We start from the raw sequence: 127,313 nt of genomic DNA on the forward strand, positions 1-127,313 counted from the left end.
GCCCTATTTAGCCTTGCACTATGTATTCCTCAACAAACTCTCCACTCATGTAGTACATTTCAGTGCTAACAGAAACTGAATAACATCGTCTTATATCCTCTGATTGCAGTGTACGAGTGGCAGGGGGAAAAGGCACAGCATGGTGTCCGTTTCAGAGAAAGTAAACTCTATTGAATTAGCCTGCTACACGGCCACGCATCGCACAGAGATGTTTACACTGGTTGCTGAGCAATGATACTCAGTGAGGCTCCTGAAAGTGGCAGATCCCAGAAAGTGAGAACTGACTTATGTGAATAATGTTAACAAGCTTTTTTTTTGGGTGGGTCAGACCCCTCTATCGTTTCTCCACAGAGCGTTACCACTTGGTACTGAATTGAACTTTATTGTGAAACACTGTGGTGGCAGCATCATGTTGAGATTTACCTTTGGCCACTTGGTTGCTTTTCTGACAAACACCCTTTTGCCTAGTCACTGCCTTTTTGGCGTCTTGAGTGTCATGGTTGTGCCCTATTCTTTCAATTTCCTTATAAAGGATTTAATAGTGCTCCAGAGAATATTCAACATTTGTGATTTTTCTAAACAAACATTGATTCATACTTTTCCAGAACATTTGTCCTGGACATGTTTTGGCTTTGGTTTGCTCCTTGGTCATCATGGTGTTGTCTGGTTTTATTTGTATTTATACTGAGATCATGTACACCCAGGTTAACCACATTCAAGCTAATTACGTGACTTCTAAGAGCAACTGCTTGCACTAAAACTAATTTACAGGTTTTACAGCAACAGGGGTGGATATTTTATGCTATCACTTATGCAAAAAATTATTTATTTGTAAATATTTTTGCTAACTACATTGATTTTCCTCCCACTTCAATATTTTTTGGTAAATTTGTAACATAAAGTCACAATTAAGTCCATTTCATTTCATTCATAAATTTCAAGGGGGTGAATACTTATGCAAGAATATTGCTGAATATTGATTGATCAATGCAGACATTTGATAAACTTGAGCCAAAATCAAGAAGTGAGACATAAAATTAAAGTGTAGGCTTTAATCCATTGTCAATATGTGCTCTTTTGCAGTACTAGTCAAAGGTTTAGACACACTAGATTATATATTTTTCATTGTCTTAAAGCCATTTTGGTTCAAATTCTTTTCTAAGACAAATACATAGTGAATTTAATGCCCAAGAATAATTATTTAATATGTATTAAGCAATGACTGGAAGTGTTGCTATGTAGCTTTCTTGTTTAAAACAGCTTGTGGTCTTTTGGGGCTAATAAATCTATCCTTAGACAATAAGCTTGGGGATTATTTGGAGCATTCTAACTATAAAAAATGACTTCCCATGTCCTACACACTCACAATGCTGTGTCCAGATGCTGTAGTTCTGAAGTGAAACTTGTCAGCAGATGTGTTTCAGCTAATGTGGAATAGAACGACCACTGGCCTAATCAAATTAAACGTGAAAATGCCTGTGGTGGGCTTAAGTTTGTCCTCAACTCATTACAAACTCAGCATCCAGCAGAGAAATACAGCTGAATTACTGAAGAAGAGAAATGCTTTGGTCTTTTATTGCCCAGAGCTTGAGGCCAATAAGCTAAAGGTTTCCTACTGCCAAAAAAAAATTCATTTCTAAAGTCACTTAAAGGAATAGACAAAAATACAGACTGTATGTTAATTAGCAACATATAATACCTGAAAATATACATTTATTAAAGTCTGTGTGCACTGTAGCCTCAGATTCCTGTTCCTGGCTGGTGGATTCTAGCGTGATCTTCAGCCACTTCAATTTGTGATGTATTTTGCATTCTGAGATGCTTTTCTGCTCAGCACGTTTGTAAAGAGTGGCTATATGAGTTAGCAGAACTGATGCAAACTGGATGTTTTTTTTTATTATTATTTATTTATTTGTTTCAGTCTAAACCCTAGAGACTGTTGTTTATGAAATTCCCAGTTCACTCAAACTAGCTCATCTGGCACCAACAATCATGCCTCAGTCAAAGTCACTGAGATCACGTTACCTGAAGCCCTTGACCTGTATCTGCATGATTTCATGTATTTCACTGTCACCACATGATTTTCTGATTGGATAATTGCATGAATGTACAGGTGTACAGTTGTTCCTAATAAAGTAGAAGGTGAACATCTGCTTGACCTGACTAATGTTCGAAAACACAGGAACTGTGAGACGATAATACATAAAAGATCTTTATCCCAAATTCTATGGATCAGAACTGCAGTAAAAAAAAAAAAAAAAAAAATTAATTGATTTTTTAAAAGTCACCATGGCCTTGTATGTGCCGTTGCTTGATTTTGAATTTATCTAAAATATCCAACCGAGTGTGACCTTTTGCTGTGTTTGCATATCAATAATGTTTTGTCTTGACCTGAAAGGGATGAGAATGTCACTCATTTGAATTACACTCAGCTTATCTTATATTTGCTTTCCTATGTAGAGAGCTTGGCTGCATTGAAATACTCAACATACTGGCATAATATTGACCTGTTAAATCTGCGAGTTAAACTTTGCTTCAATAATAAGTGCATCTTTTTTGTCTTTGGACATTCATTGCACACCTTTTGCATAGGATTTGGACGGTCATGATTCACGGTAGGCTGACACAGGGGGTAGTGTTGCTGTCTCACAGTTCTTGGGTTCCTGGGTCAACCATCAGTTGTGTGGAGGTCAGCATGTACTTCTCTTCCCTCCCACCTACCAAAAGCATATCTTTTGTTGGATTGACAACCCTAAAATGCCCTTAACTGTGAATTTTGGTGTTGTGTCTTGATGATCAGCTGACCAGCAAGATGACGAGATGAAGAGTTGACCAAACCTTGTTGACTTTGCCTGAGGGCACACCAGTAAAATTCTACCTTTGGTGCCGACTAGGTCAGTGCTGCCACTACGTTGGGGAAAAAATCTTAATTTAACTAATAACTTCTCATGTTTCTGTGTTTCTAACCTTGGAGGAACGCGATCCCTTCGAGACACCACTAGAAATAAAAGATTGGACCCATGGCAGTTGTGTTTTAGGACTAAAGGGCAAGTCATCCGACCCAAATTCAATCCTCTTCAATCCCCCTCTGTCATGTTGTCCCTAATAAGCAATCATATGACACCCTGGATGCCGGAGAGTAAGACCAAACCAAATGGCCAGCTGTCACTTAGGAGGACGTGATGGATCACCTCGTGATAATGCGCCATTTTATCATCTGCCAAATTGGACACATGCTACGGATCACAGCAGTTGTGGACCGTGCACTACTGTACATGCCATTGATTGCTTTTAAAATGTATATTGACATCATTGGGAAAGGTTATGTGGTTCAGTGGCTGAGACCCAAAAGGTTGTGCATGATTGATGGGGCAAAAAAATGTATGTGTATGAAGCTGGAAAGTGCTCACACTCACATGTGGTAGCAGGGTCTCAAGGGTGTGTGGGCTAATTACCCCTTTCACTCATGCTGTCAGGCAGTGGTTTGGGTGTCTCTTAATGTGAGTGCAGGAGGCATTAAAGTAACACAGGAGCCCAGTTTCTATAGATCGTTTCTGACCTCCAGAGCCTCTGGCCAGGAACTCGACCTCTGACCTGTTGGCTTTCACTAAAACGGTGGCTCTCAGTGCTGACCAAGCTCCCAGAAGCTCTGATCTATGCAAAGCTTAAAGCGTAATGATTTGTTTAGTGGGAACAAACCAGACAAAAAGGAAAAGCTCTTCCTTTTCCACCATGCTCAACATTTGAACTGGTCATTTGAACATGTGAATTGGTCTCCACTTCTTTTTCATTTTCACTTTGTGGTTCTTTAGCTTGAACCTGAATACCCTCTCAGAACCCTCAAGGGTACATCTTCTGTACCTTTAATATGTACCTTTCACCTGGAAATATAGTGAAGCTTTAAAAGTGCTCTAAAGTGGCCCTGGAGTGGCACAACAGAAACCCTATCTTTGGTAGATTAATGATCAGAATTAGCCATGCTCTTTGGGTGGGAATTATGGCATACTTTCTTTCACCTGTCAATCAGTGCAACACTAACCAATCGTGGGCATCTGTGAGCTCATGTATGTAGAAGAGGGTAGATAGCGCTTTCCTCCAAATGTGTTACCTTGCCATGTGAGGCAGCATGAGCAGTATTTTGAAAAGATTTGTTAGCTGGCTTCATGTGTCTCAGAAGAAGCAGCAGCTGTTGGTAGCTGTCCTGTGATAAGGCTAGAAAGCTGGCTAGTCAGTGGGAATTGGAAGATGACCAAATTGGAGCAAAGAAAGAAAGATTTAAGGGATGTAAATGGATTGAAATTAGTTTTTTTTAAAGTACAAGAAATACTATATTCTCTTACAATAACAATAAAACAGCCTAAGAGGCTTTATTGTTTGGCATTATTGGTTATATTCTGTTATATTCTGTTATATTTCCCTCACACAATATTATCTAATTGAAGTTGATCCTTGCACTGCATCTCTATCCTCTCTTGTCTTGTGATTCTATTATCAGAGGCTACCAGCTAGAAGACAAATCCATCTAACCTGTCCAGCTAATGATGGGTGAAAAATGGCCCTGCACCACACACAGTGTGTGTGTGTGTGTATATGTGTGTGTGTCTGGGAGGTAAGACAGAGGAGAGAAATACAGGGTGGGGATTGGGGATAATGGATCTTACATTGAGTGACAGCGGAGGCAGCAGTGCTTTATGCGGCTGTGGAAGAGCATGGAGGTCGACGACCCCTCCCTCCTTCCCTGGAGAGAAGCCCAGCTATCACTGGGGAATATACCATTACACTCCTCGTGGGTCAAAGGGCATGTCTGGTTAAGATCAGGAAAAGGAGAGGCGGCTCTGTTTTCAGGAACAGGACTTTCAGAAGATTACTATAAGTGTTTGTCTATATTTTGTGGTTTTCCTACAATTAGACTTTTATTGTACTATTATCAGACCTTAGAGTGATCCAGTTTTGTCTGATCCTATGCAATGTTGATAATATATTTATTCTTCTCATTTTCCTTGCTTTTTTTTTTTTTTTTTTTGCAAAACCCACAGCACTACCACTGCATAACCTCTGCACCTTGTGGTTATCCAGGGTTCAGTTATCTACCAGGTATGTACATAACTGGGACGAAGTCTTACAAGTCACAATTTCACCATAAATCGTGACTTTCAGAAGAACACAGGCGGAAATCAGAGCCGAACACTTCCATTGAGAAATAAAAATTATTGGCATGTTTATTACAGCAACATGAAAAGTGTACACTCTTGCAGTGGGCTGAATAGAAACCTGCAGTGACTAAAAGACATCGGGCACGGCTTAAATAGATGACCTGTCAGAAATAACCAGTAATAAGGAGTCAAAGAAATCTACACATCCTGCATTAGAGTCACTTCATGGACAATTTTTGAAAAACATCTTTAGCCTAGCTACATCACAATTACCATTTTTTATTATCTTGCAACAAATATGCTTGAGACAAACATTCATTTCAGACCCTTTTTTGTGTGTTAGTCCTTGAAGATTTCGACTACTGTAAGCTGTAGATTCATGTCTTCTTGATTCACGTTCCTTGCTTTAAGACACACAAACATGCTTTTTTCGGATCATCTAGCTCCACCCACTTTTAGTTTATACTGTAGCTACTTTGCAATTTAAAGACATGCCCCTCCCTACCCCCCCCCGCACACACACACACACACACACACACACACACACACACTTCACATATTTGGACACAAACAACTTACTAAATATAATCAAAATAAAATTTACATTTTTTTGAAAAAGTCATGGCTGCCACCCCATGAAAATGTTTCGAGCTAAATCATGTACAAATATTTTAGCAACAAAAACCACTGCTGATATTTTCAGGGCTGCTGAAAACACATCCTACACATCTGCTCATGGGAACAGGATTGGAAAAAACTACCCCATGGTTTGTCTCTGGCATATGTGTAGCGACCGCTACGGTTGTCGATAGTGGGCGTGGCCTGTCCAGCTTTTTTATTTAACGGTAGTAGCCAAAATGTACAGTCTACAGCTAACTGGTTAATTGTTAACAGTTAACTACTAATTGGTGTGAAAATTGGTTGACTTGCATGTTACGTGCTTGGCTTCGCACTAGCCTTATTAACAGATTAGCAAAGCGAGAAAACTGTACTAGCTACATCCAATCATCAGAGGCGTCAACGATCTCCGCCACTTGCTTCTGAGTTTAATTTTTCTTTGTAATGTTTCGGTAAAGGTTTAATCGAGAGACTGTATATGACGGGATAAGAGAAAACCACAGGTATGAGTTTTTCGTAGATTTAAGAGCAGGTTGTAAGTGGGGAACTGAAGAAACCTCAGGCTAGAGGATTGGTCCAAAGTATCATTCAAGTGAATTTTTTGGATCCTAATTTGGATAGAATTGAGAAAATCTCAATTCAAATGTTTTCACGCTGTCACTTTTTCTCAGAAATCACGGCCCTGTGTCTCACACGTATGAATGGTGCTAGTGTGAACGTAGGTTCAGTCCATCTTTGGACACTCGCCCTATCGATTGTGACTATATTCTTAAATTTGGATCAATAAATCACATGGTCACTTCTTTTTTTTTTTTTTTTTTGGTCTCGTGATGCCTCCCAAAATATATCCCATGTTCACTTAATCTTAATCACCACACTGTCTGTCTCCTCTAGTAGACTTAAGAACATAAAAATGAAAAACAGAATCAGCTTTTCAAATGAATATTGCAGTTTGTGTCTTTCTCTTTCGTTTGCAGTCAGTAAATAAGTGTCATTAAGAGTGCTTGAGCTGGAACGAATGATTAATTTGCTTACACTTAGTGTTAATATGTGAAAAAAAGTCAAAAAGCAAAACAATAATAATTAAAAAATTGTCATTGTACCTCAAATAAATAATAACATAGGAGACATTAGCAATTTAAACTCGTTTTCCCTCAGGAGCTTTCATGAACTCTATTGTTTTATGTAAAATTCTCCTGTAAAATGTACAGACCTTTTAATAATCAGATTTAATAATGAGCATTTAGACTCAGATCAAACATGGAATTGTTTCAAAGAAATTGCACAGTGTGTTACAGATTATGCTTTGTCCTAAATTATGTATGGGCAATTATGGTTTTATATTTAATTACAGTACACCAAATAAGGAATAACTACACCATTAGCAAGAAATGGAAAATGTCACTGGGGTAATTTCTGTACTACAAGGAGCCTCACTGGTGACATTCCTACTTAATAAAAAAAATAATGCATGGCCATGGCTTGCTAACTCGAGGGAACGAGATCATTAAATTGTGGGAATGAGATAATTAAATGTGGCCACAAATTAATTAGGCAAGATTGTGCTGAAATCAGATTGAAACTCAAATTTGAAGCTAGATCTTTACTGAAGACGTCATTTCTCCTCGCGTAATCTTCAGCTTTTTTCCCCAAGCGCCTGGTGGTGACCATGACCATTCTCTAACCGTCGCAATTACTTCATTATCTCATTCCCTCCAATTACTAAATTGTGATTATGACTTATTTATCTCATTTATTTGTGTTACTAAATCGTGGCCTTGGCGTAATTATCTCGTTCCCTCGTGTTACTAAATCCTGTTCACTACCTAATTATCTCGTTCTCTTGTTACTAAATCATGTTCACAACTTAATTGTCTCATGTTCTTGTGTTAATTAAGTTGTGAATACGATTTAGTATCTCTTTCCCTCATGTTATTAAACCATGTTCACTTCTTAATTATCTCGTTCTCTTGTTACTAAATCGTGTTCACAACTTAATTATCTCATGTTCTTGTGTTACTAAATCGTGTTCACAACCATTATCTCGTTCCCTCGTGTTACTAAATCCTGTTCACTACCTAATTATCTCATGTTCTTGTGTTACTAAATTGTGTTCACAACTTAATTATCTCATTCTCTTGCTTTGTAAATCGTGTCCATGACTTAATTATCTCATTCCTTTGCATTATTAAATCATGTTCACTACTTAATTATCTCATTCCCTTCTGTTACCACATCATGAGTACAACTTAATTATCTTGTTCCCTCGCATTAATAAGTCATGACCGCAACTTAATTATCTCGTTCCCTCGCATTACTAAGTCATGGCCATAACTTAATTATCTTCTTCTCTTGAGTTACTACATCATGGCCACAACTTAATTACCTTGTTCCCTTGCATTAATAAGTTATGGCCACAACTTAATTATCCCATTCCCTCATATTACAAAGTCATGGCCATAACTCAATTATCTCATTCCCTCAAGTTACTAAGTTGTGGCCATGACTTATGTTGTTCACTTGCGTTACTAAGTCATACCAATGACTTTAATTATCTCGTTCCCTCGCATTACTAAGTCATGACCATGACTTAATGACCTTGTCCCCACAACTTAATAACCTCACTCATCTTCCAACCCCGCTCATCGTTCCCACATGTTAATAAGTTGTGGGCAAGAATTATTTTTAATAAGTAGGGATGTCTTCATTTAGGCTCCATAGTACTAAAGAGAAAACATATGGTTTAAAAGACAAGGAGTTTGCTAGTAAGCTATTCTTAAGAATCTACTAGGAACCTACATTTGACTTTTGTTGCGTAAATGAAATGGATACTTTACAGAACTAGTACAAAAATAGTAGTGTTGTAAATGCAGCAAAATCAGCATGAATAGGTTTGTGATCACTCTTTCCCCAAAGTTACATGCACCAACACAAGCTTGAATACTGTGAACGAAAGAAGGTTCAACCTCTGAAAGGTGAATTAACACAAAGCCGGACGTGTTGCGCCGACATTCACTATAGCTTTCAGTGGCGTTGTTCTGATAAATACTATGTACACTATATCTCATCATGATACTGCCTCTACCAGGAAGAAGAGAAAGAAACAGCACAGTTAGTAAGGCATCTAACGTCAAGCAGCTACAGCCACCACTGGAGTGAAAAAAGAACCGCAGTCACTGTCACTTGCTTATAAAAGATGAAGCTTTAGCATCCATGCTACATTCCAGAGTTCTGTTATATCCCATGTCGGCGAGCTCCACCAATCGATACGTCCCACATCTTCTTTTTCTTCTTCAGAAAATGAAATAAAGTACATTACAAACATTCTACAGCTTTTTGTTCACTCGTTTGAATTCGACGCTGTACACCTTTATACACTATTTTACAAGAGTGTAAGTTGCGTTTCTTGTTCTGCTGTAAACAAACATACGGTGAAGGACATGGTGGCCGATGTTAATGCTCAGAGATCACCAAGGTAGCAAATTGACTTTGCCAGCCATGCCAGCCATTGCCCAGAGTTGGGTTGCAAAATACACTGGGCTAGCATTGGGCGACCCGGGTCGACAGACTTTTAGCCACCTTTACACCCATTACATCCAGCTTGCCAACACTGGCTTAATATAATTTTGTCCATTGGGCTAAAATTGGGCCACCAGGACCAATTTTTGGCCGCCTTTAAGTCCAACTTCCCAACAGTTGCCCAATATAATTTTGTCCTTTGGGCTAGCATTGGGCCACATTCATCCACGTTTAAATCCACCTTGCCAATGTTGGCCTAACATTGACAAAACGTTGTACAAGGAGAGCCAATCTAGCCACCCAAGCATCAGTTTGCTACCTGGGAAGAGTCTGCATATATATTACGTGTTCCTCATAACGCTAAACACAAATCACGCTCCCATGCATTGTTGCGCTATGTGTTACATCTTGCCATACTCAGGATTTTGTTAATTACTATATTAATTGGGATTCAATGCTCTCATCTTAGCTACGAAGCTAATGGTGTAGGCTAATTTGCTTTAAAACTTTAAAGGAATACTTGGTTCAAAAAAAAGCCACTGCTGTCATCAATTATATGACAGCTGGCATTGTTATATAATACCTGCTGTCCTTTATTTTGATGTTTTTACATAGAGAATTCCTTTAAAGTTCTCAAAGACACCGTGTATAGCATGTGTACCGTGGTGCTCTACATACACAAACGGCATGTTCCGCTTTTCTGCAGTCATGAAATGAAAACCAACCCAAAATAAGTCAGTTTATAGGTCCACACACAGAGACATTCTCACTCATTTTTTAAAAGACAATACTGGTGCATTGAAGGAAACCCATCCTTAATTTTAATAACCATTACTAGCATTAACTATCAGACACCAGCCCACAGTATGACTAATACTGTACTGACTAAAAAAAAAAAGACAAACCCCTGACATTCTCTACTGGATATTACAGTATGGGACAAATCTTATCTTAGCCATAAATTAGCTACTCATTGCAATGTTTCCTCATACCATAATGCTGTAATCGCAAATACCGCAAAGACCGGGATTACATTACATTTCCAGAACGCTGCTAGCCCTACTTCCGCTGGTGAAACATAATCTCATATTGCCGAGAGTGAGGGAATCCGACCAGAAAGAGTACCTCATATAATTATTACTGAAGACCGTTAAAAATGGCCAGTCTAGATAAACATCATCTTGTGAGCCAGGGCTGCAAATCACACTTCCTGTCTGCTATCATGTTCAGAGCACAACACTACAAGGCCCATACTGTGGCTCCAAACACACCACCCTTAGGTCCAAATCTACCCAGGCACCTTTTTATTCATCTAAATCAAACCTCGAAAAATGAAGCAAATGACAGGAAACGACAATGCGAATGACTGTACACATCTCACAATAATGTTCATAAATCATCAGAGTTTGTGTTTGACCATCATCCGTCTGGTCTGAATTTTCCACTGCTAATCAGTCTCTGGTTCCGCTGCACAAATTGTGAGCTCTTGGGCTGCAGCCAAACGTCCGGGATTGGGGGTTGGCATGGTGAAGCACTGTTCTGGGTTCCACACTTCCACACTGTCTCTCTTTTTCCTCTTCTATCTGTCTTTCAGTTTGTCCAGAGCTGTTATACTTGCACATGGCTTCCTTGGGCGTGCAGACTCTGGACACTAGCGAGGATCTTCTTCTGGTGCCCAACGAGGGTCACACCCATCTTACTCAACTCACTGAAAGACAAGTTCGGAAGACGGACAGAGAGAAAGATAAAGAGAGTTAGAAATGGCATAACAGGTTGGGTCTTAGCCTGTTCTCAAGGGTTTGTGTTTTCTGTACCTTACACTGATGTAGATTATTGAATCTAATGTGACGTAGCCAGCAGAGGTGAAGTTGTCCTTGTACTGGCCCATCTTTATGGCATCCAGCCACTCATCCACACTATTGACGCTGAACTCTGGGGTGATCGGGTCTTCCCTGTAAAGGACGCGAACAAGCCATAGATCAACATACCAATTGAGTAACAGTTTAACAGGTATATAAAAACAATACGGAAACAAAAAAGCAGTTCTGGTACCTCATACAAGTGTGATCTGAACAAGTGTCATAGATACTGACACTGATAAGTCTAGCACGTCATTATTTTTTTACAGCTTAATTCCAATCTTTAAGAGCCCCCTCAGAGGTAAACCTTCTTGATCAAGGAAGTCTGCATGAACACATCAACCCCCTAGTAGAAGCAGAGTGGTTTCCCTGCATAATGAAGTCATTTCCCTATTAATCATCCCAGCGAGTTCTAATCGGAAGCCAGCTCACATGGTAGGCACCATTTCTGGGCAGCGTAATGACTTTCCCAACTGGAAGGCACCTGCCCACTGAGGTCCCTTATTTTGGGCAAATTTAAAGGAAGCATTGCATGCATCCCTCTCAGTCTAGGCAAGCCTATAATTCTGTTCACCAGACCGGAGCTCTATGACCGTTTCAACATACATGGCCGACCGAACCTTTTGATTCTAAGTGAACGTCTTGTTTCAAGCTGAAAAACTGATTTCTTTTTCTTTTTTTTTTTTTTTTTATAACAGTCATTTGTATTTCTAAATAATCAGATTGTTTGTTTGTTTGTTCTGTGGTGAAAATTAACTAGCTAAGATAGCATTACCCCACAGATTATTTAGATAGCTTATGCAGATACTTATTAGTTTGGTTATCCAGCTAGCTGTTATTCAGGGAATAGTAATCTTTTTAATGTGCCAAAAGTCATGGTGTATGATGATGATGATGATGATGAAGGTTGTCCCAAATGTGAGGCCTAACATTACTCTTTACTTTTCACACTCCCCAGAAAAGGTGGCTACCTTTGACAGATTTAGCTACTAAAGCACCTGCTTGCAGAATATCTTGCCATGGCTACAGCACAACCCAAAAGATATAGTGGGCTAGCAGGGAGTATTTCCGCCAGTCTATCAGGGGGTAGCACGCACACACAGCTATAATTTAGCATAGCCAATCTATCTACCAGTTTCTTTATTGGGAGGTGAGAGGAAACCGGAGAACCTGGAAGAAACCCATTTGGACGCGAGGAGATAATGGAAACTACACACAGACAGTAACCCGAACTCAATATTGAACCAGGGATCATGGAGCTGTGAGGTGGCAATACTACCCATTACACCACCATGCCACCCCATCTACTGAGGGGCAGTGGTGGCTCAATGGTTAAAGGCCCTGGGTTACTTCTGCACTTACTTACGCACTTACTTATACACACTCATGTACTAATATACTTACACCCACTCATCCACTTACTTACATATGGACTTACACACTTACTTGCACACACTTATGGATGTTTATTAATGCACTTACTTTGACCATGAAATGTAGTTTTAGGTATATACAGTACCTACCAAACACTATATATATCTCTGGGGTTTGTTTTGTATTGTTGTCTTGTCAGATACCAACACATTTCTTTTTCTTTCTTTCTTTCTTTTTTTTTTTTTTTTTTAACATTTTAGAATTCTATTTTTCTTTAGTAAGCTGTAATATATGTGGTGATCTGGAAAAACTCAAGTGTCACCGTGTCTGAATTCTGACAAACAGCCAAAAAACAAAAAAGACAGAAAAACAAGTTTTGGCCAAAATTGGTTTTCTCTGTTTTGACACCTGATATTTAAGAAACCACACATACCAAAATGAAATTGTTTTTATTTACTTTTTAATCTCAACTTTTGGTCAGGATCTTTTAATAGCTACTGGCCAAATCAAAATGGCAAAATTAAATCTTTCAATGTAATTTTCTCCACTTTTATTTAACCAGACTTTAAAATGCTGTAACTTGGGGGTGCAAATGCACCGACCTTGTATTTTCACATATATGCTTTTATTTGAAATCTTTTTTGAGTGACAGCAGTGTTTATAAGAATAAGAACGTAAGAATGTTGTACCACTTTCACCAAATCCTTATAGGCATGTCACTCATTTCTAATCCTCTGTAAATCTTCAGCTTAAACTACAAGAAAGGTGGAAATGACATGAGGTAAAAGACAACATGACACAAAAGGTCAGATTTCTCATTTTCTCTTATTTTCCCCTAACAATTTAACAATGATTTGACAGGGATTTACGGCGATGGCAATTTACCAGATGGAACTGTTGGCCAGCTCTTTCAGGGCGTTGGGATTTCGGATCAGCTTGTCTAGCATGTTGACAATCTGGCTGAACTTGGGTCTCTCAGCTCGCTCTTTCTGCCAGCAGTCCAGCATCAGCTGGTGAAGAGACACTGGACAGTCCATTGGCGGGGGGAGGCGGTATCCCTCTTCGATCGCTTTTATTACCTGAGAGAGAGAGTGTGCGAGAACATAGGCTTTGAGTCGCCGAACTTCAGTACTTAGCAATGGATGTTCCGCTAAGCTTTTCAATTTGCTAGTACATGTTACCTGTTTAATAATTTATTGTGAAATTTAATCAGCCTCAAGCACAGGATGTAGGGCTTAGAGTTAGATTGTTCTTGCGTGAGAAAATCCTGAAAATCTCTGAGTAGACATGAACTAGACACACATTAACTTAAAAGCGTGCGTAACCCGACTCTGAATATGAGAAACTTTCCCTGTGTAAATACTGACACAACTTTTGACCTTAAATGGCTAGCTCTGAATATGGTCCCTGGTGTTCAATCATTCCAAAAAGGACTTGGTAGATGGACACTCACATCTTGATTGGACATTTCCCAATATGGCCGCTCGCCATACGACATCACCTCCCACATGACGATACCGTAGCTCCACACGTCGCTCGCTGAGGTGAACTTCCTGTACGCGATGGCCTCCGGTGCTGTCCATCGAATGGGGATTTTTCCACCCTAAACCAACAAAAAAAAAGAAACATGAACTAGACACCAAAGCATCCTCGTCTATATTCATTTTAATGCTCTCCATATTCTGCTTTGCCACTGCTTGCTTTGTATTCAAGATTTAAAAAAAAAAAGCTGCAGGTGTACGCAGCATAGGGGACTGTTAAAACATTAAAACAGTCCTTGACAGTTAATTTCCACGTCAAAGTCAAACAAAAGGCAAACTGACTTCACTTTCTATAGACAAACGTGAGCGGAGAGCCAAGAATGGGCTTTTGAAAAGGAATCCTTTATTTATTTATATCCATTTATTTTATTATATCCTGTATCAAAGCCACAGGACACGAATGCATTGGCTTCTGTGTTTCCGGGAGTTTTCTGCTTGAAGCGATGGGAAACTGGGGAGTTGAACGTCGAAGTCACTTAACACACGCATGCAAAGACAAACACAAACCATCCTCCTTAGTCTAATTAGCTCTCGTGCTGGTTTGGTGCCGAGTGTAAGATCTTGTGCTCAGTGTTTCTGGCATTTGGTTCCGTCGCAGGCCTACAGGAGCTCTAGTTAATGATGGAGAGAGCAGAGGAGGACTGGAGGACAGCATGTCAGCCACATCAGGGAAAATGGTACAGCATGGGGCATGGAGGGGCCAACTTCCCCTCACACAAACATATAATTAACACGCGAAACCTGAGACAATCACACTCTCCAAGCCTCCCTCAGGTGATTTCTTTTCTTTCCTTTTGACACACAGTGTCACTGCATACCTTCTACAGTCTTCCACTCCTTTTCTCTAGTCTCCAACTCACTCGCATCATCATTTGTGGTATATGTGAATGAACGTGAACACCAAAAAAGGAACAGGAACCACGTTTTAACAGATACGTTTCGATTTAAATACTTTTTAATCTCAAATTTTTGGAAATAAGCCAACAACATTTTACCACAGCTGCCATTCTACAGTACACAACAAATAGAGAAGGTACCAAGTAGAACCCCTTTAGGAAGCCAAGAACCCTCAAGAACTTTTATGCAGAACACTGCGGACATCCAACAGACACTGCGGACATCCAACCCACTTTTTTGAAAGTGTAATCTGTTAAATACCACAGTGCTGTTCAATTCTCAATTCTCAATTCTGATTGGTCAGAAGATGCTATTTATCTGCTTATACTGTATATTCATATATTATCCTTTCTATAGTGCTAACTTACAGTGAGACTTTAAAAAAGACAGGTTTTAAAGATTGATGTTTATTTTGTGAACTCAGTGAGAAGTTTATTTAGCATTAAGGAAGGAGTCTCCAGTGTCAGTAAAACTGTAAATTGAATTTTTTTTTCAAAGACAATAATAAACAGACTTTGTGGTTTCTCTGTAACATGACAAGCTGCTCCTCACGCTTTTGTCTTTTAAACTTCAACAGGAAGAAACAAAGGAGAGGCTTGAGATGCGACTGAATTAACTTGTTTCGTGGACGTTCCACAACAGTAAATGTAACTATTAGCAGATAATAAGAATGACAGGACTTTATGTTAATTAATTAATCGAAAATGTCATTTTTTTGGCAAATCATGTGGTATAAAAGGAATAAAACACTTTGGGAAAATAATCGACTTTGGGCTGGTAACAATAACTCTCAGTGCTGTTGGTGATTTTTCATCTATAATTGCTTGCGATCTCTTTTTAAAAAATATTACTTAAACCTTCCTCACTGCGTTGATTTCTCAAGATTGTGTCCTGGATAAAAGGCTTTAAATTGTGAGCTTTTAAACCATGATGAAAGCACTTTGAGGGACAGATCAGGTGACCTACCCGTGTCGTATAAGCAGCTTCGGGGTCATCTTCTAACACTCGGGACAAGCCGAAATCCGACACTTTACACACCAGGTTGCTGTTGACCAGGATGTTCCGAGCAGCCAGGTCACGGTGGACGTAGTTCATGTCCGATAAATACTTCATCCCGGATGCGATTCCGCGCAGCATTCCTACCAGCTGGATAATGGTGAACTGACCATCATGTTTCTGAAAGAAAGGGAAAAATAAAAGAAGAAGAAATAATACAAATTATAATTATAATATCAAACTGCTCTCATTTATCTAACTGGATACTAAACGTTTATCATTCGCAGGAGCATTTACACAAAAAGTATCATGTTCAATATTCAGGTGGTTCAGATTCATATCAGTATTGTTCTTCTCACTTTTAACAACATTTAGCAGGTTAATAAAATTGGATTAGTAGAATTTTGTGCTATTTTTTTAAACCTTCAAAAAAAAACCCTGCTTTATGGTGGTACACTTTTTTTTTTTTTTTTTAAAGTCATTTATAATGTGCTTGTAATGTCCCTGTTTCACTGTAATGGCAATTGTTCCACAAGGTTATAGGTGTAGAACCATCTGTTTTTAGCATGTTTCTGAGAAAAATGAAGCTCTGTTTTTAGCCCCAAAACAATCTTGGCTCGGTACAATTAGCCTGATGTTTTAATTTGCATATTGGACCTGTGAAGTAATCTGGTTAAAACGCCTCTATTGTCTCTCTCAGCAATATCAATCCCAAACACGGAGTTGTATTTCACAAGAGGCGAGTTAATTATGCCTTGCCTTATAAACGCGGTTTGTTGATTGATTGCTTTGGCCTCAGCAGCCATCACACTTTTGTTTTCAATCTCACTGCAGTGGTTACTGTAAGAACAGCTGCATGAGGACGATTGTGTGTATGTGTGTGTGTCTGTGCATGTGTGAGAAAGAGAGATAGAAAGTGCGCCACTTGTTTTTTGCTAAATTGAGCTGCGCTCTAATTAAACACATGTAGCCTGGGCAGACAGGCTATGAGCTATTAGCCATAAAAACCCACCCATAATTACGTTAGCTTTTTTTTATGTCAGCCGAAGTGGTATTTATGGCGTTCATTAGCCCGCAGAAGGATCGAAAATTTCAGACGTGCCTCTTTTTTTTCTGTCCCAAATTTCATTTTCATTTGCTCAAAGTGTGGGCAATTAAAGCGGGAGCCTGCTTCAAAGAGGGGGGAGAAACATCCGTAATAAAATTACAAGGCAGATCCTTCCAAGGTGACAAAAGCGGCAATAAATCCGAGGCGATTTGAGGGAGGAGACGTTTGAGAGGATTTGTAGAGGGAGCATTTGGTCTTATTATAAATCCCCCGACTTCATTCACTTTCCGTTTTCTGTAGTGTTCATAATATTTCTTTCACTCACACACTCACACACAAACACACACACACACTTGATTTGGAGAAAAAGGGCCCTTAAGGTCATAAGTGGGATGAATTCACAACTTCTCCGTCAAGCTTAAATGACCTCACAGTAAAACAATTCACTTTTCTGCCTCTTGTCCGACATCCAGTTCAAAATATCCTTCAAGTTTGAACGGCCATTTTGAATCTTGTGTGCATGAAGGATGTAGCATTTGCCAGAGGAAAAACAAAGAGTACATAAGTACATATTTAAATGTGTGTCTGAGTTTTTTTTTAATCTGGTAAAACTTTAAATCATGTCACACAACATGATCATTAAACGGGTGAGACTTCTTTACAGTAAAAAAAAAAAAAAAAAGCTTCAAACCTTTAAGAAAGTATCCAAGGATCCGTTCTCCATGAACTCGGTTATTATCATCACCGGCTTGCCTGCGAACATAAAAAGAGACGGAAATAAAACATCGACCGCTACAACATACTCCAGTGGAAAAGAGAGAGAGAGAGAGAAAAAAAAAAGATACTCCTCCACCAAGCCACAAAGATATAAATCACTATAATGGCATCATTAATCCTACAGCAGAGGGATAGTAAAGAAAGGACGGATGGAGAGAGAGAGAGACGAGTGTAAAGCCTGAGCCACACTTCTTCCTCCCCTAGGAAACTCTATTATTCACTGTGAAGGATCCCTGTCAGAAACCTTGACCATGAGCAGCAGTGCTTAACAGCGCTCTTGGTCTGTTCACTGGTTAGCAATGAACATGCTGTTTTTCTAAGAGCGCAATCGTAAAAATGTTTTAAAACACTTAACACCTAATCTTCATGTCAGTTATTAGCAATAGAAACATCAGAAATTAGAAACAGACCCAGAAACGCATCATCTGACATTTTCAAAAGGTTGCTTTTATCTCACGCTTATTGGAGCCATGATCTAAAGTTTAAATACGATTTAAAATGGGTTGTTTTGTATAAATTGTAGAAGTAAAAAAAACATATAAAAATACCTATGAAGTAAATACTAAGTTAATCAAAATTCAAGTGAATAAAAAGAATGTTAAATTAACAAACTTCATCGTGTTCTGTGTCCTAAATAACCAAAAAGAAAGTTGAACAAAAAAAAAAAATGCAATTTAAAAAGTAATTTGTTCGTTACAAAGGTGATTCAAGATTCATTTTTTCCCCCGAGTTGGCCAGTCATTTTTTTTTGGTAATTATTAATCCTAATTAAGTAAAATTAAGAATATGGTGATTAAGTAAGGAATAAAACTCTTACAGGTGTGCTGTTATAGAAAAATAATCAGCGACATGGTGGTGTGACGTGGCCTGACACGAAGTTACTGTTATCACTCCAAAGTACGCCCTGAATTATTTTATTACTTTTATACCACAGCAGTTTTCCAATGATTACAATTTTTAATTTATTAAACAACAACGAATTGCAGGTTTTATCCATTTACAGTTACATTTAACCTTGTGGAACATCCATAAAATGAGTTGGTTCCTGCTGTCACTTCCATTATAGCAGCTATAAACTGCTGTTCCCTCACCAGGCTCGCTCTCTTAAAGTTAATGAGACAAAACAAACAAACAAACAAACAAAACAAAAGCTTGTTATGTTACAGAGAAACTAACTGACTGTTACAAAGCGCCGACACTGGAGACTCCTTCCATAAATGTTACATAAGCGTCTGTTGACCAGGTCAAAACATTTTGAAACGCGTCTATTATTAGCCTTTAGGTTATAATGGAGCGTTCCTGTGAATGAGCTGTTACTATGGAAACGATAGCGTGTATAGACAGACTTGAGAAATCAACAACGCTGTGGTGTAAAAACAAATGATTACATTTAACATAATGTTTCCTTATTAAAAAGCTCTTATCTTAAAGCCTGTGGTTCTGGAGGAAAAGTGAATCTGATTGACAGGTAGCCTAGTCACATGACTGTGTAGTAATCTTGTGTGTTACTATTACTCCAAGGACAGCTGACAAAAATCTCTCTCTCACACACACACACACACACACACACGACGGAAGAGCTAGATAGAGTGTTAATCAACAGATTAAATCCTATAAGCACTACCTTCGTAGACGGAGACATGACTACATTATTCTCACTGCTAATCCCAAGATGGACGCTGTGTGTGAGTTTATCATCCTCAAGGTATTTATTAACATCACACATCATCCTGAGATTACGAGATTCCACACACATTAGAAATAAATGACCGACTGCCATAGAAACACCTTTATGAAATGTTTAATTTGTACTGCACAAACACACTGCAGTGTGTAAGGACGCTTGTGTGTGTGTGTGTGTGTGTATATGTGTGTGTGTGTGTATACCTGTGAGACGTGAGCGATTGTCCCTGTCTCTCGCTTAATACAAATCCGTGCTACACCTGATAAACGGTATAAATCTCTCCACAGTGGAATGCGGTACAAATAGAGGTCAGGTTTGTCCATACGTGTATACTTGTGTATGTGTGTGTGTGTGTGTGTGCTGTGGGGGAGGTCGCAAGCTCTGCCGGAGCATCTCCTCGTTGTACATCACCCCAAATTAAATCACTATCTCACTGTGATAAATGTCTCTCCAGACGCCTTAAGAAAAAAAATCCCTTTTACCTTTCGCCGGTAGAGTAATGTAGCTGTCAGGTGGCTGAAAGAGGTTTGTGCCCTGCACGTGCAAACACACACACACACACACCTCTCACAGCGTTCTGGGGAATAGCATGGTGGTCGGCTGCCACTGAATGCCACCCTGTGTGTGTGTGTGTGTGCGGTGGCCTGGGAAAACCCTTCACATTGTGAAGAAAAAAAAAATATATAGTTCTGAAAACTACAACCTAATAATGTTTCTCTATCTATCTATCTATCTATCTATCTATCCTATCTGCTGCTGCTTAACAATCACAAATTCCTCACATATTTCTTTTAACGACAAGAAACACTGTAGCCCCGCCCACTTTGTTCCTACCTGCTATTTCCAATAATAGCATATTTCTTATATCCTAGAAAAGTATAAAGCATATTTTTTATTATTTCTTACTCAGTTACTTGTATAATAGATTATAGTATAATTATTGTGAAATGGACCTTTTTCCTCTATATAGCCCATTTTTAAGATATCCATATTATTTACATGTCTGTATATTGGAAAGACTTCGCAGTGGAAGTATAGAGAAGAGTATAAAGAATAAAGATGTGTAAAGTATAGAGAAGAAACGAGTGAAAAACAAGCTCCAGGGTTTGATTTGTTTGATATCGGACTACGTGTTACGTTGTAAGTGTGAACGCAAACACCTGAAGATCACTAGAAAAGCTATGCTCATACTATAATGTTAGCTAATGCTAGAAACAACAAATAAAAACCGGGTCAAACTGGATACCTACAAATTTATATGTAAATTGTTCGGAAGAGCATTTACACAAGAAATGTGTCATTCACTCATGACAATCCAGTTACTTTGGAAAAACGTTTGTGTAAAATTACGTATACGGAGACTCACTAACGTAAACCTCGATCGATTGGCTTCAAATTGTGTAATTGGCGACAAGCTGCTGAAATTTCATATACAGAACATTCGCACACGAGTGCAAAGAAATTCAGAATAAAATCTTTCTGGAGATTTTAGTTCGCTTAGCAACGAAAAAAACGTTAGCTATGAAAACTTTCCGTACAACTTTACTAACAGATTAAAAAATGCATCCTAATATCTATAGCGTGATTATGTGTTAATGAATAGTTGCACACAGAAGCTTAAAGATTTCGTGTTCGTGAGGATGTGATCTTTAGCAGTGGCTCGTGGTTAATGAGATAAAAGCGCACGGGGATGTTCTCTCATTCTGTAGAGTGATGAGCGCTTTGCCGTGATGGCCGCTCTCACAGATGGACTATTGATTTTACTCCAGGTGTTAAAGTCACGGTCCAGAAAACAACCACCTTGTCCATGCTATTTCCTCTTTCAGCACTCACCTCCCTGTTAACGGCCTTAAAAAAAAAAAAAATTCCATATTCAATGATTTATTTTATCTTCCCGGTTCATCAATGAACCTAGCAACAAAAGACCCAATTATTTAACTCCAATGCCTTATTGATTCTCTGAACTGATTTTTCATTATACTGTATTTAGTGATTATATGCTCAATATTTGCCTCACAAAGAGAAGCCTAAGACACTGACGCTATATAAAACTTCTATTTTACACTCTATACAGTCTACAAATCCTCTTGAATAAAGGACTATAAAGTACAAATATTGGCATTTCAATAAGATGGTATGCTTAAAGATGTGACTTTCTGGTGTTGGTTAGGTTTTACCTTTAAAATTTAATTAAATGCACCGTAATTTTCACCTTTTGATGGCATATATACATTATTTGTAGCTTGAAGAACCACCTGCATAATAGCTTTTAGAACCAAAATCGACTTCATTTATAATATGGAGATCGAAATATCTGTATTTTGAGGCTTAAATCAACAAATCTTTTATTCCTAGCTCAATTTTTTGATATGGGAACAAAAACACAAAGCAATCAGTCAATCAGCTTTACACAATTTACTGAATGATTCAGGAAACGTAGTTTATTTGCTTTTCTTTGGTTAACACATTAAGACTGATCATCTACACAGATCACTGAAAATCTGCGTAGGAAAATCTTTTTATTTCTTAAATAAATGTAAAAATGTAAGATTGAAAAAGCTGTACAGCTTTAAAGATGTTACAATTTAAGTACGAAATATTAAAATCAAAATATTAAAATCAAATCAGCTGCTTTCAGTCAGTTTGTAATTATTTAAAAAAATGTTGGCAGGTGACATGAATTTCAAAAAACGTTTAATGAAAAATTGTATTGTTGATGAATAATATCGAGCATATTATATTTATATTTATATAATGTCTTGAAAATATTTTTTTTTACCATTTTTTGTGAACCTCCTACTAAATCATTAAAAATATATTCAAGACATTATATAAATATAAATATTAATTAAATGCATAAACACTTATGCATAAACTATTTTAAATAATTAATAATGATTTATTGAAAATAAAATATATTCATATATTATAAAGAATCAAAGAAGTGTGCATGTGCGTTGGAAATAATTTCTTTGAGAAAATTTGCAGTTCAATCCACGGGCTGTTCTATTTTCTACGTTATTTATTTCACTCTTATTTTCTATCAGGAAAATAAATAGATTCTGCTTTTTTTTCTGTTTATTAGCCTGGTGTTATTATTTTCCTTGTTTGTTTGTTTGGTGCCAAAAAGCCTGGTTAAGCTTGATTCTAACAAATCAGCTACTTGAAAATTGAAATATTTTTCTCTCACACAGCCCTATATCAAGATGAAGCCTAAGTCCCGGAAGTCTTTAACGTCCCTGATGATAGCCGCCTCCAAATTGAATGTTTCCAGATTAGTCGATTGTGGGCGCATAAAAGAAAAGCGATGGAAGCGATAAGTGCGGCTCGACGTTTTTCTTTCTTTCTTTCTTTCTTTCTTTTTTTTTTCCTGACGTGCCAGTGAAAGGGCCATCTTCCAGCTTTTCTTTTAACGTCGCAGCAATCTGCATAAGAATGGGGGGCAATCAGAGCAGGAGCGCTGGTTTAAAGCGTTATTCTGCTGAAAGAGTGGTGATTGGGGATGCGCAATATGCAGAGCTCTGAGGAAAAACACACACACGGAATTGGGCTTCCGTGGTTATGCCTAAAATTCTCATACATTAGCATAATTTTTCTCCCTGAAATCATTATTGTGTCTTTTTTTCTTTTGAGTTTCTAAGCAAACACTGACCACAGAGAATTTTTATTATTATTATTATTATTATTATATTTTTTAAAAACTATTCACACTACTGTTTTAACTCACGGAGTATTTACATTGAGCTCATGCTGTCTTTCTTTCTCTCTCACCTCTATCTTCCAGCCTCTGGCCAAATGACTTGTGATGTATGAAATTGCTTTTCCTGTATATCACATGTGTGTGTTCACATTCTCCTGATACATACACATCCACCTACATCCTTACATTCCTATATATTTATGCTATATCTATATATCTACAGTATATCCATTTTTTTCAGCAGATTTTCACATTCTGAACATTATAGAGATAAAAAAATAGATATTTTTCACACTTTTTTTTACATGTAGTGCATGTGTTTGGTTTTATTTCATTTAATTTACATGATTTTGTTCATAATTCATTTATTTTCATGTGTGATTTTTACGCATCATTTATCAATTTTCCAACGATACACAAAATTCAAATACGATACTATTTGGTGGTGTCTCGATGATGCCTTTTTCGATATATCAAAAATAAGCATTGCCTGAATACGTGCTCTAGGTTTCTATTTTCAATTGATTAAAACATTCAACATTATAAATAAACGAAACAGTCTTTGCGTGATCCATTCAGACTCTTAGGATCATATAACCAAGCAAAAGCTGTGCATTCAAATGAAACAAAATTAACCATGGCTAATTAAACATTTGCTCTCTGGTCAGTCTTTCACTGAGCTGTTTTTTTTTATTATTATTATTTGTAAATTGTGCTGTTTTTTGTTGTGCTGCCAGAGTCACGCAGCTCTCTGTAGTCCTAGACGTGTTTTTGAATCCTGCGTTCCCCACTAGACTAAACACTAGGACGTCGTCATATCTGTAGCTATGTAATATCTAATCTAATATGTTGGAATGCTAGTGAGCTAATGTATTAACCTGAGGAAAAAACAGCGTGTATCATTTTTCAGATGAATTTTTTTCACATGAATACTTCTTTTACACACCTGATCACATATTATTCACCTGATGTCACGTGTGTTTCCTTGTCTTCATTTGCAACTTCTACGATATAACAAGGTGAAATTCAACTTCACATGTGATTTTTAATGCACTGGGATATCAGTGTTCTCCACATTTCGCTCATCTTGTTTCACTCATTCATGCTTTTAAGGATTCTTAAAAAAAAGCTCCTGTAAACTTGCAAATGTTTAATACAGCTTAAACTTCTTGCCACACGCTCTAAATTCCTTCCGTAAAATGTTAAAAGCAGCAATTTCTCCCTAGCATGTGCCTTTTGTTAATGAAAAGCAAACCTGATTTACGTAGCTAATAGTTCTGCAAGCGGCGCAAACCCGTGCTAACGAAAGGTCAGGATTTGCATTCGGCATTAGAGTGTGGAACGAGAGAAAGAGAGAGAGCGTGAAGGAAGAAAAATTAATACGGAATGGTGAGAGACTTCAGCGCTGAATATTTATGACACTGAAAACACATGCAATTAACTATTTAATTAATCGCATTAATGCGGTCATACATATGCATGCATCTTTTGTAGGTGGAAATGGATACAGGAAAAAAAACACCAGCATTCCCACGTAAGCCTGCTCATTCATTATGCATGCCTTCATATCCGGGGTTTGACAGCAGAACAGATCAAGCGCTTTCCCCAATTTAGTCACGCATACATTGGAAAGAAAGTTCACTAAGCTGAAAGTTAACAAAAGAATTAAATGAGGCACAAACCTGCACCATACACTCTTAGGAAATAAAAAAAAAACTTTCTCAAGCATTTTTCGGATAAAGATGTGCCACATTAGTGCCATGAAAACAAACACATCAACTTGAGCTTAACCACAATTAGCACCATTAGACTGGTTCACTAATGCAACATAGACAACAAACGTTAATGACTCTTGAAACAAATGATGTGTAAATCACTCACATTTGGTGACAACCCCCTCCAGCCGGATGATGTTTGGGTGATCGAACTGGCCCATGATGCTCGCCTCGCTCAGGAAATCACGCCTCTGCTTCTCTGTGTAACCAGCTTTCAGACTCTTGATGGCTACATAGATCTCTCGCTTGCTTGGCAGCTTCAGACGGCCGCTACACACCTCACCAAATTCCCCTTTGGAGTAGAGTGCAAAGCGTTAGTGCTGATTTGTGTAGAACAAAGTGTAGAAAAGTGTAGAACAGGGCAATAGTTGCTCCGCAGGTCACTATTTGCTGGGTAGATTTGGATTTATAAGTAATTCAGCTCAGCTGATTTAACTCTGCATTCTATGGCACTGGTTAAAAATTAGACCATAACAATAAGATTAATTCATAAAACATCAGCGTTTACTAGAGGATGGCTACATCTGTATGACATTAGCTGTTAGCTGTTGAATAAGGGAACTGTATGACATCTGGGATCAAGTCAAAAGAGGTGCAAACTTGTACCTGAATGATGGAATAAGAAAAGTGTGGATTACAAAGGTAATCTTCAAGATCCAAAGCATGCTGAAACATGGTGGTGGTAGTATCATAGCTTGGCTTTGTATGGCTACCAGTGGAACTTGTCTTTAATTAAAAAAAAAAGTAACTGATGATGGTGGCAGAGGCAGGAAGAACCGAAGATCCTTGTCCCAGATGTACAACCAACCTGATCACCACCTATGCTCACGGTGCCCTGACTCTTAACACAATGTGGGACTTTTTCACTTGTACGATTGCCTATTTAAGTACTACTATGTCCCTAGTCACATTTTGATGTACCGACTCTATGTATACTTGCCAAGATTTTATTCCTTTGTGGTCTTTTCCCAAGTTTATAGTTTCATATACTTTGGACTGGTTCCCGGCACTGTCTCTTTTTGGATCTCTTTGAACTTTGTACAGATCCAACCAAATGCTAAACTTGATGAAGTTTAGTGCTTCTGTTTTTTGGCAGAGCAATGGCCTCAAACATACCATTAAAGCAGCTCTGGAGTTTTTTAAAGGTCCAAGAGTGGACGGTTGTTAACTGGACAAATTAACTGACAAATCTGACCTCAACCTTACCAGGAAGTACAGAGAAGTACCAAACATGACAGTTTTTCCCCTGTTTACTCCCCAATTTGGTTGCCAATTTCCACTCACCAGCCAGCTCTCCCCTATCATATGACAGCTACTAACTGGGGAGAGTGAAGGCTAACATACTTCCTTCGAGACACATGAAGTCAGCTAAACACATCTTTTTTGAACTCATACAGATCTACTCTCTTCAGAATACATGAACTGACAGATTCCCACGATTGGCTAGTGCTGCTGTGATTGTAGCCAGAATGTGGCATTGTTGGGACATGAACTTGCGATCTCATGATCGCAAGGAGCCCTAAACATGACAGGTTTTTTCCCTAAAAATTTTATCCAGTTATTTCCCCTCAAAGCCTCCTGAAATGGGGGGCATCACTGCACAAGGACTATATATGAGTAAGATTATATGTCACTGTAAGTATGACCCAGACCTATTAAACTGAGCTATAAAGGAGTTTTCTAAACCTCGCACTGCGAGCCAGTACGCACTCTGGGGGGTTGATATTTCACAAAGCAGTGGCAGTCCTTTGTGTGTGAGGATAAGTGGATACAGACATGCTGTAATTAAACAACTCAGTCTTTGGCACAGTAGTTTAATGACTGCATTTGTGTCTTGAAATATTTTCTTTAGAGGCACTTTAGTTTGAAAGCAAGACCCAGAGAAGCAAATCTTACAATGACTCATGTAGGTTAATATGCTGACATGGACTATGTGCATGTTGTTGTATCTTCTTGGAACTGAACGGCTTTGCTGTAAAATTAGCTTTTTCACTGAAAGACAGCATGGCACATGTTTATGCGTGTAAACATTAGCACAAGAACACTTAAGGTTACTGTTTTTAGTGGTTATATGGGACTTAAATAACATATTTCAATGAAATGCTTGGAATTACTCCAGACTTCCAGGTCATTTTATTCTCTGCCACCTACATTATTATCTTTAGTCTAACTGGCATACAATATTGAAACTGTAGTGTCTCATGAGTCATATAATGTATGGTAATTTTACATTCCATGAGGCCTTGTGTGGCATATGTGGAGAAGCCTCTCATGGGGCGTAAACATATTGAAGGACAAAGATATGAAAAAGTGGCCAATTCCAGATATTGCGTTATTGATATTGCAACGTGATACTGCGTTCCTGTTGACTCTGAATATGAAAAATTAAGAAATGTCAATACTGGTTTGCTAAAAGCGGTATGACGCTTTGGACCAAGTCAAAGGAAGTGCAAACTAGCATGTACCAGAAGGATGGAATGGGAAAAGCTTGGATTAAAAGGGGATTGTTCAAGATGCAAAGCACATGACTTTATCTGTGAAACATGGTGGTGGGAGGATCATAGCTTAAGCTTGTGTGTCTAAATATTATTAAATGTTAAAATAGAAAATATATCGTTAATTATTATTACTGATACCCCGCAGAGGTTTTGCTACGAATCTCTGTAGTATAGTGACACTGCGTTGAGCGCGCTATAAAAATACTTTCAGCAGCAAATTTAGTTTTTTCCTGCTTTAATGGCTTCCCAGAAAGCCTTGGGGACATTCAATAGGAAACGAAATAGCAATTAAAAAAGGCCAGCTAACGCAACAGTACCATTGTTTCCCAACCAGAGTTTCTACACATACCGTGTCCTCCAAAACTATTGGCACCCTTCATGAAAATGAGCAAAAATCAGTATATAAAAGGGTATCAAGCAATAAGTGATAGGTGATTTGTCCCAAACAAACAGGGACATTGTTTAAACATGCTTTTTTATTAACATGCAATTTTATATTATTAAAAATGATCAGCACCCTTACAAGTAATATTTTGCGATCCCTCCCCTAGAGAGAACAACATTTCTGAGTATTTTCCTGTAATGCCAGGACAGGAAGGTTGGAGACAGTCATAGAGGATCTTGCAGAACATTTTAAGCTCCTTTATATTCTTAGGTTTGTTCGTGTGGACTTGTGGAGACTGAGAAGGTCATTGCAAAACACTATTTTGTGTGAGTGTGTTTTTTAAAACAATTGTAGCTGATTTGTATGTTTAGCTCGTTATCTTATCAATGATGGCCAGAGGCAATGTGTGTCAACACAAATAACAGCATTGCCAAATGAATGTAAATATAAACATTGTACACATCTAAGTGGTTTACGTGACTCACCGGCACCAATGACCCTCTCTATGCGGATGCTGGAGGCGTCAATTTCCTTAGCAAAATCGCGAATGGCTTGATTTGGGTCCTCGTAGGTATGTGGATGGACGTACGTCCTACTTCCTGGCAATTTGACTGTAATAATGGCAAGCAATTAGTCATCTTCCATTTACATGTCACTGTGTCGATTAAATGTCGAAACAGCAGTTCATGAGAAATTCCTGTCATTTCTGTGATTAATACATTAGGCCTTCATACACTTAGATGAAGGGTAAACTCGTCTTGACTTACTACTAGTAGACATTTACATGACATGTTTAGATTTCTTTTATAAGCCGAGACACAACTAAGTCGTAATTGGAAATGGTTTCCTAAAAAAAACCTGTAAATTCCACAAAAATCAGTGGAGCACCTATATATTTTTTTAACACTGAGGTTGTCTCTAAATACGACCGTTCTTTTGACAGTCCATCAAAGGAACAAGTTTTACCTCTGCCATGCTGAAATTGCATCTTCTCCTCGTCGGGATCTTGTTTCGCCTTGATATAGCCGCAGTGTCTGCAACACGATATAAAAAAGCGATTTTAGTGATAGAATAAACATTTTACAGCACCAGAGAGATGGGATTGTTTCAAAGCTTGTGAAATGAGGTACAATCCTGCATACACATACACACTCACCGGCCATGTTAGTACGAACACCTATAGTCCTGTCATTTATGTAATTATCAAATCAAAGCTGGTTTGAGTATTTTAGAAACTGTTGACCTCCTGAGATTTTTAAGCACGATGTTCTCTAGAGTTTACACAGAACGACGTGAAAAACTAAAAACATCCAGTGAGCCACAGTTCTGAGGATGAAAACTCCTTGTTGATAAGAGACAACTCTTTACGACTGCGGTAAACAGAAAAGCATCTCAAAATGTACATGTTGCATAACATGTTGAGGTGGTTGGGCTACAGCAGAAGAGACATTGTTATGTTCCTACTTATTATCATTTTTACTTCCTTTTGAAGCACTTTCATTTATTATAATTATAAACAATATAGGAGTTTAACCATGTCAATGAGCAAAAACAAGAGTTCACACTCTTTTTCATTATTATCTTAATTCTGGTGAACACAAATATAAAAATTAACAATTAACATCATAACATTTGGGAGGAATTAGACGTTCTCTGTAGAGAACTTGGCAAAAAAAAAGTACTTTCTCTGTCCTTATGCTGGCGGGGCTGCTGGAAAAAAAAAAATAGCTAAAAAGCATGCTCTCCATCAACAAAAATATTGAATTTAATTTTCATTAGTAATCTTCATAGCCTAAGCTCGCAGCAGGCAATAATTAAAAAAAAGATGGATGTCATGCCTAAACTCTGTGTTGATTATAGCCTATGGCAGATATCAGCTTATTGTTCTTCTCCATTTCTCATCTTTTTCGGTTCCCTAATTATTATTTTTTTCATGTTGTAGACTAACGTGAATGGTACAATTTAATCGTATTGATTTTTATTATGCAGAAGATAATTATTACAGGCTACAGTGCATGGAAGAGTGAAAAATAAAAGCAACAAGAATAGCAACATGATGTCCTCTCTGGTGTGACTATAGCACCGGTTGTATAAGGTTGCTTTCATGCTAGACGTTTTTTCTATAGAAAAAAAACGCTGACTTGAGCACAATAATACTCTCATGTAAAGTGCACACTGTAACCACTTTGTTACATTAATTTCTACTCAAAAAAAAAAAAAAAACTGGCAACTTCGAAGGCATTCAGTGGGAATTTTAATAATCTGAATGAGCTGCACAAAAAATTAACTGAAGTACCTGCGTAACCCGGTTCTGAATACAAGGAACTTTCCCAGCATAAACATTGAAGTAACGTTTAAAAATAAGTCACTGGCTCTGAATACAACCCCATAGTGAGCAGAACATTTAGATATTTTATAAGATGTGACGATTTCTGACATGATTTGTCTCAGTTTTAAATAATGTATCCTCAAACTGAGGTTTTAATAACTGATAAAATGGAACAGCTCTCGGTAGAAAACGCGGTAGTGTTACTGAAATGCAGTACAACTAAGTGACATTCAGGAATTTTTATTATTATTTTTTTTATAACATGAAAATAGGAATGAAATGAAAATATCCAAAGTGTTATTTGTTTTATAACCCAGCCCTTGTCTGCACTAAGAGTTTGGCTCTTGGGTTTGAAATTGCTCTTTCCCGTAATTCCGTTTGTTCGACTTGAACATGTTCCTCTCAGCATATGTTCATCCTAATTTAAAGCGTATAAATCACTCACGAGTGAAGGAGAACAAGAAAACGAAGGGGAAAACAGGAGACGATTGAACCAGAGATTACCGTCTCCTCGACAGGTACGGAATTAATCATGCCATTGTTTACTAACAGCGTGAAATCTAAACGTGAATAATTACTATGGAAATGTATTCAGTCCCTGTGCTAAACACACACAAATGCATGCAGCACAATGAATCTAGAAGTTTTTACGTTACCATTATAACTGTTTGTGTGTGTTTGTGTGTGTGTGTGTCCATCAAAAGCCAAAGAATTTTATTTTTTCAAAACACAAGAATGTGTATTTTCTAGTTTACACATCTTGAGACTGACTTTGTCCTACACACACACACACACACACACACACACACACACATACACACACATACACAGACAAACACTCAAGGGGATCCATCTGTCCAGCCAATTAGTCATGTTTACATGATTTCCAGCTGGTGTTTGAATCAGTCAAATAAAATCAGTATCAAACTGGAGTTGAGTTCTAGCGCATTGGGGTGTGTGTGTATCAAAGCGACACTCCAGCTAGCTAGCCGTATCCGGAACATTCCAACCATGGCACAGCTTTATTTCTCCTCCCTTTCCTCATTATTGACAAACTAACCATCTGAAATGCTGGAACTGTCCCTGAAAAGAAATCTGACCGAAATCTTCCTAAACAGACATAAAGCAATCTCAGATCACAATTTGCGGAGCTAAAATTTATACAAAAACAAGAATGATTTCTGAATGAATGTATATAAATTAAAGGAAAAGTTTGGATTGCTAAACGTCACCCTTTTTTTAAAATAAATTACTGGTTTACAAAAGTGCATTTTCAAAGATAATTAATAATTAAACACAATGAGGTGTGCTGTCATAGGTAAATAATCAATGACAAGGTGGTGGGATGTGACCTGATACTGTTACCATCCTAACGTTGATTATTTTCCCATAACAGCAGAAGTTAACAGGCCATGATGCATCATATTTCAAAGAACATGCTGCACAAAGAATGCGAGAAGTGTACCAAGTTTGGGTTTCCTAATCAAGGAATACCATCATTCCCATACGCCATCACACCAGTATTGCTCATATACCCCTTGCCTTCTCCTTGAGCCGTGTGTGTGTGTGTGTGTGTGTGTGTGTGCACTCTGGAACGTTCTGTCTCACAATTCCTGCCAACAGATCTAGGCTTCAGCAGAATTCAGATCTCCTCTCTCACTCTCTCCTTCTCTCAGAGCCATGCAAACCCCATTTGCATATCAATTTAGTTTTCTCCCTGCAACATGCTGTCAGTCGAGAGTTATTTTTCATGCAACCGCTGTGTCTTTTTCTCCTGGGGAATTCGCCCCTACTGTTACCTCAGCACGCTACCCTATGTTTCTGTAGGGGTTTTTTTTTTCTAACCCACATGCTTCCTATATCTCCTTTAACTTTTCTTTCCTCGTCTCTGCCTCTCCGTTCGTCCGCTGGTAATCTCTTCCCATTTCTCTACTTGTTCTGTTCCTCTATTTTCTTGTCCCAATGCAGAATATCATTTACATGAGAGAAAAGAGAAAAAAGACCTGAAAGAGAGAGCAGAATCAGGCTACTATGGTTTTACCATGACTACTACAGGTTTACTATGCTGTTACCCTTGCTACTTTGGTTTAACTATGGTTTTACCATGATTTCACCACGACTACTATGGGTTTATCATGGCTATTATGGATTAACTATGGTTTTATCATGTCTAATGTGGTTTAACTATGATTTTACAATGGCTACTTTAGTTTAACTATGGTTTTGCTGTAGTATCTATGGTTTAACCATGATTTTGAAATAGCTACTATGGTTTAACTATGGGTTTACCATAGCTAATTTGGTTTACCTATGATTTTACAATGGGTACTTTGGGTTAACTATGGTTTTGCTGTGGTATCTTTAGTTTAACCATGAGTTTGAAAGAGCTATTATGGTTTAACTATGGTTTTACCATGGCTAATTTGGTTTACCTATGGGTTTACCATGGCTTTACCATGGCTATTATGGTTTAACTATGGTTTTACCATGGCTAATTTGGTTTACCTATGGGTTTACCATGGCTTTACCATGGCTATTATGGTTTAACTATGGGTTTACCATGGCTAATTTGGTTTACCTATGGTTTTACCATGGCTATTATGGTTTAACTATGGTTTTACCATGGCTATTATGGTTTACCTATGGTTTTACCATGGCTATTATGGTTTAACTATGGTTTTACCATGGCTAATTTGGTTTACCTATGGTTTTACCATGGCTATTATGGTTTAACTATGGTTTTACCATGGCTAATTTGGTTTGCCTATGGGTTTACCATTGGCTATTACGGTTTAACTATGGTTCTACAATGGGTACTTTGGGAATATGGATCCAACGGATGTTCAAAAAAGACTGAGAGGACTCTTCAGATACAAAGACCAGAACTCTGAGAAACCAGTGCTGATAGATACAAAATGGCATGATGGAACAATTCGTCTTTCAATATACTTCACCGGACAAGCAGGGTTTTATTGGTCAATAAAAGAATGCTTACCATGGAAGCAGAAACTGATATAGTGGTGAGTGTGTTGCAGAGGAGGCATAAAAATGGACAGTAGAAACATGAGGGAGGGTGAGGGTATCTCCTGCTGGCACTGCATTCATCTCCATTAAAAGCTCCCCAGCCTGATGTCCTTGCCAGCTGTCTTGATCTGGCTCTCAATTAGGGCAAAAAATGGTTTCGGATATTCCCATGACTAGCGCTGCCCTTTCCACACTGCTCCTTACGGATCATGGACTCCACCAAGATCATCTTGTAATGGAACTCATTTCATATATAGTGTACAGTCAATCTTGTTTTACAGTGGACGACTGTCACGACTGGTAACCGAGCTGGAATCCATTGCACTCATGAATTAATGGATCATCAGAAACACTTTGATGTGATGTACAAGGCTCAGTTGAAAATGGAGGGATAATAAGCCTCCTGGGAAACTTAGCAGTCCTTAACCAGAATTTCCATCCTCAGTGAAAACTATCTGCTAAATAAATGACAGTAGAAGGTAGACAGATATTAGATTTTAATCACATTATTTTGGACTTGGAGGATTCAAAATAGTGACCTTGAAAACGTACATATAATACTTCTTCATATTTGACATTGACATCCAAAGACTTGCTAAAAATGTTTGAATGTTTTAAAATGGTGAGCTTGAACAATTTTATTGAATAATGAATCATGTAAAAACTCAAAAAATACCACTCAAGAATAATATTAAGTGCATAAATATGCCAAATACTATTCTCTTTAAAGTGCACGAAAAGGCTTTTTTTTGCATGGAAGACATCAAAATTAACCCTGCCTATCACAATGATTGAAATTCTCGTGGATAAAATTATGAATTAAAATTAAAGCAGATGTGTGCTTGGTCAGCTTATCCTTCAAGCCATGAGCATGTTTTCTTTACAGGAGAGCAAATTGAATTTATGGCTTTATTAACTCAAAATAATGAACTAATAGTGTGATCAAATACCCTACATCCCACACACACACACTGCAATTTTATTGCCTCAATTTAGTATCTCATGGCTTTATTAAATTGTGCACACTATATGTATATATATATATATATATATATATATATATATATATAAGATGAAAAATACTAGAATGTGCTGGATCAAGTGCTATTTTATATTCTGCCAAATAATGGGGATGGAAGCCATGTTATTAGTTTAAACCATATTTATAGTGATTAATGTGATAATTACAAATAGGACTATTCATGCAGCTGCGTAACCCGACTCTGAATACCAGGAACTTTCCCCATGTGAATACTGAGTTATCTTTTGAACTAAAATGAGCAACTCTGAATACAGCCCTCTGACATAAATTGCAACTTGAATGTTTCCAGTATCATGCAGTGTGAAAATCTGGCCATTAGTGAAGACAAAAAAAAATAATTAACATTTCTCCTAATATAAGAAATTTAGCCATCTAAATTTGTTTTGCTTTTTTTTTTTTTAAATCCCATTTCCCCCCAGTTTAGTAATTTCTACTATCTAGTTCCCCTTTCATATGATCTTGGGATTCAGAATTGTGATATCCCTAATATGGATAATGTAAAAAATGAAGACTTCCTTCAAAAATACTAAGGTCATGAATAGTCACTAATAAGCGTAATCAATACAGCTTCAGACAAATGAAGACACTGTTAACTTTGAGGGAAGAATTTCTCAGAACGAGAACCTTCCATCCGTTCTACACTGCTTTATTATCACCATCACTCAAATTACAGATTTCCGCTTATGATCTCTGCAACCCTCTCCCCCTGATGTCCACGTCCACCTCAATGAGTTAAAACCTGGCTTTATATCCTGTCTGCTGAAAGGCATGAAAGACGATCTCTTGAAAGGGCATGATGCAACACCACATCCACCGATAATGCCTAATTGTCCGATTTGATTACCTGGTGTTTGGTGCGGCTTTAAAAAGAGACGCTTCCCCTTCCACCAATAAAGTAGTGACCTTGAGATAAATGCCAACTCGGGCAAACAAAGCCACCAGGAGCTCGGCTGATATGCAGCGGTTTTATTATTCCATTTTTATGCAGACGCAGATGGTGTAGAATATGGTGCATATTTTCTTTAGACTTTCATATGATCTCTAAGCACATTACTAAAGGCTTTCAAAATGACGTAAAATTGTCCGGTCAGCTCTCACTAATCAAATTACTACAATACAGAACATAGCATAGCGAGAACATAGCGCCCGTGTGCCAATTAGTGTTACAGTGTGAGAGAGATGTCCAGAGAGAAAGACAGAGGACATGACATTGCAAGAGCGAGCCTATCTCCGGCTCCACATTTTCGGAAAGCTGTAATGCTTTAGTCATGGTGGCTGACGGAGGCAATGATTTGTACCGACGACAGGCCTTTAGGGCAGATTCGCTGATTTGGAACACTTGCCTGTGTCAGAGCCGGGTCGTAGCAAATGGCTTTATTCGTCCTGAGTGGCCCGTGATGTTAACAGCAATCAGAAGGAGCTGCTAGCATTAAAAGACTACAGGGGCTTAGCTATATGACGTGCTTATCATATAATAACAGCTCGAGCGAAAGTGAAATCTATAGTCCGTGCCTTGTCTTCTTCCTTTTTTCATTTACTTATAATCTTTCATCTCTTAGCTTCTCTCTCTCCCGCTAATAAAGTAGACCTGGACGCTATCCAGTGCACACTACTTAAAAAAAAAAGAGAAGAAGATTCATTCCAAAGTCATTATTAGAGAAGGAAGCGAGATTAAATGGAGATGTCGGACAAATGCACGGCCATGTCTCCAAAGGGTGCAAGGGGAAAACATTCAATTTGGAGCCTATTCATTAGGGTAATTGTGGACGCGGAAGGCGATAATGAGATAGGGAGGCCAGCGCATGAGGGCAGGTTTTTACTAGTTTGATTCACTACCGGCCAATTAATAAGGACACTCAACTGCAGCAGGCTGACCGGGATGCTCACGTATGCAAGACTAGCAATAAAAATCTCATTTGCTAAGCCCTGCAGAAGAGCTATACATGCAGAACAGCAACGAACAACTACAGGAGTTCTTTTTCAAATGACCATGTAAATCAAAGCAGTGCTCTCCGGTTAGCCAGCTCAGACCAGCTGCTGACAAGTAATGAGAATGGAAGATCAAAACAGTGATGGGAGTGTTTCAAAAAAAATCTCTTTCCCTAAGGTTAGGACAAAAACATGACTCAGACATCAGACTTTGTAAAAAGCACCATTAAAAAATCAAAAAACCTTTCTGTACCATGTACAATGCTCCACCCTGAAACACATGAAATATGTTTATATTGAAATATTTCTTGAGTTTAATTACAGCAGAGACTCAGCTCGAGAATGGCTCGGCAATGGCATCGAAGGCGGCATTAGCATGAAAGCTAAGGCTTTGGAAAGCAGACTAATGGATTAAAGCCCCGCTGCATCAGCAGCATTGTGAGTAATGTAAGAAACTGTTAGTCAAAGTGAAAACAAAGCAATATTTAGACAATCAATTTTTTAAACTAAAAAAAGTCAACTCAATATATTGTTCCAAAATAAATCTTGAAGGCCAACATGCTAATTTTGTAGATAAGTTGTTCAGGGTGGATTTTTCCATTAAAGTGTTTAATGCTCACTCTTTATTCACTTGTAAGAACAGGCCTGGTTGTGTGTAGTTGGCAACTTGCCATACTTTCCTCTTTGTACATCACGTCTCGTGGCTATGAAAGACTAGGCATGTAAAGATACACAGTTACGATACCCGAGGGCTGTTTTAACATTCACACGGGTCATAGGCCAATCCATCACATTAAGAGAATGAGAAGTCCATTATACCATTAGCATGATCACGCTAAGTGTGTGTCTCTGCGTCTTCTGTTGGTAGTAGACTAGGATTTGAAAGTCTTCAGACATAGCAGTAGAACAAAGCCTCTCACTCCAATTTGTGAAACCATTTGGCAGTCTCATTCTGCCCATTGTACTCTGAAGGCAATGCTTCTCACTTTCCAGCACTGGCACCTTTCCTTTCGACACAGATGAACAAAAGTGCTACACAAGCATAGTTCTGGCTGACGAGAAATGCCACCATGCTGTTCAAAGTTTCCCAGACAATGAACTTGCATGCCAATTTCTAAGTTCCTAAAGCCAGATTGGTTATTACCAAGGAACTCAGAGTAGAGGCAATCTAATTGTGGCAAATATGTATAATGTTAGAGGTATGAAAGCCATCCAACACTTTAATGTTTTGTTTTCCTCAGGTTCTTGGGATAATTAGCATACAAATGTGCATCTGTTTTACATACAGCTTCATCATCATTAAATATCAGGTCTAACCCAAGGCATGGACCAGATGCTCCACTTTAACAGCACTGCACTAACAAAGAATATTTTCTTCCTTTAGATAAGACAGACTTGAAGGTTTTCCGGAGGACTTCGCTCTTGATTATAAAGACATGTTAATCTATACCAGGCTTCCCAAGAGACACATCATTCTTATGCTTCTCACAAACTCTGAGATTTGAAACACCAAAGTATTTCAGCAGACTGAACTGAGTACTTACTGTAGGTGAGCTGATAAACATATGAAAAAAATTGGCCGTAGATCAGTGACTTTAGATTTCTAAACATGAACTAGCTCAGCTTCTTTAGCAATCCACTGTTCCGGTTTATCTAATTACATGCATTTAAGTGAGTTATTTAGCTGAAAGCAGCTCATCGGAACAGAGATCAGCTATGTGGCTTAAGACATTAGTTCTTAGGAAGTTATTCGGACCTTTATAAGCAAGGAAATTCATGTTCGATCTTTACAAATTCTAGTTGAATACCCCCGTCCTAGTTCAACCCTGCTTCTGTAGATGCAGTGCCCCATCAAGATTAGCTCCAACTCTAATAGACCACAGCTGAGTCAGCAAAAGTCTTCAGGAGAACCTCAATTTTAAAAGGTGAAGTTGAGAATAAACGCGACAAAGCTGTAGACCTCCAGCAGCACATAAGCCAGTATACAAATTTGTCAAAATCAAAGGGGGGTAGCCCGGATATGGGGAAGTAGGGGGTATGGAAATAGCACTAACATTTCGCCAGGCCCACTGGGTAGGCTCGCAGGAGTTAGACACACTCTCCCACATCGTTAGCATTCAACTGGCAGATTTTAATTGCTTCTCAGGGAAACAGAACTGAAAGAAAGGAAAGAAGCAGTCTGATGTGTGCTCACCATCTGGTAGCTCGGAGACTAGCAAAAAATTTTTAATGTTTGAATTCATTGCAGCATGCCAATATGAACTTCCTGTGTGCTAGACAAGTACATCAAAGCTGTGAATTCTCACAACATAGTATACTTCTCCACTGGGAGGTGTTTGAGCTGGGAGAGGGGCTTGTTAGTGAGGATTGGCAGAGTCACAGTCCACTAATCTGGGCATCCTGGAATTTCAACCTTGCTTCTGTAAATGTAGTGCCATATGGATATTAGCTCAATAGCTCCTTCCAACACCACCAAACTAGCAAAAATCAGTTCCCCCCATTTTTCTCCAGAATCTGGCCACCTGCCAATTCCCACCACCATAAAAATAAATACTACAGAGTCGTAGTTTTTCAGCAGCTACAGTATGTTGGGCAATGGTACCCAATTTCTGCAATCCCTCCACTTGCCTCCTGGCTTATTTAAGTCACTTATTTATATACTTGCCTACAAAGCCATAAACGGACCCCCCACCTACCTAAAGGCACTTATCAAACCCTGCACTGCACCACATTCCCTTAGACCCTATAGCAGAACTTGACTTGTACCCCCATCCCTCAAGGTTCCAAGGAAACATGTATCAAAACTGTTCTCTGTCCCCTTGACAGTTTGAATAGTGATAAACAGAGAATGAAGACCTACCTTTTCAACAAGCACTTGATAATGAGCACTAATTAAAAAAAACCCTTGACTTTTTTGTGGCTGTACTAACTCCTATCAACTCCTGTACTAACTCACTGTACTAACTCCTATCAAAGTGCATTTTAGCTGGATGGTATTCAAACACCCTGTGTACAGGAGGATATTCTTTTGACATAGACTACAAAGCACTTGATAAGGCCATCTACCAGAAACGAACCCGAGGTCATAGCAGTAGTAAGTCAGTAGTAAGTGGACTCGGAAGCGCTGTAAGTTTGAAGACATTTCTCCTATTAAGAGTTTGTCTAAAGAGAGTTCTAAGACTTCTCCTGGCAGGAAATCTCTGGCAAAGCTTCTCCGTTGCTCCTCAGTGGTGATTTGTCTTGAGTTGTCTTTACTTGATGACTTTACTTTAGAAACAATGCTTCTGAAGAGTTCCTTGGAATTTTAACAGATCTACTTGGTACCTGTTTTGAAATGGAAACCCCATGTTGTAGAGTTCTACAAGCCTCGAGGGTTCTCTCAAAGACCAAGCAAAGAAAGCTTGGCTTGATGGAAACTTTTTCCCAGAGTTTAATGGAGTTTTTAAAATACCCTGGGTGACTGAAAAGATTCATTATACAAATTGCCCAAGAGTATCTAACCAGAGCTGGTTTATGAAATATGACGTGTCTCTATAGCAACTGTATTCTCTTTGCATATATTTTCATGGATGGAAACTAAGGTTACATTCATTGATGTCACGATGATTCAAAATTGTGTTTGCAAATGATTCATTTGTGAATCATCATCATCTGAGACTTGGTCTGCAAAAAGAATGTCAAAAAAATTCCATCACTAACAAAATAAATGCCTTCATTGCAAATATTAGTTGCTCTGGAGGTTATCTGACAGCTTGGAAAAACCCTAACATGCATATTTCTGGCTATTTTTGCAGCTACTCCTGATAGTCCTTAATTATTTCCCCCAAGTTACAGGCTTTTGACATGTAGCAACACATCACGAGAACAGCTACTGTACTCTTAAAACAAAAGTTTAAATCTAGCCGCTTCTGCCTAGGATTCTTTGGTTTTCCCCTTGCAGGAACTCTCAGGAACAGAAGGTTTCCGTTTCGCCAAAGGTTCCAAGTAGAACCCCTTTAGAAAGCTAAATCCATTAACCATCTCTGTTGAGAAACTGCTTTTCTAAATCTAACTGGAAAGATACTTGCTCTGGAAAATTTAGGGGTCACATTTAGGCAAAAGATTTTGGCCAAGAAAGTATTTCATATTGTCCCTCTGGAGAAACTATATACACCTATATCAGACAGTTTCGCTTACAAAGACAAACACGTTCAGGAAGCTAGGAACTCTTAAATATTTGAAGAACCCTTGGGGAACCCTTTGATTTGTTGTTAAAGATTGTTAGTTAAAGATAAAATGTACAAACATTACTTCAGGATAAAACAAGATGAGGTGTGCTGTTATACAGTTTAGTTCCTGCACCAGTTGCTTTTCTTCTCTTGAATGTAATAACCTAAATCAATCAATCAATCAATCAATAAATCAATAAATAAATAAATAGACCTTATCATGTTATTGAGAAACCGTAAAGTGCAAAGATCTCCGTCCTGAAACCTTAAAACACCTTTGCATCTGATTGTTACAATTCGCTGACACTGGAGACTCCTTCCAAAAAAAAAACAAGCTAAATTATTTCTATCATTATTTATCCATGTTATTTAACATGTGACTTCATAAAAAATGAAAATGTGTGTCATAGCGTTCGGTCAATGGTAGAAGAAATTAAGGAATAAACAAACAAACAAACAAACAAACAAACAAAAAACAAGCGAGAAAGCATGCATATCCATTATATAAACCTTGGATGATTGGAGAAAAAGAATTTACTAACACACAGAGCTATAAAATGACCAAACAACTTAAAAAACAATATTTATTTATTTATATATTTATATATTATTATATATAATTATTTTAAAAAATTATACATGTTCAAAGATTTACACACTGTTTCGTTTCCAACAATAATGACACGAAACCTTACAACTGCATTCAAGTAAGTAAAAGCTTGGAAGAAAAGAGAGGAAGGGAACGAGGGATGGAGGAAGACAGAGAGGAAGGGAAAGAGAGGAAAAGAAGAAATAAATGTTGAAAGGAAAAGTGGAATGATGACGGATGTTGAATAGTGTGTTGGATGAAAGAGGTGATGGCAATGTGAATCAAACATATCTTCTCTCTCTCTCTCTCTCTCTCACACACACACACACACACACACACACATTCAGTGCCTCATCTGACTCTCGGTGTGTCTTGGCCTTTTAGCTCTCCGCTCTGTCTCATTCTCTTTCCGTCTCGCACTTCACCTCTTCTTCTCTCCTTTTCTGTCTCTCAAGTGTTCTCTTTCATCTTCTCAGAGAACACACACACACACACACACACACACACAGTCCTCACTGGCTGAGGGCTCATTGACACCCCCACCCCCATCCCCCTGCTCTACTTGTCCGGCTTTCAATTCGCCTGAAGCTGAAAAAAAAAGAGCAGAAAGGAGGAATTCACGGCGGCGTATCGACGCGTGTGTGTGAAAGCTGCGAAGCGACTCCTTTGGCTGGCACCTGGCCAATAAATGCCGTTTCTCCGTGCTTTCCTCTGTCTGTCTTCACTACTGAGAGTGGTCTCGATGCTCTCGTCAGGTGTGAAGCGTGCACATGCAAAGAAACACAGATTGATCCATGTGTGTGTGTGTGTGTGTGTGTGTGTGTGTGTGTGTGTGTGTGTGTGCGCCCCATTTGGGAGGTCTATCCTGATCAGTATGAGCCAAACCAGTGAAATTTGTCTTTTTGCGCGCGTGTGTGTGTATATGAATATGTGTGTGTTTGTGGCCATGTTTTCATGTCTTTATGGGGACCAAATATCCCCAGAATGGTAGGAGCAGGTGATGGTTTTGGGGACATTTGGCTAGTTTATTATAACAATAATATATTATAACAATTAATCAATTAATAAATAATTACACTGCAGCAAAATGGTATATTATTATTATTATTATTATTATTATTATTATTATTATTATTAAACACATACTGCTGTAAATATCCAACAAGGATAGCTTAATAAGTTGAAATATTAATTTAAAATTATGTGTGTGTGTGTGTGTGTGCTTTTTAGAAGTGTGTTATATCATGATCAAAAAAGCCCAGCTTGTAATTTTAAAGGTTTCTCTTTATTTATATGTTAATAAGCCCAAGGCAGGTAGTTAAACTATGCCTGTGTGTGTGTGTGTGTGTGTGTGTGTGTGTGTGTGTGTGTGTGTGCATTTTGGGTCTGATTAGGTCCGGCCCCAGTCAATCCCTAAATAGAGCACTCAGTGTGATAGGCAATCACCTCCAATCAATGCTAACATTTTTATAGACTTCAGTAAGAGCTCAGTATTCAGAGAATCACTATTTAATTCAGTCGGAGCGGATTCCCGAGCAAACAACTTATTCATCGGTCCGGTGAGTCCTTTCAGCTTAGTTGTGTGTAATGTACTTACACAAAACTCTTACACCAAATCACTGTACTGTACCTTATTAAGATCAAACTTATGATGAACATTAATTCCTGATTAATTGGTCAGAAGGTGTTGATTAGGTTTCTGTAAAAGCAGGTGTATATTAATGCACTCCTTCTAGTACGTGATCCTTTCTATATTAACAATTACCAGGACTTGTATGATGGATGCGGCACGTAAATGAATTATTAATAAAAATATGTGCAAGTTTTCTGGGTGTGTAAATCTCCAGTGTTGGAGCTAAAGCTGTAACTTTTGTATAAGTTTTCTGACACAGTCTTCAAGATGCTGAATTTTTTTATTTTTATTTTTTTGCAGTTTCTTCTGTCTTATTAACTTCAACAGGGAAACAAGAGGCTGGTGATGATGGGACGATGGTTTATAACTGCTAAAACGTAAGTGATAACAGGAACTAACTTGTTTCGTGGACGTTCCATAACGTTAGCAACAATAACGCAACTACAAAAAGATAAAAAGTATGCTGTGTCGTTCTTTAATACATTTTTTAAAAAATATTATTGATACAAATAGCTTCAGGGGTGTAACATAAGATAAGATAGACTTTATTAATCCCCGAAGGGAAATTCATATACAGTACTGTGCAAAAGTCTTGGCACCCTATATTTTTTTAATACAAACTTTGTTATAGATGTTTATTTTCTGACTTCTACATTATTGATTCAGTCCAAAAACATTTTAGATTCCAAACATTAGTTTTCCAGCACAAAATGAAATGTTACAGAAAAATGTTTGTATGTCAGTAAAGAAAGCAGCAGATTCCATAAGAGACACTTTTCAGATAAAAACATAATGAAGGCTGCTGGGTTTCGCTGCAGAAATAAGAACTGTTTAATGCTCTTTATAGGATTTTTTTTTTAATGTAGAAACATTTAATTTCATTATTTTTGAAGGCATCTTCGCTCTATAGCATTTCTTTGCATGTGCCTAAGACTTTTGCACAGAACTGTAGTATAATACAGTATAGTAGAGGATATTATCAGAATTATGCAGAATCTTCGATTGCTTTATTTATTGCCTTATTTCACTTATTTTAACCTTCACATTATCAGTGCATATGGAATTTTAGAGAATCACACAATCACAACGATTTGAGCTTTATCCAAAAATCCTACCTTCCGCTCACTACGAAGCAGGCGACGAGGAAGACGAGCAGCACCACGCCTCCTGCTATCGACACCGCCAAGATGGTGGACTGGTTCGGATCTCCAATCGCCAGCATATCTAGGAGAAAGAGAGATAAATTACTGCAGTGTTCCTCACTGTACTACGAGAGACCGGAGCTTTTACAGATTTAGAAAATTAGAAAATGGCCGTGTTACCGCTCCAAGCTGCAGGCCTGGTTTTGGATATTTCTCCCCTACCATATGGATTTTTTTTTTTTTGGAGCCATTACTCAAAACGTATCCATCATTTATCAAGGCCGGGCTGCGCATGAGTAAGTGCCCCTCTCGGGGAAAATGAAATGAATATCCTTAGTGACATGAATTGATTTCAAATTACATTCGCTATCATTCAGCACTCAGAAAGCTCTGTGTGCTAGATATTAAACAACGCAGGACAAGAGGACTAGGCAGGAAAGTGTCATTTATTGAAATACCAAGACATGTAGTTAATTGTTCATGATTTATACTTGGGTTGTTTGGGTTTTTTTTTATTTTTATTTTACAGTTTCTCCAGTTAGCGTCTGAATTAGCTCAGACAAATCCTGGAATGAGATCTTACTTTTGCTCTATCATTGCATGAGTGCCAGAAAATATGAACAAAACCCACTCTATGCGTGCTATATCATCCTCCGAGACCAAAGAACAAAGGGATTTATGGCTTTTATTAATACATTGCAATGAGGCATGAGCTTAAGCACCTCATGTCTAATTAAAAGAGTAATTAACGTGATGGATGCACAGTATTAAAAAAGTGACCTTGGACCAAGTCCTGCTGGGGCGTAACAGGGCTTCAATTAGTCAAACACGTGCCGCAGGTGCTAGGTACAACGGCCTAAAGATTTGTCGATGTGCGTGTCGATTGTTGTAAGCGGACAGGTTTGAGCATAACAGAGCTTTCCTTGTCTTTTCAGGCATTAAAACGTGCTCGCGTTTCCCCTCTCTTGGGCAACGAAGCCAAAGACCTAAGTAAGTCACACTCCACTTCACAGTATTAAAACAAAAACAAAGCGCTAAATCTCAGAGCAGCTGCTCAATCAGACACACACAAACACAAACACAAAACAAACAATACACACACACAAGAGGAGAAAGAGTTGAAAAACTAGATAAAAGAAATGATCAAATTATTAAGTTTCTCCTCAGAAAAAGCTAAGGTTGCTAAGAATTAATGAAAGCTAAGCAGGCGTCTGTTAGCATAATTCCAGCAAAATAATGCTAATGTTTCCTCACTAGCTTTTATTCATGGATTACTGTTTTAAAAAAAATGGCTACCACTGATGTATCATAACCCCAAATTATCACTGTTGCTTGTGGTAAATATGTTTCCAATCCACTGTTTCGCAAATTTCTGGTGAATTGTTAGAAAAAAGGGAATGAAAATGCTAATCCTTTGTTTGCTAATCTATTATCATTGTGATTTGAGTTTGTTTTTTTTTCATTTTAGAAGTGAATTTTTTCACCTCAGCTGAATGTTTGTGACGTTTAACTGTTCTTTGAATATGCCGTGTTTTTGATATATACAAAAATTAAAACAAGAAAAAAAAAATTACAATCTAATTAGTAAAATCTGATTAATTCCATCACATAACGGACCTTAATGGACCTCAATGGGACCTGGTATAATGGTTTCCATCAAACTCATGTTGGTTAAAAATTATACAACACCAAAACCCAATAAGCCTTGCTTCATGTGTAGATGATTAGCATTAGAAAAAAAAAGAAAAGATGACTTAGGAACAATGCGTTCCACCTTAAAAATTCATCACCATTAGAAATGTTAGGGGTTGGGGTTGGGGTTAGGGTTAGGGGTTGGGGTCAGGGTTAAGGGTTAGGGTTAGGGATTAGGGTTGGGGGTTAGGGTGGGGGATTAGGGTTAGGCGTTAGAGTTAGGGTTAGGGGTTGAGGTTAGGGTTGGGGGTTAGGGGTTAGGGGTGGGGTTAGGGTTAGGGTAGGTGTCAGGGTTGGGGTTGGGGTTAGGGTTAGGGTTAGGGGTCGGGGTTGGGGTCAGGGTTGGGGTTAGGGTTGGGGTCAGGGTTAGGGTTGGGGTTAGGGTTAGGGGTCGGGGTTGGGGTCAGGGTTGGGGTTAGGGATTAGGGTTGAGGTTAGGGTTGGGGGTTAGGGATTAGGGTTGAGGTTAGGGTTGGGGTTAGGGTTCAGGGTTGAGGTTAGAGTTAGGGGTTGGGGTTAGGGGTTAGTGTTAGGGTTCGGGGTTGGGGTTAGGGTTGGGGGTTAGTGTTGGGGTTAGGCTTGAGGTTAGGGTTAGGGGTTGGGGTTAGGGGTTGAGGTTAGGGTTAGGGTAAAAGTAAAAAACAACAGCGGAATTAAAGACATGAAAAAAGAGATAGAAGATGAAAGAATGAGGATGAAGAGAAAAGAGAGACGGTGAAATTACCTTCCTGGCTCGTCTCCAGCTCGATCTCTCCGCTGTAGCTGCCGTAGCCTCCGTCAGTTCGAGCTCGAACCCTGAATACGTACGTGGTGCCAGGTTTCAAGCCTTCGACCGTCATCATGTTAGATTTCGTCTTCAGCACCGTGTAGTTCTGATCTCGCTGGTTCTGAAAGGTCCAAACGACACACCAGTCACCAGAAAAACTCTTATAACCAGGTAAATCCCCATCTTGCTATTAATTAGCATGACTAATCACCAGGATCTAGTTTTTTTCTTATCAATATAGCCAAAAACAGAATAAAATATAGTGAGGTTTAGCTAGCATTTTTATTTATTATTTTTTATAATGTTTACTGACCAAACTGTCCTTTGGTCGATTAATTAACAGCAGCATTTTAGGCTAAAAATGATGATGAACACATGCTAATGAGAATTAGCTAGCATCAACAAATTTTATTTACCAAAGCACCTTTGCTAAATATACTGTAGTAACATTTTAGTAGCATTTTATTCTAATATAAACTAATACTGTTACATAATGTTTACTGGCCAAGCTAATTTATTAACATTTGCTAAATTTATTAACATTTTCCTTTTAACAATGAACACATGCTAATGAGGATTAGTTAGCATAAACTAACTACGATTTCTTACCAAACATTCTTTGGTAAATTTAGCATTAAACATTAGCATTCAGGCTAACAATTATACTGAATGAATGTTAATGGGGATTAGTGAGCGTATGAATGAGCGTTAACAATGTTTACTTTTGGTAAATTTATAAAACATTGGCATTTTAGGCTAACCATGACAATCATTAAACATTAAGGTGAGCATAGTTAGCATAGACTAATTTTCATAACATTTACTGGCCAAAGTACTTTTGGTAAATATAGTAACATTAGCATTTTAAGCTAAAAGCTGATGATGATTAGTGACAAAAACTACTTTTTTGTAATGTTCACTGGACAAGTTATTAATGTTTTATCTTCTTAACAATAAATTTTAATAATGAATACATGCTAATGAGGATTTTTGTTGAATGCCAGTTTTGCTATCAAACATTCTTTGGTAAATTTAGTAACATTAGCATTTAGGCTAGCAATGACAACAAATAAACTCTAGTGAAGTTTAGTTTGTGTAAATTCATTTTCAGAACGTTTACTGTCCAAACTAACTTTGGTAAATTTAGAAACTTTAGCATTTTTTTGCTAACATTGACAAGCAATAAATGCTAATCAGGATTGTTTACCAAACTACTTTTCGTAAAGTTAGTATGAATGAATAAATTCACTAAATTACTAAAAATGACTAAATTTGCCAAAAGCAGTTTGGTCCGTAAACATGAAAAACTAAGCTTCGTAAACTAATCCTACTTATAAGTTATTAATTGTTGGCCTACAATTCAAATTTTTGTAATGTTTAGCCTAGTGGCAGAAATATTTTGGTAAATTTAGTAATATTAGCTCATAATTATAGGCTAACATTAATATTAGCTAACAATCATAGGCTAACAATGACAGCAAATAAACTCTAGGATGAGGATTAGTTAGCAAAACTTGATTTTCTTAATGTTTACTAGCCTGTGGTAATTTTTAGCGTTTTATGCTAACATAGCATAATAAACACTAGGGTTACTTAGTGTAAAATGTTTACTTGCCAAACTACCTTGCCTAAATTTGGTAATATTAGCATTTTATGCTAACAGTGACAATGAAAAACTCTAGAGTGAGGAATAGTTAGCATAAACTAATCTTCCTAATGTTTACCTGCCAAACCGTCTTTGCTAAAATTGAGCTTTTTAAGAAAATAAAACTAAAAGCTAGCATGGATTTTTATGAGTGTGTTCTCGTTTGGAAAAAATGCTAACGGTCTGGAACTGATCATTGTGAAAAATATTGTGATAGTAAAAATAGCGATCGCATTTTCATTATGCTAACTATCCTATGCTAAACTAGCGCCTTTGATTATTAGCAGCATTAGCATTTTAATAGTGAATGTAAAAAAAAAAAAATTACAGGATGTGGGAACTCTGAGGTGCTCCGTTAACACAAAATGGGTGGAAAAAAAAAGTAGATCTTGTGATGAATTTAATAAAGGAACAGTCTCTGGATAATATTCCGGCTCTGAATTATTGAGTAGGTCGTGTTTAATAAATGGAAATGGCTGTAGCGGTGAAAAAAAAAGGGAAGTGTGAAGAGCGTTAAGAAGTGAAGACTCCTGCTCCTGTAGGTTACTACTACTACTACTACTAATAATAATAAATATTAGATCAGTTTCTTGTCATGAGTGTGTCAGATGTTCAAACTGAGTGGGTATAATGTCAACATCTGGCGCTCTAGATGATGTAGTGTGTGTGTGTGTGTGTGTGTGTGTGTGTGCGTGTGTGTGTGTGTGTGTGCGTGTGCTTAGCATGTTTGTTCCCAAGCTGTGTATGCAAATGTGCACCGAGAAATCAAAATGGCCGCCGCTGTCACTCAAGCTTCAGTCTCGCTGCTACATGCAGCCGATCCGATTTACTCCAACAGGGCATTCCGCCACCTAATGAACCCAGAATGATCAAGTGTGTGTGTGTGTGTGTGTGTGTGTGTGTGAGTGTGTGTGTGTGTGTGTGTGTGTGTCACACCATCTGCCACAGACTCCTCTGTGCCAGACACCCATCTGCATATTCAATATAAACTCATAACCCATAATCACGCTTAATCCGGCGTCTGGGCCCCTTCCTGCTCCTCAACACACTCTCGCTCAAACCAGTCGTGAAGGATGTACAGTCGGGGTCGTAAGTTTACATAAAAAAAAATAAAATAATAATAATAATAATAATAATAATAATAATAATAATAAGAGGGATACTAGTACTAACCTAAATAAGACAAAACACAATAAGAACTGAATTTACGCAAAAGAACCAGTTCAAAAGTTTCCAGACGCTTGATTCTTAACACTGTGTGTTGTTAGCTTGATGATCAACGACTGCTTTTACACCGATCATCCTGCTCAAAAGTTTACACCCCCCTGGCTCTTAATGTATCCTGTTGCCTTCTTGAGCATCAGTGAATGTTTGCAGCTGTTGTAATAGTCGTGTTTGAGTCCTTCAGCTGTCCTCTGTGTGAAAAGATGGATCTCTAAATCATAAAGTGGCTGTTGGAAAGGAGTCAGATATACAGAAGATGCTGGAAAAGCAGAGAATGCTCAGGATCTGGAGGATTTTTCTGAAGAACAGTGTGCAGTTTAACTGCTCAGGACAAACAAGAGACTCGTGAACAACTATCACAAAACATAAAAACAGTCGCTGATCATCCAGGTAACACACACAGTAATAAGAATCAATCGTACGGAAACTTCTGAACTGGTTCATTTGTGTAAATTATTATTATTATTATTATTATATACAGTTATTATTGTGTTTTGTGGACTATACAGTATGTAATCATCTGCTATGTGAAATCGCTTATTCAGGGCAGAACTAAATAAAAAACAAAATGCAATTTTTATGAATTCTTTAAAAAAAAAATTAAATTATTAACATTTCGCAGATTCTGCAAGGCGTATGGAAACTTATGACCACAACTGTACGCTAACCGGACTAGCAATGATTAATCGTTTGCTTAACGCAGCGTTTTTTTATTGTTAAAGATGACAGTGTTAAATGCTCAATTCTGATTGGTCAGAAGGTGTTCATTCATCTTCTGTAACAACAGCTTGGACAGTTACAGTTACAGCTTACTTGTATAGTGGACGTTCCATGTACATAAAAAAAGTGTGACTTTTCATGACTTTTTTGGAAGGAGTCTCCAGTGTCAGTGTTTTGCAACAGTCAAAGGGAAGGCTGTTTTTTTTGCTTTGCGTTTTCATTGCTGTTTTTGTTTCTTTGTTTCTTTATTTGTTTTTTTCTCTTATTAACTTCAAGAGTGAAAAAATACTGGCCAAGGAATGATTATTTATAGCTGCTATAACATGGCAACAGGAGATAACTTGTCTCATAGACATTCCACAATATTAAATGTAATTATAAATGGATAAAAATGTGTTGTTCTTAAATAAAAGAAAAAAAAAATGTTGGCAAATTGTTGAGGAATTAAAAGCTTCAGGATTCTGTTTCATGTATATTTTCCTATAACTTTTCCCAAAAAAATTATAGATTTATAAAAAAAAAAATAAAACAATAAATAAAATAATAATAATAAAAAAAAGATTCAGATCTGAGTTCAACTAAATACAGACTCCATTTTGGCATAAATTTTGACATCTTATGAGCAATGTTTTTTTAAAGAAAATTTTAAAGATTGTGACTGTATGAACTTCTTCTTCTTTGTCTTATTATTTATTTATTTATTTAGTTAGTTAGTTAGTTAGGTTTTTTCTTTTTAAAAAATCACAATATTTTTTATATCAATGGTTTTTAAAACAAACTTTGCATACAGCATGTTGCCTTTACCACAAAAAATATATATAATGTAAATTATTTACTGTCTTAATTTCTGTAAAATAATATTTTGCATTTAACAAAACACACATTTCTGCATGCTTTAAAACAGATCAATCTTTTTTACATCATCCCTCACTAACAGTCCGAATGGTTTGTTCCTGAACAGTTATTCCTACTTAGGAACAGACCATTTTGACGATTAGTGAGGGGTCTTCACACCACCCCTCAGCTCCACAACACCCTGATGTCATTACACACTTACAGCACGGTTCTAAAAGCACGCTTTGTGTGTGTGTGGAAAGAAGTGTTAGAGCACAGGGACGGGTAGGAAGGAGGAGTGGAAAGAAAAACTTCACCCAAGTGAAGATGCTACAGAAGAAAAGTGAAAAGACAGGATGATAGAGGAAGAGAATATCTGAGACAAGAGAAAAGAGACAAGGAATGAAATGACACAAACGAAATGAGAAGCAAAGACGAGATGAGAAGAAGACCAGGCAAGAAGAGAAGCTTGATGGATGGATGGATGGAGGGACATATGGCAGTTGAATGGATGGATGGTCTAAAGGATGAATGGTTGGGTGACAAGAAAAGAACAGAAAAAACAAGAAGCAAAGAGACAAAAAGACAGGAGACCATTTGAGAAAAGAGAGGAGAAGAGATTTATATGAGAAATGGCAAGAAAAGAACAGATAAGAGACAAGAAGCAATGAGACAAGAGAAAATTGAGAAAAAAAGAATAGAAAAGAAGGTTTATATGAGAAAATACAAGAAAGTACAAGAAAAGGAAAGATACAAAGAGAAGAGAAGAGCTGAGAAGACAACAGAAGAGAAAAGAGATGACAGAAGATGAAAGAAGAGATGACAGAAGTGAAGAAGAGAGAAGAGAGATGACAAGATGAAAGAAGAGAATAGAAGGTGACAGAAGACAACAGAACAGAAAAGATATGAGAGAAGAGAAGAGAAGAGAAGAGAAGAGAAGAGAAGAGAAGATTACCTTCTCGTAATAGATGACTTCATATTCGACGATGACTCCGTTGGGTCTGTCCGGTCCCTGCCACGCCAGAGTGATGCTGTCTTTACTCTTCCTTTCTTTCAGAATAACACTCACTGAGCGAGAGAAAGAGAGACAGACAGAGAGAGAGAGAGAGAGAGAGAGAAAGAGAGACAGAGAGAGAAATTGATTTTGTAATTGAAATTGATTGCTGTCATTTCTTAATGAGAAATTACAGCAGGATAAACAGCACAGCATGAAGGTGTTGATGCGTTCTGAAACTCCAGCATATCTAGTAATATTTAAACAAGTGTGTGTGAGTGCGTGTGTGTGAGTGTACGTGTGTATGTGTGTGTGTGAGAGAGAGAGAGAGAGACAGATTATTATGTAGTCAAAGGGCTAAATAACCATTGTTTTTTTTTTCATTTTCAATCACAGATCCCCTGCTTTCATTCTCGTCACATGTATCCTTCAAAAGCTTTCTCTCTCTCAGACCCCGACACACACACACACACACACACACACACACACACACACACACACACACACACACAGCCGAGGGAAGGTGTTGCAGGCGAGGCAACACTCCAGCATGTAATTACACTCCTACGTTGGCACCTGACTGTTCCGGTCCAATAACACCTCTCTCTCCATCTCTCTCTCCATCTCTGTCTCTCTCTCTCCATTTCTCTCTCCATCTCTAGCTCTCTCTCCATCTCTCTCTTTCTCTCTCTCTCCATCTCTCTCTCCATCTCTGTCTCTCCCTCCATCTCTCTCTTTCTCCATCTCTCTATCTCTCTCTCCATCTCTCTCTCTCTCCTCCTCAAAATCCTCAAAAATTCATGCTATGTAGTTAGATGCTTAACGCATACACTCTTAGCTAATACGCTCAGACCTGACCACGTGTTAAAAAGCATTCAGAACAACTCGGTGACTCGTTCTGCCCTCGGCTCGGGTTTATTTCCTCCTCTTCTGCAGAAACCTCATGCATATTTATGACCCCGCTGTCCGTCACACACGTTTATCTCTATCATCACTGATACAAAAGAATGACGACCCAAATTATGATGGAAAGACTGGGCATTACTCCAAGCGTGAAGTGTCAGTCACCATCAGCAGCAGGAGGCAGCACACTGAGCTCACACTGAGCTTCCAGTTTCTAAGCTACCGCTCCAACTGACAACTGCGTTAACTCCTCGGAAGTGTCCCAATCCAAGTGCTTCAGTCAGCGAGACAGCTAGTGGACACTGACTTATTTTGAATTTGCTGGTCAGAAAGTGAACAAATGCAGGTAGAAGCCTCTCTTAGCGACTGTGATCCGCCCATGTATCCATCATTTCTATACAACGGCAATGTCCATTCATCCGTCTTTCAGTTCATCCAATCAGCTGGCAAATGTTTATCCATCCATCCTTGCGATCATCTATCCATCCATCCATCCATCCATCCATCCATCCATCCATCCTTTAGACCAACAATCCATCAGACAATACATTTATCCATCCATTAGACCATCCATCCATCCTTTGGACTATCCATCCATCCACCCATCCATCCATCTTTTAGACCAACAATCCATCATACAATACATTTATCCATCCGTTAGACCAGCCATCCATCCATCCATCCATCCATCCACCTTTCAGTTCATCCATATGCCATATGCCATATGTTTATCCAGCCATCCATCCTTGCAACCATCCATCTATCAATCCATCCTTTAGATCAACCTTCCATCAGACAATCCATTTATCCATCCATTAAACCATCCATCCATCCTTTGGACTATCCATCCATCCATCCATCCATCCACCCATCCATCCAACCATTCATCCTTTAGACTAACAGTTCATCCATTCGGTTCATCCATATGCCATATGTTTATCCATCCATCCATCCTTGCAGCTATCCATCCATCCATCCATCCAACCATCCATCCTTTAGATCAATCATCCATCAGACAATACATTTATCCATCCATTAGACCATCCATCCTTTGGACTATCCATCCATCCATCCATCCACCCACCGTTCAGTTCATCCATATGCCATATGCCATATATTTATCCAGCCATCCATCCTTGCAACCATCCATCTATCCATCCATCCAACCATTCATCCTTTAGATCAATCCATCAGACAATCAATTTATCCATCCATTAGACCATCCATCTATTTATCCATTAGACCATCCATCCATCCATCATTTCCTCCATTCAGCTACACTCATCCATCTATCCATCTTTCAGTTCATCAATTCAGCTGCCATATTACCATTCACCCTTTCATCCTTTAGACTGTCCATCCATCAGACCATCCATCCATTGTTCGGTTCATCTTTCAGTATATCTATTTACCTGCCATATGTCCATCCATCCATCCATCTATGAGACCATCCATCCATGAGACCATCCATCCATCCATCCTTTAGACTTTCTATCTATACGTATAGGATGTAGCAGAATCTACAAGTGGTTTTTCTTATTCTGAATCTAAATAAGAGATAATAAATATATGAATGTGATGAATAGGAAGGGCTGTTGACCTTTATGCTCTGAGGTCATGGTTAAGCCTCAAGCCTGCGGTTCGAAGCTTTAAAGAGTCTCTGAATACAACAATAAAGATACAATAAAAGCCCTTGAGCATGAGCGAGTGGAAAGTGAGAGGCGGATAATGCCCAACACACACACACACACACACACACACACACACACCTATCACACACCTTTCAATGTTCTGCTATTGAATATAAACTTAACCTTGGATGTCAGAATGAACAATCACGCTAGAGTCTGAACATAAATAAGAAAATAAGTAAGAAGTAAGTATTATTAAAGTATATGAAATATGATTAAAAACAAGAGTGTGCTGTGAAATGATGAAAAAAATAATCAAATACTATATCATGGTGTACTGGTAGGTCGGATAGCTAAAAATGTATAGCTTTGGCTCAGTTTTTAAAATATTTATTCTTCTATTATTAATTTTAAATACTGAAATAAATCCAGGCTGTACCTGTCTGGCCGGTGGTGATATTAACGGTGAGCTGCTGTTTTGGACTCGGACTCAGATCGGAGACGCCGTTGATCGCCTCGATACTAAACTTATAGTCGGTGTTAGGATGCAGGCCAGACACGAGCACTTTCGTTGCATCGAGGCCGAACTGCCGTGGCGTGAAGTGGACTCCGCCTCCACATGGGCCGCACTTCCTGCCGTCTGGTGCGCACTTCCTGCAGTGCACGTTGTAGGCGAGGTCACTGCGGCCGCCGCTGTCTCGCGGAGGACGCCACTCCAGTGCAACAGATGTGTCATTCAGTGTGGAGATGCCATTTTCTGGAGCTGATGGAGGCCCTTAGGAAAAGACAGAGTGTGTGTGTGTGAGCACTCCGGAGTGAATATAAATATATATGACAAAAAGAGAGATAGACAGAGAGAGAGCAAGCGCGACAGAGAGAGAAGAAATAAAATCAAAGGAATGTTAAGATATCAGCACGGTGTGACCCATTGGCCTAATCAAAACAGCTCACTATTGTTCATGAAGACAGAAAGCTGTCCCTTCCACCACACAGATTAAAAGGAAAAACGGAGATGATGGAGGAGAAGAAGAGAGAACTGATGAAGGAGGAGAAGGAGGGAGGGTTTAACTGGCCATGGTGATGACATTTCATCAGATCCACAGGCTAAGATAAATGAACAGAGCTCCCTGAAGACCTACCAATCATGCACACCACTTACATCACCACACCCCTTACGGTGTGTGAGTGTGTGTGCGTGTGTGTGTGCAACTCTCTCCTTCTGATTCATTCACTCTTCTCTGATTCTTTATGTGATTCTCTAACGAACGTGTGCACGCTGGATTCCCTCTTTCTGATTCATTCGCTCTCCTCCGACTCTTTCTGTGCTTTTTATGTTTGTGTTTCTCTCCTCCTGATTACTTTGTTTTTCACTGACAATTTTTTTATTCTCAAATGTGTGGTTGATTCTCTCCTTCTGATTCAATCGCTCTCCTCTGACTCATTATTTGATTCCCAAGTGTGTGTGTGTGTGTTTGTGTGTGTGTGTGTGTGATGCTTTATTTGATTCTGAAATGTGTGTGTGTGTGTGTTTGTTTGATTCTCTCCCGGTTAATTCGCTCTTCTCTAACTCTTTATTTCATTCACGACTTTATGTGTGTTTAATTCTCACCTACTGATTCATTTTCCTTCCTCTGACTCTCAGTTTGACTCTTGCTTGCCTGTGTACGTTGTGTGTGTGTGTGTGTGTGTGTGTGTCTCCTCAGCTCAGCAACAGGCATGCTGTGTGTATCAGCGTCCTTTTGTCTAGTGCATGTCACAAATGAGAGTGATTCGATTAGCACATTATTGTTGCTTCCTGGCACATGATTTCCATGTCTCAGCAAACACTCACACACACAAACACACACACATGCACACACACACACACACATTTTTCTCCCACTGCTGAATTCATTGGTTTATTGCATTAGAGATCCTTGGGCAAGTGATAATACCCTTGCACAAGTGTATGCATGTGTGTGTGTGTGTGTGTGTGTGTGTGTGTTCAGTTTTAGCTGAAGGTCATTATGAACATGCATACACACGTCAGTATGCATGACTCGTATTATCAGTGCAGTGGATCTGTTAATTGAGTTCCACTTCTGTTATGGAAGGGTTAGAGAGGAATGAAATGATAAAAAAAGACGGTTAATTTAAAATATTTGTATCGCTTCATTTTGCTCATTTAATGAGTCAATCTCAGACACCCATTAATCCCCACCTGCCCCTGCACACTGCCCCTCCTCTACCCCCCCGGGGTCTATTGCTTCTCCCAGTCAATAGAGTGATCTCGATCTCATGACCCCTGAAAATGCCCTGAATAAGCATTATGAGGCAATGATGTAATAGTCACTTAGTAATAATCTCTCAAAGCATCAGAGACTATTTTCTCCATCTTCCGTTTAATTTTCATTTTACCTTTTCATCCATCCATTCACTTTACAGTCCACCCATCATTCGGTTCATCCGTACAGCTACTATATGTCCATTCATGCATCTGTCCAATCATTCTTCCCCACATCCTTTAGACCATCCATCCATTCATCCATCCATCCATTAGTTCATCCAGTCAGTATGTCCATTCATACATCTATCCATTGATACTTCCACCCATCCATCCATCCATCCATCCACTATCTTTCATTTCATCCAGTCAAATATTATATGTCCATCCATCCATCCATCCTTTAGACCATCCATCCATCCATCCTTTAGACCATCATCCATCCATCCATCCATCCACTATCTTTCAGTTCATCCAGTCAGCTACTATATGTCTATCCATCCATCCATCCATCCACTGTCTTTCATTTCATCCAGTCGGCTACTATATGTCCATCCATCCATCCATCCGTCACCAGGGGCATTTCCTCCCTGGACCACTGGAGGGCACCCTCACTCACTATGTTGAACTTCTTCTTCTGTTGTTTCTCCCATTTCCTGTTATGATCAGTCACACCTGTCTTACATTTTCTTATTAGGTTCCCTATTTAAGTTCCCCTGTTCAAGTGGTCCCACTTTCTTTGTCAGAGCATTAAGTTTGAGTTTGAGCTTATGGCTTCATGACTGATGAGATTTTGGTTATTGTTTGCCCTGTGTATAATTTTTTTTCTCAAGTTTTAACCTAGCTCCTTGCTGTCCTTAGCCTAGCTCCATTTATCCTACTTTTTTGTTTTTCCTTGTGTTTTGGTTCATTTCTTGGTTGTTTAATGAACAAGTTCTGCACTTTGCATCCATCATATTGAACTCCTGCTATGACAGCATCTTCTAGTCCATCTATTCAGCTACCATATTTCCTTTTTGATTTTCATTCCCTCTATTACCTTTTAGTTTAATTTTCATTTTACCCATCCATCCATAATTAAGGTCATTCACATTCTAGTTCATCCAGTCAGCTCCTACATGTCCATTCATTTATCTATGCATAGATACTTCCACCCATGTATGGTGCAGTAATTTTCCTTCTGCATGCCACCACAATGGATTTGAAATGAAGCAATCAAGATGTGAATAAAGTGTAGACTTTCAGCTTTATTTCAAGGGGTTTAACAAAAATATTGGAGTAATTGTTTAGGAATTACTGCCACTTTTTTTTTTACATAGTAACTCCATTTTCACAGGCACAAAACTAATTAGATAATTGACTGATAAGCAGTTTCATGGCCAGGTGTGGCCTGTTTCCTCCTTATTTCATGGCCAGGTGTGGCCTGTTTCCTCCTTATTTCATGACAAATTAAGGAGATAAAAGGTCTGGAGTTGATTCCAACTGATTAATTTGAATTTGGTATCTGTTCATGGGAACTCTCACTATGCAGTCCAAAGAGGTGGCGATGCAAGTGAAGGAGGCCATCATTAGGCTGGAAAAAACAAAACAGACTTATCAGAGAGATAGCAGAAGCTTTAGTAGTTTGGTACATTCTTAAAAAAAGAAGGAATGCACTGGCGAGCTCAGCAACACCAAAAGGTCTGGAAGACCAAGTCCATTGTGGTGGTGGAGGAAATTACAAAAATTGTGTCGCTGTCCAAATACTTATGGACCTGACTGTGTATAGATAAATCCTTTAGACTATCCATTCATCCATGCATCCACCAGCCAGCTGGTTGTTCGTCCAGTACCAGCCCATCTAGGATGGACCACAACAGGAATGAGAGAGTGGACTCCCCTCCCAAAGCCCTCTACCAGACCAAGACTGGAGAGCGCTTATTAAAATATCTGGGTTTTATGGATATAGTTATATTCTCACTTCACAATTTGTGACTGTTATCCACTCATCTACCTTACAGTTCATTCAATTAACTACCATCTAGTCATCCATCCATCATCCAGTCTATCTCCTTTTTATCCATCTATCCATCCAACCATCTTGATTTATGGTCATCTAGGCATGTAGTCTTAATACTTTATCTTGCTTCCACCTTCAATAAAATCCACCTTTCCACTTCCATCATTCATACCTTAGACAAAATCAAACTTGCCTCCAGTCCTCCATTCCTCCCTCCATCCCTCCATTTCTTCAACTTGTACATCCCACTGAAGGTCTCTCCATCCTCAACATATGTCAACTTAGGTGCTTATTTTGGGTTTTTTCCCCACACTTTCTTCTAGTCCACCAGGCGCAAGTTCTTCCATCAACTTACTAGTGCAGGCCATAGATCTAGGGTCCATGTCAGCGCGGTAGTAGCCCTTCTCACATGTGCACTCGGACGCCTTCTCCTGCTGCGAGTAGCTGTGTGGAGGACACTTGGTGCAGTAGGCGTCTTTGGCCGAGGCCTTGTATGTACCTGGTCTGCAAGCTGCAATGAAGAGAAAAGAAACAAAATAGCCCAAAGGTTAGTGATGCAATTGTCTACTATGTGTTCAGATTGGATTCAGTTCAGGATTGGAACCATACCAAGACCATCTCACTCAAGGTTCTCATGAACCAAGACATCCCTGAGTACCTGGCTTGCTTTCTATCGTTTTTTTTTCTTTTCATTTTAGCAACTCGGGTTATACATAGCTTCCGTTCAGGGCTACCAGTACAAAAATCGAACCAGAAAGCAGTTTCAAAACCTTCACTGTTCCTTCTGTTCTCTTTCTCGTTTTCTTACTCCTTTGCCCCTGAGCCTTCTTGGATGGCCCAATTTCTCCAATCCTCTAAGGAGCCTTGTTGAACTACACACTTTTTTTCAGCACTCCACTCAAATGGAAACTCGTTGGAAGCAGAAAGAAAGGAGGAGGACTCAGAAAATGGTGTTAGCCTGGCACTAGCTGGTATAAAACAAAAATATTCTTATGTATGCAAATTCCAGGAAGGGTGAGACTGAATGCTAATGAACCGAGAGGGCAAATTTATTTGATTGCTTTGCTGCTTGGTTCAGAGGCAGAGAAGGTGTGTGAGTGTGTGTAGGATATGGGTAGTGTGTCAGGGATAGGGTCATAAATTCATGATGCAGTTAAGGCATGAACATGCCAGGAGAGCAAATTAGACTATCTTGGCGAGGTCAAGTTGCAAAACGCAATTCAACTGATGGATCAATGGGATGATGAATTTGCCCTCGTCTTGATTGCGTGTGCGGGTGCTGAAGGTCATGGATTTAATCAAGGTCTACGCTCATAAATTCACACACACACACATATATATGTACATGCCACTCTTCTTCTCCTCCTTGCTTTTTTCCCACACCCACACATCTAACGTTCTCATACCATTATTACAAACAACACGCATTGAAAATGTCATCTTAGAATTCAATTACAAGTCGACCGCATGAGTTCGCTCAAGAGGAAATTAATTAACTAATAAGGGCTTGGATTGTGTGGGAACCGACGTAATAAAAAAAAAAAAAAAACGGTTAATTAAACGGAGTCTGGCTTCTTGTGGAGTACCCACCGGACGAAGAATGTCATAATGCTAAGTCAGCTAATGGCAAATGAATGTGACAACTTGCTAATGCAAGCCAGATGTATCATGCCGGTATTCATTTCCAGCAACATTTCCATGTTTTCTTTTGTCACAACATAAGTGTTGGCCTGTGTTGCTAGCATATTCATCTTATTCAACAAATAACAACTGTAAATGGTTCAACTTTGTTTTTAAATTTTAGGTCACGGTTCTTTTATTATATTTGGCTCAGTGCTCAGTGCTCGCAGACCTGAACTGCTCACCATAGCCTGAGCTTTTTCTATAGGCTAAACGTGATATCCGTGTACCACAACGGCACACGGTGCCCCAACTGCACACACACTTTCAACCCAACAGCTGTGTTTCTAGAACAATCTCATCCATGCTAGTTACATTTAACATGGTATTATTACGTTTGTGCTAGTGCTTTGCTATGATTTGCATGAAATCTATCAATGAATGAATTTATTATCTATGTTTGAACTGGAAAGTTTTTACCATCACTGTGGGCTGTTACCGCGGTAACTCATTGTTCATATATAAGCATCCTGAATTTAGCAGATTAGCAGAGCATTTAATGAAGTTTAGAGTGGTGACATTGTCCCTGCTGGATCGTGGGATAAGTGGGCACTGTGCCCTTTTTTCGAGCCAAGTTTGGCCCCTGATTGGGGATTTCCTGGCTCTTCCTGCCTGGCACTGATCCACAGTCTGTCCACACACACACACACACACACATACAATCTATCAGTGACTATTCTCAAGACTCTGTTAAATCTCCAGTGACCTCGAGTGCAAAGCAACAAAACAATTTAGCTGTTTACTCCCGAGCCACATAAATGACTGGAAATGGAATTGACTACAGAGAAATCACGAGTTGAGAACATATTCTCCCCTTAAATTTACGGCTAATTCTACTTCCTGAAATAGGCGGCCATTTTTTATTCTAAAAGGAGGCAATGGAGGACTGAAATTTGGGTCTGTGTATCCTCAAATGGGCACGGGAAAGTGCTGTGGATGAAATTTTCAATCAGGCCCATGAGAGGACCTCAGTTTTGGCAGTACACCATGTAAAGTGTGTGTGTGTGTGTGTGTGTGTGTTGGATGGCCTCAGGGACTATTAGCATCCCCCGGGGAAACAAGCTCCGAACGTCTTATATAAAGCTAAAACAAATCCTTCCTGTCCTCTAAGTGCTGAAGCAAAGTAAACGCAATGCAACTTTTTTAGCCAGGAGGCTCAAATTATTATTTATTTATTTATTATTATTTTTTTGCCGTAAAGTGCATACAAGGAGAAAACATCAGGGAATGAATTGTGCATGTTTCATTCCTTTCTGCCGATTAGCATTTTCTGAAGAAGACATCTGCGCCCCCTCCTCGGGACTGAATAAGCACTTACTCAGGTAGTGAATCATGGAAAAGCTCCATCTCCGATGGCTTCGGGAGGCCCGCGATATTAAAAATTCATACCGCTCTCTGAATTCTGTCCTTTTTGTTTATGGCAATCGATAGCTTTTAGATACGATGCTGTGTAGCATGCTCAGATCAATACGATCCACTGACAACATGGCGCTGTTCACCATGTGAGCTGATCCCGGATTTAATCCTCAGCGTTGTTCTGCCTGATTATGTTACGCGTATTTAATAAACGTGTTTTCTTTTTTTTTTTTGAGCATTTGCTTGCTTTACAATCCAGAGCCATTTACAAGTCTTCACACCTTGAATTAATTAGCCGTGGCGGGAAGAAAGCAGAAGAGACGTTGCACCTCATTATCCAATCAGTCAATCTTTTGCTGTCAATTACCACTCTTTCGTCCTCAGAACAAACAACTTTAGGTGACAAGAAAATTATTAGCATGTCAGAAGGAACGCCAGTAAGTAAACAGACATGACCTGTGCTTCGGGGGAAAAAAAATATATAGAACGCCGTTCGCACAGTCAGCATCACAACATCAATAATCTGCCACAATTAATGAGTAAATGTGTTCTCTAATTTCACAGTCTGCCTCAGGTAAAGCTAACAGGCTAATTAGCAAGCTTCAGCTGTTTGCTAAATAGAAAGCAGGCAGTCTGTCTCTCAAAAAGGTAATTAGTTAGATTGGTTTAGGTTTCTACTCCCAATGAACTCTGAATGTCTTTCATTCCATGCTTATGCAGCAGTAACAACTATAGTAACAACTTAAACTTGACGTTTATTTAGTCTCCATTGTCAGCATATTGCCACAGCCTGAGGTAAAGCTGTAACTTTTCTCAGTAATACAACAAGCTGCTTTTTTTTTTTTTAGTCTTATTCATTTCCAGAGAAAGTTAACGAGAGGCTGGTGAGGAGAATGATTATGACCTGTTTTTAGTTACTATAACATGGGTAATAACCAGAACTAGCTTGTTTTGCAGACGTTCCACAACATTAAATGTAACTATAAATGGATAAAGTTCACAAGTTCCTTGATAATTGAAAAAAATGCAAATTTTTGGCACATTTATAGGGAAGTTCCATTTTGAATTGGGCTTCATCATACCACCTTGTTGTTGATTATTTCCCTATAACAGCATACTGACACATTGTGTTTTATTCCTTACACAATGGAAATTTCAGACTTGAATGTATATTTCATTACATGCAGCGTTGAAGAGTTAAAAGAAAATTTAATATGGTTGTTTTACAATTAAATACATCACTGTGAAGCACCGTCCAATGAGTTTTGAAGCATTCGGCTGAATCTGAGCAGATCGTAATAGCGCTACACACTTCAGAATTCATCTTACTGCTTTTGTCAACAGTTACATCATTTAATAAGCACACTCACACCATAAGATGAGGTGCTAAGCTTAAATCATGAGCTGTTCTTTTCCTATCATTCATCTTTGTCAAATTGATCTTTGTCTCATTTTTCCATGAGACATTGTTCCACAAATGTGGAGGCTTTTCTTTTTTAAGAGTTTTTGGCAAACTCTAATCTGATCTCCATTTTTTTTTTTTTTTAGCCTTACCAATAGTTTCCAATCTTGTGGTAAATGCTCAGTATTTACTCTGGTGAAATCTTCTCTTGATTGTTGACTTTGACACAGATACGTCTACCTCCTGGAGGGTGTTTTTGATCTTGAACTGTTGTGAAGTGGATTTTCTTCACTAGGGAAAGAATTCTTCTGTCATCCACCACAGCTTTCCGGGCTTTCTGGTGTTCCTCAGCTTACCAGTGTGTTCTGTCTTTTTGAAGAATGTACCAAATAGTTGATTTGGCCACACATAATGGGTTTGTTTGGATCTTTCAGCCTAGTCATGGCTTGTTCACTGGCATTGACACCTCTTTGGACTTCATATTGAGATTTAACAGCAATTCCAAATGCCAAAAGTGACATAACGAGGGAATAAAACACCTGGCCATGGAAGAGCTGAACCGACAATTTTCCATTTTCCATTTGTTCCCTTAAAAAGAGTGACCGCATATAAAAAGTGCTGTGATTCCCACATTGTCCCCCAAATTTGGATGTAATTTCAACTCCAATATATTGTAGTAATAATAACTTTGGCAGTGTCCAAATATTTATGGACCTCAATGTATAATACTGAAACGAAATTATTAATGAATATTTATTGAGTGTATACGGTATATTTGAATCGACTTTAACTGGAAGGTTTGGTTTAGGGGTAGGGTTTGATTTTGTTTTCCTTTTCTCGTGACTTTATTTATATGAAATCATGCAGCGTTTGAATATCTGTATACACTGTACCTTTCTGATAAGATCAGGTTATTGTACTTTAAAGTAACATTTAATAAAGAGAATGCATTTAGTTTTAATTTTGAGACTAACTGAGAGTTAAAATTGATTGGATTGGTAGCGAAATAAAAAACAATATCTGAGATTCATAATAAATAATTATGGGTGATGAATTAACTCAAAATGAATCAAAATCAAAATTTTTGACTCCAGCTAAGCGTCCAGCGATCGTGTGTCAATCTGATCCTGAGGGGGAGGTTTAGCACTAACAAGTGTGAAATCTGCATGAATTGTGATCATGAGTGTAACATCTGATCCTCGGGCAAAATAACACTGAGGGGGGAAAAAAAGAGGGCATCGAAAAATGGCGAGAGAGAGAGAGAGTGTGTCTTGGTGTCCTCCTGGTCTCTCAGGAGGGAAAATAAGAATCACACACCAGATTACTGTGAATTACATCCTCGAGGATGACATCATTACTGAGAGAATCAATCTCCCTCACACCCTCTCTCTCTCACACACACACACACACACACACACACACACACACACACACACACACACACACACACACAGAGAGAGGTAGGTAATCACCAGGGGCAGGTTGCTTTCTGCACTGTGTGTGATAAGCCCTGTGGAGCCTCTGCTGATATATATACACACACACACACCACACAATAAGGGCTGCTGCATCATATGACACTACTGCTCCTGTCTCCACATGGAGTTTAACTCTAACACTAAGTCTCTAATACATTTTCACACGATCACATGAAACTACATGGACTAAAACAGGACCTCCTTCGCCAGCCTCTCTTTGATTCTCTCTTGAAGGTCATAACACACAAACCCGCAGCTTGTCATGTTACTGAAGACTTTCCTGTGGTGGAAAACTCACTGACCGTTACAGAGCGCTGACACTGGAGACTCCTTCCGTAAATGTCGAATAAACATCTCCTTACAGAAAACGTCACCATTTCAACAATCATTTAGAATTAGATTATGTGTAGCTGTTACTATAGAAACGATAAGGTATTAGATGAAGATAGAAAGCTTGCTACCGGAACTACTGTCAGAGCTGCTGTTATAGAAAAGTAACACCGTCTGACCAATCAGATTCAAGAATTCAACAGCATCGCGGTATTAACGTGTGGTAGGATTTTCAGTAAAAAGTAAACGCTGGTTTGTTTTGTTGTAAGAATACTGATAATCAACTTATCCACTCACTTTTATTGCATGTCAACCGGAAGGAAGCTGAAAGATTTTGAAGGTTTAACAGGCTTTTCCACGAGCGTACAAAAAAATCGTAGAAATGGACGGAGACGGAAACTTTTCCTCGCAATACTGACTTAGACGAATGTCTCTCTTTTGTAGCAGAGAGATGACTAAAAATGGATATGTCTTGGAAGCCTGAGAGTCTTTCTGTCTAGCTATCTCTCGCTTTTTCTTTAACACACAAACACACACACACACACACAAAACCTAAAACTGTATTCCACCAGAAAACATGTTAATTAATACTCTCACTAATGCATTTACTTATGCTTTTAGTAAAGGTCTGTGGGTCTCTATGTCCATAAACTCTGTGTGCTTTCCTCTCCATTACAAAGCCCACAAGTGCTCAGGCATTTGTGGGAACGTTCTAGAAAAAGAGCAGCAAGATGCTGTGAAAGTCCCAGCGGCCGATTTGCAGCATCACTCCCAGATAACCTTTCCTCTGGTTACTGTGGCAAATGGCTGTGGTGTAGGAGCAATAACACACTTTGGGACATGCTAGTATCGGAAAATAATCAATTTCTGGGTGCTTCGCATTGAGCCACATTACACTACCCTGTCATGTCTTATTCCACATTTAACATATTCTATTACTAGACTAATTTTTGTTACAAGGCACAACACACGAAGGCCCTGATTTATTAATATCCATGGTAAAAAATGTAAGTAGTGGATGTGCTGCAGGTGACTGATTAAAAAATATATTTTGTGAATCAATAGTGGGCAACCTACGCAGTATAATATCATTCACGCTAACTAATGACACATAACATGAAGCGAATATGGCAACGAGTGAAGGGACGAGGCTCATTACTGAGGAGAGTGCAAATTTAATACATGCCCTTCGGACGTATTCATTTACACATACCATACGCTATTCCTGAAGTGACATTCAGGCGTAAGTCTGGCAGTATAAAACAGATGTATACACAAAAACCTTTACAAAATACCAGAAGACTAATGGAAATTGTACAGCCTCAGACTGAATTAAAAGATAAAGAACAAAAGTGAGTCTTGTGAGGATTTGAACATAGCAATAGACGAGGAGCAATAGAGACACCACTCTGTACTTGGGTAGAAATGCACCAAATTGAATATTTATTAAGCCAAATATGTGGAAAAAAACCCCAAATGTATTATTTTATGAAAGATAATCCTTCGATGACCTTGTGAGTTAATCAGCTCGCACATTTTTTTTGGACCTAAAAGCCACGTTGCAATAAATTCAATTTATTTTTTTTTATTCATTTAGTCCTCACACACTCTTTCTGCAAACAATGTTTCAGTGTCATCGACCCCATACTAATGTGATACAAGCGATAATACTCTCTAAAGTAAGTAATGTTCGATTTAAAATGCCAGACCTGGTTGTTTATCAAATTCCACATCTGAATAAGAATAAGAATGCCAACTGGATGATGGAGGGATTCGATTCCAGCAGTTTGCGTCTTATATTTCAGGAGGTCGTTTGTCGGATTCCCTTAGTGCTGAGCGTCTACCGGCTCCGTCCATTAACTCGTTATGATTTCATAAAGTTGTTCCCTGAACATATTACAGTTGGACATCGACCTAAGGAGCTGTCCTTAAAAGGCCCGGGGCAGCGACAGCAGCCGTTTGTCATGAGAGACGAGGCAGAGGTCGCAAGACAGAGGAGCAGGAGCGAAAACAAGTTTTACTCCTAATGCTAGTAAACGTCTCGCAAATGTTTTACGCCACGCTGTAAAGCAAAAGCCCAGAATAGCGGTTCAATCGGAAACGTTACATCAGCTACAGAGCAAGAAGCTGACCGAAGGAGAATCTTCCACATGCTTAGCATACAGATTCAACACAGAACTAGCATACTGCTTCAAAACAAACTTAGCATACATACTCGATAATAAGTATTGAATATATAATCACTGTCCACTTTATTAGGAACACCTAATTCACGCAGTTATCTAATCAACCAATCATATGGCAGCAGCACAATGCAAAAGGTTTGCAAACTGGACAGTCGAAGACTAGAAAAAGACCAGGTGATATTTTTTTCTTCAACTGCCCATGATAGCCTCCGATTCCTGTTCTTCCCTGACAGAAGAGGAACCCAGCGTGGTGATCTGCCATTGTAGCTCATCCACCTCAAAGATTGAGGTTTTGTGCATGCTGAGATGCTTTTCTGCTCACCACAGCTGTAAAGAGTGATTATTAAGATAAGTTACTATATCCTTCGTAGCAACTAGAATCTGGGTTTTTATCTCTGACCTTTTCCTGTCTCATCAACAAGGCGTTTCCACCCACAGAACTGTCGCTCATTCAATGTTTTTTTTGTATTTCGCACCATTCGGTGTAAACTCTAGAGACTGTTGCGTGTGAAAATCTCAGGAGATCAGCACTTTCTGAAATACTCAAACCAACCCATCTGCTTCCAACAACCATGAAACGGTTAAAGTCACAGAGATCACACTTTTTCTTCATTCTGATGTTAACTGAAGTTCTTGACCTGCATTATTTTTCTCATTGTGCTGCTGCCCCATTGGCTGATTAAATAACTGCAGGTGTACAGCTGTTCCTAATAAAGTGCATGGTGAGTGAACATATATTCACCGCACTTTACATAGCAAACTATTGAGTTTTTTTTTCAAATGAATTTTAAGTCAGGTTTGAGCATGAAGCCCCATGTTGTCCTGCTTTTCAATAAATAAGCAGTAACTTTAGTTTAGCAGCTCCATATTCGATTGATTTCCCCGAAGCCATGCTCTTCAGTGCTCATGGGTAAGAGCTGTGAGCATGCCTTCCAGGCACACTTTCTTTTAAAACCTTTCAAGTCCACTTCACTTCAGCTGTTTAACCAGCCTGAGGTAGCATGTTAAACCCCATAACGCCAGTGGAGTTATATTAATGAAGTAACTGTTTACTGAAGGCGCTTCGTTTAAAGATGCACTTGAATTTGTCCACGAAGAACGTTTTCAGATGTCTACTGCATCAACATAGCAAGGAGTAAAAACGCAAATATATATATAAATGCTATGGCTAAACCATAAATATTGGCACCTCTGGGGGGGGGGGGGGGGGGGGGGGGACTACCACTAAGCAAGTATTAATTAGGAGGTGGACTATTCCCAGTACAACAGTGATACTGACATGGTAGTGGATGTTTCCCAAGTACATCAGTTACTGCACACCTTCTGAGAAAGTAGACAGGAACCAACGACAATCTCTCAGTTTAAACAGGAGTTTAGGTGGCTGAATAGAGACATTCGGAACCTTTATCCAGCTCGGGGGTCTTTTTTCATGGCAACAGCCCAAATCAGGGGCTAAATCTTAATAAGCGCTGGAGCACAGCAAATCCCCTCAGCCAAGAAAGAGCGAGGGATGGATAAGGACAGGGTGAGAGAGAGGCGCTCTCGATAGATCAGCTGTAAAGAGGACATGGCTCATAGAATCTCAGATGAAAGGACCATGCCCTAACACACACACACACACACACAGACACACACAGTGTTCTCAGGACTGGATGGCGAACCAAAAAAAGATGATTAGAGCAACTGTGTGAAGAACCAAATGCGTGGTCGTATTGATGTGTGAATTATATATAGCGTTATAAGTGATGCTCAAGTGTTTACGGGATAAACAGAAAGAAAGACTCGCACACCAGTAGCGAAAACACTACAAAGGCTGTCACCTGATTAAGGGAAAAAAAAAAACAGCCTGAAACCTGCTGACTATCCTGCTTCATCTTTCATCCTGTCCGTCTCATTTTCTCTATCGCTCCCTAACCATCCCTTACTATTTCATCCCTAGTGGCAGTGGGATCAGCCGGTCCACTGCGAGCCATCGATTTCCTGTTGTGTGTGCGCGCGGTGGGTGGACTTTCTGAACTCGTCCTCCATTTCATTCTCTCTCTCTCCGTGTCTCTATTTCTTATAGAAAATAAACACGATTTGCCTGGGTTTTTTTTGGCTCTCTAATAGCCTCAGGCAGGCTGCAGTCACGACAGAATTACTTCAACATATAATCTATAATAAAAAATAAAGAAAGAAATGCATGGCCATCGAATAATCATCTCTTTCTGGTAAAGAAAAACAAGATCATGAAAGAGCGCTAGTCAAACGCAAAGTGAAAAAGCGCTAGTTACACACTCGCTATTTCTTATACAAGACTATAAACACGTACTAGCCACGTTGATAGGAACCCCAGTTGATTTCTAGAGTTATCTCATCAGCCAATCATGCGGCAGCTGTGCAAAGCATGAAATTAATCATATACAGGTTAGTTAAAGTTCATATTTAATATCAGAATGGGGAAACTATCTGATTTCAGTGACTTTGTTATTGATCCCAGACATGCTGGTTTGAGTGTTTCAGAAACTGTTAAATTGGGATTTTGTGGCGTGTTCTGCGGGTGGCAATGCCATGTTGACGAGAGACGAAAATGGCCGGACAGGAGGGACCTAAATAACAAAAATTACCACTCTTTACATCCGTGCTGAGCATAAAAGCATCTCAGAATGCACAACAAATCTTGAGGCGGAGGAGCTACAATACCAGAGGACCGACTAGGCAATGTTTGACGTGAACATTAACTGATTTTACGCATTGCGCTGCTACCACATGATTTCCCTGATTGGATAATTGCATGCTTGTTCCTATTAAAGTGGCCTGTGTGTATGTACAGAGTAGGAATTTAGACGACAAATACTTGAGTACAATATTAAGTAGACTAGCGCTACCATCACCATATATATCAAAGTACGTTGTGAAGATAACAGATGTGCCAGACTTCAGTGAATTCGTTAAAAAAATTCAGACAATTAGTTACTTAAAGCTAGCTAGTTACTGAAAACATAAGATAGTATTACAACTAAGGGCTGTCGATATAAAATATTAGCTAAACATAATTCGCTAGCTAGCTAATAGCACCATAAAATAAAGTCTTACATATAGCCATTAGTTACCAACTGAATGAGTATCTTAACGCGTCATAAATGGCTAGCTAACAAATTTTTCTACAAAATAAAGTCTTAGTGGAAAAAGTTAGCATTAAAACTAAGGACTGTCACTCCAGTGCCTTAATTAACAATAACTAGCTAGGCAGCTAATAATTCCGTAAAATAACTTCTTTTTAAATGTACGCTGAGGATTTTTGAGGGTTGAGATGCAGATCATGACAACAATCACGCAGACGGCAGAAACTTTTAACGGCGCTCGTCGGTTTGTTTAACGTTACTGCGCGTGAAATCGCTAAACATTAGGCTACGGTTTGACTTGGAAACCAGACGGATGTTCTGCGATCTAGTGGATGCCACTTTTAATCCTCCATGTGTACAGAAGATACGCAAGCGAGAATTTAGACAAGGCTGCTTATGTAGCAGTGAGGTGAAAATGAAGTATATTTGTACAAGCTGTCAATACAGTATCTTAGTTCAATATTAAAAGCTAGATAGCTAATCGCACCACAAATTATAGCCTTACATACTGTATAGCTAACTAGCATTAAACAGAAGGGCTGTTACTGGAGTTGCTAAATAATAACAGCTAGCTCTCACAGTGTTTGAAGACTGAATATAGTATTTAAAAAAAATAATGTACTAAATAAGCTGAAGAGCTCGTATTCCTAGCAAGCTAGCTAAACACTGTAGCGCGGTTACAGTCCTCGTTTGTCGTTAGGGCTTTTTTCGTCCTCTCTAATAGCCTCAGGCAGGCTGCAGTCACGGCGGAATTACACTGGCTTCATCCGCTGGGTTTTTTTTATTTATAATCGAATAAATAAAGAAATGAGCGGTCATCGAATAATCATCTCTTGCCGGTAAAGAAAAAAGAACGAGAGAGAAGAAAAACGAGCCGTCGCCGGAGAAGCAAAGTGCGATGATTGCAGGAAATCAATAGCTGGATAGAATAATGATGGTGTTTTTAGGGCGAAAGCAATGTAAATGGGTAGAGGGTCATTATCTCTTTCTTTCTCTCCCTCCCTCGTGCTCTTTCTCTCTTTCATCTGCAAAATGAGGAAAGGTTTTTTTTTTTTTTCTTTATAAGCCCTTCTGTCTGCTTGCCTAAATGACTCTGACGCCTCGACGTCGTGATTATGTCCCTAATCTAGTTGGAATTGTCTGATACGAGGCCTGCACGTCGTAGCCTCAGCAGCATTATCACCTCTGACCTCGGAGGTCATGCTTTCTCTGGCGCCGTGGCTGTCTAACAAAATTAACATGGCTCTGTAAGAAAACTGGCAGCGCAAGCCAAATTAAACCAATTTCCAAGTCGGCAAGCAAAAAAATGTGAGCTGTTGCCAGTGGTGAGTGGTGAACCAGGATAAATGAGACGATGTCGACCAGTAGAGATTTTCAAACACCATTTCTATCACAACGGAGCAAATCCACAACGACAGCTGATGGTTTTTTATCCCTTTTGGCTCCCTCGGTTTATTTCAGTCTACATGACTGCTCGAATAAAATACTCAACATTTTTGTGTGTAATGACTCCAATAACTTTTTTAAGACTCCAGTAACTTTATTTTTTATTAAGACTTAAGACTAATAAGAGTGAAAAACCTACTGTGCTATATGTGGGTTTTTTTTTGTATATTTTATTCTATAGTATATTTATCCCTCTACTTTCTTCATCTTTTCTTTTATCTGTGTGCATTCTATTGCATGACTTTCATTACTAATTTTTTTCATTTAATTTTCACTAAAATATTGTACAACACTCTACTCTTCCATGTGTATGAAAAGTGCTCTATAAATAATGGTCATTGTTATTGTTATTATTATTATTATTAGTAGTAGTAGTAGTAGCGGTAGCAATAGTAGTAGTAGTAATAGTAGTAGCAGTAGCATTACAGAAATTGTAACAGCTGGTCACAATATTAATTTGAAAAGCTAAAACAAATTCCACCTACAGTAACTCTGTTATTACAAAAGCTTTATTGTCAAGCCTTTTACTGTAGCCACGGCATAAAACTGTTACTTATACACACAAGAACACAACTCACTGAAAGACAGCAATTGCCATTTTTTTTTACATTTCAAGTCTATAATCATGCTGAATAGCAAGCACGGTAAACACTGCGCTGTTATTCAAACCGCACAAAACATACAGTTCTGTTGGTTGTCCCTTTGTATAAGGGATTGTACAATGTTTGTTTAATCTGCTTACTTCTAGTTTCTTCTCCAAAGGCATTAAAAAAAACAAAAACAAAAAAACACCTCGTTCACGGTCATTACACCAGCTATGACATTTCACGTGTTCTTCTCAATCAGTGCTGATGCTGTTCAATAAATTGCCCCAATGGACACCAAATCTAGGGCCGTTTCACATGACTGTCATGAATGAATCTACAGTCTGGGCTAGAAAGAAATCAGCCCCAGCCTTTACTTCTTACTAGTCTCAGTAGTTTTATTACAACATACTGAAGTCTAGTACAAAACGCAGAGCTCACTGGCTTTAACTAAAATTTGCACAAGTGGTTCACACGTAGCAGCAGTAGCGGTTCACACGTTGGCGGTCAGAATGCTGTCTTCGAATTCAAATTTTATTTACAGTACAACGTGTAGTGAAATGCTTTTTATGACTGTCCGGGACATAAAATAGAATTTACATAGAGTTAGAAAACAGGAAAGTGAGGATTTAAAGATGGTGGCAGTAATAGTCTGATAAAGTGCACATATTGCAGTTGTTTTGTGCAATATAATGCTGTGCAACATTAAGCTGAGGTAGTTGTATGAAATTGCCTATAAATTATTATTTATATATAATAAACATTTACAAATACAGAATAAAATGGTTACTGAAGGTGAATGAATAGAAGCTTCATTGATGATGAATGTATGATGAATGTATTAATGAATGTAGGTGGTGTGGTGATGTTGTGAAAGTGAGTCCAAGCTCTAGTCCTTGGTGTTGTCCTGTTCAGGGCCCGAATGTCCTGTGGGAAGAAGCTCCTCCTCATCATTCTCTCTGTGTTGGCCTTCAGGGAGTGGAATAGCTTCCGTGACACAACAGAGAGAAGAGTCCATTGTTTGGATTTCTGAGGTCCTTCAGTATCTTCCTGGCCTTGGTCCAGCACCGCTTGATGTAGATAGAGTGCAGGTCAGGGAGCTCTGTACGGATGGTACGCTCAGCTGATGATAGCACCACCGTCTGGAGAGCCGCCTATCCTGCTTGGTTCTGCTCCCAAACCAGGCTGTGATGCTTCCTGTCAGGATGGGGCTTCTTCACCAGGGTGCTGATGTAGCAGGACCATCACAGGTCCTGTGAGATGTGGACACCAAGGTATCGGAAACTGTCCATTCTCTCCATTGGGGTCCCATTGATCATAAGGGGGTGGTAGCTCAGCTCCTGCTTCATGCTGAAGTCTAATATCAACTCCTTTGTCTTGCTGACGTTCAGAAGGTGGTTGTTCTACTGGCACCAGTTCTCCAGGCTTTTAATCTCCTCCAGGTAGGCCTTCTCGTCATTATCAGTGATCAGGCCCACTACAACAGTGCCGTCAGCAAACTCGACAATGATGGTAGAGTTGTAGAGTCGTAGAGTCTTCCACTTTCACACCGTTTTATAATTATTATCGAGACAGAGATGAAAGAGACAAAGCTCAGAGGTTGGGGTTTGATCACTATTCACAATGCTGCTTCGTGCCTGTGCGGAATTAAATAAATATTAGCGCAGGGGTAAAGGAGAAGGTCAGGGTCAAAATCTGACAGACAGGCACAGCAGGGGAGGCTCGGAAGACAAAGACACACACACACACACACACACACACACACACACAGAGCGAAGCAGCACCTGGAGTGAATGCTAAGAAGTAGCTTTTCCACTCACACACACACCACTTTCTATTTCAATTACCCAGAGAAGAGACGAGAGAGGAATAGGATCCAGTCGCTGGATGGTTGTATGGAACGAGGAATAAATGATAAAGTGAGAGAGAGAGACAGAGAGAGAGAGAGAGAAACATTGAGAATGATGGAAAGAAGTTAAACTTTAATGCTTTTACTTGTTATTATTTTAGACGCAATAACAAAGAGCTATATATTGAACTGAATTCAGATCTGACAGATGGAGTGGTCTGAGTTTTCATTGTTCTTTTTTTTTTTTCGAAGTTCACTTTTTTTCTGTTCTTCATGCCACTAACGCCACTGTTTTAAACTTTTACTACAAGGACTCGAGTCTCTCTCTCTCTCTCTCTCTCACACACACACACTGACCGCAAACTCATCCATCCTGAAGACTGTCCCATGTTGGAAAGCTTAAAGGTACAGCTTTACCTTTGAATGTTATGAAGCACTGACACTGGAGACTCCTTCCGAAAACATTACATAAACATCTCCTCGCAGAAAACTACCAATGACCCACATCTTTCTTTTTTAAATCTGTTAACGTTAAGCGCCCATCCCCCCCCAATACAACTTCCTGTGTAAGTTGTTATTGTAGAAACAATAATTTAGTATAAGGAGCGCATTAATATAAACATTGCTTCTATTATAGAAAATGAATCCTTCTAACCAATCAGATTCGAGAATTCAACAGCGCTGTGTAATTTGTATGGATGTAGCCAAAAGCAACGAACATGGCTCATGGCTTAAACATGGCTAGCTAGATGTGACCGCTAAATTTAGCGAGAACATGAGAGTCTTGATTAACTCCTTCCAAAGACAGCTAGACCTCACAGCTAGTCGGCTTCCAAGAAAAAAGTTGGATGGAGATACAGAAGGAGAGAAGGAGGGAGAGACTGAGGGAGGAAGTTTAGAAAACTTTAGATCAAGGAAACGTAGGAGAAAGTCTTGATTCTGTTGAGAATATGAGATGAAGGAAGGGAGGAGAGCGAAGGATGAGTGAGAGGGATGGAGATGGGAGGATGTACGCGTGTGGCGTCACGTGAGAGGCTGATAAATATTTAACACTGCAGGCTGAGGCTCACGTTTCTCTAGCAGGTGATGCGGTCTTTCGACTGCTGCATGGGGATAGATGCCACACACACACACACACACACACAGAGCGCTCTTCTACTGCTTTACATCATTTAAAGACTTTCATTTATGCGAAACCGTGCTCTTAACTCCCTCCATATTTTACAGTTTCAACATTTCAGACTGCGAATGAAAACAAAATAGGCTTTTTTTTCCCAGATCCATATCTGAAGCAGATATTTAAAGGTGTAAAATCTCCTTATTCTGACGCAATTAAAAAGACAAAGAGAGTTTCTTGCCCTCTAGCAGGCGCTCAGAATTGGCAGTTTATTAGGTGAACCCCTGGTGGTTTGTGATATAAATCAGGCAGAGCTTTTCCAGCGTTTCATTTTTGCCTGAACATTGGAATGAACAAAACATGTGACTTTTGGCGCAACACTTTAGAGGATTTGGACTAAAGAGGATTTAGAGGTGATGGCCTAGCAATAAAAAGAAGTATTACGTTATTTTCTGGGATGGAAAATTCAATCCTCGTCTCATTGCTAGCTCTCTCTCTCATTCAGATTTTCCACGTTCCCGCTTTGACATTCTCATTAAACCTTGCTGAGGGAGGTAACTTCTCAGGCCATGGAAGAGAATTTGCCTGGAATCTGGTCCAGGTCAAAATCCCAATTCACATGGAACACACATGATTAGTTAATATTAAATGTTGGTCTTTAAGAGATAATAATGGTTAACACATGTTTAAAATAGTAAAAAAAAAGTGTTACAAATATATAAAATAAAGCAAATAGCATGTAAACAAGACATTTAGTGAGTATTTCAGTACCAGGATTTGTCTCTGCTAAATTATGTCCTCTTGAAAAAGTATTAGTACTATTGTTTTATTATTATTTACATAATCTAAGGCTAATCCTTCTTGTTACTACTGTAATTTCTATGCCAAAAATACCTTTAAAATATACTTAGCAGGAAGAAAGAGTCTTTTAGACATTTGACCTTGCTGTGACCTTGACCCTGTTTGGATCAATTCCAAAATCTAATCAGCTGGTTACAATGATAAATCTTACAAACATTCAATCACTTGTTCTTGAGACATCACACTAACGAGCATCTCAGAGGGATGGAGGGATGGACGGACGATGCAAAAAAATAAATTAAAAAAAAAACTGTAATTGTTGATATGGTGAAGTTTTCTGTTTAGTATTTATGGAAGGAGTCTCCAGCAAGAGTCAGGAAGCTGTCAGGAAGGCTGCTGTAACTCTGTAAAGCACTCTATACAACCGTGGTGAGCAGAAAAGCATCTCAGAACGCACAACACATCAAACCTTTTGGTGGATGGCCTACAACTGCGGGAGACTACATCGGGTTCCACTCTTGTAAGCCAAGAACGGGAATGTGAGGCTACAGTGGGCACAGGCTCACCCAAGCTGGACAGCTGAAGATCGGAAAAAGATGTTTTCGTCTCGGAAAAAGACGTTGTTTTCGATTCCTTTTCTTGACTGACAGCAGTGGAAGCCGATGTGGTCTTCTGCTTGATGTTCGGCTGATTGGATAACAGCATGAATAAGCAGGTGTACAGGTGTTCCTAATAAATTGCCCAGTGACTGTTTTCTCTCTCTCTCTCTCTCTATATATATATATATATATATATATATATATATATATATATATATATATATATATATATAATATTTTAGACTTAAATATAGCTGATATAGCAGCTGTCTTATCATTGCCATTGCACAACTGTATTTAGGTCAAGCTTAAATATATCTTGCCATTAAAGTAGACACGGATTTATTCTAGTTCTTCATCCAAAGAGCAAAACTAGCTTCATTTTAACACGCTGACGGACTGTTAAGAGTCACTTTTAAGCCCGGAGCTCATTAATCACGATCAGCATTCGAAGCCTGGGCTTTCTCCTCCTAAAGACTATTATTATGAGGCGGTGTCACACACGCTAGTTTGAAAGCAGGTCATTCAGGGATTCACAGCTGCTAAAACATTAACGGCTTTGCGCTAACACACTGTGCGCTCGCTTAACTCCGTCTAATTGGCTTACCATAATATAGTTTGTAGCAGCACAGCCTTCAAAGGCCGAGTCAGCGGCTTTGCCTCGGTCTTAATTAAGGCCGGCCGGAGGGAGTGAATGGAGCAGAGAGCTCGTGTTACTGCAATTCTTCCGATTTTATGGATAAATAGGAGTCCCGAGGTGTTGTGGGATACGTGAGTCTGCAGGGGCATTAATGGGTATTGTTGTGGGGGAGCGTTTGAGCTAAGACTGAAATGGCCCATAGTACAGAGAGAACCTGCTAGAGTTAGCGCTCACAGTTACTAGCACGTGGCATTTGAGAGGTGGCGAGGTAATCAGCGCTAATCGTGACTGAGCAAGATTTATTCAGCTTCGAACATACAGGGAGCAGGTTATCCAACGTGGCACGCTAGCTTCATTAATGCCATCCGCTAATTATAATGAATGAGCTTTAGAAAAATGTTCAAACATAGCAAAACTTTTCTATAGCATTTTCTATAGTGTGACATATGAGGAAAAAGAATCAATTATTAATCCTTTCAAGCTAATATTCCAACACAGCTAATACTGGATGTAAGTTACACCACATTATCATGATATTTAATTTTTTCCGCCTGGTGTCATATGCTCCTGCAGCCAGAGCTATGAATTATTCAGAACGAAAAAAATAAGATGGACCAGCACCATGAGTCACTCAGACTCCCATTCTTTCCCTGTCACTTTTCTTCCTTCCTCTTGCTATCCTGTATCTTCGTCTGCCTCGCTTGTTCTCCTCATCCATCAATTTCCCCCTGTTCTCTTCTGCACGGTCGACTCGGGCGTCTCCATGTAGACACGCGCTAAAGGTCTCGCTGTAATTAGCGCAGAAACACCTAGCTCATCGCTGACAATAATGACGCTAGCGTGTGACACCGGATAACTTCGCAACCCTTGAGCTCGAAATGGTGAACACACCTCGCTCGCTCGCGATTAGCAGTGATTAGCTTGCTGCCTCTCAAATGCCACGCGCTAATAACAGCAAGCGCTAGCTCCTGCAGGATGAGACATGCATCGATCTAAAACACAGCGATGTCTGAGGAGGGATTAAAACCACCTGGTGGCATTATCAAAAGTAAGCTTCTGCTAATGAAGCAAAGGCCACGAAGACAAGTAGTTCAACGGAGAGTTCGAGAAAGTTTTATGGATAGATGCAAAACTTTTGGGCCATGAAAAAAAAACACAGAGGCTGACAAGGTAGTGTTAAGTGTTTAATGTAAGTGAGAACAGGAACTAACTTGTTTTGTGGACGTTTGAAAACAACGTAAGATCTCACGCTGCTAATCTCTCACTTAGCTAGCAATGTTGAGAGGAATATAGGCGCTAGGTGGGGCTTTGCTAGCGCACATTTTGTAGGCAATGTAATCTATGCAAATTTTTCTACACTGCCCTTCATTCTTCTGTGTGAAGTATTCCTCTAAACATGAACATGTGGACAAACAAAATGGAGGCTACACATTTGACTAGCACAATGCTAGCTCCTTTTTGAGTTTTTAAGTGAATTGATTGCTGAGGGGGTCAAAAACCACGCTAATAAGGCGTCAATCTTTGGCTAAAACTAGCTTCACTTCATCGACAACACACCGAGTCAGGAGTTTAGACACAACGGCACTTCGGGGAAGGAAAGCGTTGCATTATTGATAGTAGATGTGCCTTTTTTAGCTTTTATTGTTCCTGCACAGAGGTCAATAGGGACATGGTACACATCTGGAAACACGTCTCGGTGGGATCAGTGGCTGCTTTTCTTATACAGCATCTCCTTAAGCTGAAAGATAGACAGATGCTTGATTGCCTGCACGTGTAGCCTGCTTGGTTTAGTGATGCATCACTTTTAGGGCTGCAGCTGCTTAATGATTTGCATCACACCGGCCCGTCGTTGATTATTTTCATATAACTGCACTCTCATTGTGCAAAAAAGTTCAGATACATACATAATATAAGCTCCAGTATGACACAAGCTTATCAAAAATCAAAGCTGAAATCATGATCACGTCTCTAGTTTCTTTGTTTAAGGTTCTTAACGTTTATTTCTTTAAGGCTAATTCTCTGAAATAAACTGGGAGCATGCTAGCTATAACCGGCAATGTGGTACAGATGTCAGCAGCTGGATTTAAGAGCGATTTACTGTCGCTCAATAAGCAAACTAGCAATGATGAGGTAAAGATTTTACTGGTGCTAATCACTAGCTGCCAATGACAAGCTAGCATAGAAATATAAAAAAAGTCTTCCTTTTGTTCATTTTCCAATTTGTCTCTTTCTTTGCCCTCTTCCTATCTTCCCTTTTTCTCTCATCGTGCAATCTATATAATTTCCACATCGCCAACTACACTGCCTTTTACACTCTCTGTTTTCATCTCCTACTTTCCTGTCCCTTCCTCTTCGCTTCGGCAACTGTGCAATAAATAACGTCATTATTTAATTCTGCAAAACACAAAAAAAAGGCCACGTTCGGATGCATCCAATTAAAATAAAATATGTACTAAACCTTTTACTCTCCCACTTCTCTTCGTCCGCGGGGAACGCAAGACCTATATTTGGCCGTGAGGTGTTTCAGAAGAACATCCATTTACCAGGAGGCTTGTTCCTTGGCCTTGTTTTCATTTTTTTCCCCCCTCTTTCCCTCGTGGTTTAGAAATAGTCTGCGTAAAAATGAATCCATTTTGCATCTGAGAGGGAGAAAAAAGAACGGGAAAAGGTGAAAGACAAGGGAGGAACGTCATGCTGGATGAAAATGAGTAACAGCTGGGTGGATGGAGAGAGAAGTATGAGCGATAGATTGATATTCAGTAAGCGTGTTCACCTTTTTTTTTTTAACCATCGAGACCCCCCACGGAAACATCTGGCTCTCAGCCCACAACGTCCTGCTGCTTTGACAGAGCTGAAAAAGCCACCCTGCAGTCTTCGGAAAGAGAGAGACGCAGGGAAAGAGTGTAGCGCTGGAATAATGCACTAGCTCGAGGAGCGTCTGACCTTCAAAAATCCTCCGTTTTAAAAAAAAAAAATTATAAACCGATGACTGCTCGGCTGTTTCTTATGTCCGTCACACACACACACACACACACACACTTCCTACCTTCCACTTGAAGTATGACTTGCCAGATTTGGAAGCAGACACGATTTCCCAAAAGGAAGTTAAAAGAGCTTTTTAAATGAGGAAAATGTCTTTTACAGGTTTGACAATTAACCTCCGCTCACATCTGTTTTAACTTCCGATATGTTCATATATCACAATATTACAAAGCAGCTCTTTTAAAGAAAGATCCCTGGAGATAGAATCATGGACAGCATGAGAAATACAAAGTGTGGATCCATTTTGAAAGCATTCCCTGCCTTTTTTTAGATAGTAATTTTTCAAATCCAGGACTTAATATGACTGTGATTGAATAAAATGAATATAAAACGCTTCATTTTAGACACTTTGCCTGACTTTCGGGACAGACCCATTTGGTCATAACTGACACATTTTCTTCAATTTACAAATTTAGATGGTTTTTCCTCCCACTCTCGATCCTTACAAGCTTAGAAACCATAACCTTCATTTACTACCACTCTACTGAAGTTGAGATGAGTATGTCTAACCAGCAAGAATTAGAAATAATAATAAAAAACTGTCACTATTACTCACAAAGTACACAAAAATTGGAAGTTGAACTGGAGTAGTTAAAGGTACAGAGTGGCACCCACTTATGTATGAATACCAGGAGAGTACAGAGCCATTACAATCCTATTCAGTATAATACACACACACACACACACATTCAGACAGCTGTCAGCTCCAGCAGCTAATAGGTTCGCTGTTGAAGTGATTCGCTCAAGCTCTAATCTGATAAGTGGCCTTCAGTGTGGGTCGTGTTTAGCTCCTTTTCAATGCAGCGCACATACACACACACACACACACACACACACACACGCAGAATCACAGCAGCCTTCTGAAGGATAATAGTGGAGAAATGTTCCACTAAGTCCATAACAATCCGAGATATAAGGAATAAAACACAATGGGGTCACTTATACTTGTACTTACACTGTTTTCATGTCGGAGCATTCAAAACAAGCAAGTAAGTAAAAAAAATCCAAGTTCAAATCCAAGTCCCGAGTCATGAGTTGTAAAGTAAGCCAGACTTAAGTGCCAGGACTTGAGTACTATGGCACCGATGGGAGCAAACACTAACATTGCTCAGAATTATATTTGTTCCTTCTATAAACAGAGGAATAATTCCGATCATTTCGATCTAGTCTTGTTCTGTTTGTTCATCTTCCCTCCTATAATGAAGATTTCTCCTGCTTTCTGTTACGTTACTGTATTAAATATGAAGAGACAAAAGGAAGGTGGAAGATGGTGAGATGATGAGAGACAGTTGGGTCAAAGTGAGAGAAAGATACAGAAGGAGAAAGAGAGTGAGGAAGAGTGGGTGAGCAAAGTCAAGGTGTGTGTGAGAAAGAGAGAGAGAGAGAGAGAGAGAGAGAGAGAGAGAGAGATGGCAGGTGTCTGGGCTTACCAGGTCTCAGTGTATCCATGTTGGGGCCATAATTGGTCGTGGCAGACACAGACAGCCTGAACGGCCTGTTTCAGCCCACCCCCAAGAAAGGAAAAAGAGAGGCAGACAAACTGAGACGCAGAATAAGTGTCTGCGAGAGAGAAACTGACACCTGAGACAGTGAAGAGTCCACACAGAAGAAAACACGAAGAGACAGAGAGATCTCCAGAAGATAAGTGTTATGACAGCACAACTCACTTTAATGGTTACATAATCCCCCTCTGCTGCAAAATCAGGGCCACAGCAGTGAATTATTATGCCGTGCTTTCGTACTCTCAGTGAAGCAGAATATGAGATGTTACACCTGCATTTTGTTGTGTAATTTGCTGTTTTATACTGGCAGTAGAGTTGATTCGAGAGGCTGCAAATGATAATTACTCACTTCCCCACAACACATGAGCTGATTATGGTCGACATTTATAATCATTCTAAATGCCAAAACAGGCAATGCTGAAAACATTGCGAAAAATCTTTTCATCGTATTCCAAATGATACCTAAATGAAATGTAAAGAGTCCGCATCCCAATCGGCACTACCATCCAAATGGTACACTACCAAATACCACCAGTTAAGAGTTTTTAAGTCATTTTCACATTTAAATTTTTACATACGTACACAGGCCATTTGCTCGAAAATTTCATTGCATTTGTTGAACTGTGAAAACTGCTTTTGAGCCCAAAAGCAGTCCGGAGAACTGATTCCTGGTCTTCTTAAATATGGTGGTCTGGGGTCTTCTGTGGTGTTCGGTGCTATCCACCATTGGCACGGCATGCCAAGTAACTATATGGCTATAAGTCTTCTTACATGAGAACGGCATGGCCCCTGGTTTGCAGGTATTCCTGTACAGTGACATGCCATGCATCCAAAAAGTGCTATTCTTCACCGCTTGAGAGTTGGCGCCAAAGGAAAACAATAAAAGTGAACAGAACCTAGTGCCTACCATTCTACAAACCTGTGTGGACAAAAGTGACATATGGAAATCCTCAATCGATCCATGGTTCGGAAGGAATTCTTCTATGTGAAAGCAAATTTGTGATTGAGTCCCTCCCCCAAATGAGCCCATAATTGGTCCTGGGAACTCAAGTATTTGGACCAAGTGTGAAAATGCCTTTATTTTCCTAAAGGGATTCTACTTGGAACTAGATCCCTTTCAGACAAACTGAACCGTCCTTTAAAGTTCTAGATCTAGATCCCATGATTGGCTAGTACCATTCTAATTGTTAAGAAATGAGAACTCTATTGTTCCCACATAAGAGGAGAGTTAATTCTGAGGTAGTTCTGGACAACCAACTTCTCTCATTTTCTCCTCATTTTGCTAACATGATTTAGTCATGCAGGGTTTCTCCTTTGCAATACCAGGAGGATCTGGTTATTTCTTTCCATGGAGACCACTCACTTGCTTGTTCAGCGTCTTGTCATCTTATGATTTGACTTTCACAGTGTGCCACCATACCCCTGCAACTGATCCAGAATGCAGCTGTACAACTTGTTTTGAATCTCCAAAGTTCTCCCACATCGCATTTCTGTATTCACTACACTGGCCTCCTGTACTCTGCCCACATCAGATTTAAAACACTGATGCTTGCCTACAGAGCGAAAATGGACCTGCACCTTATCAAACCATTCTCTGCACTATGTTCCCTCCGACCCTCCAACACAGCTTCCTTGATCCCTCAAGGAACAAGGAAAAGTTCCTGCATCGAGACCCTTCTTGGTACTATTACTTATAGCTGTCCAAACAGCTGAGTCTCTCACAGTCACTCACCGCCGTGGTCCGGGTTCAATTCCCAGTCAGGGAACCAACCCCAGCCACTGGAGGGTTGCACGAGCCAGTTCACTCTCAGTGCCGGTCCCAAGCCCAGAAATTGGGGAGGGTTGCGTCAGGAAAGGCGTTCGGCATAAAACTTGTGCCCAAATCAAAATATGTGGACGGGTGATGCCCTGAACAGGAGCAGCCGAAAGAGGAAAAAAGTATTCTTAGACACTGACCTATTTGTACTAGCATGAGGATGTGTTTTTGGTGGAGGCTACAACGCGCTTCTGGATAAGGGCGTCTGCCAAATGCTGTAAATGTAATTATGCTCTCTTGGAATCCCACTACAGGTGGCTGTGGCATCATTGGGGTTTGTACTCTCAGTTATAGGTCAAACAGATTGCTCTTTATAATGCAGTGCAATTTACAGCCCAAAATGAAGCCTCCACTGTCCCACCATCTATTCTCAATGGCGCAGAGAACCCATCATGCCTAATTTTCTGGAAGAAACAGCCAGGAGAGAGTGAGATAGAAGATACTGCTCTATGCTCAATCACTGACCTGTGGACTGTGGGTTCTTATCAGATGGTGCCATGCTGCTGTGCTGAAAGAGGTCCTACTTTAATGAGCTCTCCACTGAGACAGCTGGTGTGCTAGAGCATGCTAATCTACTCTAGTCTGGTTTGACTTTCTGGCCTAAGATCAGCTTTCTGGGACTGTAATTATATTCTAAGAAGGGCAAAGACCATAGAGGACAAGGAACTGCAGTCACGGGCAACTTGCAAGCTACAGCAAGCTGGAAATTTCACTAGAAAGGGCCAGGTCTGCTTTTGATGGATGACCGGCTACACCATTCCAAAAACACACCAGCTATATTGAGCCATATGGGCAATACGGCTGACACACACACAGACACACACGTACATACATATATAGCTTTAGGATTTACATGGGTGTGGAAAACCCTGAGAAATTTGCAATGAGCATTATTCACGTAGAGGTAATGGTATGGGTAATCTTCTTACTGTAAAAGGTTCAAAGACAATTCCAGGAACATGTTTAGCCATGGAGTCTACTTTTTATACATTATGATTAAATTTTCATTCCTCAATAAACTTTGCTCTGACCCAAATCAATATCAGTATCATTAGAAAACTTCTACAAGAGTGTTTTAGCCTTTGAATGCAGCATCCTAAATCACCACTCACTGTCACTCCCACAAGTCCCAAAGAAAGTAAAGAAAGTATGGTTACAAAATATGTGGCTTCACTGATATGAATATTTCATACACAGAAAGACGGTGTATGCGTCATAGAGACTGGGGGGCTCACTAAAATCCACACATACACAAAAGCACACTGCTCTGCATTCAAATCCTGGACCTTGCTGACTTCCAAATGAGCACTGGGGACACGCCGTGCGTAGCCAAGTCTAATTGAATTTCATCATTTTCTATTATTTGTTTGTCATTTTTAATGAAAGCACTTAGCCTTTTTTAAGCCACATCTTCCTGAGACCTTATGAATATTTAACGCCCAGCCAGACTGTCTCATCACATGAGCAGTCCCTGATGCTCGCAGCTGCTGGACAAGGAGGGGTGACAATTACGGAAAGCCACAAGAAAGCCATCCAGTGAAAAAAAAAAGGAAAAAGAAAAAAAATTAACCAAGAGCGGTAAGGTTACAAAAACAGCACTGTGCAAAATGTCAACAATTAGACTGGGTGGCCGTTTCAGCCTGGCTAATGAGTCCATTAGCAGCTACGCTGTCTAAAGGACGCAAGCTGGGGGGAAAAAAAAGCGAGACTCATTTCAATGCATTCTCAATGGGCTGACCTTTTGTTTGCTGAGCTCTGAAACCAGCAAGCGAGCTGACGGGTAAAAAAAAAAAAAAATAGTGCTAGTGGGTGAATCATCCAACTTTTGTTTCCAGTCAGACTGGAGGGACGGATTACTTCGGAAAGATTCGAATGACTGTTGGATCAGTATTAATAGCACCTCAGCTACACACCTGGACACAATTATGATCGAGATAGCACTGAAAAACAGAGAGGCAGACAAGATAATTGGCCTAATTTTAGCTCACAGCTAATATACACTAAGTTGAGACTTGTCTCCACCAATTCTTCGATAAATAAACCTTTTATCAGCGCATAACCATTGTCCTTCACCATTCTTCTTCCCACAGCATCTGTCCCTGGCTCCTAGCTAAAAATCAGCATTGCTATTGAACATGTTTACCCTCTGCTATGAGGAGGATTAGCAATTTCATTCCTGGGGATTTATCGAAGTCCAATAATCTTTCTCCAGCGCTATGAAGCCTCGAGCACAGCTGTCATCTCATTCCAGGTAACCTCACAGAGCTTTCACAAATACCTACTAAGATGTCTGCGAAAAAAACTGGCACACAGTTTCAAAATATGCTACAGGGCCTACATGGTCTGGATCTGCTTCTAAAGAAAAAGAAATGGATGGTACATGTAATGCCTAGCAGACAAAGTGCTGTAAACATTGTATTTCACCACATTTGTGCTTTAACTGAGAAAATGTTCCAGAAATCAAGGATGCATACATTATAGCCTGCATTTCCCCCCTAACAAAGACTCATTACAATCAGAACTAGCTTCTAATATTAGTTAATAATTCATACATGTATCTCATTTCAATTGTGATGGGCTATAATGAGAAATGAATATAATTAATTGCAACTTATACTGATGAATAGCATTAGGGAGAAAGACCTGATAACATAACGGAAACATTATTTGAGATTAGTTTTCAATCCAGTTGCAGAGAAGATGAAGGTTGGCGCCTGTTACGTGTTCATTCCAGCATGGATACTCGGATTGCTCGATCATTGCTGCCTTCCTCTAAGAATATACATTGGTGTTTTTCAAAATAGTAGTGACTCACTAGCAACAAACTACCACATTTCTACTGCCAAAAACAAAGCCATTCCTATTTAAGGACACCGTATTTCTTACGCAAACACTGAGACAATGAATTAGCGTACACACACCGACACTCGGATTCTTCGTAAGGAAGAAAATGCCAGCGAATACAGCGAACGGCATGCACACGACCAGCTCCTCAGTGGAACTCCTGCTGCGTTTCCACCTTGGCCATGACCAAACAACATGAAGCCACTCAGCAATCATTAGAGAAGAAGATATTATCGCTGTAAAATGAATCTCCATCGTCCCTCCAAAGCTGTGTTCGAGAGGAACGAATTGCTATAAGTTGTGGAGGAATGAGGGCATTTAAAAGTACTCAAAATATATCCAAATTGCAAAATCTGATTAAATGAGTCAAAAAAGACAAATAGATATGATTACATTGGACAATACTATACTCACAAGACCTATGAAGTGTAGTAATCTTGCCTTTCATTGAGACTAAATGAGACGCACAATAAGAACAGCTGGATTTAGTTCAGCATCTGCATTTGAAATGAAATTTGGAAGTCAGACACATGGATGTTCCCACTAGACGTCTGAATCTGCAGGCAGGGTGAAGAAAAAACCTGAGGCAAAAGCTTTGAAGAAAGTTACATCTCAATAACGTCCTCTCTAACCAGCAGGAATAGAGGCTTAGGATGAATAGGTGTGACTCACCAATGCCTTAAGCTATTCACACACACACACACTCACACACACAGAAACCACTATGTAACAGCTTCAGGTTGGACCAAAATTTTCAGAAAAATTTTATAAACATCTTTTGCTCTGTTGAACAGGCAGCCAACCATGCCGTAAATCATCTCAAAATGTACAGGGAGTCAAAATAATGCAGCGAAATGAATTTAGCTTCGAAAAACACTGGCACTGAGACACCAAATACTCCAAGGGTAATGTCTAGGGAGTTCATTTATACCACAGCTATTCTAAATTCCTGAATCTGATTGGTCAGGAGGTATTGATTCATTTTCTATAAAATACACTACAGTAGTTCTGGCTGCAAGGTTTATATTAATGTTCCAGTTCGTTATAATTTCTAGAATAAAAGCTCATTCACAGGAACTTGAGTGGCGCACGTGGTGTTATTTAACAAAGAAAAAACATCTAATCGTTGATATGGTGACGTTTTCCGGAAGAAGACGTTTATCAGCGCTTTGTAACAGTCAAACCAGTGGCTACTGGTTTCTTCATTGTTTGCTACGTAACTAGAAGAAAGCTTACTGATACAAAACGATGACACTGGAGACTCCTTCCATTTCTGTTAAATAAACTTCTCCTTACAGAAATCTTGACCATATCAATGATTATACATTTTGTATTTTGTAATCTGTTTATCATTAGCCGTACGTATAGTATAGAAATTTCAACGAAATTAATTCCTTATAGAAAATTAATCAACACCTTCTGACCAATCAGAATTGGGAATTCAACTGTGCTGTGATACAAAAGACGTTATAGGGAACCAACCCCAGACACTGGAGGGTTGCACAAGCCAGTGCATTCTCAGTGCTGATCCCAAGCCCGGAAAATGGGGAGGGTAACAGGAGCAGCCAAATTACCCCAAAGTTAGAAACTTTCAGTAGTCTTGGCTAATTAAATGAAGTGGATTCAGACCATGGACCCTACGTATATGGTATATGGTAAGATACTCACGCTGGCAGTAGTCCTTGCCCTCCTCGAAGCCTGGCTTGCAGATACAGCGCCCGATCGGTACCAGCCACCCACCATCGGCGCTGCAGTACATCTTCGGTGACTCAAACTCCTCGGAGTCGTTAACGCACGATCCATGCACCTCAACAAGTGCCGAATCTCCCCCTGTCACGGTATCGGGGAAATGCGCCAGGTTGTGCACGGCGGCCGGACACTTCTTATAGAAAACCCGCAGTGAGACAAGAGCGATGCATGCACCAACATCCTGAAAGGCCAAGTAGAAGCCCTTTTTGCTCAGGTTGCTGATATCCCGAACCTCTGTGTTCAGTTTCATGACGCGGTCGCCAACGTCGGTCTGCGTGAAGCTCTCATCTGCAGCGATTGTGTCGATCTTGACGTACTGGCTCTCCTTGATGAACCACAGGTTGTCGTTGTTGGACTCGTGGTAGTACATGTTGAACGTCTCTTTGCAAGTCCCAGGGACTCCGGGAAGGCTGTTGCAGTCACGCAGCGTGAACTTGATCTCGATGTAGATGCGCTGAGCGCCGTGGCGGGCGATGTGGCGAGTGCGGAGCCAGTTGTTCTGGTTGGCCTCCATCACGTTGCACACTTGGTACGAGCGCATGGGCGTGTTGCGCTCGTCCATCACGCTGATCTCCTCCCACTACAGGAGAGGCAGGAAACATGTTAAACGTTAAGGGGTACATGTTTTGCAAATCAGTCACTAATTTTGAATTGTTTGGAGTTAGAGTTTGCATTAACAACTCCTTCTCATGCTAACTTTAAATGTTTCCGTTTTAATTCACACTTCCTGTTATCACTTACGTTATAAGAGTTATAAACAGTCTTAAACTCTCTGGCCTCTCTATAGAACAGAAAAAATGCAGCTTGTCATGTTATCAAGAAACCAATCTTATAGAAATCCTTTGTGATGTGTGATTTTTGTTTGCCACAGCCAAATCGTACAGGGTAAAGCCGACTTGACGGGAAAAAATCAGCTAAATCTGGAACTCTAAGGCTTTCTTTAGCTTGCACCCTCAGGTGGAACTATCCAGGTACAACACCTTGTTAGTACCTTGTACCATCCAAAGAACCCTTGAGTAACGTTTCCTAAGATTATACCTATTCCCTTGTGGTGATTTTTTTTAAATAAACAATAATGTAGATTAATCTCAGGTTAGCTTTATAACCTACTACATTGTCCTGTCCCTATATAACTCTGTGTTATCCTTTAGCCAGGAAATTGCATTAATTGTGACCAAAAGACAATATTGTGGTGATACATTCCCAATTAGCCAACGAGTTGCATGTTACATTGTTGGGACATACTGTAAATGGCACACATCGTGCTGATGTTGGCCAGATGTTTGTGTGCTATATGGGTATGCTAAATACTACTGTGGAAAAACCAAAACCTTCGCTTAACCTCAGAAACCAAAAAGAAAACTTTTGCCTCTGTTAGCTTTTCAAATGACAGCTGCATTTTGTGGAAACAAGCATTTTTTTCCCCTCATGGGGTGCAGCATGATGTCCTCAAAATGTCAGAAATATCTGTCTAGCTAAATAGGTTCAAAGCTCAGAACCCAAAATAAATCAGCATTTTGTGAAAATAAGCTGAAAATAATCTGTTTTTAATGGGGCCAGCAAACAGTCCATGAATGTTAATGAGTTTTCAATGAATTTTCATATTATAATCTCATATTATAAGGTATTAGCGTGGGTATGTGTTAGTATATGTGGCTCAGTCTGTGCAACTTTGTCTACATCTGCTTTCACTTGTGTGAGGTTCTGTACCCGAGGACACTTCTCACATGAGTAAGAAAACATCTCAATTTCTTAAAGAGAAAGAAAATAAACCAAGCAGGAACAATCCCTCAAAAGTCTGATCCCCCCAGAAGATTCCGATTTAGCCAAATAAAACTCAGATCCCAGGGTTTATGGATCTCATCTTGCCACGGAGAAACGTTCGGAAACCGCCGTCTCAGTTAAGAGCTTGAGTGATTTGAGTTACTGTTAAATGAACTGATGTCTGGTTAGACATCAAGCTTTGGGCCATAACATAAAAATCTCAGGGTTCTCGAATGTCTGTATCACTAAAGTCGTCTCTTTAAAGCTTTTCCCATCCTGTCTGAAGCTAGCCAAAGGAGAACCACAGTATTTAAGACGTACTTATTTGCTAGCTTTTAACCTTTTGAAGGGACAAAAACTTTGAACAATTAACAAGTCTAGACGAATACTAGGCTTTTTGCTGAACTTTACGATATTAATTTGCATGTACTCTAGCTGTGTTTCCTTGTAGATAATATGCACACTAACTAGCTAAGTATATTATCTACAAGGAAACACAGCTAGAGTACATGCAAAATTAAAATCGAAAAAAATAAAACACAAAATAACTGGTTGCGCTGGATCAAGTGCTATTCGTTAAGCTGTTGAATAACGACGGTGCAAACATGGCACAAAGCCAGTACGACGTTACCGACTTGAAAGTCTATTGATACTTATTAGATCTTAGCTCTCCTATCTAATATAGGGACGTAATATGAGGCTGCATCCATGGTCCAGTTCGACTACATTTGTCTAGCTTTACCACAGGAAATTGTTTGAACACACCCAAGATGTATCAGAAGAAACTTTCCAAAGAAATTTTGAAGCAAAACTATTTTCCACGCTTCCTCTGCTCATTTGAACCGGAGATTTGCGAGGCCATTCCTCGAACCTGCCATGATGTTATAGGCTATAATGACATGATTACGAATGGAGTACAGTTAAAATATATCAACTGAGACACGAGGGTCAATTATAAGTACGGCCTGTGTTTAAACGGAGACATGTGTGTGTGTGCGTGTGTGTGTGTGTGTTCGCCTTCAGTCCACAGGCGGACATTGCAGATCACATCAACGTTGCTACGGAATGACTTTCTGGATGGAAAAAAAGGCTAGCTTTCCCTAGAGTGCAATGAGTGTGACATTTGGAGAAATAATCATCCGGTGAAAAAGACAGGCTTATGAGTTCCTGTTTATTTATTTTCAAAAGTTAGTCCGCACTCAACTTTTATATTTCCATTGGGAAGCCGTTGCTGGGAGTTAGAAAGTGGTTGAAGTTTTTTAGCAGGGTGTCTGGTGCACATACACGCACATCAGATGCAACACGTAATAACTGCCATGCCATATGGTGAGCTGAGTCACCGTATAAACGACATGCAATTACCATAAAATGGCTAGCAATCGCCCACACACACAATGGTACATGCACAAGGTTAAAAGCATTCTGTTTAGACAGGAGGTAAAGGTTAGGTACTTTCAAGCAGCAATGCTGTCAGGAGGATAATGTGGGTGTCTGGTTCCCTGCAGCCCTTGGCACTTTGAGAAAAAAAAGCCTTAACTCCACTCATCAGTCATTTTTCGGCATTGCCTGGCAACTTTGAAGAAGGGCAAACATGTCAGTTGTCTGGCTTAACAGAATTTCCAACAGTAATTATCTGGTAGTTTAAGATCATTACTGTCTTTAAGTCCACAAAAGAACATCTGTTTTTTAAAAGGAGGGGTTCCTTTTGAACAGCACGTGATTAGGTATACCTCTTTCCTGGCGGCCCGATGTGTTGGGTTTTAGACACACACACACACACTCACACGCACATCTGAAATGAACTTTGAGCATCAAACCAAAGCCAAACTTTCACATCTGGCTTGGGGCCGAGGGAATTGGTTCTGGCCTGCCAGGGTCAAGTGGCACATTTGAGTTGCTAAGGTAAATATTCAGCGGAGCTAAGCAAACAACCCTGGGAAATGACTGCCTTTGCTCCAAAGGTGGGTCTGGCTGTTGAAGGTCAAAGGTCAGCATGCTAATCTCCATGTATGCCAGCCAAGACGCAATAGTGAAAGTCCCAAAGCTCAGCACCTTCAAGTGGTCACCTCAGTGGGGAAACTATCAGTACTTTGATTGATTTATCCTTAGTATACGCTACGGTTCACGGTGGATCCACCTACCCCGGGAACACTGAGTCCCTACTAATCCATTCCAGATCACCACGCACACACACACACACACACACACACAGCTAATTTAGAGTACCCAGTCCACCTAGCGGGATGTTTTCGGGAGGTGGGAGGAACTCGGAGGAGGCCCATGTGGACAGTAACCCCAGATCAGGATCAAACTGAGGACCCTGGAGCTGTGAATTGGCAATTCTACCTGCTGTATTACTGTGCTGTACAATCTGGGCTAAGCATTGATGCCAGCTGGAGACTTGGAGAAAAGCTCACTCAGTAGTACAACAACAACTTGCTTGTGCTTCAGGGACCCAAAATCTTGTCCATCATCAGTGGTTATTTATGGGCTCCTGAGGGGCACAACACTCTATCATTGGGAAATCTAGGAGTCCAAGACAGCAAAATTGGCCGTGCTCCCTGGCTGGGAGAGATGGCATTACTCTCTCCTCTGTCAATCTGAGCAACACCAATCGTAGCAGCAAATGGGTAAAAACCTCAATTTTAATGAGAATGGGATTGGATGTTTGGAATGAGATGTTCAATACTCAGATGTCCACATATTTTTGGCCATATAGTGTATTTGAGTGTTGCAGACAGCCCAGAGACCGAGTGCATGACTTTTTGCCCAGCCAACGCTTTCCATTTGGCTAAAGTTAAGGCTAGCAATTGTATATGTATTAGGTACATAAAATAGATTCAGATTAACATAATCTGTTCAATCACCACCAAAAAAGCCAACAAAGCTTTCAGGGAGATAGTTTGTTTTTGGAGAAATGGACAGAGAAGAGTGCAACTGTCGCCATCCTCATCCTTAGCAATAGCTTCTTTACTTCAGCTGTCTTTCTACTTTCTTCAAACCAAAGGGAAAGAAAAAATCTCAGCTCTGCTAGATCATCCTGACCTACTACACCAAACGTTCCCAAACAGACCTTTGCAAAGTAATCTCCACATTCCCACCAGACGATCATGCCTGCTAATCTCCTTAATGTAAACGGAGGATGCTTTCTAGTGGTACGGTAATCGCTAAAACCCACAAATCCTTCCTTACACTTCTACCATGCACTCATTGTGCACTGATAATTGTTTTCACAGCCATCTGACTCAACCATGCTGTGTGCTAAATGTCACTGTAGCTCTCAGCTTTTTTGGACATGGATGGCTGAATCACATTTGCACCTAAATAATGGCCAGTTAGATAACATGTACAGCATTATGTTAGCATTATGTAAGCCCAGTTTTGGTCCCAAAATTTGGTCCTGATGCTTTCGAAAAATTAGGTTTAATACTGGCCAATCTTGGTGGGGGGTGTAAATAAATTGCTGTGTATTTGTCTGTTTGTGAAACAAGTACGGAGATCCGATCCAGCTTCTGGCTGCTCCGTTAAATCATTAAAACAGGTGGCTGTGAAATCCTGAAGATTGATTTCCTTTAAAGCCCAGTTTGACTTTCGCTAACTTGATTATTTTTAGCCCGTGCCGGGTGTATCATATAAAGGGAGAGACGAAGCAGCTCTCCTCTCTTCTCCTTATCTTTCTCTCTCTCTTTTATGCACAAAGGATTATGTTGTGATTTAAGAAATCTTAATCGTAGCTTCTTCACCAAATAAGAACTGCATCTGGCCATAGCACTAAGCACTAACCATTGCTTTAGTAGAAAATATGTTAGATATTTAAACCCTGGCTGTCTGTGGAAATCCTACAGATGACCTTGACACACTCACACACACACAGTGGACATGTACAAAACTTCAGAACATGGTTTCTACACATTGCGCTTTTGACTGGCTCATAAATATTCATGAGCAGGTGGAGCTCGACTTCCTGCTGGAATTCATTCTGTTGATGTATTGCGTTTTCGCTGTGATTATGAGTCTTGGACAAAAAATTCAAAACACTTTCTTTTCCATTGGAAGGAGAGAATTTGGACAGAATACAATACAGTTCTGGTTTCATGCACAGCATGCTTAAAAACATCGCTAGTTTTCTGATCAAAGTTGTAACAAACCGAACTGCCTCCCATTGGATTATATAGAGTATTAGTGTGTATTACATGTTGCACAACTATTCATTTTTACCAGTAGACCAGTAATTTAAAAAAATAGTTAAAGCATAAACTAATTCAGGACATTTTTTAATTCATTTTTTAGCTATTTTTTTTTATTTAACAGTGATACACAGGTTTTATATTACATTTCCTGCTTCAGTTCTTCTTTAGGCTACACTGTTAACAATGAAAATAAATAAATCAATGCAATAATTATGCAACATAACAAGTCTATGTTTCATATTACACTATTTTTGGAAGCACCAAAATGCACTCGCGTGGATGACCAGCTGAAATTGTTGATTCTGGAACGGAGAGCGCGCAGCATGGAAGCTCATGTCTGTAAACACCTCAACGTCTTACAGTATAACTCAGTGATTGGTGTTTCTTGGATGGAGAATGCTACATCTGCAGCATTTTTTTTTTCTACTGACAAGCTCTAAACTTTCTGACTAGCTAGCAGTTCAGTATGTGTGGATATGGACACCAAACTGCGATATCATGTAGCACAATCGTTTGAGGGCCCACAACTGGTAATTGTATACCTACAAACAGTACATTCTACCTGATCAAATGGCCAATATGTGTGATTGTAAGGTAACTGGCAGCTCCATATAGATGAAAACACTTGAACGGGGTTAAAATATATTGAGCTATTGATATTTGGTGGCTCTTTAGCGGCTACTCACCCCTTCTGCTGGATACGCCTCCCATCCAAGGTCCCCCAGAGCCGACATCGAGTCCAGTAACGTAACTACAGAGCGAGAGAAACAGGAAATAATTTAGTTTAATATTTCAATTTAATTTGATGTCACTGACATCAACTTTTGCAATTGTTTTCTGGCTTGTACTCAATTACTACCTGGTAAACACAATGCTCCTAATCTCAATATTCAATTTTCATCCCCCTGGGGAAAAAAATCACCAGGAAAAAGTGCTGCCCTGGGAGTCTTTCAATAACAAACCACTTCAGGACCAACCTGCATTTGAGAAAGTGTGTGTGTGTGTGTGAAAACAAACCATTGCTCACACTCTACATTTCAGCACCAGGAGTATTAAGGGAATCTGAAGCACTTGTGCAGGTCATGTAAGGAAATGTATATAGGAATGTTATATAAGGCTCCTCTTTCAACACAGACACACTCCCCTATTCCTTGTCCCGAGGCTCTGAACTATGTTTTCCCAGTCTGTTCTGCATTCCAGGGTAATTAAGGTCTTGGCACCGCACGGCATCAATTTTTCATTAGCTCCCATCTGCAGATGCTGCCGTCCACACTCAGGACCTGAGCAGAGACGACGATGAGTGCAGCGAGATCTGGCTCGAAACGCAGCCGAGTCATGCTCACGTGCGCACAAACACACACCTCTCTCCACAGCGTAAGATTTCAGAACAGACAAAAGCATACTCACATGCATGAGTATGACATGCTAGCAGGAGCTAAGCTAACTCGGCAGGATTTCGGAGTGGATTTGTAGATGTACGCTATACGCACATTTACAATATAACTAACAATTCAATCACTATAAAGAAGGTTTATCTAATAAAATTTAGCCACGTAGGTGTTTTTTTTTTTTTTATATGCTAAACTGCACTGCCACTTGTAGCACTTTTCTTTTTTTTTTTGGAATGAGTTTTCTGTTTAGATTATATCATGTTTAAATTTTAATCCTATGCGTTAACGCTCTTAATTAAATATGCCTTACAGCAGGCGTATGCTAATCAGCTCCTAAGTTAAAATGATCACAGTATCGGGATGGATCACACTATAATGTGATATTATTTTCAACATTTCTGGCGTTCTTTGGTTCCTTATTATTTATACGGTCCTTTAATTTCAGTTTCTGAGTGAATATGCAGTAGTTAGTTCCAGTCCACTAATTTGATTGGTCGAGCAGCATCCAAGAGTGTTTATATTTAGTATAACCGCAGTGTGTGTATCACACCGCTCGTCTGTGTTCGCCACGTAAAATTCCACTTCCTAGTTCGAAACGGTTACTACAGTAGAGTTAGCGACGTGATCAGTAGACATGGTGAACGATACACTTTATATGAATAGATAATCACGCTGCTCCATGTTCAGGGTTGCCAGATTGGGCTAGTTTAATACTAATTAGTTAGATCTTGTTTTATAACAAATGATCTGAAATAAATCAATCAATTTCTGCAAAAAGTGAAAGTGTAAGTGTGTCTATGATGTACAGAACCATTTCTATTATAAAATATATTGCAAAGATTGGGAGGTGGAGTGGAGTATGGAGTGGATAATGTCCGTATATCAGAAATACGTGTGAAATACTTGTTTCACAGGCACACGCTGAGAAAAACAAAAGCCTCCCTTTTCCAGTGCACAGCTTCAGGCTAGTTTCAGGTTGGAAATTTTGCTGAAATCTGGCAACCCTGGTTAATGCTGTTAAACACAGTTGAACGAAGGTGTGTCTAAAACCGCTCAAAACAAGCTGCTTGACTGTATACTGGATGACTGTATGCTGTCGGCTGTCTTACTCTGAACATTCACTACTTTGTAATCTATAGCATAAGTGCAGTAGCCCTGACAAAATCTATGCTCATAAACCACAAACTTTAAGGGCTCAGAACTGGAGTTCCACGATAATACAGCGTAGTTTGGATAAAAGACAAATGGATGTGGGGTTGCACACATTTACGGTCAATAGTTTTGAGATATTGCTGAGCTAAGGTTACTTTTACTTCGCTATCTATATTTTCATCAGCCATATTATTTACTTTAAATACTTAACTGACAATGTTAAATTGTTTGGTGTTTTTCAGTCAAGTCAGAAGAGATCAATACAAAAGACAAGAAATGATCATCGTTTTGATTAAATGTACAGCAACCGAGGAAAGACTAGAACAAAAAAAAAAAGGAGAGAGTGGAAGAAACAAAGGGAACAAGTTGAGATTTTGATTTACGACATGCTGCCGCACAAAAGAGTGTGTGCGTGTGTGTGTGTGGTGCCCCGGTTTGATTTATAACGACAGCGGTGTGTTTGTAAAAGATTAATGAACAGTGATTCATGTTTCATAAATAGTTTCCTCCGCACCGCCTGCAATTCTTCACCCGGCGAGACACGCGTTCACGCTGCCGCTGTGTTGAGCGTGATGAAAAGAGCTGGAAGCGGCCGCAGATAGAGTATGCTTCCTGAATGAGTGTGTGTAGTGTGCACTGTGTGTAGTGTGTGTGTATGTGTGTGTGTGTGTAGTGTGGAATCGGTCTTAACCCTTTCAGTGCTTCACTAATAAGTTACAGACAGACTATACGGTCATAGAAACGTTAATGTTCTCAGTCAGTAGATTCACCGATCCTACCATTTTTTTCATACCGAGTACGAGTATGTTTTTCTGTATTTGTCAATACCGATACCGAAATGAATAACTTTCTAAGTATTAATCAATCAGCGACATCACAAAACATTTTATTTAGCACTCACAAAAACGCACACTTGTATGTTTACACACTTCTTTACAACGTTAGCTAGTTGATTTTAAATGACGTGGATTAGCTAGCTACACTGGTTAGCTAGCTACACTGGATCGAGTAGGGTGGCAATGTTTCATGTCGGAAAAGCGCTTCTGGACAACAGTAACTACGTTTTATTGTTTTCATTGCAATTCCCTCGCTGTCAGTGACTGATAGCGTCTGATCATCAAGAACAACATACTGGGAAAGATCTGGCATTTTCGCTTTTATCGGGTTATTTGTACAGTAGCAAGATGTTGTTCGAAATTTTGCTTTGATTGCCATCATTAATCGTGAAATACGTCCAGATTGCTGTTGTTTCTTGTCGTCTGTTTATTAGCGCGACAATGTATGCTAGGCTCACGTCACATAACAGCGGATGTTGGTATTTTTGCGTACAGCTATGAGTGCATGAGCACAGTATCGGATCAACATCGTATACCAGTATCAGTATCGATACATCTTTAATAAAAACTGACTCGTATAGAAAAAGACCAGGACCAGTTGGTCATTTTTCCTACAAATATTTCACAATGGAAGGAAATTGCATCTAACGTCTCGCTCACTGGAAATATTAAATTAAATTAAATTACTACATTTCAGCTGATTAGTGGAGGTCTGAAAATTAACCAAGTTATTTACAGACTGAAATAAAATCCACTTTTATTTTGTAGAGCACTTTTAACAATAGACAATGTCACAAAGCAGCTTTACAGAAATCCAGATGTAGATTTAGATCCATAATAAATAAACCGGAGGAGATAGTGGCAAGGAAAAACTCCCTGAGAGCACATAAGGAAGAAACCTGGAGACTGGAACCCATCCTCTTCTGAGTATCAAATCCTGACCTGCGAAAATAACTAATCTGACTCTTTTTCCTAGTTTTATACAATAACCAGCTATGCAAAGACTATTGTGCGAGGACAGTGTCCAAGTCTTTTGAACAACTATCATAAGTACATGCCTCAGATTCATTAGTGCGCTTTTATTTCCAGGCATTTAACGCGTACACTTGTTTGTCTATTAATGGTAGCGGAAGAATTAGGCAACAGTTTGGCCTAATGGACTTCCATTATGTTAACACTGACTTCCAGGAATGGGAACACTGATCTATTGATTGGACTCCCTGCAGGTAAACAAATGCAGGATTTTGAAACAGTGCCGAATTTTCTTCTTCTTCTCGGAGCAAAATGATGTTAAAAAAAAAACACAATTTCAAATATACGTAGCTATGACAGGATGCGAGAACGATGGTGAGAGTTTGATAATGTGTATCTTGAGAAGCAACAAAACAAGCTTAAACATAGATGATACTGTATATCAGGCTGTTGAATCAATCTCGTCATGACAACGTATATTCTGACGTGCATAGGCGTTGTTAGATCAACAGATTGCGTACATCTAAATAAAAATATATACATGGCGCAATGGGGTAGTACGTGAAACAATACACCAAACGACGCCTATGCACGTCAAAATCCAATACATCAAGCCAAGCTGCCATTGTTGGGCCCTTGAGCAAGGCCCTTAACCCTTTCTGCTCCAGAGACTCTGTATCACGGCTGACCCTGCACTCTGACCCCTGATTCCTAACAAGCTGGGATACGCGAGGAAAAGAATTTCACTCTGCTGTAATGTACATGTGACAGATAAAGTCTTCTTCTTCTAACAGGCCAATTGGAGGCAAGCTTCGCAGCCAAAGTTAGAAGAGTTACCCCGGTGTAAAGGGGTTTCAGATCGGCCATTTTTCCATTAGCGACTTCCTTATACACAATCTCTCGATTTTCCGAACAAACCGTAATTCGTTACTGTAAATGAACGCCACATTTCTTCTATGAATGCTCTTTTTTCATTAAAAAAATAAAAATGGATAAATTCACAAATAAATTCGTTCATATCCAGTTTGATAAATGATGCCCAGTGTTAGTCAACATCCCCCTTGGACAGCCCCCTTCCTATTTCACAGAGTGATGATCCTTTCTTTATAGTGGGCCTCAGTGTCCTACCAATCTCAGCCACCTCCGCTCATTCTGTCCCCTCTCCTTTCCTGAGGATGGATGAGTAGCGCTTTCCTAAAGAGCCAGAAGCCTGATACGAGATTATGTTCCTGACTGCAGAGTCATCTCTAAAAAGATGAAACAAGGAAGAAGCAGGATGTTGCACATTTTACACAGCAAGGGAGATTCTTAGATACAGCTCTGTTTTCTATTTAAACGATTCTGCACCGATGTACAGATCTCTATATTTGGATTTTTTCAAGAGAAATAACACGTGTCATATACAATGTGAAGCCATAGCTAGTCATAGCTAAAAAAAATAATAAAGATAATTTTTTTAGCCACATATTTAAACTAATAATTCTTAAAATGTTCCCAGGGACCCCCCCAGTGGTCCATGAAGCATTTTTTTTTAGATTTTTGTTACAGTGGTGGAAATATAAGAAGTTTTTATATTTAGGGGTCCAAGCACCAACGTCAACTCAGACCTAATGTGTTATATGGGTGGAAAGTTCAGTAATAAAAAGCTCTAACATTAAGTAACGTTGATATAATAATAAGTCTTACGAAGGTTGCGGGGATTGTAAGTGCGCTATGCATACACTGGAAACTAGCTAACCTAGCTAGGAGATTTGACGTTGGACAAACTCATACCTGTGTCTTCCGCTTTGCTCGGATTGTTATGAATGCCAAGGACAAAAAGAACTGGAGAAGATGTATGCCATTTTTAAGCTCTGTTATAGCAAGGTAAAATATTTCGTAAATACGTTTCCGTTGTAAAGAAAAGACAATCTTCTGCTGTTTCTGAACCTTCAAGCCAGTTGCAAAAGCTTCCACATACTATAATTCCAAAAAAAAAAAAAAAACGGCAAAGAAAATGACTAAGGTTCATCGTAAAATATTTGCGGCCCTACGTGTTTTTTTGAAAACCTGGGCTTTGGCTTACGTTTTGGTGGAGTATTTTACTTCACAGTAAAATGTGGCCGCATGGTGTAAAAAGCCATCATGTACATACAAAAGCCATCAAAACACTATCATACACACTTTACAGCTCTACGGAATGCACTCATGTTTGTAGTATGAATAAAATGCTAGCTAAATCCATTAGCTAGCCCACCAGGCAAGTGGAAGCTCCAATGTGCTGCCCAGTCCCATCGTTCATTGACTCCGACACGATGTTTGAACATAGCTACATACCAAAATAAAACGTCAAAATAGGAAGTAGTGTTTATTTTCTTTGTTTGTTAAACGTACTTGCTCGTAACGACTACAAATAAAAGACGAATAGCTGGGACATGAAATCTGCTTGTCCTGTGCGCCTGGGCTACGTTTTTTTTTTTTTTTGTTCATTCTCAATTTACGAAAAAATCCTGTCACTAATACCAACACGTTAAGCAGAAAAAACCCCAATAATCTCTAAGATTAGCTGATATACCTTGAAATTATATTATATTTATCTTAACCAGGACTTTGCTGAAATAATTATCCGTCAATTTCCATTTTTTTTTTCTCGATCCTTACGCACAAAGTAAATATTAAATGATTGATCCAATGAATCAGTGGGGGAAGAGTAAGACTGACTCCTGAATGTGAGCTGATTTGATTTGAGTGAGCGGCACAAGAAAGAAGATTCAGCATCACGAAAGGAAAAAGATCTTCGAGGAACGAATACTTCTGTTTTTTTCGCTCACAGTGTGTGTAAGGATGTGTTGACTCAATAATGAATCCATTTCCTGCTTCTTGCTGAGCGTCAGTTTTTTTATGTCGTTTTTTTTCACTCTTTATCCTCTCATCGCAAATCCACTCGTCTTTTAGCTTGAGGAACGTGTGGGGAAAATCCAGTGGGATGAAAGAAATACTCTCTCTCTCTCTCTCTCTCTCTTCCCATTTCCTTTATAATTCTCTGTACATTCCCTTTCTCTCCTTCCTGTTGCACTATGGATTTCTATTTGCAGTAAATGTCTCTCTATATGTCTCTTTCCGTTTCTCTTCAGCGCTGCTTACCTGTTTTTGACCTACATTCCACTTTCCATCTCTTTCTATCTTTTTCTTTTACTCCGTTTAGCTTCCCTATTTCATTCTTTTCATTCTTTTCTCTTTCATCTATGTCTCTTTATTTTGCACTTTCTGTCTCTGCCTTGCTTTCTGATCATTTCTCTCATCAACCCTTTCCATTCTCTCTCTCTCTCTCTCTCTCTTCGATCTGTTTTGTTTTTCTTACATCTCTCTCTCCCACTTTACCTTTCCATTTCATCTGTATGTCCCTGTCACTCGTCTCTGCCTTCATTCCTTGTCTCTTTCTTATCGTCCCTTTACCCATCTTTCTCTGTCTTTCTCTCTCATTCTCTTCTCTGCCTTGCTTCCTCCTTTTTCTCTCATCATCCCTTTACCCATCTTTCTCTCTCTCTCTCTCTCACACACACACACACACTCGTTCTCTGCCTTGTTTCCTCCTCTTTCTCTCATCATCCCTTTACCCGTCTCTCTCTCTCTCTCTCTCTCTCTCTCTCATTCTTCTCTGCTTTACTTCCTCCTCGTTCTTTCAATAACCCTTCACCCATCTCTCTCTTTCTCACTCTTTCTCTCTTTTCTCTGCTTTGGTTCCTCACCTTTCTCTCTTCATCCCTTTACTCATCTCTCTTTCTCTCTCTCAACCACTTCTCTTTTATTCCACCTTTCCTTTTCCCCATCTCTCTCTTCTCTGCCTTGCTTCCTCATTTCTTCTCTCTTTCAAATCTCTCCTTCTTTCTCTCATCACCCTCTCTCTCTCTCTCTCTCTCTCTTGCTCTGTCCCTCAACCAGATTTCACTTGACCCATCTCTCTGCCTTGCTTCCTCATCTCATCTCTTCTCTCTCATCTCACTCCATTTTCTTCCTCTCTCCTTCTCTCTCTCTCCTTCTCTTTCTCCCCCTCCGCCTTTCCATTTCAGCTTTAATCTCCCTCTCACTCACTTCTCCACCTTGCTTTCTCATCTCTTTCTCTCATCATCCCTTTGCCCCCCTCTCCCTAGCTCTCCATCCTTCTTTCCCAGAAGACCCCAGCTAGTGCTCAGCCTCTGTAACTCTAACCTGCTCCATATCTCAGCGTCGTCCGATCACTCATCGCTCGGCTCTTCTACCGCATTACCTAATAAAACCCTGCTGAAGCCCCATCAGCAGCTCCGAGCCCAATGCGAAGCCGGTCGTGAGCGGACGACGCTTTACATCCGATGATCTGTCTCCATTTCAGTCTGTCTGGAGGACCATTTCTACAGCAGACTCATTAGCCTAACTGCTGCCGTGTTTCTGTGTGAAGAGTCTGGAGTAGCCGTGTTGATCAGCCGTGCTTTCAGACAGCGATGTTTTTTTTTTTTTTTTTTTTGGGCAGTCTCTGGTTTCAAACATGCTTAGATATCGATCAGCGTCAGCAGGCACCGTCGAACATGAAGACGAAGGAGTGCAAAAGAAAGTGTGTGTGAGGTCTTACTGGAATAAGACTCCTCCAGAGCGTAGCAACATGAAAGGCAAGGATTTTGGGGATGATAAATCAATATCTCAAACACTTCTAAACGGACTTAGGTAGCGCATCGGTACAAGTTCAGTTTTAGTGAACTATCGAACATTCTTCGTTTTCCATTGTGCCAAAAAAAAAATATTAGCTCACCATGAAAACCTCCTAGCAAGCTACCTGTTGATTACTTTCCAATAAAAGTGCTTTATTCCTCTCATACTACAGCAATTTCCCAATGATAAAAAGTGATAATTAAAGAACAACATGTCATGCTTTTTTTATCCATTTATAGTTACATTTAATGCTGCGGAACATCCGTGAAACAAGTTAATACCCGTTATTGTTTACGTTATAACACTTATAAACAGTCAAGTGCAAAATGTCCTCCATTTCTGAAGACTTTCCCATGGTGGAAAACCTCTTTCCTTTATAGAAAGAAAGTCTTTTGTTACCTCATGTGTTTGCTTTCGCCTTGTTTGGAAGGGTGAAACTTATAAAAACTATAATATATATTTTTTAATAAAATGGTGTGGAAACAAATAAACTTGTGTCAGTTTAGATATAATTTGGATAGACTGAGATTAGTGATACCAACAAAAATGGCGGATCAGATATCAAAGAAAACATCAGATATTGGATCATGTAACGAATAGCAAAGCTTGGAATTGGATTTGGAAAAGAAATTTCTTTTTTTTTTTTGCTAGGATAGATTTAATTATATTTATATGTTATTATATTATTATATTTACAATGCAAGTGTTTTTTTGTGTGAAAGAGTTTACATTGTTCAGTGCTCCAGTAAAAAACTCTAAAAATCAATTCATTTATTTATATGGCGCTTTTAACAACAGACATGGTCCCAAAGAAGCTTATAAATAAATAAATTCAGGATCTAAATGTTAAATTTATGAATTTATCCCTAATGAGCAAGCCAGAGGCGATGGTGTTGAGGAAAAACTCCCTGACATGAGTTTTAATCTTAAACTTGAAATCAATGAGTGAATTGGAAACTTTAAATCTGACAACCCTTATTTCTTTTTTTTATTTTGACATGAAGAAATTTCAAATATAAATGGAACTAATAATCCAAAAACAGACAGCACTGTGGTGATGGTTACCTTTTATTTTATTTGATTTTCAGATTTTATGAATAAAAAAACAATCTGAAGCTTCCACAGGGGTTAGTAACGACTGTCTGACACCTGAGCTTTAGATGAAACATGGATCTGTGAGGCATAAATCATGATCTCATCATTGCACTTCAATTCATTTTGACAGGAAAATAACTCAGCACCGTTTAGTTCCACGAACCGATTGAAATGAAATGGCTCTTGCGCAAATGAGACGATCGTTGCGTCATGCTGAAAGGCGGAGGGTGCCAAAACTTTTAGCAGTTGGCGTCGGATTGTAGTTCTCAAACATGATTCTTCTATAATAGAAGTTCTGAAGGTGTGGGATCGGGATCCTTAGAGCAGGGATTAAGCAGTTTGCATTCGTGTGTGTGTGTGTGTGTGTGTGTGTGTGTGTGTGTGTGTGTGTTGCATTGATCAGAACCACACTCCCACAGAGAACTCCCACGTTGGGTTTTGGTGGTCAAACCAGTGCTGGTTAGACAGAAGGTTTTGTGTGTGTGTGTGTGTGTGTGTGTGTGTGTGTGTGTGTGTGTGTGCGTGTGTGTTTTTATATCTTCATGGGGACCAAAAGTCCCTACGAGGATAAGAATACCTGACAGTGTCGACCTTGTGGTCTTATAACATTTGAGATAAACAATATGTAAAATATTTTCCTTTTTGCTACATTGCTAATACTCTCTCTCTCTCTCTCTCTCTCTCTCTCTCTCTCTTAAGCTTTTGCCTAAACTACACTCTCTCACACTCAGGCGCTCACACACACACACACACACACACACACATGTTGACTAAAACACAGGGAATGCCAGTATGCAAACATTCACACACTGCCTGACACATGCAGCTTACCTAAAAGATATCTCACTCAGAAACATGTGCACTCTCTCTCTCTCTCTCTCTCTCTCTCACACACACACACACACACACACACTAACACAATCCCGCAGCTGAATAAGAGCTGTGAGTGCTTTTCGGAGCTGTTGTTCTGCTCTCCACACAGTGCCATGGGTGAGAGCGTTGTCCTGGCAACAGAAGTGCATGTACTGTGTGTGTGTGTGTGTGTGTGTGTGCGCGCCCTCTATCGCACTCCCACACACACATTAAGCAGAGCCAGGACCCACTGTGCCCATTCAAGCCCTGACCATGCTGGGTCACGCAGCAGCCAATGGCGCATTAGCTGGCAACGAATCGAAACACATGAAAAGACGTCCGACGACGTCTCGGAGCGCTCAGACTGTTACTAAAAGCTAATGTAGCAAAAAACAAAAAGGTTACGTATTATATAGCTGCATGCTGTGTTTAGGAAAAACCAGCAAAAACAGTGAGTAAGTAAAAAAAAAAAAAAACAATCAACTTCACCGATTATTCAACTCCATTGTTTATTTATTTTCCTATTATAACACTTACGTATCGCACACTGTCTCTTAAAGCCGAGCGCATGATACTGAACCAGTTAATTCGTTTAGTGTAACTGCTTCTGCTGTTAGTCAATAAGAACAAATGTTTCTTTTACTTAAATAGAACAATATTGCCTTGTTTCAGGAATCGCAGTTTATTACTCACTACTATGGAAACTCTGCCATGTAATTTCACAAATTTTTCAAGTCAAACAGTACTTAGGCACGAGCGAGGCATGAGCGGTGGACAAGGACGAGCCGGAGTGAGACAAGAGCAGAGGAAGGAAGAGGCGTAATTAAATATTCTCTCTCTACACTCTGTAGAGACACTCTGTCTCTATCTTTCATCAAAAAAAAAAAAAAAAAAGCACGGACGTACAGTAGCACGGTGCCATGGTAACACTTACCATGTGACTGATAGGACTCTCGGGTCCCTGGACACCAGGAAGACCAACAGGGGAGCGAAAGAAACCAGAGAAGTCGAGTTCGAGGAAAGTTACAAAATAGGATTCCAGAGAGAAGACGATGTGGTGAATGTAATACTCGAGGTCAGGGTGAGGTCAGGGATCAAGTTCAATATAAGAAAGATATCATTTAAATAGTATCTTTAATAGAAAGTACAAGAGGGCTGTGAATTGCGCTGTAACTCTGCAGTGTAAGAAAAGTGTAGCGTGTACCGGTGCTCAGTGCTCGCCGAAGTGAACTGCTCACTTCACTGCTCCGAACTCGTGAAAACCTTCGATCCGGTCAGCAATTCTCACTCTCTCTGTTAAAGATACTGTTTAAAGAAACACCATGAGATGTTCCATCAGGTAGGAAGATGCTGAAAATCCTCCTCTTGATGTTTTGCTTTGATCGCTGTTCATTAGCGACACGACGTACACTAGGCTTACGTCACGTAGTATTGATTGAAGCGCTACAAGTACCAATAAATGAGCGTTATTGATTTATTATAGGTAATACCTGCTCTATCTGAGCATTCAAAGAAAAAAAAACAAAAACAAGAAACACTAATAAAAAACTGTAATTCTTTATTCCTTACTTTTACTCTCGCTTACGTTTCCATTCATAGTCAGCTTCTGAAGGTTAAAAAAATAAATAAATATATATTTTTTAAAAAATGGTGTTTTGACATCCCATCCTATGCTTCCATTACTGAATGTAGAGGCTTTCTGTGTGCAGAACCGTGCCTTTTTCAACTTTCCTCTTTTCAATTCCCCACCCAAGGCCACTATATTCCCTCACTAGCTGACAGCGAAGCTCGCGCCGTGATCGTGGGTGGCATGACACGACTCGGAAACTGAGAATGAGTGATCACCTTATCTCTGTCTTTTCTGTTCTCTTAGGGCTCGCGGTGCACGACGCATAAAATGTTGGTGCAGAAAAATCTCTGCGCCTGAAAACAAGCTGCTCTGATGGCACTTAAGTGCTAACCACAACGTGTCCTGCTGTGCATTATAGTATCACTTTTACTTCTTCAGGGGGGAAAAAAGTGACCACTGACCTAATGACAGTCTTACAAAATGCACCCAAGCTCTTGTTTTACTGTTGAAGCGTGCATTACTGCAGGATACTTCGATTACACCTCATCCACTGTAGTGTGTTCAATTTCAGAAAGAGCTTTCGGTGAAAACCGCACGATATTGGATCATCGTGTCATGTGTATGTGTATAGGAGAGGTGTAACACAATGACACTATCTTAGTGCTCCAAATATCCAAATAAAAAAAAATAATGCTCCTCCTGTTCATATCTGTCTCCACTTAGAGCACATTATCTGTTTATTTCAGTGGATATGCATGCATGCTAAAGCTATACACCTGATATACTGTGCGTTCAAGTGCTCCTGGGAAATTCGTATTTACGAGTCGGGAAGTCGTAATTATGACGTCAGGTGCGTTTAAGTCACTTTGGTACCTTCTCTTAATTAACTACAAAAAACCAGCAACGTTTTTAAACTCTGTTTCTAGAAAATGAAGAATAAAGGATTCGCATCAGGTGTGTTTTGCTATTTTATGTTTTTAATCAACTTATGAAGTCGACGTAAACTTTATCGTTATGTATTATATCGTAATTGTACAATGCTATCGTAGTTTGTGCAGGCAATTAGCTGGCGTAAATAAAAAAAGCCTGACAAAGACATGTCACTGTTAAATACTTGTTCAAATTCAACTAATTTTCCGTCAACTACAGACGCTGCATCATCGATTCCACCATGTTTTCTTACTGACACGCCACCAAACTCGGAAACTCGGAGCGCAAAGAAAATCCCACACGACTTTGTGGTGGCATTCATGTGAGATGAACTCATAAATACGCTCTTTCAGACATGACTTTTCTGAACGCAGCATCAGAAAGACAGAAAGGAGTTTGATGACGATGGTCTTCAGGTTCTCCAAGGTCAATGTCACGTTCAAGACCGGAAGCAAACCGGACACGATTAGCACGCTTGAAGCAAAACTAAAGATTAGGATACATACTAGATATAGAATAAATAAAAAGAAAGACATAAGGCATAAGAAAAAGTTGAAAAGACAGACAGACAGACAGACAGAAAGAAGAGAAAGAAGAGCTAGTCCTTCTGCTCATCAACAGTGATGCAGTTAACAAACCCGCTATTTGTTTTTGTGCCGCGCTAATGCGCCAATGCGCTAATGCACACAGCATAAAGGCTTTTGTCGAAGCGAGAACTGAAGATGAGGAAGGACGGGGGATGGCAGGCAAGCGAACAGATGAATTCAATTAAGACGAATAAAAGGTCATGATTGGAGGCCTTACAGAGAGAAAAGGGAGCAGGGCACTCGTGTGGAGCTAAGATCTTTAGCCTGCTATTGTGTCGACTAGCCTGCTAATGAGCGTCCTTCTAGCTGAGCGGTGGCAGAACAGAAGCGTAGGAAAAGTGCTTATTTGCAAAAGACATAGAGAGAAAGAATGAAAAGACGAGGAGGGGGGAGTTATACAGAGGAAGAGAGAGCTAGCTGCTCATTAGAAAGTACGGACTGAGACTTTCGCTAACATGGCGATACTTTTACTTCAGTGTTTTTTTTTTTAAATGATGTGTCGTTCACCCTTCAGAGTGGAAATCACAGAGTTGGACAAATCCTAAATTCATTAGCTAACAATGTGCTGCCCAGACTCATGTTTTTGTTAGCTGGAAACCTAAAAAATAGTCGTTGCTAGCATAATATTATAACATCTAGCAAGCTAGTTAGATAGTTATGCTCTTGTTTATGCTCTTCGACAAAAAGAAAGCAAGGTTTTGGTGAAAGTTTCAGCTATTTGCTGTGGTTTCTGTCCTCACATTTCTCTGGATATGTTTAACCGCAAGGTGACAGCGTGTTATGCTAGCAATGGAGCTAAATGACAGCTTAGCGCTGCACTTTTATTAATTAATTAATTTATTTTCTCTGTTTTCTTCTCCACAAAGCTGCACATTCCTGAATCTGAATAGAACGTTCTTTCACACTAATTAATCCACTTATGAATTTTTTAGTTCCTACGAGTACACGGTGAGTCAGATCGTGCCTCGGATGGACGATTAGCTCACGTTATATTTACAGCATCGAAGTGTATGAACTTTAAGTACAGCTGCATACCGAAGTCAATATAGCATGAGGTTTTTTTTTTTCCTGGTTGTTGATTCCCCTCGTTGAAGGCAATTATGAGTAAAAGCTAATAGTGGACACTAAATCTGCTTGACCAGGGCACCGAGCTACTTCTTCATCCACGCTTGTTTGGTCTACAAACTGGCCAATAAATCCAAACGCTGATTCTTTCCCCATGTTGATGTATTTTATAAAATATCATTCTGTATAACTACTGACTGATTAAAATAAAATAAAAGTGCAAGGCTTCACCACCACAGGAGATAATGATGGTACGTTAACTGTATTCACAACATTTAGATGATGATTACACATCATTTGGAAAGCCATATCCCAGAAGTAATCCCAGGAGTAATCCCAGGAGTAATCCCGGAAGTAATCCCAGTAATAGAGGTGATCGCCAACAGTCCAAGTTTAAGGTCGCACGCAAACTCTGGTTAATTACATCTCCCTGACATCCACCTGCAGCTATTAGGAATTCCAGGCAGGTATAAAACGCTGACCTTTGACCTGGCAGCAGACGATAAAGAGAAAGACGTGGATTGATAGTGAGGTGGTGAGCGCCGTGTATGCGCCGGTGTAGCACGCGAGACGGGCCTCCCAGCAGGCAGGAGGTTGCGGTCTCTCTCCAGAGGAGGGTTAAAACACGGAGACCAGACATACAGAGCTGTGCGCGGTGACCATGTGAGTAATGTCTGACCAGATGTGTGGCTCTGAACGCGGCTAAATCACAGTCCTGAACGCAGAAGCTCGCGAGACCTGGCCGGCGAAAGGAAGCACAGAGGCTCTGGAGGAATATTTCAGAAGAACAATCGCCACGTAAACCTTTGTATCTGATTACTAATGAGGTTATATCGGTAAAATTTGCGTCAAACTGATATCCAGAGCCAGATGTTGGCTCGGCGTTTTCTACAGAAAGTCCTCTCTTTTTCTAAAATGAACTCAAAATCTAACTACAGTGCAAAGAGAAAAGATTTATATAACGTTTGTGGTTTTTTTTTTTTTTCTGCACTTATTTCTATGTAATGTCTTACGATCATATTAGACATAAAATGTTATTAACGTTCAAAAAAGGTTAAAATGGCCCAGATTTTTACAAATTTTAAAAATCCTTTATGGTACTCATTTAAAAAGATCAAAAGTAAAACTGCTTACATTTAATAAAATGAAATAATTTAATAATCATCTAATTTGTTAAATAAAATCACCGAAATATTATTTTTAAATTTCATATATTTTAAATATTTCAGATCAAATCAAGTCAAATAGATGGTGTTGATGATACACAGCATGCATCGCAGAAATGTCTTCAAATATCCTCTTCTAGTGTCATAAACATCATACTTAACCGATTATTAATCTTTCTGTAAAGTAACGATTTTAATCTCGAGCTGTACAGTAGAATAAATAAATAAATTAATTACTTTTTTTTTTTTTTTTAAATGTGCAACATTTAATTATTAAAGCTCACTTTTCATTGTATTACTGTATAAACCTACTGTGATGTTACACAATACAGTATATTTAGTGTATTACTTATATTCTGATAATTTGTTTTATTCATTTACTTTTCATAGAAATTTCATATAGTGCGGAATAATCCTTTAAAATAATAAAAAATAAATTAAATTGAATTAAGCCCAAAAACCAGGAACAAGCTCGACTTAATCTGCTTCGTCACTCGAAGCTCAACAGAGCCAAGAGGTAAAACTTTTTCTCTGTGTGTGCGTCTGTGTGTGTGTGTGTGTGTGTGTGTGTGTGTGTATTCTTTCACCTAATGGTTTAACAGGATCTCAGAGCTCAGGTGGAGCTACACACATAAGATGTTTCCGAGGTAGAAAATGAATAATAGATTCAGAATATGAAAGTGTGTAGAGTCTCAAGCTGAAAAAGAGATCGCATCGTGTAACACAGTAAGAAGCAAGTGCTGTGTGTGCGCCCTCTGCTGTTCAGAACGGCGTCCTCGCTCCTTACACGACCGGAGTAACAGAGCGAAAGGTGACGAGAACAGTTCCTAATGTTCGTACGCCTCTCCTCGCCTTATGCTTGGCTTAAATACTTTTCTGAAACATCTAGAGCACGCGGTGCAAAGTGACAAACGTGGCATCACATTAATCACACAGCTTCTTTCTAGGGACAAATCCTTGTTGTGAGTTTGGACCTTCAACCAGCCAGTGTTCTGGGTATTAGAGTGGAAAATTATAGTTCTGTGTGATGCTTTGAGATGATAAAAAAATACAAAAACCAACTTTAAACTCAGAAACAGTGTTTGCGTAGACCTTATGCGCTTCACACATACACTATCCTGTATAAGACACAATCACAAATATATTTTAGCACCAAAAACAGCAAAGAAGTAGTCACGAAACATACAGATTCATCTCCGGTTCGGAGAAGGAACTCTACAAAACCTTCCAAACAATCCCTAAAATCTCATGTATCGTTCTGCGAGTCGGTTTGTGTGTCGCCAAATGCCATCCGTCTCCCAGTAAAGTGAACCGATCTGAAGAGAAAAGGTCAACTCCGAGCTGTCTGAGCCCTGCAGGAAGCACTGCGGAACACGCTCTGAACATTTATCTACATCATTACACTCATTTAGGCTCTGTCATTTGGTTCAAATTGTTTGCAGACCTTGTCTAGCCACAGAAAGCTGTGTGTGTGTGTGTGTGTGTGTGTGTGTGTGTTGGTATTGTTGAAGGAAGCATGTGGTCCAAGATTACCAGGTTGGATAAACAAACACCTGAAAACCAGAGAATTCCGAAGAACAGGATTTTGGATCTGGAAAACTTCTTGAAGGACTTTGTTCATATTTTTTTCTGGGGTTCAGTCGCACCGCACCGATCCACACCACACCACACTGCGTGTCTTCCACAAATGCACGCCGGTTAGTATTTAGCTGATGGAGATTGATGTGTGTACAACATCAAACTGATGAGATTTCAGCTGAGGCTTAATCTGAGGTACATGTTTAATCCAGGCGCCATTTTAACCAATCATAATTATTCATTCTGACTCTTTAGAGTGCTGGTGATGCACGTGCAAGGAGGTTATAATGCATAAACCATAACACTGCAACAACAACAAAAAAAATCTTTAATTTTTATTATTATTATTATTTTTATTTATTTATTTATTTACTTGTGGGAGAGAAGGCATTGCAATAGCAGAATAGATCAGAACTTGAACATCTGCCCCAGATGTGCATTTGGTCCATAAAACACCGCGCAACTCAACCCCTGTAGTCAAAAAGAAAAAGAAAAAGAAAGAAAGAAAGAAAAAGAAAACTCCTGCAAGACCAAAAAAAAAAAAAAAAAACCTTTGCATGCTCACTTGTTAATTAAGAAGCATGAAATCCTAAATCCATATACCCAACTCTCTCTCTCTCTCTCTTTCTTTTCTCTTACCTTCATTATCAGGGTAGTTCCGCGCGCCTCGGCCCGGTCCCAAGCAGGAAAAGAAAAGCAGCAGGAAAATGAGGACTGGATAAATCCGAGAAAGTGCCATGTTCAGGCTGCGCGCTTCAGGGAGCGCGCTGCATCCCTGATTTCCCTTCCTCTCTCTCTCTCTCTCTCTCTCTCTCTCACACACACACACTCACAGACATATACACAGACACACACGCACGCACGCACACGCACTCACACGCACGCACAGGCACACACACACACACACACACACACACGCGCGCGCGCGCACTCTCTGGGTCGCTTTCTGTCCGAGTTGCTGCTGTTGCTGCTGCTGCTGCTGCTGACCGGAATGAGGAGGCGCGCGGAGCGGAGCAGGAGGCGGAGTCAGGAGGCGGAGTCAGGAGAGGTGAGGGGGCGTGTCAATCAGCCAGGATAACTGTGGAAGGAAACCAATAGGAGACAACGACGCGCTCGTGCGGTTAAAGCATTAATTGTGGATTAATTAATGCTTTAAGGTTTCAGTAGTTTTGTTTGTTTTGTTGCTGTTGTTTTTTTTTTTTAAAGTGCACCATATATTTTACAGCTGAGGAAAAAACTTTCATCCCATCATGGTTTCTGGGTTACACTCATCCAGAAATCGGTTTATCCTAGTGGATTCTGGGAAATAGGAATACACCCTGGATGGGACGCCAGTCCATCACACACACACACACACACACACACACCTAGGTGGTGGTGGCTCGTCCATAGGGGAACCATACATATACATATATATCTTCATGTACATTTCACATTCCATTGAAATATTAATTACCTCCCTAGAGTGATGAACAATTCTAAGAAATGCTAATCGACAGATATTCCATTGATCTGGTCGTCTTTCTAGATGTTGTGCGATCACTGCCCCCAGTTAGCGCCAGAGTTATTGCAACAAGTACCCACAGAGTCGCACTGGGGCAGGTATCATGCTGCCCCGTGATCAGATAAAGGTAGTGTCAAACACTCCACAGGCATCAAGATCTGTTTTATAGCATATAATCAGTACTAAATTTAATACATTTCTGCAAACAAAGGCAAAGTGTAAGCGCAGACAGTGTGTCTATGATGTGTCTAGAACCATTTCTATTGTAACATATATATTGCGAAAGGTTAAGAAAGGGAAAGTGCGTCCATACAAGAGAAATGCGTGCGCACCACGGTGACATTGTTTGGGCTAGTTTTAGGTCTTTTGTGTGGCGTTTAAGATGCAGTACGGCTGGAAATTTTGCTGGAACCTGGAAACCCTGTTTTTTTTGTTTGTTTTTTTTTTTTTTTTTTTTTACAGTTGAACAAAGGTACGTCTAAAAACCATTTAAAAATGGAAGTGTGTTAAGCAGAACGACCGGCCGGCTCAACTCATCGCAAGAGACCTGGGAGCAAACATTGGTTTGTTTATATAGTGCTTAAGTTACGCACATGTTTGCACATCCACTTATCATCTCCTTTGTGAGTATAACCTTTAAATTGTTTTATTTTGTTTTAAGTGACAAATTAATCAGAGGGTGTGTTGTCTTGCTGCAAACCTGTACCCTGGGATACAAATCTACAAGTAGGCAGTTCTGCTATTAAATGCTTACCTTAAATGCCATTAGAAGCCCATGGCAGTTGCCTCCGAGGGGGGTACTAATAAGAGTGTCCTACTTTCCCAAGACTTTACAGAATGAATGTTGCTTCATTGCAGCTCATGTGCAGTGTGCTAATGAGACAAATTCTCATCCTCAATAGAGTACAGTATCAGCATTTCCAGGGATTATTATCCTCACCGGAGAACGATATCAAAATTTTTGAATATTTTTCGATCCCCAGTAGGGAACCGTGTCAGGACTGTGATTATCCTCCTCAATAGAGGACAGTATCAGGACTTTAGGTGAACACTCTCCTCAATAAAGTGTGGTATCAGCAATATGTAAAAGAAAAAACAAACAAACAAAAAAAACAACAACACAGGAATTATTTTTATTTCACTACCTGGATTTTTTTCGCCGTAATATTTCATTGGAGTCATTATTTCATTTCTATTATAGTAAGTCTGATTTAGATATTTTACTATCTATTATATATTAATTTTTCTTTGTTTATCAATGAACTTTGACTTACCAGTGTTGTTTAATCTTTGATTTTTTAATTGACCAATTAATGTAACATTATAACAATACTTTTTAATCTGAACGACGACTGTGTTTATGTAACGTACACCGTTCTATGATTTTAGTGAAGACTCTGTGAAGAATTATTGAAAGTAGCTGTTCAATTAATGAACTCAGAGTCATATGACCAGTGTCAGTTTTGCAGAGTGAGGTCCGTAGACCTCCAAGCGGTTTGAGAATAATAACCGGAGATTTTATTACAATGTTGGAAATCACAACCTACCATTATCCAAAATATGAATTGAATGGGTTTCATTTAAACCTAACTAACAACAACAACAAAAAAAAAAACTGAATAGGCTTAAAAATGATGTCAACTTGGAGTTAATGTGTTCTGCCTGTGCAAAGTTCATAATCAGACAAAAATATTGCAGTTGTACACATTTAAATGATGCTCATGAAATCAAAAGAACACATTAGCTCCAAGATGACATAAATTATAAACCTACTTTTTTTTTTTTTTTTTTGAGTTATTAAGGTTTAAACTCATTAATTCTATTTAAGAACCATTTTGTTGTATGAGTTTGAATTTATCATCATCTTCATTTATCATCATCATCATCATTTATCATTTATCAGTAAAACAAAATGGCTGCTGTTTTTGGAAACGTTCCCCATTATCTCCCCAAAATATCTCACTTGAATGGGCTGCTCTCAATAAAATTTTCAAGGTGGGTGAAAATGTCAAGTATAAAATACACAATATAATAAAGTTGAAACATTTGATCATATCTTTTAATCATTTCTATAAATACGGCACATGCAAATTTCACATACATACAATTAAATTATGCTTACACAAGTATCCATTTGAAGACCTTTCTTTAAAACATTAATTAGTGTCCATGTTTTCCCCTTATATCAAATATGACCTCTATTAATTTGTATTAATAAGTATTCACTGAAAAATGGTTTTGTTCTGGACCTCCGTCCAAACATTGAGCAAAAAGGAAGTAACCTTATATTCACCCTGGCAATTAATTTTTACCCTGGAGTACTTTCATTTTAACATCGTTATTTCCTCCAGACTATTAGCCACTCGAGCAAATATATAAGCTTATTTAGCAAAGATGCACTTCCTCAGCTTGGGAGTCGCTAAAGTGCCTAGTTAAGGCAGAGCTTCAGAGTGTATGCAAGCTGCACACACGCTGGTGACCTAATTTACCAACTGAGTGGGAAAAAATGACCAAAAAAAAAGGTTGCTTTGCATTATTATATGATGTGTCTCATATATCACCAACCAAACCGAGCTGTATATTTTCCACTCCTAATATTTTCAGTTCTTCTTCTCATTTGGTCCTCATTAATGCAGTAAAGAGTAAACACACAGATACATTCCACTGACCCAATTCGGTCACCATTGGCTCTTCCTTAGGGAAGGGGAAGGAAGGAATGAGCTCAAGAAACTTGTAAGCATATAATCGAGGAATTCTTAGACATCACCATAAAAACAGCATGAACATTGAGTATGATCTTTGTGATAATTATGTATATGGCCATTAGAGGAGGATATTGAGCTGCTTTGAGCTAAAGTAGGGTTTCCTTGTGATTGCTGCGCTTGGTGCAGGTCTTGACATTTCAGAAATACACACATATGCACATGCACACACATATGTATCTTCTGTTTGGAAATGGCTAGCGCATGACCATCAGAACTGGACGGTTGACCCCTCCTTTCTCCATTTTTTGAAAAGGAACTGAACCCTGGTCACTTTCTTCCCCCATCCTCCTCCCTCCAGAGCCACGAAAGGTCAGCTCAGTTTCCTCAGCTCTGACACAGGGCCAAATCGTACAGATTCTTCTCTGTGAAGCCACAGGAGTCACGAGAAACACAAGCAACCCAATGCAACCTTGAAGACGCAATTGAGAGCAACGTCAGATAAGATCACTGACATGCTTTCAGATGTATTCCATCGCGCTGTATATAAAAGAAATAGTTTGAGAAGTATGATGAACTCAACTTTTATTGCTTAAACATCTTACAAACACCATGAAGCTCAGTGCTTTTGAAAGAGACGCTTAGGCTTCCCCTTCTCTTTTTCAGAGCCACTCGTTCATGTGCTAATGTCTCTATTTTGGCAGGCATCTAGCCTAGTGCTAGCTTTAAAAAGAAAAGAGATGCTTAGAAGGAAGTAGAGATTTTTTTGGGGTGGGGGGGCTTTTTGGTGACTGTATATTGTAAGGCGCTAATGCTTGGTGCTTTTGGATGGCGCTAGTACGCTAAGAATGCTTGAAAAGGGGAGGTGGATTTGGAGAACTGAGGCTCGGTGTCTGAGACTGGATGATGTTTAGGAGGTGAGGGGAGAAGGAAGGAAGGAGGAGGAGGAGGAGAAAGTGACATGAGGGCAGATTGAAAGAAAAGTGAAAGAGAGGAAGTAAATAAGACTTGAAACTTGGGTGCAGATATTTTTTTTTCTCTGCATTTCTCTGATCCTCTGATGTTTTGTTCCTCTTCCTGGTTCCTTTTATGTCTGTTTCAGTTAAATGTTTAACTGAATTTGAATTTATTTCATGTGAAGATTATTGACATGAGCATATGATGTGCATTTAAATTGCAAAATTGCACTAAAAAGGTTATCTAAAATAGAAATTTGAACAAGTTCATATTATTGATAAACATTGTAATGTCTGTACGTGTTGCAAGATTTAATCCACTATCTGTTTAGCTTTTCTAGATGTTTTTTTCTTCTGTAATCTATAAAAATTTTCCAAATTTTGCTATAAGAATAAGCCTCGGGCTCTCTCTCTTAGTCATGCTGTTACAGCTCGACCTGCCTGAGTCTCCGCTTGCACTCTGATAACAATAATACACCCTTTTAAACCACTGTTCTGTCTCGGTGTCTGTGCCAGATCCTGATACGCTTCTACTACGGTGGCTCCTCTCGCCCTCTGGACCTGCCCGATTCATCCTGAGATACTACATCTCCTGCGAGCTTTATGTACTTGTGACTCACTTTCTGCTACTGCACATAAATAGAGTTACACTTCAGCAGTGGATAATTTCCCCTGAAATACAGATCTGTACTTAAGAACTGCTGCTTTAATCGTAAAGACTACATCCTACCTGTGCTCATCCCAGGACTCTTATTAACACCAAATCACTAATTTATAAATAAATCTATTAATGCACATGCATACCATTTTACAAACATATATATATATATATATATATATATATATATATATATATATATATATATATATATATATATATTCAGAGTGAATAGTGCTAGGTAAAATTTGGTTTAATTGAACAATAGGGCTAATGCTTATTACTGGGCAGCTTATAAAATAGCACTTGATCCAGCACACCCTAATATTTTTCGCACACTCACAGTTAATTGTGCGCATTTAATGAAGCCAAAAGGTTCTAAAAGGAGGATGGGATATAATCTATTTATATATAGTGCCTTGCTCAGAATTGATCAGATATTTCTAAATAATAAATGCTAAATAAACATACAGTGTGTCTCTTTTTTATTTATTAAAATGAATTATTTGTTAGTAAGTATCTCAAGGATCTCAGAATCAGATACTGAAAAGATGAACGAGATCATCTAAACAAGGACACAATTGACTTATAATTGGATTTGTGTGTGTGTGTGTGTGTGTGTGTGATGAGACCTTGATCAAGATATTGTATTTGAGCAAGTTTCAAAGTGTTGTTCAAACGTAATGCAGGCCATATTTCAATTAACGCCATCCCTACAGTGAAACATGGTGGTGGCAGCATCGTGCTCTAGGGATTGCTTTTCATACTCAGATACTGGATTTCTTGTCAAAATTGAAGGCAGAATGAATGGAGGGCTATTTATATCAGGGGATATCACAAGAGAACCTGCTTTAAAAACTAAATCTTAGGAGAAATTTCACATTTTAGAAGGACAGTAGTCCCGAACCCAAGGCCAAAGCAATGGAGGAGAGGTTAAAAAGAAAAAGATGAATGTTTTACAGTGGCCAAAGTCTAAAATGTCAAAGTCTAGCTCTAGAAGAAAAAATCATTCATGTGGGACTTCTCAAACTTTTAAGGGGGTTGAATACTTTTGAATTGTCGAATTAATAAAAGAATGACAATGTTTTTGTTAATTCAATGTAGTCTTCTGAAAAAAAGAAGAAAAAAAAAAACCTCCACAGCTGGAAGTCTTAGCTGATGGAGCACTCATAATTTTATCCATAAAAAAATTCAATAAGCTGTAAAAAATTCAATTTCTGATGGATGATTCTATGAATGAATTGTGTTACACTGAAATGTAAATGTTAAATATAACTATAAATGTAAACATTTCGGGGTCCATTTAACATTTAGATTTAACATTTAGATTTTTAGACATAAAATTTACACTGAAACTTAAAGCTGTTGTTTCGCAAGAATCGTTCTATTTCACAAAATGGCTTCAAATGTTAAAAAAAACGTCAGATAGAAAAGAGTATTCAACTTTTTTACATTTTAAAGATCCTCTCAGCAGTTTTGTGAATAGGTTTAAAGAATTCAAACCTATTTTTGTTCCATTAAAAAGTGGTTAAATAAGATTTTTTGTAAATATGGCCAATGTTAGTGATATTATTTTCTTTGAAAATTGTGCGAAAAATGTTGGGAAACGTGTGTATAATACAATATTTCCAAAGGTGAAGATATCCAAGACTATTAAAGGGTATATAATTGTAAATATTAATGAATTTGAGATATTTTGATCCACATCCAAGTAGTGTCCTCCTGCCAAACAGCTCTTCCAACCTCTCCAACAGGCAGAGAGACAGAAACCTACAGTTACATGGCTGTTTGTACGAGCTCCACATTCACATACAAAGGGAACTGTTTCAGTTTGACGTAATCTCTTTACTCAAATGTCTTTACGCCTCATTGTTTCTACTAGTGTCTCTACTTTCAATCCCTTTCTTAGTAAAGAACTGAAAGCCAGGAAGCTGCTGACAGTTCTGAGAAACCGTTCACCTCAGGGCGTGTTCATGTCTTCACATGTCTGTTTGGTATCACTTTTAATATCACTCGTAAGCACCTCCATCTCCTGCAACAACACACAGGATATTTGCACTTGTGTCTCTTTATTTCAATAGCTCTAGCAGCAGAGCACGTAGTGAAATGAGGTTGAGTTCAGGAAAGCGCTGTAATTTCCTGCGTGGTTAGTGCTCTGTGTCTACAGTGTCACCTGAGAGATGCGTCTCAGCGCTCTTGACAGCAATACTTTCAGTAATTTGTGCTTTTCATCGACTGTTCTGGCAGATATAAATCATGGTAACTGCACAGAGTAGATCGGTAAAAAGATTATTCAACCTTTCCACATGGACATTCTCGGAATCTATTAAATATATCCATTTGTTGTTTTGGTGTTTATTAAAAATAATACATTTTTCTTGGTTGACAGTTATTAATCTGTCAGTAATCTGCCTCACTTTGAAAAAACAAGGATTTATTTATTTATTTATTTATTTTAAGTTGACATATCAATGTATATTATATGCCAAAAACCCTTATTTTGGCCTTATTTTTTTGGCAGTTCAGTTCAATCACAATCTTCATGCACTCTTTTGAATCCTATTTCTTTTACAATTCGCAACTTTGCGTACATTCAGCATTCACAATCCACTGGCTCATGCTACAAATTGCAAACTATTTTGCAAAAAAAAAAAAAAAAAAACTCGAGGTTGGATTGTGGACGGGATGTTTTGTTGCATCTAAATAACATTTCAAAGGAGAATGTTGTGGGCCGTGAATCATTAAGACGTTTTGTTGAAAATGTCATAATTTGACACGATTAAACATTTAGATAACATCTAGCTAATCTAATGTTAGCTAGTTATTACACTCTGACAAGACTGATATCTCAATTTGTGAGATTGTTATTGTACTATTGACAAAAGTGCCACTTCTAACATACACATACATTTCTGATTACATGCCACGTGTGTATGAATGATGTATTTTAGCAGATTTCAGTCTGGATGCGGACCCAACAAAAGTGGAGCAAATCGAGTACTTGAAAAAAACAAAAACAAAACAACCCACAGTAGCAGAGCAGATGAAAATATGAAAGAAACCTGACCATCATTCAGCGAGTTTTCTAAACAGCTTCTGTAGCAGATCCTGTGTCGTTGTTTGTCCAGTCACATGCATTTATGTAAATTATTTAGCTGAAGGCAGGTCACCGGATCAGCGAATAGCTTCAGGGCTAGAAAGATTAACTCAGAAAGGATAGATTTCACTTTGTGATTTTTCCATTATACTTACATTTTTTGGTCTAATTAATGAACTGACAGCATGACTTGTTTAAAAATAAAGTTGACGTAGATGTCCAGAGTCCATGGCTCTAGTCGAAAGTGGTAGCATGAACTTCAACGATGAAACAAAATATAACCACTTCAAATTCTCATATTTGTAGCCAAGAAAGAATCATTAATAGTTAAGCATTAAAAGATACCTCAGTCATGTCAGTCATCTAGACCTTCGTAAACAAGGTAATTAATGAATGAATGAATGAATTATTGTTGCACGATTCATCCATATCATCTTGGTAGTGGGCTCAGATTATTGGACTCTACTATACCAGGAAGAAATCTCCTTTTATTCGTCCATTCAGGATGGAAACACAATAAAGAGCCTCGCTTCCTCCCTAGATAGTCATTATGGTGTCTGTATGTTAATGGCGAGGTATAGCTAACATCAGTAATGTAATAATGAAGCAGGATGCTGACCTCTCTCACATCAGGCTTCATTTACGCCTATTATTCACTCTAGAAGTGAACACAGGCAGGCTAGGAAACCTGCTGCTCTCTTCCTTTCTCTCTCTCTCTCTCTCTCTCTCTCTCTCGCTCTCATTCTCACTTTCTCTCCACGCGCTCTCAGCACTCAGCCGCCTGATGGAGAGACAGAAGAAGAAGCCGACGTGCGATTTGTCACAGTTTTCCATCCCTAATGGACGTGCCGCATGCACTAAGCAAATTAGCCTCACGCATTACGCCTCAGGCTCCAGCCAGAGAGAGATAAAGATGCCTCGCGTAATGGCTACCAGCACTTCTTTCTAACGCCATGATGGATGCCAAAACTAACACGTTTACCTAACTTCCCTCGGAGGTGCCTTTCCATGGCCAGACGGCTGAAACGCCTGCTAAATTCCCCTAAACGAGTGTTATGATCCATCAACACGCACCTTTAAGCGCCATTATGGAGACACTTTCACTTAGTAGGGCCTAGACTAGAGGAAAACAATCCCGTTATTGCCAACAGTGCGGTTAAATTTGGCCTCGGAGCAGAACCTGGGTTATAACTCTGCTGTGTTTTTTTCTTTATGGAAAGAAAATTGTGTGTAGCTTTGAAACTATTCATATATTTATCAAAGGATGAGGGCTGTAACGCAATACCACTGTATCTCTACCTGTATCTGTATTCCGATTTAAAGTGGGCGTGGCCTAAACTGGAAGGGGTGTGGACTTTTTTTTGTTTGTGCATATGACTGTTTTTGTTTAATCCCTCTCACACAGTTATTGTTTTTGTTTCTACCTGCGCACAACATTTTTGAACTAATGTAGTTCCCAAAAATATAAACAAACTAGTAGCTAAATTTAAACGCAACCCTGACCAGGCAGTTACTAAGGATGATTTAACGTTAATATACGGTCTTTCTTTGTCCCGCAAGCTTCATATCTAACCAATCACCCACGTGAAAGCAAAAACCTCCTACTCATGTGACTTTTCACAGTCCTGACGCAAACCTCTGATCTCGACAAGAGGCCATGTAAACATTCTGGCAAGCTTTGCAAAAAACTGGATTTCAAACACATTATACGTTCATTCTAAATAATGCAGTTACACTCGAGGAGGCTTTAGGACTTTGTTGAATATAAATATGAGGTTATAAGGATCTTGTATATGAGACCTATTTAAAATTATCCACTGCCAAAATGATAAATCTTAGTATGTAGCTACAGTATCTTTCCTTGTAGAGTAAAATCATGCGTTTTAGAGTTTGGTGATACGTTTTGGCAGATAAAGGGTTCAAATTCGGGGTAATGGGGTTAGCAGTGATACAAAATTATAAAGGTGGAAGCCATTAGGGCACAGTGTGAGTGAGTGAGTGAAGCTCCCACACATTATCAAACTTAATCAGATCAGAGTTAGGTCTGATGTAGCACCTCAACCCTTCCACTTACTCTCTCTCTCTCTCTCTCTCTCTCTCTCTAGGTGTCTGCTCACTATATTCACCCTAATTTATAAACACATCCATCTTTCTGCATGCTTATTACATTATCTGTGGCAGCAGGACCGATGGCAACCGGTCACACACCTCTGGTTTTACTACGTTCTGCGTACATGGGAGTAAAAAAAATACCAAAAACCTTCAACAGTTATGATCAAAATAGTCTGTTTTCATTGATTAAAGCAGTAGCATCGCACACACAAGATCATAATTGAGCCAAAATGGTGCTGGTTGTCAAAATACCTCAACGTTTAACGCTGTGCTTTGGGTGTATTCATGTTACCATTTAAATAAAACACATAAAATTAATTATTGATTAATATAAATCAAATGCAACATACGTACATATTCGAATATATTTCTTAAGGTGGTAAAATGATTTGATGCGGTTTTGTATAATAATATATAGTCGCCATAGTAACCGATCAAGGACTTCAGGGTTTAATAATAATAATAAATAGATACAAAAAAAAAAAAAATTGTGAAGTTTTCTGTAAGGAGATGTTTACGTATTTAAAGTTATTTATGGAAGGAGTCTCCAGTTCTACTTGTTATATTAGAAAATAATAGATGCTCAGATTAAAAGCCATCTTGTTAGTTGAAAATAAGTTAAATTAAAAGTCTTCATAAGAAGTGGACTTTTATAACAGCAAAAGGCTTAACTACAAGAACAACACGACAAAAGAGAAAGTCATAAGAGCGATCACAAGAACAGATCCTTGATAAAAAGATAGCGTTTGTGTGATTAGATTAAACTAGGCGATCCCTAATCCTGACCTGACCTGGCCGGAGAGAAAACATTCCAAGACCAAACGACCTCTAGGACCTCCTGCTATGCCTACAGGACACAATTACGGCCAGTGTTTCCAAACACACCACAGCATGGCTTAATCCGGTTCAACAGTGGGGCCTCTCTTTCAAAGGAGCGGCCTTTGATTCTGACCCCGCTTGACCCTGCAGAGTCTGGCGAGAGCGAGAGAAAGTACTCAGTGACAGAGTTTTACATAAAAGTATTTTATAGGAATTTAAAAATGCAATATTTATTAATTGAAGTAAATGCTAATTAGATGTCCAATATGAAAAATTCTGTAGATTCAATATAAAAGAAGTGGTAGAGAGAAAACAATCGTTCATATCGTCAGTGAAAGAAACAATAAAAATGAAGCAGGAACTACAAAATGTAATGATAACGGATCAAGCTGGCTTATTTCATTTCTTAGCATTGCAAGTAAAAGTATCCCAGTTCTTAATGCTTATGTGTAATCTGGTTGTGTTGTTGCCAATTCCCAACTAGTCTTGCAAGTTAGACTTCTAGATTTTGCTCGAGAGGCGAAATATAGAAGTATTTTAATCACTAAATATAGTCAAAAACTTCCTACACGCTTTACGTTGCAGATGGCGAACCACAGAGCTTTTTCCACAGGCAGCCTGCAAACACACAGCATTACATTTTAATCATGGGATTCTGTAAACTTTGTCACATGACTATATCTTGTCTATATCAAAAAGCGCTTTTTGTGCTACACAGTGTACAAAAGTTCATTTTCTGTTGTAAACTGATGCATTTGAGAGCTATTCAGATCGCAGATCCTGAAGCTTGTGGCCAGAAAAGTGTACAAATGATCTTAAATGATTGTTCTGTCTTATTAAGACTAGGCTAGGTCTATAGTAGGTGAGAACTAGCACAAGGGAAGTGCTAACTGCTTGTTATAATGTTATAATGTCAAGTTAAATTCCTTGTAAGCGAAATGATCTGGGCAGTAAAACATATTTTGAGTCTGAAAGGTCTAAAGCAGGGGTCCTCATCTGGTGGAGTGTGGTCCAATTATGGACCCAGCTAAATATATCAGCAGAATGAACACAACACTTGAAAAGAATACTGTCGCAGAGCCAATAAACGTATGAGATTGGCCATTTTGGCTAGACGTTTATGTAAATGATTTATCTGAAAGTAATCAGAGACTAGCTACAGAGTTAAAGACATTAGATAAGATAGAGGAGCGCTTTCGTATGCATTCAAAGATTTTTATTTTTATTTACTCTCTCTGGTCTGATTAGAGAACTGATGATCTGGCTTGTTTAAAAAAGAAGGAAGATAATGGCATGTTTTCATCTGTTCAGAGTTGTAACATGAAGCATTACTATGAAACAAAACATAACCACTTTAAATTGTTTTATTTCTAGCCATAAACTACTCACTAATGGTCGAGTATTAAAAGGTAACTGTTATCACTAGTCAGGCATGTGAGCAGTTTATCAGGAAGGAATTCTATGGCATGGATATTTCATACATTTTTTTTTTAATTTAGAAAAAAATGTGTGGAGACAATTTTTGTAACAAGCATCACCAACAGACGCAGTATTTATGACTGAAAATTTAGCTCAAATTTCGAAAAAGTAACAAAGATTTTTCTTGATACTAATGAGAGCCACGCTTTATATTGAGCCGTTTGAGCTCTACCAGATTTTTCCAGTAAAAAGAAAATGTACACCAGCTGTTCCAGCTATTGTGCATTTCCTCCAGTGATAAGCAATTGTGATTGAATATGCATATCTGCTTGTAGCATGAATAATAAGCTGAAGTGAAAGAAGCAGGCATCTAAATGAATGGGTTCTGAACTGACTAAGGCTCTGAGCTTGCATGACCCATGAAACCTGGAGCCACCTCACAGAAGCTTTTACAGCTTATTGAGCGTACGTCTTCCAGTCTTCTTGGTTTCTGTATCACATATAAGAGCTTAATTAAGAGCTGCACCGGTCCTGTTTTCAGAAATAAGTTCGGTGTATATTCAGGAAACATTTGCTATGTGTTTTAATCTGTTTATGTGGAGCGACCGCTGTACAATTCCCTGTTTAAATTAAGAAAAGAACTGTACCGTAATAGAAATATTGATCAACGAAACTAATCTACTGAGTATCATTGTGTTACAGATGGTGAACTACAACCTTTTTGTCCTCAAGCAGACACAATATCATCTCATTTACGTTTCAATATATTTTAAAGATGGGATTCTGTGAACTTTTAAAATCAAGAGACTGTATCTTGCACCTAATGTTTTGTTGTACAGTGTTCAAACGTTTTTTTTTTTGTTTTTTTTTCCTGCCTAAGAGCTAATCAAGATCCTGAAGCTCGTGGCCAGAAAAGTGCACAACAATAGCAGACGCTGTGTATCCTCTTCCATCAGGCTGAAACTCGGACTAGGTGATCCTTCATCTAAGACGTGAATTATGTATTATGTATATGTAGGTATTTCGAAACTGCTACTCGTGCAACATTATAGAAAAACATAATCAGATTCGAGAATTCACCACTTCTGTGGTGTAAATAAAAAAACTGAATAAATGATGAGCAGTAACAACTAAAAAAAAAAAAAAACTGTGGCTTGATGATGTTGTTATTCTGCAGCCAGAGAGTTTAGGGGAGAGAGGAGTGTGTGAGGTCAGGTGGCAAAATAGAGAGCACAGAGTCAACACATTTAACAGGTGGTTTAAGGTCCCGTGTGGCTGCCCACTCAGATATCTCGATAAGGGAATGGAAAAGAAGAAGAAATGGAATCTGGGGATTAGAGGGGGAAAAAGACCCTACAAAGCTTTACAGATCAGTGGATGTGAAAAGGTCTGAGTATTGATTTTGTGAGAGGTGCTATTGTGGCATATGGAAACAAGGTAGAGGAATTTTTTTTGGTTTGTGATGGCAAAGATGACCTTCTTTGGATCCTCTGAGATGAGGTGACTGGCTCGGTAAGCTTAGAAATCCGAGCGTGGAGCTCGGCCCTATCAAACAAAAAGGGGTTTTGGTGAGCTGGACCCTGTATTGAATTTAATAAAGAAGCAGAAAAGGAGAAAGAGCGTTGTTAGATCAGACAGGATTGGCAGGGCTAGCTCTCAAGAAGACTCATTTGTAGAGAGTTTCTCACTCAATGTGGCATTAAATATGTCTATTGTCATCAAGATATCCCACTCAGATGGAGAGAATAATGACTAATACCATACACACACACACGCGCAGACACACACACTGTGTAGCTGGAGGTCAGCTAATGATGACACACCTTGCTGTGATTGGAATAGATTTATAAATCTTAGTATAAATCCACCTCTTCCTGTTAGAGAAAGCAAAACGAGCAGCATCATGAAGATCATGGAGCCATCAAAACAAGTTCAGGAAAAAGTTCTGGAAAAATACTAATCAGGGTTTGAGGTGAAGGGTAACTCTCAACACGATGCTCCCACCACCATGCTTCACAATGAAGTCAATTTAAATTCCAGGTTGTAGCACTAGAAATTGTGAAGAATTTCAAATGCAAGCCCATGTAACACGCCTGATCCTGTTAACCATAGCACGTTCATAGCATCTGAACATGAGCATTAGTTAGCTGCAGCTTACGCTAGTGCAGAGGTTTTATTTTATTATGCAATGTGTTAATATGTTACTAAACATATTATGGTTTAAACATGTTATGGTTGCACTGGTACTCTGTCTGAAGCCTCATGAGAAGGTACTGGAATGTTTAATTGCATAAAAAAAAGGTTCCAACAGTTAGCAAAG

At 39.2% G+C, this 127,313-nt stretch overlaps 1 protein-coding gene across 1 annotated transcript; it reads right to left on the minus strand.

Moving 5' to 3' along the window:
* Positions 1-5,677: 5,677 nt before the first annotated feature.
* epha4b (eph receptor A4b) lies at positions 5,678-112,701 on the minus strand. Its single transcript, XM_053233311.1, has 17 exons — positions 112,366-112,701; positions 94,557-94,621; positions 87,836-88,496; positions 58,747-58,902; positions 54,569-54,904; positions 51,557-51,669; positions 46,137-46,299; positions 43,694-43,802; positions 28,791-28,858; positions 28,310-28,435; positions 25,048-25,233; positions 17,697-17,758; positions 15,928-16,137; positions 13,977-14,126; positions 13,409-13,602; positions 11,105-11,242; positions 5,678-10,998 (listed from the first exon to the last, which is right to left on the minus strand). The coding sequence occupies exons 1-17, from the start codon at positions 112,463-112,465 to the stop codon at positions 10,899-10,901; spliced, it is 2,937 nt and encodes a 978-aa protein (XP_053089286.1). The 5' UTR covers positions 112,466-112,701; the 3' UTR covers positions 5,678-10,898.
* Between the last annotated feature and the right edge of the window lie 14,612 nt (positions 112,702-127,313).

Source organism: Pangasianodon hypophthalmus, chromosome 4 (assembly GCF_027358585.1).
Source record: "Pangasianodon hypophthalmus isolate fPanHyp1 chromosome 4, fPanHyp1.pri, whole genome shotgun sequence".
Lineage (NCBI taxonomy): Eukaryota > Metazoa > Chordata > Actinopteri > Siluriformes > Pangasiidae > Pangasianodon > Pangasianodon hypophthalmus.

Excerpts from the sequence above, each read along its gene's own strand:
- epha4b (XM_053233311.1), bottom strand. The coding sequence starts at position 112,465 with ATGGCACTTTCTCGGATTTATCCAGTCCTCATTTTCCTGCTGCTTTTC. Across the intron at positions 17,759-25,047 it reads GGAGGGGGTTGTCACCAAAT|GCAAGCCGGTGATGATAATA; the intron begins GTGAGTGATTTA and ends TTATGTTCGCAG. Across the intron at positions 14,127-15,927 it reads AAGCTGCTTATACGACACGG|GGTGGAAAAATCCCCATTCG; the intron begins GTAGGTCACCTG and ends TTGTTGGTTTAG.